Source organism: Chelon labrosus, assembly GCF_963514085.1.
Source record: "Chelon labrosus genome assembly, chromosome: 1".
Classification (NCBI taxonomy): domain Eukaryota; kingdom Metazoa; phylum Chordata; class Actinopteri; order Mugiliformes; family Mugilidae; genus Chelon; species Chelon labrosus.
This window is the reverse complement of record NC_140337.1, coordinates 21,957,057-22,101,235: the sequence shown is the minus strand read 5'-3', so window position 1 is coordinate 22,101,235 and position 144,179 is coordinate 21,957,057. Positions and strand designations below refer to the sequence as shown.

The 144,179-nt window shown below is 42.1% G+C and overlaps 5 protein-coding genes and 1 long non-coding RNA gene across 7 annotated transcripts; all 6 read right to left on the bottom strand.

Annotated features, from left to right (window-relative positions):
- Positions 1–29,717: 29,717 nt before the first annotated feature.
- On the bottom strand, positions 29,718–31,218 carry LOC311494465. Its single transcript, XR_014699283.1, has 3 exons — positions 31,094–31,218; positions 30,896–31,007; positions 29,718–30,342 (listed from the first exon to the last, which is right to left on the bottom strand). It is a non-coding gene; the product is annotated as an uncharacterized lncRNA (long non-coding RNA).
- Positions 31,219–43,956: 12,738 nt separating this feature from the next.
- Positions 43,957–45,146, bottom strand: ccl36.1 (chemokine (C-C motif) ligand 36, duplicate 1). The gene is made up of 3 exons (XM_084543380.1): positions 44,748–45,146; positions 44,565–44,676; positions 43,957–44,403 (listed from the first exon to the last, which is right to left on the bottom strand). The coding sequence occupies exons 1-3, from the start codon at positions 44,815–44,817 to the stop codon at positions 44,310–44,312; spliced, it is 276 nt and encodes a 91-aa protein (XP_084399506.1). The 5' UTR covers positions 44,818–45,146; the 3' UTR covers positions 43,957–44,309.
- Positions 45,147–55,242: 10,096 nt separating this feature from the next.
- On the bottom strand, positions 55,243–103,724 carry tbc1d14 (TBC1 domain family, member 14). The gene is given in 16 exon segments (XM_084547880.1): positions 55,243–58,739; positions 58,741–58,770; positions 58,880–59,138; positions 62,224–62,333; positions 62,754–62,882; positions 67,705–67,776; positions 67,875–67,963; positions 68,058–68,138; positions 71,825–71,931; positions 72,549–72,666; positions 72,762–72,844; positions 75,157–75,281; positions 91,050–91,173; positions 98,917–99,673; positions 103,199–103,366; positions 103,685–103,724. Coding segments are annotated over 15 exon segments (2,166 nt in total). The 5' UTR covers positions 103,248–103,366; positions 103,685–103,724; the 3' UTR covers positions 55,243–58,706.
- Positions 103,725–104,883: 1,159 nt separating this feature from the next.
- On the bottom strand, positions 104,884–118,242 carry kiaa0232 (KIAA0232). 2 transcript variants are annotated; one of them, XM_084552015.1, is made up of 9 exons: positions 117,728–118,242; positions 115,529–115,629; positions 115,035–115,383; positions 114,543–114,683; positions 112,908–112,977; positions 112,723–112,807; positions 109,197–112,584; positions 108,970–109,078; positions 104,884–107,749 (listed from the first exon to the last, which is right to left on the bottom strand). In XM_084552015.1, the coding sequence occupies exons 3-9, from the start codon at positions 115,269–115,271 to the stop codon at positions 107,733–107,735; spliced, it is 4,047 nt and encodes a 1,348-aa protein (XP_084408141.1). In that variant the 5' UTR covers positions 115,272–115,383; positions 115,529–115,629; positions 117,728–118,242; the 3' UTR covers positions 104,884–107,732. The 2 variants fall into 2 exon arrangements, with proteins under 2 accessions (XP_084408141.1, XP_084408142.1); XM_084552016.1 differs by lacking the exon at positions 117,728–118,242 and adding an exon at positions 117,575–117,640 and having other exon boundaries at positions 115,035–115,629.
- A 16,515-nt stretch (positions 118,243–134,757) lies between these two features.
- Positions 134,758–135,559, bottom strand: LOC311486588 (protein S100-P-like). The gene is made up of 2 exons (XM_084542492.1): positions 135,306–135,559; positions 134,758–134,995 (listed from the first exon to the last, which is right to left on the bottom strand). The coding sequence occupies exons 1-2, from the start codon at positions 135,441–135,443 to the stop codon at positions 134,858–134,860; spliced, it is 276 nt and encodes a 91-aa protein (XP_084398618.1). The 5' UTR covers positions 135,444–135,559; the 3' UTR covers positions 134,758–134,857.
- Positions 135,560–138,780: 3,221 nt separating this feature from the next.
- Positions 138,781–143,237, bottom strand: LOC311491814 (uncharacterized protein; the record flags this gene model as incomplete). The annotated part of the gene is made up of 5 exons (XM_084549853.1): positions 138,781–138,984; positions 140,266–140,366; positions 142,075–142,191; positions 142,287–142,643; positions 143,162–143,237. The coding sequence occupies 5 exons, from the start codon at positions 143,235–143,237 to the stop codon at positions 138,919–138,921; spliced, it is 717 nt and encodes a 238-aa protein (XP_084405979.1). The 3' UTR covers positions 138,781–138,918.
- Positions 143,238–144,179: the final 942 nt, after the last annotated feature.

The following is a 144,179-nucleotide window of genomic DNA, read 5'->3' as shown; positions in this document are numbered from 1 at the left end:
CAGCCATTAAGATAAATTACAGACAAACCCATGACTTACACTGTTAAATGCACGCCATAGTTTCGTATCGATAAAGAAGCAAGAATTGTTAAAATGAGCAGGCAGCAGCGTTATAAGGACCTTTTGACCAGATGGTCCGTGATCTCCTCATCCCAGGGGTGAATCAGATCCACACAGATGTTCTTCTAACCAATCTGAAGTAGTAATGAGACTAATAAATACACACAAAAAGAAAAAACACAACACTATTTTATGCAAACGTTCATTTCCTAAATAATAATAATAGTGAGTAGTACTCATTACACTTATGTAGGTCAGTGTATTTAATCATAGACTGGTCTGGACTCAAAGTTCACTGAGGCACTGGTCCTTGTTGGGATTAGGGATAAGAGGGGAGTCATCTTTTTATGCTAAGTCCTGGTTTCATCCCTTTCCTTTTCATTTGAATATTTTAACAACATTAAATCTCTACTATTTGTGGCAATGCAACCAGTTTATCATACTACTATTACTGCACTTGTGTACTATAACCAGAATTATCCTGTAAAGACTTAGAAGCACATGAAGCTTGACGTGTTTCAATACGTGATTTTAAAATTCACATAATTCTCTGTAGCGTTATCTATAATGAACAAATGACTACGTATGAGACATGTCCACATGTTTGGTGCAGCTGTGTGAAGCAAAGCCTACAGTACTGACATGATACAAGAGGTGGCAGTGTTGTCTCACTTTACGAATGCCTAAACCCAAACACAATTCTTGTCTGTTCTTGTGTTGTTGTAGGATGTCATCAGTCGCTGCCCAAGTACCGTTCAAATGCCAGGATGCTCACTTGCTCCACCTATTTTATCAAGGATGTATCTGAAGGTAACTTTTGTTCAGTTCATGTACTTGGTATTGATAAACACCCACTGATACTAAAATGTGTCTGACTCATTGTCACAGTAACGTAATAATGCAGCACCTGGGCTACAGATATGAGGCAGATCAAACCTGATCCTATAAATGCACAAGCAGATATGTTTGTTTTGTTATTTGAGGGGGGTTTATGGTCAAATTTTCAAAATGGGAAGACGGAAACTCTCACTAAAGACCCCTCTCCTGGCCTTTAGCTGCTGTGGCCTCAGCTTAACAACAAAACAACCAACAATCGTGCAGATGCCTCATCTCATCATATATTAACATGCAGTAATTAGACCACACATGCATTTGAGAGTTAATAACAAACTGTAGTATATACAGCTGATGCTTATCAAGATTCTCATGTTTTTAGATATTTTGCCATCTCGTTTCTTTATGTACTTTTTTACGTCTTATGTCAAAATAATTGTCATATTTTGATCCTTACTGAGAAAAACACCAGGTGCACATGCAGTAAATAGAATAGTTTTATTTTAGTAGACCAACGTTCATCTGGATCCTCCTCATTTTACTCAAAGTCCGTTCTTGACATATTAGAAGATGGTAAAATTAATTTGAGGTCACCAAAGCATCTTACCTGGAAGATGATCCAATGGTAAATAGATGCTGACTACAACATTTAGAAGAGTTACTCTGAGTTACACAGTCCTCTGTGTTATCGGCATAGCATCAAATATTAATATCATATTGTCCACGATTAGTTTATATTATAACCAGTCTTTATCCAGACCAGTTTCAGTCCAGACTCAGGACGTGAGGATGTCATACTTGCTTCACTCGTGTCATCCTTCCATTGATATAGTTCCAAATAATTGCTGAGTAAAGAGCCGAGTGTATCTGCAATAAAGTTGTTCATATTTGGTACATCTGTTTGTCCAAAATACAATGTCCAACTGCAAAATCCAGTCGGTTGTCTTCAAATGATGGCAATGAATCTTTCTTGTCAATACCACCAAATTATAAGACTTTATATTTTAGACCGTGTCTGGGAAGACAAACCAAAAACTCATTAGATGATCTTCTACCTTCAAAGGAGTCAAGAAGAGACCAGGCAAAGTTTTCACACTGCTTTAATTTGTATTTGCATGAGGTTTATAAAGTAGGATATTACAAAGCATTCAGCAGACATTACACAGAAAAAGAAGAGTCGTGCTTTTTGTCAGTGAGTCAGTTCAGGCTCAAAATGACTGAAGCTGCAAGTTAATTAACAAACTCACGCTTAAATGCATTTTATAGTAAAAGGTTTGATGAAGAAGCAAAGGTATCACGGAGAAGTGCAAAAAAGAAATGGTGTACTTTTTTCGTCCGGGCGATTCATAAGGGAGCCCTCATCCTGGCGGTTTGTAGAGGGCCCCTCATCCGGGCGGTTTGTAAAAGGCCCTTCGTCCGGGTGGTTTGTAAAGGGCCCTTCGTCCAGGCGGCTTGTAAGGGGCCCCTCGTCTGGGCGGCTTGTAAGGGGCCCCTTGTCCGGGCAGCTTGTAAGGGGCCCCTCGTCTGGGCGGTTTGTAAAGGGCCCCTCGTCCGGGTGGTTTGTAAGGGGCTCTTCGTCCAGGCGGCTTGTAAGGGGCCCCTCGTCTGGGCGGCTTGTAAGGGGCCCCTCGTCCGGGCAGCTTGTAAGGGGCCCCTCATCTGGGCGGTTTGTAAAGGGCCCCTCGTCCGGGTGGTTTGTAAGGGGCCCTTCGTCCAGGCGGCTTGTAAGGGGCCCCTCGTCTGGGCGGTTTGTAAAGGGCCCCTCGTCCGGGCGGTTTGTAAGGGGCCCTTCGTCCAGGGGGCTTGTAAGGGGCCCCTCGTCTGGGTGGTTCGTAAAGGGGCGCTTGTCCGGGCGGCTTGTAAAGGGCCCCTCGTCCGGGCGGCTTGTAAAGAGCCCCTCGTCCGGGCGGTTCGTAAAGGGGCGGTTCGTAAAGGGGCGGTTCGTAAAGGGGCGGTTCGTAAAGTGGCGCTTGTCCGGGCGGCTTGTAAAGGGCCCCTTGTCCAGGGGGTTTGTAAAGGGCCCCTCGTACGGGCGGCTTGTAAAGAGCCCCTCGTCCGGGCGGTTCGTAAAGGGGCGGTTCGTAAAGGGGCGGTTCGTAAAGGGGCGGTTCGTAAAGTGGCGCTTGTCCGGGCGGCTTGTAAAGGGCCCCTTGTCCAGGGGGTTTGTAAAGGGCCTCTCGTCCGGGCGGTTCATAAAAGACGCCTTGTCCAGGCTGTTTTTAAAGGACCCCTCGTCCGGGCGGTGCGTAAAGGGCCGCTTGTCCGGGTGATTTATAAAGGACCCCTCGTCTGGCCGGTTCCTAAAAGACGCCTTGTCCGGGCTGTTTTTAAAGGACCCCTCGTCCTGGCGGTTCGTAAAGGGGCGCTTGTCTGGGCGGTTTATAAAGGACCCCTCATCAAAGGACACCTCATCCAGGCGTTTTATCATGTTCACAACCCAGGCTTCACTTGGATCCACACAGATGTGACGAGACTTTGTTGTCACCAAACTGAAACAGAGAAGCTGAATAATTATTATTATTTTTAATAAAATAGTAAAACCCTATAACTGATATCTAGAGTAACGCTGAAAGAAAAACAAAGTGGACAATCAAACAGAAATTAGAAAATAGGTTATTTCTCAAAACTAAATATCCAAACATTGACAATGATTTAACTAACTCATACTGAGCAGAGGCAGATTTAGGTATGGGTGACATGGAGTACAATAAATTAAATAGCATCTACAAGTATAATAGTAAATATATAATATAAACAGGATAAATAACACTATAAATAAATTCCCAGACTGTTCTTGCTTGTGTTAAATAATTAAGTTAATACAGATACAGATAAAGTTAATACAGGAGCATAGCACAATTACATGTGTATGTAATTGCGCAAAAATCCATTATTCATTAATTATCAAAGTTCGCCCAAGATTTTAAACAGACTAGATCTGCTTCTGGTAGTACTCATTCTACTTATTAAATACAGCTTGTAGCACTTACACGGTTGCAGTCTTGGGGCAGTGGTAATCAGTCTTGTAATATGATATGATTGAGTCCTTCCGTACTCTTCTTGGGTAGTATTTGAAGCAGCAGTCGTCAGGACCGAGTCCATCTGAAGAAAAGAACATTAAGTATAATATATATATATATATATATATATATACACACATCTGCAGACATGACACATCTCATTGACATAATCAGGTAATCTTACTGTTGCAGAGCACTGTAGATAACAGAGCAGCTCCCAGGATGCAGAGCAGGAGGATGTGAGCGGTCCTCATGACAACTGGATATTCTTCAATGATGGAGATAAACACCACGGTTCACAGTGAAAGGGCTTCTAAACAAACGATGGTGAGGTGCTCATCAACATCATGGGGGGGGGGGGGGGGTATGAAGTACAGAAACGTTCCACTCGGTTAGACTATGTACAGAGGAAATGCAGTTTTGGTTAGCCCACATATGCAGCTCAAAGTACGATTCATTAGATCAGAGAATATTTAGATTTTTGTCCCTGTGCAGCTGGTATTTTTTGTAGTTCTTTTACATTTATCTTGCTAGGATCGCAGATTTGAATGGTATTTTTCTGTTTTAATGTTTTATTTGAGGAATATTACCATAGCACTAGATACTAAATGTAACATGTAAAAAAGTAGGCTACTTGGTTTAAGCTGGTGTAGCTGTACTGGTTTAAAGATATATGCTAAACTTAACACTTTCCTACGTTATAATTCTTGAATATTTTCCTTGTATTAATACAAACACAGTGCTACTTGTTTTCAGTCTACAAACACTCACATCATTTCACTTATTTTAAGTCAAGTGTCTTTCACTTTAATACATTTTAAAGCTATGCCAACTTTCACACATTATGACAATACACGGCCCACACTACTAGTAAAGATGGTGTACGTTGTACCTGCAGTGTACACCAGATACTGAAAACAAGCGTTCACGTGATTTTACAACTCACAGATATGTACAAATGTTTAATTTCATTGAATAAATATTTCTGTCATTTGCTTGATTGTGTTGTCTTTGTTCAATTTTAGGACTGAAAGAAAAACGGGTTGTTTTTTATGTGTTGAAACATAATTATGTAGAAATGTAGAAGATTATGAGGGAAGAAAGAGGCACTGCTATGTCTGTACGCATATTCAAAGCATCTGTTCAGCCCTATACCTGAGCCACATCCGGAATATTTATATATAGGTAACACAACCACAAATTAATTTGTTAATATGTTCATGAGATCTGCACCGACGTAGCTGGCTGAAAGGGAAACCACACTTTTACACTTTTACCATTTCAGTCAACACAGTGAAGGAAATAAAGTAACGCTGCACACATGAACATGTTTCCACTCACTGTCGGTTGCTCCTTGTAGCAGAGTTGCATCTGGAGTAAAACGCTGCTCACTGAACTTCTGTAAGTTTCAAATATGGTACGTTTAGATCAAAGTTAGTGAAGACCCTCTTTATGATCCGTTAAAATGTCACATGATCATGAACAAGATTAAGAGAAGCAAGAAAGAAAGCAGTATTTATCAGTAAGGTGAGGTTTTTCATTGAAGGAGAGAGTGAGCCAGTGGGTAAGTTGACCCACCCCCTTGTATCTAGGTAACCAGGTAAAATGTTAAAATCATATATTATACATGTTGGTGATTTGCTAACGTATAAAATCATGTGAATCACTTCACTAAAGATAAGCCTGAATTTCTAAGCTAGCCCTTTTTTTCCAAAATGGTGGCTATGTAGCAAAGTGAGCCAATGGTTCAACTTACCCCACCACAAGACACTGAAATTCAGTTAGGTCTTTGACGAATAAAATGTTATTTCAGTTGAAAATACTCAACTGGTTTGGTGTGTTTGTCATATGTTAACCATTGTAGAAAAGATATTATGCCGAGAGCCTACAAGAGGAAAACAAGCTGGGGCTCAACACCCCTCGAAGAGATGGAGAGAGCAGCCAGTGATGTCAAGGGTGGAAAGTCCATCAGATCAGTGGCAAAAGAGAGAAATATTGACAGGTCAACACTGAGGAGGTACATGACAAAGAGGGAGGCAAAGGAAGTAAAAACAGTTACGGTGGAACAGCAGAAGCAAAGAGAGTCTTCTCAGAGGAAGTGGAGAAGGAGCTAGCAGACCATATCAAGAAGCTTACAGAGCAGTTCCATGGCCTTACTCCAAAGAAATGCCGTGAACTAGCACTGGAATTGGCAGAAAGAAACAATATTCTTACCCCCAGCAACTGGAAAGAGAAAGGTTTAGCCGTTAGGATGTGCAAGAAATAACATGACTCAGTAGGTTGGCATAGACAATTTGATGACACTTCTGAGCATGAGAGCTCCGGCGATGAAAGAAGTGAACCAGATGTCTCAGATCTGCTGGCGGTGACTTTGTCATCGTAAAATTTGCATTCAAATGCAGGCGCCACCATTACATTGGCTTGGTTGACAGTCTTGCGGGCAACGAAGTGAGTGCCAGATTTCTCAGAAGAATCCAAAGGATCACTGGCAGTAAGAAACCCACATTTGCAGTCAAGGAAAAGGATGAGGCATCTCTTCCACTGAGTGATGCGCTGAAGAAGCCACCTCAACCTCAAAAGGCTGAAGGAACTGCAAGGAGGGAGCCGTTCATATTCCCCTGCAACCTTTGACAGTTGGGATATTGAATAGTTGTTTTGATTAAATGGTTTTGAAACTAACTGGTGGTTTGTTCTCACAAGATCCAAATTATTAAAACTGTTTGTTAGCACTATATGTTTAGGTTTACATTTTAAACCTCAGACGGTCAGTTTACCCCCAGATGGCTCAATTTGCCCACTGACTTGGTTCAACTTACCCCTAACCTGGCGCAATTTGTGCCACAGGAGCACTTTTTTTTTTTTGAGAAGTCCTTTTTTTGGGCAGTTTTGTCAGAGATGCATTCAGATTATTTAATTAGCTATGAGACATCCTAAAATAAAGGTGTTCATGCTATTTCCCTGTCATTTTTCCTTGCCTCCAGGACAACATAAGTAAAAAGTGGCTCATCTTAACCCACTCTCCCCTACCACATACACATGTTTGGGTGAGGGGGTTTCTTTCTCCGTATATCTTAGATGAACTGTACAACTGTACATTTTCTAAAACCAGCTACGATTATTTCACATTAACCACTTTTGTTTTTTGCTTGTTTAGCTAAACTGCTGCTGGAAGCTTTACTGAGCTAACCTATTTGGTGCTTTGTCTCCTCCTACCCTTTGTGGATGGGGGGCGGCTGTGGCTCAGTAGGTAGAGCCGGTTGTCCGCAAACCAGCGGTTCGAACCCCGGAATGTGCCCCATGCCGAGGTGATCTTGAGCAAGACACTGAACCCCCAGTTGCTCTCAGTGCGTGGCACTGGTGTGTGAACGTGTGAGTGCTTGTGTGAGCGAATGGGTAGATGTGTCTGTGACTGTAAAGTGCTTTGAGTACCAATAGGTAGAAAAGCGCTATATAAAAGCAAGGCCATTTACCATTTACCATTACCTGTATTGATTAAAAAGAAAGTTGCAACTCATTCAGTTAAATACTGAAAGCGTATTCAAAGGTATGTCTGATGGTGTTGTCATCGACAATCACGACGTGAAGAACACATCACAAAGTGACAGACTGTATTTGTGTCTGTCCTCTATGTTGTGCTTTTCAGGTGCTTCCTGGCGATCAATCCAGACAGAGATTCAAAGGCCAGCTGGGGACCCCTTCATGATGGGCCTTCCCAAAAAAGACAAGGAAAGTTGTTTAGAAGAAGTCCCACATCTCGTCTTTTCTGAGGAAGCTTATTGTCTTTAAATGACATTTCATATGTCAGTGAGATCCTCCCTATGCAGCATATTTGAATTTGGTCATAAAACAGTAATATTCTGTATAATAGTTTAACGCCAAACTAAAAATATATTGTAATTTACTGGTAACCCTGCTTCCAGTAGTTTACTGTTAATTTATGGGACAATTTGGGACCCAAACGCAGGACACCAAGAGATGAGGCAGGAGTTGGAAACAAAATGGTTTTAATAAAACGATATGATAACAAAAGACGCTGCAGGGGTGGCAGGAAAGTCTAAATAGAGCAAAACCAAATAGGAGACAAGAACAAGGAAGTAATAACAGCCCAGGGGTAGTTAACGGAGAAACAGAAGTCCATACGGGAAGGAAAACAGAAGAGCACAGAGGTAAGGCTGCAGGACGGATGTTACTGACAAGAACACAGGAAAAATTACAGAACAACAGAAGAAGAATAACAGACGACAAGACAGAGAACAAAGGGAAAGGCAGGCCTATATATACACACAAGTGGGCAGAGGGGTGACGAGACACAGGTGAGACTAATGAGGGCGGAGCCACAAGGAGAAACCAATCAAACAATCAAAGAGGGGAAAACACAGGAAGTAACACTGAACAGGAAACCAAGCAAGAACTTAACAAAATAAAACACGAGACTCAGAAGTGGTTCACAGGAAAACTTAAAAGGGAGGGGAGGAAGCCAGAGTACCTGGAGAACATCCACTCAGACACAAGGAGAACCTTCCTGCTGTGAGGCATCATCAGTGCTAACCCTTCAACTGATGACTGAGTATTAATTCTGATGGAATAAGTGTTGTGTTTGTTGTTGGTGGTATATGTGTTGATAGGAACTGAATAGCTTTTGTTTTTCACTGTGCGTGGGTTTTCTGAATAAAGTCAAAATCTGCATTTATTTACCTTTGTAGCAAAGGTTCACACAAACCAAAGATCTGACAGATTATTTTTGATCTTAGAAGAAATTAAAAATGAGGCAAAGATTTTACACCATTTGCTGTATTTGTATGAGATTAGATAGATGGATGGATAGTTCATTAATCCCAAACTGGGAAATTTCACTGTTGCAGCAGCAATGTACAGGCACTCACCATACCATACCAAAAAACTATCTATATACACAATATAAAATAATAAAAGGGTACATCTGAAGTGGCTCAAAACATCAAATGACAAAAACACGACATAGGAGGGAAGATGCAATTTCAAATTCAGCCATTAAGATAAATTACAGACAAGCCCATGACTTACACTGTTAAATGCACGCCATAGTTTCGTATCGATAAAGAAGCAAGAATTGTTAAACTGAGCAGGCAGCAGCATTATAAGGACCTTTTGACCAGATGGTCCGTGATCTCCTCATCCCAGGGGTGAATCGGATCCACACAGATGTTTTTCTAACCAATCTGAAGTAGTAATGAGACTAATAAATACACACAAAAAGAAAAAACACAACACTATTTTATGCAAATGTTCATTTCCTAAATAATAATAATAGTGAGTTGTGCTCATTACACTTATGTAGGTCACTGTATTAATCACAGATCGGTCTGGACTCAAAGTTCACTGAGGCAAAATCCTGGTTTCATCCCTTTCATTTTCATTTTAATATTTTAACAACATTAAATCTCTACTATTTGTGGCAATACAACCAGTTTATCATACTACTGTTACTGCACTTGTGTACTATAACCAGAATTATCCTGTAAAGACTTAGAAGCACATGAAGCTTGACGTGTTTCAATACTTGATTTTAAAATTCACATAATTCTCTGTAGCGTTATCTATAATGAACAAATGACTACTTATGAGACATGTCCACATGTTTGGTGCAGCTGTGTGAAGCAAAGCCTACAGTACTGACATGACACAAGAGGTTAACTAAAAGGGATTAGGGCTGAATGACAGCAGAAGGGTTAATAGAAAGAAATAAGCATTTATGTCTTCTAATGATACAATGCTGGTTTGGGGGAATTTCACCAGAAAGCTCACAGTGACTCTCACGAATCATTGCACGCACCACAAGATCACAAAATATAAAGTGCACACTTGTGTCATCAGAGTTTAAAAAACAACAGCAACAAAAAAAAAACCCAAAAAAAACATTGATGGCATTGATGTTGACTTTGCAACCTTCACATAAAATTGAACCTGGGTCTGGGTTTAGAACCCATAGTGTTAGAAACCCTAAAAAGCAAACATCATGCATAATTAATTAATTTCCCAGTGTGACCTGGTGGTGGCAGTGTTGTCTCACTTTACCAATGTCTAAACCCAAACACAGTTCTTGTCTGTTCTTATGATGTTGTAGGATGTCATCAGTCGCTGCCCAAGTACCGTTCAAATACCAGGATGTGCACTTGCTCCACCTATTTTATGAAGGATGTATCTGGAGTTTACTTGTCTGGACTTGGGACAACCAGGATTTTGTTTAGTTTGGTATTGATAAACACTCACTGATACTAAGATGTGTCTGACTCATTGTCACAGTAACGTGATAATGCAGCATCTGGGCTACGGATATGAGGCAGATCAAACCTGATCCTATAAATGCACAAGGAGATATGTTTGTTTTGTTTTTTGAGGGGGGGTTTATGATCAAATTTTCAAAATGGGAAGACAGAAACTCTCACTAAAGACCCCTCTGCCTCATGTAGTAACAGTTGCGTAGATTTCCACTTAAATCGTGACATAAGCTCAGATCTACAAGCATTTATAAGCACATTTCCTTTGTACATCCCAATCGATCGTACCCGACCACGCCCCTTTTAAATATGCAAATTATATTTAAATTGACCCTGCACCTGAGATTCCCCTCTCTGCGCGATCAGAAAACGAAAACATAAGAATGAATAAGATGGGAAAAAAGAAGAACTTAACAGAAAGCGAATTGGAGACGCTACTCACTGAAGTGGAGATGCGCAAAAATGTGCTCTTTGACACGCTGTCACAATGTTTACTTGCATTTGCGCATCACGTATGATCTGTACACTGATCGAATGAAAATGTTTCCTGTTGACATTTAAAATTCATGTGATGGTGCTTTTATATCAATGTGTGTGCAGTCGATAGCTCTGATTACAGTCAGAAAACCGTCTCTCGCTGCAGATTGCTCTTTAATGTTGACCTGTTCAGATGCACTGTATGGGAATCTGATATACCTGGCTGACATGAGGATAATTCCATCCCACACGGCTTGCATGGATCTGCTCAGGGTCGACCGGCACAGTCCCGACGGGTCGGAGTAATAGTTTTCACATTGATGACAGTTTCCCGGCATCACCTCTAAGTGTCGCCAAAAGATCGACATCTGTAGAATCCTACTTACGCCAGCCAAATCGTTGCCGAAGGAATGTACGTAATTCACGGACATTTCACTCTTGATACATCTGAACTTTTACGTGAGCGAGTACTTACGTAATGTTTTTGTACTTACGCAACGTTCATACATGAGGCCCCTGGCCTTTAGCTGCTGTGGCCTCAGCTTAACAAGAAAACAACCAACAATCGTGCAGATACCTCATCTCATCATGTATTTACATGCAGTAATTAGACTACAAATGCATTTGAGAGTTAATAACAAATTGTCGCATATACAGCTGATGCTTATCAAGATTCTCATGTTTTTAGATTATTTTGCTATCTCATTTCTTTATGTACTTTTTTACATCTTATGTCAAAATAATTGTCATATTTTGATCCTTACTGAGAAGATTGAAACACCAGGTACACATGCAGTGAATAGTTTTATTTTAGTATACCAACGTTCATTTGGATCCTCCTTGTTTTACTCAAAATCCGTTCTTGACATATTAGAAAACGGTAACAATAATTTGGGGTCACCAAAGCGTCTTACCTGGAAGACGATCCAATGGTAAATAGATGTTGAGTACAACATTTAGAAGAGTTACTCTGAGTTACACAGTCCTCTGTGTTATCGGCATAGCGTCAAATTTAAATATCATAATGTCCACAATTAGTTTATATTATAACGCGTCTTTATCCAAACCAGTTTCAGTACAGACTCAGGATGTGAGGATGTCATACTTCCTTCACTGGTGTCATCCTTCCATTGATATAGTTCCAAATAATTGCTGAGTAAAGAGACGAGTGTATCTGCCAGAGGTGGGACAAAGTCATTGTTATGCAAGTCACAAGTAAGTCTCAAGTCTTTGCCCTCGAGTCCCGAGTCAAGTCGAGTCAAAGATGAGGCAAGTCCCGAGTCGAGTCAAAAGTCAAAGCCAACAAGTCTCGAGTCATTTCAAGTCCTCTTACCACAGAAATAACATTTATACAAATCATGTATGTCTGTAAGATTTGTATTTATTTAAACCTCTTTTTATACAACTAGTGCTGCCCGTCGGAAGTATGTATGTATCCTTTAGTTACGCTACACTATAGTGGGAGCTGAAGGAGATTTTTCAGTTGTGACCATTGTCGTGACCCATGTCTCCTCCCCACAAAGACATTAATTGTAATGTTTTTACTGGTGGTTTTAATTGTATTAGCAGTGCACATCTTCGTGCCCGTAGCGAGACACCTGCCCAGTTTCAAATCAATCGGGCCAACGGTTCGCGAGATATGCGTGCCACAGACACACACACACACACACACACACACACACAGACGCTTCTTGATTTATAGATAGATGGCGGACTACATGCTAGTTTTCCTGCTGGAGAAGATATTGAGCCTATTAGGGTTACCAGGGCAAAATATCATTTCTCCTTGAGTTTGGTTTCTTCTAAAGCCGATTTGTAAACAGTGCTCAAGATTTGTGCGCATGCTCCGCCTCTTCCTCTCATAACATAATGTCCCATACCGTATCAGTCTCAGAAGATGATTGGGGATGAAGAACGTTTTTTGAGGAGTATCGGGATGTAGAGGACATTTTTAAAAGGCGCGGGTTATGTGAGCAGCGCTGTGTGTAGTGTCTGTCTCTAGGCAACAGTGACAGGGGGAGTGGCTACAGTCAGACGGAGCAGAAGAACGGTAAATGAGTAAATGCTTGTTTTAACGATATCTTTAGTGTTTATGGTCCAAAAACCACGAAACTTTGCACTGCACTCCCGCGAACCATTGGGAAGATACATAGCATTTGAGGTGGATCGGATAAGTGGTTCGAGAGTTATGCGTGGAACAGACAAACAAACAGAGTGACACACAGACAGACGCTCCTTGCATTATTAGATAGATGATAATATCACTCATGTTTTGTCTGTCTTGCTGTTGCGATGAATAAACTGTAAAATAACGTTGAGTCTCCGTTGCCATGGTTACCATCTAGCGTTTGAGCCAGCGCAATAATTTAGAACTGTCATCAGTTAGAGCGGAGAAAACCTATTTTACCGATATATTTTACATTTCTTATCCAAACAACATCAAACTTAGCAATGCACATCTTCGTGCCCGTAGCGAGACACCTGCCCAGTTTCAAATCAACCGGGCCAACGGTTCGCGAGATATGCGTGCCACAGACAGACAGACAGACAGACAGACAGACAGACACACAGACGCTTCTTGATTTATAGATAGATGGCAGACTACATGCTAGTTTTCCTGCTGGAGAAGATATTGAGCCTATTAGGGTTACCAGGGCAAAATATCATTTCTCCTTGAGTTTGGTTTCTTCTAAAGCCGATTTGTAAACAGTGCTCAAGATTTGTGCGCATGCTCCGCCTCTTCCTCTCCGTTTTTGGTGAAATTCTGAAAGTGGCTGTTTTTGATGCCATGGCAACCGGAGTAGTGGAAATATTAGAGCGGAGAAAACCTATTTTACCGATATATTTTACATTTCTTATCCAAACAACGTCAAACTTAGCAGTGCACATCTTCGTGCCCGTAGCGAGACACCTGCCCAGTTTCAAATCAATCGGGCCAACGGTTCGCGAGATATGCGTGCCACAGACAGACAGACAGACACACAGACGCTTCTTGATTTATAGATAGATAACATTAATCAAATACAGTAAAAAACAGAAAATGTAATTTTCACAAAAAAATGCTTGTATTTCAACAGCATATTGCACTAGAACAATGCACAGGAGCTTCAGTGCTATATTGTATTGACCTCAAATTTGCAAAACAGTTTAACTTTCAAATAGACATGGGTCCTTTTAGCATAAACTTTTTTAAACATGTCATCAATAAAATCCTCACGCCTCAAAATTATCACTTCTGAAAAACTGGACCAGCACATGAGCACCGCAACCGCCTTTGGCCCCTGTTTCAGTCTCTTTCTAGATTTTCTTCATCATGATATGCAAATAATATTGCATTGCCTGGACTTCCCTTCTTCATCCCACATAAAGAACTCAATGTTAATATTCCTGAAAATGGAAGTGTTGAAATATTTTATGTAAACTTAGAACAAACCTCTACAGTCTTGATTTTGATGAGGAAACATTCCTTTCTTTTGTTGTTCTTTTATCTGCTTTTTATTTATTATTTTACATATGTTGTTGTTCTAATCTGTTTTAACTAATCTTTCATCCTAGCCTTTATCGTACTCTATATTATTATTTTATTCCTCACATTATTTAAGATTTAATAGTTTTATTGCATTTCATTGTCTTCATTTCTATTCTTTTCTAGTTTCTGAGAGCAGTAACAGGGATGAGTTGATGTAGGGGATTTTCTTCATTGAAAAGGTTTTAAGCTCCAACAAACAGCTTTAAGTTACATAAATGAACGCCTATATGGCACTAATGCAAAAACAAAAATGGAATTAGTGCATTTATGGATTGACAGCTTTCTTTTTCCCTCCTGTCACCTACATGGCAACTTGAGTGGAAAAATAAGTCAATCTTCTGCTGCCTTTCCTTTTTGGCATTCATAACAAAAAGAATAATGCTTGTAAAACTTTGCATTAACTTTGTTTGCCACCTGGCTTGCTTAATAGTTTCGTTATTTACTGAGAAAATCCGACATTATTAACTAGAAATGCAATTCCAAGGAATTACCAGTGCATGAAAATGCAACTAGCAGTTATGCTAAAAATGCTAACTATGCTAACCAGGTTGATTAGCTAACTTAGCTAATGATTTCTAGCAGTTATGCTAAAAATGTTAACTATGTTAACAATGCTAACTATGTTAACAATGCTAACAGAGCTAATGATTTCTAGCAGTTATGCTAAAAATGCTAACTATGCTAACTAGCTAACTTGCTAGTGAGGACTTTAGTTGAGTAGTTTCAATGGTTAAATGATTTAATAGTGTATTATTGCAGTGAGGACTTTTATTTTGACACAGTTGTGGACAGAGGAAACAGTTTAACAGGATATGTAGTCTTCAGAGAGAGATTGTATGCTTAAAGCCTGAGAAACTGACAGTTGGTGCAGGTGGCCTGGCCACCTAGCATAGGATTCTAATTGCTTAACGGCTATTAGAATCACAATGTTAAGTCTATGGGGAAATAGTTACAGTGCATGAAAATGCACTGTACTGTTCTTCCTAGTCTTCCGTTTCCGCTTCTTCTTCTTCTTATTCTTCTAACGCAGCTAATTCAGCTTCAACCGTTTAACGTAGAAACTTCATTCAAACTTTGTTACGTAGGTCTTACTCAGGAGACCTGTGGAATGTATTTTTCAACTTTGTAACTTTTATACTTTTTAAACTATTAAATAAAAACTATTTCCCCATAGACTTAACATTGTGATTATGACATCACAGTAGAGCCAGGTGAGAGCCGTTAAGCAATTAGAAATCATTAGCTAAGTTAGCTAATCAACCTGGTTAGCATGGTTAGCATTGTTAGCACTGTTAGCATAGTTAGTATTTTTAGCATAACTGCTAAAAATCATCAGCTAAGTTAGCTAATCAACCTGGTTAGCATTGTTAGCATTGTTAACATTGTTAGCATAGTTAGCATTTTAGCATAACTGCTAGAAATCATTAGCTCTGTTAGCTAATCAACCTGGTTAGCATTGTTAACATAGTTAGCATTGTTAGCATAGTTAGCATTTTTAGCATAACTGCTGGTTGCATTTTCATGCACTGGTAATTCCTTGGAATTGCATTTCTAGTTTTTATTTAATAGTTTAAAAAGTATAAAAGTTACAAAGTTGAAAAATACATTCCACAGGTCTCCTAAGTAAGACCTACGTAACAAAGTTTGGATGAAGTTTCTACGTTAAACGGTTGAAGCTGAATTAGCTGCGTTAGAAGAAGAATAATAAGAAGAAACGGAAGACTAGGAAGAACAGTACAGTGCATTTTCATGCACTGTAACTAGTTAAATTACCGTTTCATACCTCTGCTCTGTTCGCTGTCTGCTGCAGCGAGTGACGGGTCGGCAGCTCCGTGTTAGCGTTTACTTTGCCGGGCAGCCGGGACTAGTGGGTTTGGTCAAATGACTGTGATTGGCTGGATGGCTGTCAATCAATCTAACTGTCTGGGGGACTGAGGTGCGCTCTATTTCAGTACGCTGGTACACAGCCAGGGCGGGCAAACGGTTTAATACCTTAGGAAAAAGTGGAGGGGGGTGAAATCAGCTTGTTGAAAAAGCCCACGGGTGTGACGCCCATGAGTAGCAAGTCTTCTCGAGTCAAAAGGCGCAAGTCCAAGTTAAGTCACGAGTCATTGACGTTAAAGTCCAAGTCGAGTTGCAAGTCTTTGTACATTTTGTCGAGTCGAGTCTGAAGTCATCAAATTCATGACTCGAGTCTGACTCGAGTCCAAGTCACATGACTCGAGTCCACACCTCTGGTATCTGCAATAAAGCTGTTCATATCTGTTTGTCCAAAATACGATGTCCAACTGCAAAATCCAGTCAATTGTCTTCAAATTATTGCAATGGATCTTTCTCGTCAATAGCACCAAATTATAAGACTTTATATTTTAGACCGTGTCTGGGGAAGACAAACCAAACACTCACGAGATGATCTTCTACCTTCAAAGCAGTCAATAAGAGACGAGACAAAGTTTTCACACTGCTTACATTTGTATTTGCATGAGGTTTATAAAGTAGGATATTACAAAGCATCCAGCAGACATTACACAGAAAAAGAAGAGTCGTGCTTTTTGTCAGTGAGTCAGTTCAGGCTCAAAATGACTGAAGCTGCAAGTTAATTAACAAACTCACGCTTAAATGCATTTTATAGTAAAAGGTTTGATGGAGAAGCAAAGGTATCATGGAGAAATGCAAAAAAGAAGTGGCGTACTTTTTTCATCTGGGCGATTCATAAGGGAGCCCTCATCCTGGCGGTTTGTAGAGGGCCCCTCGTCTGGGCGGTTTGTAAAGGGCCCCTCATCCTGGCGGTTTGTAGAGGGCCCCTCGTCCGGGCGGTTTGTAGAGGGCCCCTCATCCTGGCGGTTTGTAGAGGGCCCCTCGTCCGGGCGGTTTGTAGAGGACCCCTCGTCCTGGTGGTTTGTAGAGGGCCCCTCGTCCGGGCGGTTTGTAGAGGGCCCCTCGTCCGGGCGGTTTGTAGAGGGCCCCTCATCCTGGCGATTTGTAGAGGGCCCCTTGTCCGGGCTGTTTTTAAAGGACTCCTTGTCCGGACGGTTCATAAAGGACCCCTCATCAAAGGGGGATGTCATAATGCGCGCAACCCAGGGTTGCCTCGGATCCACACAGAAGTTATGAGACTTTGTCACCAAACTGAAGCAGGGAAGATGAATAATTATTATTATTATTGGCTGTTATTATTATTAATAATAAAATAGTAAAACCCCTATAACTGATATCTAGAGTAACGCTGAAAGAAAAACAAAGTGGACAGTCAAACAGAAATTACAGAAGAGGTTGTTTCTCAAAACTAAATATCCAAACATTGACAATGACTTAACTAACTCATACTGAGCAGAGGCAGATTTAAGTATGAGCAACATGGAGTAGAATAAATTAAACAGTATCTACAAATATAATAGTATAAATAAATTCACAGACTGCTCTTGTTGGTGTTAAATAATGAAGTTAATACAAAGTCAGTGTGTACACCATCAAGGTGAATTGGTTTAATCCTGACTCTTGACTGATGGGTAATGTAGTGATTCTCCACTGACACATTAACACCATGGAGAAGAAGAGGTCAGGGACACCAGGAGCCCAGTTTAGAAAACAGAGACAAGAAGGGTAGAAAAAATGTTTGTGGCTGTCTGTTTATGAACAATGATGATGATATTTTTCATGTAATAATGAGACAGGATGGATAGTAGAACCATTTTATCTTGTTCCTTTGTTGCTTGCTCTCTATATTCATACATACAGTAGAGCGATAGTTTCTGTTGTCTGTCAAACTAGCAGCTAAAACTAGATATCATTTTACCTGTCACAACACAACCCAACACATTATTTATATTTTCAACACTACTTGTTGTTACGTCCTGATTTCATTAAGCTAACATAGAAGATGTACACATTATACACATATTTTGTAACTCTTGTGATATCTGGAGCATGTTGAATTTTACACAATGACATGTGTATGTCATTGTGTAAAATGCATTAATTACCAAAGTTTGCCCAAGATGTTAAACAGACTAGATCTGCCTCTGGTAGTTCTCAATCTACTTATTAATCACAGCTTGTAGCACTTACATGATTCCAGGATTGGGGCAGCGGCTATCAGTCATGTAATATGATCTGATTAAGTCCTTCCGTATTTTGTTTGGGTAGTATTGGTAGCAGCAGTTGTTAGGACCAAATCCAGCTGAAGAAAAGGACAATAAGTATTTTATATATATATATATATATATATATATATGAGTGCATCTCCAGACATGACACATCTCATTGACATAATCAGGGAATCTTACTGTTGCAAAGCACTGTAGATAACAGAGCAGCTCCCAGGATGCAGAGCAGGAGGATGTGAGCGGTCCTCATGACGACTGGATATTCTTCGATGATGGAGATAAACACCACGGTGTCGCAGTGAAAGGGCTTCTAAACAAAAGATGGTGAGGTGTTAGTCTTATCAAGATCAAAAATGTGTGTGTGTGTGTGTGGGGGGGGGGAGGGGGGGGGGGAGGGGGGTCGACTGAAGTTCAGAAACTTTCCATTCGGTTAGACTGAATGCAGAGGAAATGCAGTTGTGGTTAGCCCACATGTGCAGTTCAAAGTTTGATCAGAGAATATTTAGGTTTCTGTCTCCGTGTGCATCTGGCATTTTTAGTAGTTCTTTTACATTTATCATTCAGATTTTAATGGTATTTTTCTCTGTAAGTTTTAATGTATTTAACCTTATTTGAGGAATATTACTATAGCACTAGATGCTATATTTAACATATAAAAAAGTACTTGGTTTAAGTGTAGCTGTACTGGTTTAAAGATATATGCTGAATTTAACAACAACTTCCTACATTATAAGACAATAATTGTTGAATATTTTCCTTGTATCAATATAAACACAGTACTATTTGTTTTCAGTCTAAAAGCACTGGTTCTGAGATATTTGTGGGTCTTTTGAGGCTTCTATTGGCAGATCATTTCAGTTATTTTAAGTAAAGTGTCCTTCACTTTAACACATTTTAAAACTATGCCAACTTTCACATATTATGACGATACACAGGCCACACATTTGGTAAAGATGGTGTATGGTAGAGGTCTTCAACAGGGGGTCCACGGGGGTACTGTAGGGGGGTGTCTGGAAAGGTTTGATTGATGAGACATTTATGTTTTCCCACAAATTTAAATGTCTTTAAAAACACATTAACAGGAATCAAACAATCTGTAGGGAACAGATGGAGGCAGAAGACATCTTTCTGTCAGCAATGCACACATTCAGCGACACACAGGAGTTATTTCAAGCTGGGCACCGGTGAGGAGGACCCACTCCTATCGCTGCTGGTCCAATCACAAGGCTATATGTGACACGCTGGCTCTGTCAGTTTCCCCGTGACTGGCCAAGAGCCCATTCTTATTATGCTAGCAGCTATGTTTGGATTGAAAAAAATGGAAACATGGATCGCTTTGTAACACAACAGGAAAAAACCACAAGCACAGGAGAGATAGGCCTACCCTCCACCTCAGACACCGTAGGTTAAAAGGAAAGGGACGATGTACCTGCCGTAGGCCCCGCAGCTGTAAAGGGTAAGCGTAAAAGAGAGAAGACCCGAAAATATACAGAAAATTATCTGAAGTTTGGGTTTACCTTCGAGGAGACGGTTGGCATTGAATTTCCAATGTGTATCATTTGTTCTACTGTGCTGTCAAACCAGTCTATGAAGCCACCAAAGCTGCAGCGTCGCTTGGAGACAACCCACAGCCACTTAAGAGACAAACCCGTTGAATACTTCCAAACTTGTCTCAAATCCCTCCAAGGCCAACAGACATTGATGAAAAAATCAGCCAAAGTTGGTGTTAGCTAGCTTTGAAATGCTCTTATCAAGTTGCTCTTCAGATTGCCCAGAAGAAACAGCCATACACACTAGGAGAGGATTTAATATTGCCTTAAGCAACTGACATGTGTAAAACAATGTATGGGAATGATATTGACATTAATAAACTGAAAACTGTTCCATTGTCGGACACAACCATTGCTCGCTGTACTGACGAGATGGTACCGGATGTGAGGGTGCAACTGATAGATAAACTGAGATTGGCAGATGCATTTCAGCTGGATGAATCAACGGATGTGTCAAAGGACGCGCAGCTTCTGGCGTTTGTGCGCTTTGTGGATCAAAATGAAATGCAGGAGGGATTTTTGTTTTGTAAGCACCTTCCTGAATGCACAACAAGTGCTGAAATCTCAAAGTGATTGACACTTTCTTCAGAGAAAATGACATTTCATGGGCAAAGAATGTGTTTCACTGTGCACCGACGGTGCTAGAGCCATGGCTGGATTAAAAAGTGGCCTAATTGTACTTGTCAGGGATGTGACTCCAGAGGTGATTTAGACGTACTGCATGTTGCACAGAGAGTCACTTGTTGCCAAGGACATGAGTGATGAACTATCTGATGTCATGGACTCGGTCGTGAAAGTTGTGAATATAGTCAAGAACAGTGCTTTGCAAACGCGACTCTTCTCTAATCTATCTGCTGCTGAAGGAGAAGAGTACCATTCTGAGGTGCGCTGGCTTTCACACGGAGCAGTGTTGGCACATGTTTTAGAATTACACATGTCTATTCAGGAGTTTTTACTTCTCCAAAAGCGCACAGAGCTGGCTGCACTTTTCAGCGACAATGTCTGGATCACCAAACTTGCATATCTCGCTTACATTTTAGCTGAGCTGAACAAACTTAACAGTTCTATGCAAGGTCGCAACACACATGCCTTTCAGGTGTACTGCAGGATGGAAGGCTTTGTCAAAAAAAAAAAAAAAAAAAAATCAGAAAATGGAAGGAGCGTGTTGGGGAGGGAATATTTTCCATGTTTCCATCAGTGGATGAGCTGGAAGAGCCTGCTGTGCTCTCGCCTCCCGTAACACATGTGATTTTTACGCACTTGGAGGCGCTCTACGGTCAATTAAGGAACTACTTTTCTGAGGCCGACTCTGAGGCATGGACACAGTTTCATTAAGATGAACAGAAACAAGAAAACAGCATTTATTAGTAAGGTGAGGTTTTTCATTATACCACGTACACATGTCTGGTTGAGGAGTTTTCTTTCTCCATATATCTTAGATGAACTGTACAACTGTACATTTTCTAAAACCAGCTACGATTATTTCGTATTGAACACTTTAGCTTGTTAGCTAAATTGCTGCTCAAAGCTTTACTGAGATAATCTACTTGGCGCTTTGTCTCCTCCTACTGGTGTGCATCACTACCTGTATTGATTAAAAAGAAACTTGCAACTCATTCAGTTAAACATTGAAAGCGTATTCAAAGGTACGTCTGGTGCTGTTGTCATCGTCAATCACGACGTGAAGAACACATCACAAAGTGACAGACTGTATTTGTGTCTGTCTTCTATGTTGTGCTTTCCAGGTGCTTCCTGGCGATCAATCCAGACAGAGATTCAAAGGCCAGCCGGGGCAGGACTGCCCAAAAAAGACGAGGAAAGTTGTTCAGGAGAAGTCCCACGTCTCTCATCTTTTCTGAGGAAGCTTATTGACTTCAAATGATGATGCAGCATATCACCACCTGGTATGCTGCAGCCTCTGCTAAGGGCAAGAGCAGACTGCAGCGTGTCATTCGCTCTGCAGAGAAGGTGATTGGCTGCAGTCTGAAGTCTCTCGACGAGCTGTACGCTTCCAGGACTCTGAAGCGTGCAGCTAAGATTGTGGCCGATCCCTCTCACCCTGGACACGAACTATTTATCAGACTCCCCTCTGGCAGACGGCTGCGATCCATCGAGTGTAGGACCACTCGCACGGCGAACAGTTTTTTCCCATCCGCAGTGCGCCTGCTGAACAATGCCAAGGACAGACGTTACTGACAAGAACACGGGAGAAATAACAGGAACAAGAATAACAGAGAACAAAGAGAAAGGCAGGCCTATATATACACACAAGTGGGCAGAGGGGTGACGAGACACAGGTGAGACTAATGAGGGCGGAGCCACAAGGAGAAACCAATCAAACAATCAAAGAGGGGAAAACACAGGAAGTAACACTGAACAGGAAACCAAGCAAGAACTTAACAAAATAAAACAGGAGACTCAGAAGTGGTTCACAGGAAAACTTAAAACACTGAACCATGACAATCCCAGCTGTGATTGGGGCGAGAGGTGGGGTACACCCCGGACGGGTCGGCAGTCTATCGCAGGGCTAACACATGCACACCTACGTCCAATGTACAATCAACAGTTAACATAACGAGATGGGGGAGGAAGCCAGAGTACCTGGAGAACATCCACTCAGACACAAGGAGAACCTTCCTGCTGTGAGGCATCATCAGTGCTAACCCTTCAACTGATGACCAAGTATTAATTCTGATGGAATAATATCAAAGTGTTGTGTTTGTTGTCGGTGGCATACATGAATTAAATAGTTGTGACTTTTATCAACAATTAAAATAGTCCATGACTGTTTTTCACTGTGAAGTATCTGAACTCTAAATGTATCCTGTAGAATGGCGACCCCTGCTGATCGATTACTGCCATTGACTTTTCCAAAATGATTCATCTGTTGCGCATGCGTGGGTTTTCTGAATGAAGTCACAATCTGCATTTTTGTTTTACCTTTGCAGCAAAGGTTCACACAAACCAAAGACCTGACAGACTATTTTTGATATTAGAAGAAATTAAAAACGAGACAAAGCTTTTGCACTATTTGCTGTATTTGCATGGGATCAGATAGATAGATAGATAGATAGATTGTAGCAGCAGTGTACAGGCACACAGCATACCATACATCATATAACAAAAAACTATATATATATATACACAAAATTAAATAATAAAATAATTGAATATTAAAAAATTAAATTGGGGAACTCAACCAGAAAGCTCACAGTGACTCTCATTAATCATTGCATGTACCGTAAGATCACAAAACATAAAGTGCACACTTGTGTCATCACAGTTTAAAAAAAAATAAAACACATTGATGGCATTGATGTTGACTTTGCAACTTTCACATAAAAGTGACCCAGTTTAGAACCCATAGTGTTAGAAACCCTAAAAAGCAAACATCATGCATAATTAATAAATTTCCCAGTGTGACCTGGTGGTGGCAGTGTTGTCTCACTTTACCAATCCCTAAACCCAAACACTGCTCTTGTCTGTTCTTGTGTTGTTGTAGGATGTCAACAGTCGCTGCCCAAGTACCGTTCAAATGTCAGGATGTGCACTTGCTCCACCTATTTTATCAATGATGTATCTGGAGGTAACTTGTCTGGAGTTGGGACAACCAGGATTTTGTTCAGTTCATGTACTTGGTATTGATAAACACCCACTGATACTAAAATGTGTCTGACTTATTGTCACAGTAACGTGATAATGCAGCACCTGGGCTACGGATCAAACCTGATCCTATAAATGCACAAGCAGATGTGTTTGTTTTGTTATTTGAGGGGGGTTTTATGGTCACATTTTCAAAATGGGAAGACAGAAACTCTCATTAAAGACCCCTCTCCTGAGGCCTCATGTACGAAGACTTGCGTGGATTTCATTCTAAAACGTGACGCACGCTCAGATCTAGAAGCATTTTTCCTTTCACTGGAGTGGAGGTGTGCAAAAATGTCCTCTTTGGCACGCTGTCCTCCACGCACCACAATGTTGGTTAATTGCATTTGCGCATCACATATGATCTGTATATTGATCGAATGGGTGGCATGGCTCTGCTCAGGGTCGACCGGCACAGTCACGATCGGTCGGACTAATAGTTTCTACATTTATGACAGTTTCCCGGCATCACCTCTAATTGTCGCCAAAGGATCAACATCTGTAGAGGCCAGCGTACACCAGCCTTGGCGTTGGCGTAGGCACGTACAAGTTCCCGGACATTTCACTCTTGATACATCTGAACTTTTCCGTGAGCGAGTGCGTACGGAATGTTTTTGTACGCACGCAACTTTCGTACATGAGGCCCCTGGTCATTAGCTGCTGTGGCCACAGCTGGAGGAGAGGTCAAAGGTGCAACGAATTCCAAAACTAACAACAAAACAACCAACAATCGTGCAGATGCCTCATCATCAACAGACCCACGTTCATCTGGATCCTCGTTTTACTCAATGTCTGTTCTTGACATTTTATAAGACAGTAAAAATAATCTGAGGTCACCAAAGCGTCTTACCTGGAAGATGATCCAACGGTAAATAGATCTACACTATATTTACTCATATGTGGTATATCTGTTTCTCCAAAATACGATGTCCAACTGCAAAATCCAGTCACACGTCAATTAGAAATCAAAGGAATTGTCTTCAAATGATGGTAATGAATCTTTCTTGTCAATAGCACCAAATTATGAGACTTTATACTTTAGACCATGTCTGGGGAAGACAAACCAAAAACTCACTAGACAATCTTCTACCTTCGAAAGAGTCAAGAAGAGACGAGGCAAAGTTTTCCCACTGCTTACATTTTTATTTGCATGAGGTTTATAAAGCAGGATATTACAAAGCATCCAGCAAACATTACACAAAAACAAGATGAGTCATACTTTTTTGTCAGTGAGTCAGTTAAGGCTCAAAATGAAATGAAAAAAAAATGATGATTTCTAAACAGAGCTGCAGGTTAATGAACAAACTCACTCTTAAATGTATTTTTAATAGTAAATGGTTTGTTGAAGAAGCAAAGGCGTCATCATGGAGAAGCAGGCGGCAGGTTTAAAAGGACCCCTTCATAATGGGCCTGTCATTATGCTCACAACCCAGGGTTCACTTGGATCCACACAGAAGTTACGAGACTTTTTTGTCACCAAACTGAAACAGAGAAGATTAAAAAATAAACAATCAAAAACAAAATAGGAAAAACTTTATAACTGATATCTGGAGAAAAGCTGAAAGAAAAACAAACGGGGCAATCAAACAGAGATTAGAGAATAAATTGGTCCTCAAAAATAAACATCCAAACATTGACAGTGACTCATACTGAGTAGTGAGCAGAGGCAGATTTAGATCGGTTGATCGGTTTGTATCACCCTGAGTGCCGCGCTACGTCAGTTTGATATTATTTCACTGTGTGGGTCAAAGCAGGCGCCCTCCAACTTTCAGATGAGCAGGCAGATCTTTCAAATGGCGGACCTCTACAGTAGACTACTATGCATTTAAAATGACACCAGGTATCACTGTAGAATAAATTAAATAGTATATATAAATAAATTCACTGTTCTTGTTCTTGTTTGTGTTAAATAATGAAGTTAATAAAAAATCTTTTACCATCTGGAGCACATTGAATTTCGCATAATGACATGTATATGTAATTGTGTAAAATGCATTAATTACCAAAGTTCGCCCAGGACGTTAAACAGACTAGAACCGCCTCTGGTAGTACTCATTCTACTTTTTAAACACAGCTTGTAGCACTTACATGGTTGCAGGCTTGGCGCAGCGGCTATCAGTCATGTAAAATGATCTGATTAGGTCCTTCCGAATTCTTTTTGAGTAGTATTCGAAGCAGCATTCATTAGGACCGAATCCATCTATAGAAAAGAACATTAAGTATTATATATATATCAGCGCATCTCCAGACATGACACGTCTGATTGACATAATAAGGGAATCTTACGGCTGCAGAGCACTGGAGATAACAGAGCAGCTCCCAGGATGCAGAGCAGGAGGATGTGAGCGGTCCTCATGACGACTGGATATTCTTCGATGATGGAGATAAACACCACGGTTCACAGTGAAAGCGCTTCTAAAGAAAGGGTGGTGAGGTGGTAGTCTTATCAAGATCAAAAATGTGTGTGTGTCCGGGGGGGGGGGGGGGGGGGTATGTAGTACAGAAACTTTCCACTCGGTTAGACTGAATGCAGAGGAAATGCAGCTGTGGTTAGCCCACATGTGCAGCTCAAAGTATGATCAGAGAATATTTAGGTTTCTGTCTCCGTGTGCAGCTGGCATTTCTAGTAGTTCTTTTACATTTATCATTCTAATGGTATTTTTCTATGCAAGTTTTAATGTATTTAATCTTATTTGAGGAATATTACTATAGCACTGGATGTTAAATTTAACATATAAAAAAGTAGTTGGTTTAAGTGTAGCTGTATTGGTTTAAAGATATATGCTGAATTTAACAACAACTTCCTACATTATAAGACAACAATTGTTGAATATTTTCCTTGTATCAATAATAAACACAGTACTGCTTGTTTTCAGTCTAAAAGCACTGGTTCTGAGATATCTGTGGGTCTTTTGAGGCTTCTATTGGCAGATCAGTTCAGTTATTTTAAGTAAAGTGTCCTTCACTTTAACACATTTTAAAACTACGCAAACTTTCACATATTATGACAATACACGGGCCACACATTTGGTAAAGATGGTGTACGGTAGAGGTCTTCAACAGGGGGTCCATGGGGGTACTGCAGGGGTGTGTGTGTGTGTGTGGGGGGGGGGTGGGGGGGGGGTGGGGGTCTCGAAAGGTTTGGTTGATTAGACATTTATGTTTTCCACAAACTTAAATGTCTTTAAAAACACATTAACAGGAATCAAACAATCTGTAGGGAACAGATGGAGGCAGAAGACATCTTTCTGTCAGCAATGCACACATTCAGCGACACACAGGAGTTATTTCAAGCTGGGCACCGGTGAGGAGGACCCACTCCTATCGCTGCTGGTCCAATCACAAGGCCATATGTGACACGCTGGCTCTGTCAGTTTCCCCGTGACTGGCCGAGAGCCTATTATTATTATGCTAGCAGCTATGTTTGGATTGAAAAAAATGGAAACATGGATCGCTTTGTAACACAACAGAAAAAAACCACAAGCACAGGAGAGATAGGCCTACCCTCCACCTCAGACACCGCAGGTGAAAAGGAAAGGGACGATGTACCTACCGTAGACCCCGCAGCAAATTGTTGTGACTTTTATCAACGACCAAAATAGTCCAGGGCGGCACAGTGGCGAGGTGGTTAGCACTGATGCCTCACAGCAAGAAGGTCACCGGTTCGAATCAATGGGCCGGCTGGCCTTTCTGTGTGGAGTTTGCATGTTCTCTGCGTGGGTTCTTTCCGGGTACTCCGGCTTCCTCCCACCATCCAAAGACATGCTCTTTAGGTTAACTGGTGATTCTAAATTGTGTGAGTGTGAATGGTTGTCTGTCTCTCTGTGTTAGCCCTGCGATGGACTGGAGACCTGTCCAGGGTGTACCCCGCCTCTCGCCCGATGACAGTTGGGATAGGCTCCAGCAGCCCCCTTGTGACCCTCAACAGGAATAACCGGGTATAGAAAATGAATGAATGAATGAATAAAATGGTCCATGACTGTTTTTCACTGTGAAGTATCTGAACTCTAAATGTATCCTGTAGAATGGCGACCCCTGCTGATCGATTACTGCCACTGACTTTTCCAAAATGATTCATCTGTTGTGCATGCGTGGAATAAAGTTACTATTTTTTTTACCTTTGCAGCAAAGGTTCACACAAACCAAAGACCTGACAGATTATTTTTGATATTAGAAGAAATTAAAAACGAGACAAAGCTTTTGCACTATTTGCTGTATTTGCATGGGATCAGATAGATAGATAGATAGATATTAATCCCAAACTGGGAATTTTTACTGTTGTAGCAGCAGTGTACAGGCACTCAGCATATCATACATCATATATAACAAAAAAACTATCTATATACACAATATTAAATAATGAAATAATTGAATATTAAAAAATGAAATTGGGGAACTCAACCAGAAAGCTCACAGTGACTTTCATTAATCATTGCACGTACCGTAAGATCACAAAACATAAAGTGCACACGTGTGTCAGAGTTTAAAAACAAACAAAAAAAAAAAAAAAAAACAAGAAAAACAATGATGGCATTGATGTTGACTTTGCAACCTTCACATAAAAGTGACCCAGTTTAGAACCCATAGTGTTAGAAATCCTAAAAAGCAAACATCATGCATAATTAATTCATTTCCCAATGTGACCTGGTGGTGGCAGTGTTGTCTCACTTTACCAATGCCTAAACCCAAACACAGTTCTTGTTTGTTCTTGTGTTGTTGTAGGATGTCATCAGTCGCTGCCCAAGTACCGTTCAAATGCCAGGATGTGCACTTGCTCCACCTATTTCATCAAGGATGTATCTGGAGGTAACTTGTCTGGACTTGGGACAACCAGGATTGTGTTCAGTTTGGTATTGATAAACACCCACTGATACTAAAATGTGTCTGACTTATTGTCACAGTAACGTGATAATGCAGCACCTGGGCTACAGATATGAGGCAGATCAAACCTGATCCTATAAATGCACAAGCAGATGTGTTTGTTTTGTTATTTGAGGGGGGTTTTATGGTCACATTTTCAAAATGGGAAGACAGACCCCTCTCCTGGGGCCTCATGTACGAAAACTTGCGTGGATTTAATTCTAAAACGTGGCGCACGCTCAGATCTAGAAGCATTTTTCCTTTGTCACTGGAGGGGAGGTGTGCAAAAATGTCCTCTTTGGCACGCTGTCCTCCACACGCCACAATGTTGGTTAATTGCATTTGCGCATCACATATGATCTGTATATTGATCGAATGGGTGGCATGGCTCTGCTCAGGGTCGACCGGCACAGTCACGATCGGTCGGACTAATAGTTTTCACATTTATGACAGTTTCCCGGCATCACCTCTAAGTGTCGCCAAAGGATCGACATCTGAAGAAGCCAGCGTACGCCAGCCGTGGCATTAGCGTAGGCACGTACAAGTTCCCGGACATTTCACTCTTGATACATCTGAACTTTTCCGTGAGCGAGTGCGTACGGAATGTTTTTGTACGCACGCAACTTTCTTACATGAGGCCCCTGGTCATTAGCTGCTGTGGCCACAGTGGAGGAGAGGATGAAGGTGCAACGAGTTCCAAAACTAACAACAAAACAACCAACAATCGTGCAGATGCCTCATCATCAACAGACCCACGTTCATCTGGATCCTCGTTTTACTCAATGTCTGTTCTTGACATTTTATAAGACAGTAAACATAATTTGAGGTTACCAAAGCGTCTTACCTGGAAGATGATCCAACGGTAAATAGATGCTGAGTACAACATTTAGAAGAGTTACTCTGATTTACACAGTTCTCTGTGTTATGAAACTAAAAATGAGTGAGAAATACAGGTGAGCATCATCGGCATAGTGTCAAATTTAAATATCATAATGTCCATGATTAGTTTATATTATAACCTGTTTTTATCCAAACCAGTTTCAGTTCTTAGACTTAGACTTAGATAAACTTTATTGATCCACAAGGGAAATTGCTTGGTTACAGTAGCTTAGTTGTCCATAAAAAACACACTCTTAAGAACCTCAGATAAAAAGAAAAGATTAAATTAAATAAAATAGAAATAAAAAATAAGTAGAATAAAATCTAGTAACATAAAATAGTAACATAAAATAGAAATAGTATAAGCCAAAATGTACAAATTATCATATTAGCATATGAACAAATGTACAAGAAATGGAAGAATATAGTTCAATAGTTAGTAGAATAGTTCAGGCTCAGGACATGATAATGTCATACTCGCAAATAATTGCTAGCTTAATATATTCTATAATATATATCTGCACTATATTTACTCATATGTGGTATATCTGTTTGTCCAAAATACGATGTCCAACTGCAAAGTCCAGTCACACATCAGTTAGAAATCAAAGGAATTGTCTTCAAATGATGGTAATGAATCTTTCTTGTCAATAGCACCAAATTATAAGACTTTATATTTTAGACCGTCTCTGGGGAAGACAAACCAAAAACTCACTAGATGATCTTCTACCTACGAAGGAGTCAAGAAGAGACGAGGCAAAGTTTTCACATCACTCACATTTGTATTTGCTTGAGATTTATAAAGTAGGATATTACAAAGAATCCAGCAGACATTACACAGAAAAAAGGAAGAGTTGAACTTTTTTGTCAGTGAATCAATTCAGGCTCAAAATGACTGAAAGCAAAAAAATCTCTGAGGACTTCTAAACAGAGCTGCAGGTTAATGAACAAACTCACACTTAAATGCATTTTATTAGTAAATGGTTTGTTGAAGAAGCAAAGGCGTCATCACGGAGAAGCAGGCAGCAGGTTTAACGGGACACCCCATCCAGGTGTTTCATCACGCTCACAACCCATTGTTTACTCGGATCCACACAGATGAGACGAGACTTTTTCATCACCAAACTGAAACAGAGAAGATCAAACATATAAATAAATAAATCAAAAATAAAACAGGAAAAACTGAAAAAAGATGAAAGAAAAACAAAGTGGACAATCAAACAGAGATTAGAGAATAAGTTGTTTCTCAAAAACATTCGTTACGTTTGTGTGATCGGTCTCTATTGCCCTGAGCACCGCGCCACGTCAGTTTGATATGATTTCACTTTGTGGGCAGGCAGATCTTTCAAATAGTGGACCTCTACAGCAGACTACTACGCATTTAAAGTGACACCAGGAACTGTCAAATAAACCACACATGACTCTACTGTTAATATTGTAGAATAAATTAAACAGTATATATATACTATAAATAAATTCACAGACTGTTCTTGAATTTTTTCTATGATGTTGATAGGTTCTGAGTTCATTAAGCTAACATTACACATATTTTGTAACTTTTATGACATCTGGAGCATGTTGAATTTTGCATACCAAAGTTCGCCCAGGATGTTAAACAGACTAGAATCGCCTCTAGTAGTACTCATTCTACTTGTTAATCACAGCTTGTAGCACTTACACGGCTGCAGGCTTGGGGCAGTATTCATGAGTCTTGTAATATGAAGCGATATGGCCCTTCCATATTTTGTCTGGGTAGTATTTGAAGCAGCATTTGTCAGGATTGAATCCACCTGAAGAAAAGAACATTAAGTATTATATATATATCAGTGCATCACCAGACATGACACGTCTGATTGACATAATCAGGGAATCTTACTGTTGCAGAGCACTGGAGATAACAGAGCAGCTCCCAGGATGCAGAGCAGGAAGATGTGAGCGGTCCTCATGGCGACTGGATGTTCTTCGATGATGGAGATAAACACCACGGTTACACAGTGAAAGGGATTCTGAAGAAAAAGTGGTGAGGTGTTAGACTTATCAAGATCAAAAAGGCGGGGGTTGGGGGAATGAAGTTAACAGAAACTTTCCACTAGGTTAGACTGAATACAGAGGAAATGCAGTTGTGGTTAGCCCACATATGCAGCTCAAAGTATGATTCATTAGATCAGCAAATATTTAGATTTTTGTCTCCGTGTGCAGCTGGCAAATTTAGCATCCAAAATGGTCTTTTGAGGCTCGATACTTTCACGTGCTTTGTGATATCTTGACAAGTCAAATGTTCCTGTTCCACTTGTAAGATAATTTTACTTAATTTGAGTAATGTGTTCCTCACTTTAATACATTTCAAAACTATGCCAACTTTCACAAATTATGACAATACAAGGGCCACACATTTGGCTTTGGGACATTAACTGGGTTTCAGTGCTTTACAGCAATGTCAATACTGGCCCCAACCACTACTGGTAAAGATGGTGTACGGTGTACCTGCAATGTACACCAGATACTGAAAACAAGCGTTCACATCCTTTTACAACTCACAGATGATGTACAAATGATTCATTTTGTTGAATAAATATTCATTTGATTGATTGGGTTCTCTTTGTTCACTTTTAGACATGGATGTTTTGAGACATAATTATGTAGAAATGTAGATTATGAGGGGAAAATGACATTTAAGAGGCACTGCTATATCTGTACACATCTCTGCAGCATTACACCTGAGCCACATCTGGAACATTTATATAGGACACAACCATAAAAGCCATAAAAAGCCAACCATGACCATGAAAGTGCACCAACCAACTAGTCGACTTTACTGCTGTGCAGTGACGCTTTAAGCAGGAAGTCAATTAGTCGCCGATCACGTGACAATGACAACAGGGACGCCTCCTAGAAGACAGGTGAGGAGCCCAGTGGGTCACTGTAGCAAACTAACAGCGGTTCATCAAGTGTGTGGAAATACTTCACTAAAGATGAAGCACCATTCTACTGTAACATGGAGATGTGTATATGTATGTCAGTCCTGAAATATAACAAATGAACTACGGCAATGCACACTCATTTGAAAAGGCATCTGCTAACGCCAACAGAGGAACGGTCCAAATCCCCTCCACAGCAGTCAATTAACAACTTCACCAAACATCCTGTAGTAACAGAGAGAATCAGTCTAAAAATCAACAATTTGCTGGTGAATTAGACATTTAGATATTAGACCTTTAGCTGTTATACATGGATAAGCTCATGTGGTTCTGTTGTGTTCTATTAGTTGATATTGTTGCTGTAGTTGTTTTTTGTCCTTGATGTCAATGAATGCACCACGGGAGTTATGGTAGAGGTGAGAGTTAGCCAAGCGAGAGCTGCATGTTATAAATGTAAGATTGATGGTGTTTATGGTGTTGAAATTCCAAAATGTACAAGATCGAAACACCAGGTACACATGCAGTAAATGGAACAATTTTATTTTAGTAGACCAACGTTCATCTGGATCCTCCTTGTTTTACTCAAAGTCCATTCTTGACATTTTAGAAGACCATAATGTGAAATAGTGAAAATAATTTGAGGTCACCAAAGCATCCAATGGTAAATAGATGTTACTCTGACTTACAACGAAAGTAAAAATGACTTATGACTTATGACTTGTGAAAACTGTTACATTGTATAATGCTCACAATTACTTATAATCCATCTTTATCCAAACTAGTTTCAGTTCAAGCTCAGGACGTCATACTCGCTTTACTGGTGTCATCCTTCCCAAATAATTGCTGAGTAAAAAGCAAAGTGTATCAATAAAGTTGTTCATATTTGGTATATCTATTTGTCCAAAATACAATGTCCAACTCCAAAATCCAGTCTCACATCAATAAGAAGTCAAAGGAATTGTCTCCAAATGAAAATTTATCTTTCTTGTCAATAGCATCAGATTATAAGACTTTATATTTAAGACCGCGTCTGGGAAAGACCTCACTAGGTGGAGGAGTCAAGAAGAGACGAGGCAAAGTTTTCCCACCGCTCACATTTGTATTTGCATGAGGTTTATAAAGCAGGATATTACAAAGCATCCAACAGCCATTACACAGAAAAAGATGAGTCGTACTTTTTTGTCAGTGAGTCAGTTCAGGCTCAGAATGACTGAAAGCAAAAAAATCTCTGACAACTTCTAAACTGAGCTGCAGGTTAATGAACAAACTCACACTTAAATGCATTTAAATAGTTACATATGAAGAAGCAAAGACGTCATCATGGAGAAGCAGGCAGCAGGTTTAAGAGGGGCTTTTGTCCAGGCGTTTCATAATGCTCACAACCCAGGCTTTACTCGGATCCACACAGATGTGACGAGACCTGTTTGTAACCAAACTGAAACAGAGAAAATTAAAAAATAATTGTTGTATCACCCTGCACACTGCAGGCCGTCAGTTTGATATGATTTCACTTTGTGGGTCAAAGCGGGCGCCCTCCAACTTTCAGATGAGCAGACAGATCTTTCAAATAGCGGACCTCTACAGTAGACCACTATGCATTTAAATTGACACCAAGAATCACTGTCAAATAAACCACACATGACTCTACTGTTAATATTGTAAAATAGATTATATACTGTACTTTTAGTTGTATACTATATATGTGTGTGTGTGTGTGTGTGTGTGTGTGTGTGTGTGTGTGTACTGTATGTATATATATCTATATATCTATATCTATATATAAAGAGAGAGAGATAGAAATGTAAATATATAGACAGTATAAATAATACTATAAATAAATTCACACTGTTCTCGTTTGTGTTAAATAATACGGTTAAAACAAAATCAGTGTGTACACCATCAAGGTGAATTAGTTTAATCCTGACTCTTGACTGATGGGTAACGCAGTGATTCTCCACTGACACGTGCAAGAGATAAAGGGTTGCTGCTGTCATCTATATCCTTCCCCTGGTACTACTCATTGTACTTTTTAAACACATCTCGTAGCACTCACATGATTGCAGGCTTGGGGCAGTGGTCATCAGTCGTGAAATATAATTTGATTAAGTCCATCCGTATTTTTTTTGGGTAGTATCCGAAGCAGCAGCCGCCACGACCGAGTCCATCTGAAGAAAAGAACATATCATCAGGACATCTCTAGACATGACACCTCTGATTGACATAATAATGTGAGGGAATCTAACTGTAGCAGAGCACTGGAGTTACCAGTCCAGCTCTCAGGACGGAGAGCAGGAGGATGTGAGTGGTCCTCCTGACGACTGGATATTCCCCTGGAAGCGATGGAGATAAACACCACAATTACACAGTGAAAGGGCTTCTAAAGGTTTTGAGGTGTTAGGTTTAACAAGATCAAAAATGTAAAAAAAAAAAAAAAAAATTGAAATTGACAGAAACTTTCCACTCGGTTAGACTGAACGCAGAGGAAATGTAGTTGTGGTTAGCCCAGAGGTGCAGCTCAGAGCATTTCTCCAAAAAGTAAGATATGTGTCCCCGTGTGCAGCTGGCATTTTTAGTAGTTCTTTTACTTTATTTTGCTAGGATTGCAAATTTTTAATGGTATTTTTCTCTGTAAGTTTTAATGTATTTAACCTTATTTCAGGAATATTACCATAGCACTGAATGCTAAATTTAACATGTAAAAAAAGTGTAGCTGTACTGGTTTAAAGATGATCGTGGTAGCATTTGCTGAATATAAAGACACCATCGTATATTATAAGAAAATAATTCTTGGCACGTCAAATTTTCCTGTTCTACTGTCAGATCATTTTACTTATTTTAAGCAATGTGTCCCTCGTTTTAATACATTTTAAAACTATGCCAACTTTTACATACTATGACACTACACGGGGCACATATTTGCCTTTGGGATGCTAATTTCAATATTTGTTTCCTACCTGAAGCAGTCCTGCCAAAGTAGGGGTGAGAAGAATGTTTAATCCCTTTTATTGGATAACTGATAGGGAAGTATTTTATTTTCCTTTTTTGTTGTTTGATAGGTACAGTGGCTTGCAAGAGTATTCATACCCCTTGAACTTTTCCACATTTTGTCACGTTACAACTCCAAATATAAATATATACACAATTGTATAGTAGAAAGAAAATTATACATGATTTATGTATTTATTTATTTTTTTACGAATAAAAAACTTAAAGATGCGGTGTGCAAAAGCATTCAGCTCTTTCAGGGTATGTCATCTAGAGACTGAAATTTTTGCCCATTCTTCTTTGTAAAACAGCTCAAGCTTAGTCAGATTAGATGGAGCGCGTCTGTGAACGGCAGTTTTCAGATCTTGCCACAGATTCTCCATTTGATTTAGGTCTGGACTTTGCCATTCTAACACATGAATATGTTTTGCCTTAAACCGTTCTGTTGTAGCCCTGGCTATATGTTTAGGGTTGTTGTCCTGCTGGAAGGTGAATCCAGTTTCAACAGGTTTTCCTCCAAGATTGCCCTGTATTGCCCTGTATCCATCTTCCCATTAGCTCTGGCCATCTTCCCTGTCCCAGAGCATGATACTGCCACCACCATGTTTGACAGTGGGGATGGTGTGTTCAGAGTGATGTGCAGTTTTCTGCCATTCATAGCGTTTTGCGTTTAGGCCAAAAAGTTAAATTTTGGTCTCATTTGACCAGAGCACCCCACATGGCTTCTGGCAAACTGCAAACGGGACGTCTTATGGTTTTCTTTTAACAATGGCTTTCTTCTTGTCACACCTCCATAAAGGCCAGATTTGTACAGTGCACGACCAATAGTTGTCCTGTGGACAGATTTCCCCCAACTGAGCTGTGGACCTCGTCCAGAGTCACCATGGGCCTCTTGGCTGCATCTCTGATCAGCGCTCTCCCTGTTCAGCCTGTAAGTTTAGGTGGACAGCTGTGTCTTGGTAGGTTTGCAGTTGAGCCATACTCTTACCATTCCCGGATGATGGATTGAACAGTGCTCCGTGAGATGTTCAAAGCTTGGGAAATCTTTTTATAGCCTAACCCTGCTTTAAACTTCTCCACAACTGTATCCCTGACCCTTCTGGTGTCTGGTCCTTGTACTTCATGATGCTGTTTGCTCTCCAATATTCTCTTAACAAACCTCTGAGCCATCACAGAACAACTGTGTTTGTACTGGGATTAGATTACATACAGGGGGCTGAATACTTTGGCACACCGCACTTTTCAGTTTATTTATTTGTAAAATAATTTTTAAATCATGTATAATTTTCTCTGTACTTCACAATTGTGTTCCGCTTCGTGTTGGTCTATGACATAAAATTTATGTTTGTGGTCGTAACGTGACGAAATGTGGAAAAGTTCAAGAAGTATGAAAACTTTTGCAAGCCACTGTAATTTGGAAGGTGTGTTGATTGGTTTTGTTTGTTGGTTTGGCCATGCTCACCCTGAAGTTTAACCCAGTCTGGACTCAAAGTTCACAGGGACACTGGTCCTTGTTGGCATTAGGGATAAGAGGGGAGTCATCTTTGTATGCCTTTTCTTTTCGTTTTAATATTTAAACAACAAAACATCTCTACTATTTGTGGCAATGCAACCATTTTGTCATACTACTATTTCTGCTACCATTACCATAAGCCAAGTCTACAGTACCATAAATGTCCAAATAATAATATCATGTCATTTAACCAACTTACGTCATTTGAGTTTCGGATCCTGGTGTGGTACGTCCCAGGTCAGTACAATATTGCTGAATGTGGTTCACGTCAGTTGCATTGCTGCCCCCGTCAGGTGTGAGGTTTCTGAGTTCAGGTTCTGCAGCAAATACACTTGAAGCTGTTATAAGTACCATAAGATCGCGAAATATAAAGTGCACACTTGTGTCATCAGAGATTTTTTAAAAAACAAAAAAAACAACTCAGAAAATGTCCAAATAATAATATCATGTCATTTAACCAACTTACGTCATTTGAGTTTCGGATCCTGGTGTGGTACGTCCCAGGTCAGTGTCTAACGGTTGTGTAATGGCTGGGCGTGTTGTTGGCATTATTGTTGTGTTGAAGCGGCGATGTTGCTGAATGTGGTTCACGTCAGTTGCATTGCTGCCCCCGTCAGGTGTGAGGTTTCTGAGTTCAGGTTCTGCAGCAAATACACTTGAAACCACCAATACCAATTCTAATGAATGAAAATAAAATAAATTATGTTTGTGAATGACGCCAACTGATGCACTAGGAACAAGTCTGCAGATTCAAGAAAGGATTATTTACCGTTATTCTGTGTCATCTCAGATGGGTGAATGCAAAACTGCGTTTAGACACTTCACTCTGCTGCACTGATGTTGACTTTACAACGTTCACATAAAAGTGATCCTGGGTCTGGGTTTGGAACCCATAGTGTTAGAAACCCTAAAAAGCAAACATTCTGTCTCTCTGTGTTAGCCTTGCGATGGACTGGCGACCTGTCCAGGGTGTACCCTGCCTCTCGCCCTATGACATCTGGGATAGGCTCCAGCAGACCCCCGCGACCCTTGACAGGAATAAGCGGGTACAGAAGATGAATGAATGAATGTTCTTGTCTGTTCTTGTGTTCTTGTGGGATGTCATCAGTCACTGCCCAAGTACTGTTCCTATTTAAAGTACGAATAAGATCAAGTACTGTTCAAATGCCAGGATGTTCACTTGCTTCATCTATTTTATCAAGGATGTATGTGGAGGTAACTCGTCTGGACCTGTGGACCCAATGGTAAATAGACGCTGAGTACAACATTCAGAAGAGTTACTCTGATTTACACAGTCCTCTGTGTTATGAAACTAAAAATGACTGAGAAATACAGGTGAGCATCATCGGCATAGCGTCAAATTTAAATATCACGAAAAAAACAGTTACATTATATAATGCCTACGATTAGTTATAACTCGTCTTTATCCAAACCAGATTCAGTTCAAGCTTAGGACGTGAGGATGTCATACTTGCTTCACTGGTGTCATCCTTCCCCAGATAATTGCTGAGTAAAGAGCAGAGTGTATCTGCAATAAAGTTGTTCATATTTGGTATATCTATTTGTCCAAAATACAATGTCCAACTGCTAAATCCAGTCACACATCAATAAGAAGTCAAAGGAATTGTCTTCAAATGAAAGTTTATCTTTCTTGTCAATAGCACCAAATTATGAGACTTTATATTTTAGACCGTGTCTGGGGAAGACAAACCAAAAACTCACTGGATGATCTTCTACCTTCAAAGGAGTCAAGAAGAGATGAAGAGGCAAAGTTTTCCCACCGCTCACATTTGTATTTGTATGAGGTTTATAAAGTAGGATATTACAAAGCATCCAGCAGACATTACACAAAAACAAGATGAGTCGTACTTTTTTGTCAGTGAGTCAGTTCAGGCTCAAAATGACTGAAAGCAAAAAAATCTCTGATGACTTCTAAACAGAGCTGCAGGTTAATGAACAAACTCACTCTTAAATGCATTTTATTAGTAAATGCTTTGATGAAGAAGTAAAGACGTCATCATGGAGAAGCAGGCGGCAGGTTTAAAAGGACACCCCGTCCAGGTGTTTAATTATGCTCAAAACCCAGGGCTGACTCGGATCCACACAGATGTTACGATTGATTTTTGTCACCAAACTGAAACAGAGAAGATTAAAAAAAAATAATCAAAAATAAAATAGGAAAACCTTTGTAACTGATATCTGGAGTAAAATAAGTGGGTAATCATGAGAGAATAATTTGTTCCTCAAACTGTGTCCATTATTATTTTAACTATCCATACACTGAGAGTAGTACTCATTCTACTTTTTAAACACAGCTTGTAGCACTTACATGATTGCAGGCTTGGGGCAGTTTTCATGAGTCTTGTAATATGATCTGATTAAGTACTTCTGTACTCTTCTTGAGTAGTATTTGAAACAGCAGTTGTCAAGACTGCGTCCACCTGAAGAAAAGAACATATTCATCAGGGCATCTCCAGACATGACACCTCTGACTGACATAATAATGTTAGGGAATGTAACTGTAGCAGACCATTGGAGATACCAGTAGAGGTCCCAGGATGCAGAGCAGGAGGATGTGGGCGGTCCTCATGACGAATGGATATTCCCCTGGAAGCGATGTAGACAAACACCCCGTTTAGTTGGTGAGGTGTTAGGCTTATCATGATCAAAAATGTAGAAATAAAAAAAGATACGTGTCCCCATGTGCAGCTTCCATTTTTAGTAGTTCTTTTACATTTATCTTGCTAGGATTGGAGATTTTTAATGGTATGGTATGGTTTTTCTCTGTAAGTTTTAATGTATTTAACCTTATTTGAGGAATATTACCATAGCACTGGATGCTAAATTTAACATATGAAAAAGTACTTGGTTTAAGTGTAGCTGTCCTGGTTTAAAGATGATCGTGGTAGCATGTGCTGAATATGAAGACACCTTCCTACATTATATGGCAATAATTCTTGGCACATCAAATTTTCCTGTTCTGCTGTCACTTATTATGACAATACACGGGCCACACATTTGGCTTTGGGACGCTAATTTCAATATTTGTTTCCAACCTGAAGCAGTCCTGCCACAGTAGGAGTAGAGAAGAATGTTCTATCCTTTTTTTTGGATAATTGATAGGGAAGGTATCCTGTATTAAATTTTCCTTTTTTGTTGTTTGATAAGTACAGTGGCTTGCACAAGTATTCATATCCCATCAACTTTTCCACATTTTGTTGCACACAACTGTGAAGTACAAAGAAAATTATACATGATTTAAAACAAAATTTCAAATAAAAACTGAAAAGTGCGGTGTGCAAAAGTATTCAGCCGTCCTGAGTCAATACTTTGTGGAAGAGCCTTCTGCTGCGATTACAGCTGAAAGTCTTTCAGGGTATGTCTCTATTTAGCTTTGCACATCTAGAGACTCAAATGTTTGCCCATTCTTCTTTGCAAAACAGCTCAAGCTCAATCAGATTAGATGGAGAGTGTTTGTGAACGGCAATTTTCAGATCTTGCCAGAGATTCTCGATTGGACTTAGGTCTGGACTTTGACTGGGCCATTCTAACACATGAATATGTTTTTGTCTTAAACCATTCCATTGTAGCCCTGGCTTTATATTTAGGGTCGTTGTCCTGCTGGAAGGTGAACCTCTGTCCCAGTCTTTTGCAGAGTCCAACAGGTTTTCCTCCAAGATTGCCCTGTATTTGGCTCCATCCATCTTCCCATCAACTCTGACCATCTTCCCTGTCCCTGCTGAAGAGAAGCACCCCCAGAACATGATGCTGCCACCACCATGTTTGACAGTGGGGGTGGGGTGTTCAGAGTGATGTGCAGTTTTCTGCCACACATAGTGTTTTGCATTTAGGCCAAAAAGTTAAATTTTGGTATCATCTGACCAGAGCACCTTCTTCCACTGTGTCCCCCACATAGCTTCTGACTTCCATAAATGCCAGATTTGTGCAGTGTACAACCAATAGTTGTCCTGTGGACAGATTCCCCCTCCTGAGCTGTGGACCTCTGCAGTTTGTCCAGAGTCATTCAGCACTCATCAGGCACCTTCTGAAAGCAATTGGTTGAAACGGGGGCTAAATCCTTTTGCACACCGGACTTTGAGTTTTTATTTGGAAAAAAAAAAAAAAAAAAAAAAACATAAACCAACTATAATTTTCTCTGTACTTCACAATTATGTGCCATTCCAATAAAATCTATTTATGTTTGTGGTTGTAACATGACAAAATGTGGAAAAGTTCAAGAAGTACGAAACCTTTTGCAAGCCACTGTAATTTGGAAGGTGTGTTGATTGGTTTTGTTTGTTGGTTTGGCCATGCTCACCCTGAAGTTTAACCCGGTCTGGACTCAAAGTTCACCAAGGCATTGGTCCTTGTTGGCATTAGGGATAAGAGGGGAGTCATCTTTTTATGCCTTTTCTTTGTGTTTTAATATTTAAACAACAAAACATCTCTACTATCTGTGGCAATGCAACCATTTTGTCATACTACTATTACTGCGCTTATTACATTGCTACCATTACCATAAGCAAAGCCTACTGTACCATAAGATCGCAAAATATAAAATGCACACTTGTGTCATCACAGATTTTTTAAAAAACAAAAAAATAACTGGAACTAGGACTCAGAAAATGTCCAAATAATAATATGTCATTTAACCAACTTACGTAATTTGAGTTTCGGATCCTGGTGTGGTACATCCCAGGTCAGTGTCTGACGGTTGTGTAATGGCTGGGCGTGTTGTTGGCGTTATTGTTGTGTAGAAGCGACGATGTTGCTGAATGTGGTTCACATCAGTCGCATTGCTGCCCCCGTCAGGTGTGAGGTTTCTGAGTTCAGGTTCTGCAGCAAATACACTTGAAGCAGTTATAAGTACCATAAGTTCGCGAAATATAAAGTGCACACTTGTGTCATCAGAGATTAAGAAACAAAACAAAAAACAACTGGAACTAGGACTTAGAAAATGTCCAAATAATAATATCATGTCATTTAACCAACTTACGTCATTTGAGTTTCGGATCCTGGTGTGGTACGTCCCAGGTCAGTGTCTGACGGTTGTGTAATGGTTGGGCGTGTTGTTGGTGTTATTGTTGTGTTGAAGCGGCGATGTTGCTGAATGTGGTTCACGTCAGTTGCATTGCTGCCCCCGTCAGGTGTTAGGTTTCTGAGTTCAGGTTCTGCAGCAAATACACTTGAAGCAGTTACCATCAATACCAATTATAATGAATGAAAATAAAATAAATTATGTTTGTGAATGACGCCAACTGATGCACTAGGAACAAGTCTGCAGATTCAAGAAAGGATTATTTACCGTTATTCTGTGTCATCTCAGATGGGTGAATGCAAAACTCCTGAAGACTGACAGAGCTTCTTCTCTGTACTTTTTGTTCTTTTGATGCTGAAAATCAACATAAACTGTCTGAAGATGTTCACATCAGTCATAAGCAGCTGATATAAACACTTTATTTAAAACCAGAACGGGCGATAGAAAATGGCTTTAAGCTTTAATTTACCCGAGAAAGGATCTGGTTGTAGAAAGAAGGCGATCCAAACAATGTTGAGGAGAGCCACGCTGACGTGAAGAGTCCAGTGCATGTTTCTGATGGAGATTCACTCTGAACAGCAAAGATACAGCCTGTCTGGGAAGATGTTGAAAATGAAATTCTACAACACGAAGTTTTTATATGCAAGTGTGTTTAGACACTTAGACACTCTCTGCTGCATTGATGTTGACTTTGCAACGTTCACATAAAAGTGACCCTCGGTCTTGGTTTGGAACCTATAGTGTTAGAAACCCTAAAAAGCAGGGCGGCACAGTGGCGAGGTGGTTAGCACTGATGCCTCACAGCGAGATGGTCACCGGTTTGAATCCATGGGCCGGCTGGCCTTTCTGTGTGGAGTTTGCATGGTCTCCCTGTGTCTGCGTGAGTACCCGACTCCGGCTTCCCCCCACCATCCAAAGACATGCTCATTAGGTTAATTGGTGATTCTAAATTGGCCGTAGGTGTGAGTGTGAATGGTTGTCTGTGTCTCTGTGTTAACTTGTCTTGACCTGGGACAGCCAGACATTCCAGATTTTGTACCAAACTACCACATTTGTACGTCCGAAGTTCATGTACTTGGTATTGATAAACTTCCACTGATACCAAAATGTGTCTGACCCATTGTCACAGCTACTTGATAATGCAGTAACTATGGACGGTGGGAGGAAGCCAGAGTGCCCGGAGAGAACCCACGCAGACACAGAGAGGACATGCAAACTCCACACAAAAAGGCCCAGTCGGCCAAGGGATTGAAACCCAGAACCATCTTGCTGTAATTAACTGTATTCATATGCAGTTTAGCCTTAATAAAACCCGAGTTAGAAATCATGCAAGTGTAAAATAGTTTCACTAACTTTTAGTCACTAACCTGCCATACAAAACAAGAAATAACGAAAAGGCAAACAGAAATTAGACTAGCTGCTTTTAAATTCAGAAATACAGGTAAGCATCATCAGCATAGCTTTGAAATTAAATAAACTGGAACATCCTTGTGCATCAATCATTTTCAAGTTTAGGCTCATTATGAAACACCAGGTACATATGCAGTAAATAGGACAGTTTTGTTTTAGGGTCATCCTAGACTTATTTTAGATCTTCCTTATTTTACACAAAGTCCTTACTTTACATTTTCATTGTTCATGTGTAAGACAGTATACGGTGACCAAAGCGTCTTACCTGGAAGATGATGAGACGAGATTCAGATCTACACAGTGCTCTTTGTTTTCTTGTCTGACATGACATGTCAAGGCTGAAATAAGACACAGCAGAGTAGCATCGGAATTACTTCTTTTAGACAGAAGAGGAACATGCCTGTCACAGCTGTCCTTACAGGGCGTGTTTCAACCCATACAAAAAAACAAAAAAAAAAACCCTTAAGCATGCAATAGGAGTATAAAACATTAGGCGAATAAAGCCATTCTGAACAAATGCCTGAATCGCTGTTAATCTTTCGTCGTAGGCCACCCCAATGATTTGATTGATCTTTGCTGAAGCATAATTATTTCCCAACGGAGCAACTCCAGACCAACTTTCCACTAAATTGGTCCGACTTCTAGGTTACTACAAATATGGAAGTAAATGAAACTAAAAATGACTGGCGTAAACTGAGAAATACAGGTGAGCATCGTCAGCATAGCGTCGAATTTAAATAACGGCCAAAAACTGTAACCTTATATAATGCCCATGATGAGCTTATAATATAAACCACCTTTATTCATTGACATTCTGTCAGTCAGTACTTTGGAAAAATAGTAAAAAAAAAGCAAAAGTCAAGTGTGTATTATTTTAGTCTGGAGAAGACTGATGCACAAGCCGAAAACTCACTAGATGATCTTCTACCTTCAAAGGAGTCAAGAAGAGACGAGGCAAAGTTTTCACATCACTCAGATTTGTATTTGCATGAGGTTTATAAAGTAGGATGTTACAAGGCATTCAACAGACAGTACACAAAAACAAGATGAGTTGTACTTTTTTGTCAGTGAGTCAGTCCAGACTCAAAATGAGTGAAAGCAAAAAAACTCTGACGACTTCTAAACACAGGTGCAGGTCAATGAACAAACTTAACGCTTACATGCATTTTAATAATAAATGGTCTGATGAAGAAGCAACGGTGTCATCACAGAAAAGCAGGCGTCAGGTTTAAAAGTAACGCTCGTCCAGATGATTCATAATGCTCACAACCCAGGGCTGACTCGGATCCACACAGATGCGACGAGACTTTTTTGTCACCAAACTGAAACAGAGAAGATTAAAAAAAATAATAATAATAATAAAATAGGAAAAAGGAGACTAGAGAATAATTTATTCCTCAAGCTGTGCCCATTATTATTTTAAATATCCATACACTGACAGTAGTACTTATTCCAATTACTGATCACAGCTTGTAGCACTTACATGGTTCCAGTCTCGGGGCAGCAGTCATCAGTCATGGAATATGAGGCGATAAAGTCCTTCCGTAATCTTCTTGGGTAGTATTTGAAGCAGCAGTCTTTACAACTGAGTCCACCTGAGGAAGAACATATCATCAGGGCATCTCCAGATATGACACGTCTGATTGACATAATCAGGTTGTCTTACCTTTGCAGAGCACTGGAGATAACAGTGCAGCTCCCAGGATGCAGAGCAGGAGGATGTGAGTGGTCCTCATGGCGACTGGATATTCTTCGATGATGGAGATAAACACCACGGTTACGCAGTGAAAGGGCTTCTAAAGAAAAGGTGGTGAGGTGTTAGGCTTATTGAAAGCAAAACGGTGGGGGGTTTGGGGACTGAAGTTGACAGAAACTTTCCGCTTGGTTAGACTGAATACATAGGAAATGTAGTTGTGGTTAGCCCACATATGCAGCTCAAAGTATGATTCATTATTAGATCAGATTTTTGGTTTAAATATATGTGGATATTTAACAACACTTTCCTGCCCTTTAAGACATTAATTCTTGAATAGTACTACTTGTTTTCACTCCAAAAACACTAGTTAAGTACAAATGGTTAAGTAGTAGTTAAGTAAAGTAGACAAGTAATGGTTTCCTCACCAAGTAAATTGTTAAACTATTCCAACTTTCAGATATTATGACAATACACGGGCCACACATTTGGCTTTGGGACGCAAACTGGGGTTCAGTGCTTTACGGCAATGTCAATACTAGCCCCAACCACTACTGGTAAAGATGGTGTACGGTATACCTGCAGTGTACACCAGATACTGAAAACAAGCTCACATCCTTTTACAACTCACAGATGATGCACAAATGATTCTGTTGAATAAATATTCATTTGATTGATTGGGTTCTCTTTGTTCACTTTTACATTTAGATATTTTGAGACATAATTATATAGAAATGGAGAAAATTACGAGGAGAGAATGACATTTAAGGGGCACTGCTATGTCTGTACACATCTCTGCAGCATTACACCTGAGCCACATCCGAAACATTTATATAGAACACAACCATAAAAAGCCATAAAAAGCCAACCATGACCATAAAAGTGTAGACCCTGCTGGGCCTTCTTTAATCCACACCAGGGGTTAAACCGTCTAGTCAACTTCCTGCCTAAAGCGTCAAGTCACAGCATGCATAGCCGATCACGTAACAATAACAACAGGGACACCTTCTAGAAGACAGGTGAGGAGTCCATTGAGTTAATGCAGCAAACTAGCAGCGGTTCATCAAGTGTGTGGAAGTACTTCACTAAAGATATAACATGGAGATGTGTATATGTATGTCAGTCCTGAAATACAACAAACGTACTACTGCAATGCACACTCATTTGAAAAGACATTGAAACACCAGGTACACATGCAATAAATAGAACTATTTTATTTTAAAAGACCAACGTTCATTTGGATCCTCCTCATTTTACTCAAAGTCCGTTCTTGACATTTAAGAAGACAGTAAAAATAATTTGAGGTCACCAAGTGTCTTATCTGGAAGATGATCCAATGGTAAATAGATGCTGAGTACAACATTTGGAAGAGTTATTCTGACTTACACAGTCCTCCTGTGTTATGAAACTAAAAATGACTGAGAAATACAGGTGAGCATCATCGGCATCGAATTTAAATATCATAATGCCCACAATTAGTTTATATTATAACCCGTCTTTATCCAAACCAGTTTCAGTTCAGGCTCAGGACGTAAGGATGTCATACTCGCAAATAATTACTAGCTTTGTAGGGTTTGGTATACCTTTTAAATGTCCTGTCAGGGCACCACCTCCTTTTTCTGTAGGAAGAACACAGTTTAAGTCAATTTATCAGTCTCGATTAAATATATTTAATAACTAAAGGAACAAATTCTTAACACAATTTATACCATTAAGATTTAAAATGTTATACAATATAACATTAAGGTTTCTAGTTTCTGTCCATATGAAATAGGAGAGGTAACTCCTCTCATCTCTCCTTTTTAGTTCCTGAGATCCTGTTGATGTTCTTTCAATTCAAGACTAATTAGATCAGAAAAGAAAGAGAGTGGGCAATTCTACAGACTTGTAAACCTGTGTCTTTTGACTGAAGTAAGGTCCTCAGAGTTCAGAGAGGCCCCTTAACATGGGTCTATACAGCATCAGAAACTGGCACTTTAACCACTTAGGTGTAAAGATTGGTCGATAAGCAGGGTTCTTCGGCAGGGCAACCTCTTAAATTTACTTTCCAGAGAGGGGGGAGAGATTGATAGGACAACAGGGGCCCCTACAATATATTCTGTGAGCCAGTACTTGGCAAGTCAACTGAACATAAAAGGTAAAACACAACCATGAATAAAGAGCTGAGCATATCTGCACTAAATTTATTCATATTTGGTACATCTGTTTGTCCAAAATACGATGTCCAACTGAAATCAATCCAATAATCCAATCCAATAAGAAATCAAAGGAACTGTCTTCAATTGATGACCAAATTATAAGACTTTATATTTTAGACCGTGTCTTTGAAGGAGTCAGGAAGAGACGAGGCAAAGTTTTCGTATCACTCACATTTGTATTTGCATGAGGTTTAAAAAGTATCCAGCAGACATTACTCAAAAATAGAAGAAGAGTCGTACTTTTTTGTCAGTTCAGGCTCAAAATGACAAAAGAATCTCTGATAACTTCTAACAGAGCTGCAGGTTAATGAACAAACTCATGCTTAAATGCATTTTAATGGTAATATATGAAGAAGCAAAGGAGACCATCATGGAGAAGCAGGCAACAGGTTTAAAAGGGGCTTTTGTCTAGGTGTTTCATAATGCTCACAACCCAGGGTTGACTCGGATCCACACAGATGCGACAACACTTTTTTGTCACCAAACTGAAACAGAGAAGATTAAAATAAATAATAATAAATGTTGTATCACTCATCACTCTGCACGGCGCAGGCCATCAGTTTGATATGATATATGTGTGTGTATGTGTGTGTATAAAGAGACAGAGAGAGAGAAATGTAGCTATATAGACAGTAGTATAGATAATACTATAAATACATTCACACACTGTTCTTGTTTGTGTGTGGGCTTTTCCATGATACCAAATGTGAAGGGGTGGGGACCTTTCTCTTTCTCATTAAGGAAAATGTCGTCCATCAGTTATATGACATCTCAAAAATAATATGTTTTAAATATTCTGATTACCTTACAAAGATTGGGGAATTTTAAAAGAAATTGTGATTGGACAATATTTTTTTCCTGGTAGTCAGGAGGATATTATGCATGTAATAATGAGACAGGATAGTTAGTAGAACCATGTTATCCTGTTCCTTTGTTGCTTGCTCACAACACAACCCATTATTATTATTTTTTTTACTTATGATATGACACTACTACGAATGTTTTCTGTGATGTTACACATAATACACATATTTTGTAATTTTTGCAACATCTGGAGCATGTTGAATTTCGCATAATGACATGTGTATGTAATAGTGTTAAAATGCATTAATTACCAAAGTTCACCCAGGACATTAAACAGACTAGAACTGCCTCTGGTAGCTTTCATTCTACTTATTAAACGCAGCTTGTAGCACTTACATGGTTCCAGGCATGTGACAGGGGCCATCAGTCATGTAATATGATCTGATTAAGTCCTTCCGTACTCTTCCTGGTAAGTACTTGAGGCAGCAGTCGTAATGACTGCGTCCACCTGAAGGAAAGAACATATCAGGGCATCTTCAGACATGACACCTCTGGTTGACATAATAATGTGAGGGAATCTAACTGTAGCAGACCATTGGAGATAACAGTCCAGTTCCCAGGATGCAGACAATGATGACTGGATATTCCCCTGGAAGTGATGGAGATAAACACCACAGTTATGCAGTGAAAGGGCTTCTAAAGGTGTTGAGGTGTCGGACTTATCATGATCAAAAATGTAAAAAAAACAAAAAAAAAATCTAAAATTGACAGAAACTTTCCACTCGGTTAGACTGAACGCAGAGAAAAGGTAGTTGTGGTTAGCACAGAGATGCAGCTCAGAGCAGAGAACATTTCTCCAGTAACTAAGATATATGTATACTATATATATATATATATATATATATATATATATATATATATATATATATTTATCTTGCTGGCATTGCAGATTTTAATGGTATTTTTCTCTGTACATTTTAATGTATTTAACCTTAACGCAGAAATACTGTAACTGGGATTTGGTAAAATGTCCAAATGATAATATCACGTCATTTAATCAACTTACTTAATTTGAGTTTCAGATCCTGGTGCGGTACGTCTTGACGGTTGTGTAATGGTTGGGTGTGTTGTTGGCGTTATTGTTGTGTAGAAGCGGCGATGTTGCTAAATGTGGTTCACATTAGTTGCATTGCTGCCCCCGTAAGGTGTGAGGTTTCTGAGTTCAGGTTCTGCAGCAAATACACTTGAAACAGTTACCATCAATACCAATTCTAATGAATGAAAATAAAATAAATTATGTTTGTGAATGACGGCAACTGATGCACTAGGAACAAATCTGCAGATTCAAGAAAGGATTAGGTACCGTTATTCTGTGTCATCTGAGACGCGTGAATGCAAAACTCGTAAAGGCTGTCAGAGCTTCTTCTGTGTACATTTTGTTCTTTTGATGCTGAAACACAAACCAACACAAACCGTCTGAAGATGTTTTTATTTGAAACCAGAATAGAAAATAGATAGATAGAAAACGGCTTTAAGCTTTAATTTACCCGAGAAAGGATCTGGTTGTAGAAAGAAGGTGATCCAAACGATGTTGAGGAGAGCAACGCTGAAGTGAAGAGTCCAGTTCATGTTTCTGATGGAGATTCACTCTGAACAGCAAAGATACAGCCTGTTTGGGAAGATGTTGAAAATGAAATTCTACAACACAAAGTTTTTATATGCAAGTGTGTTTAGACACTTCACTCTGCTGCATTGATGTTGACTTTGCAACGTTCACATAAAAGTGACCCTCGGTCTTGGTTCGGAACCCATAGTGTTAGAAACCCTAAAAAGCAAACGTTCTGTGCAATTCATTCATTTCCCAGTTTGACCTGGTGGTGGCAGTGTTATCTCACTTTACCTAAACCCAAACACAATGGACAATATGTGGTCTTGTCTGTTCTTGTGGGATGTGTATGGTACTTGGTACTTGACCCAGCTGTCATTTGGCGAGATGTGGGGTACACCCAGGACAGGTCTCCAGTCTATCGCAGGGCTAACACTGAGAGACAGACAACTATTAACCTAACGAGCATGTCTCTGAATGGTGTGAGGATGTCGGAGTACCCGGAGAAAACCCACGCAGACACAGGGAGAACATGCAAACTCCACACAGAAAGGCCCCAGTTGGCTGAGGGATTTGAATCAAGAACCTGCTTGCTGTAATTAACTGTATTCATATGCAGTTTAGCCTTAACAAAACCCTAGTTGACTCATTAGAAAACATACAAGTGCTTGTAAAATAATTTCACTTTTAGTCACTCTTGCTAAACTATTGCCATACAAAACAAGAAATAACACAAAGGCAAACCGAAATTAGGCTAGGTGGTTTAAATTCAGAAATACAGGTAAGCATTTCTTTGTAGTATTATTTTTTTACTCTTTACTGAGAAGGTCGAAACACCAGGTACACATGCAGTAAATAGAACAATTTTACGGTCATCCTCGACTTAATTGTTGTTTTACGTAAAGTCCTCGATTTACATTTTCATTGTTCATGTATAAAACAGCATAAGGTCACCAAAGCGTCTTACCTGGAAGATGATGAGAAGAAATTCAGATTAACACAGTACTCTGTGTTTTCATGTCTGATATGACATGTCAAGGCTAAAATAAGACACGGAAGGGTAGCATTGGTAGGACTTGTCACAGCTGTCCTTGGAAAGTGTGATTCAACCCATACAGAAAAAATCCCCTTCTGCATGCAATAGGAATATAAAACATTAGGCGAATAAAGCCATTCTGAACAAATGACTGAATCGCTGTTAATCTTTGCCCACCCCAATGATTTGATTAATCTTTGCCGAAGCATAATCAGTTACCAACAGAGCAACTCCAGACCAACTTTCTACCACAAATAAATTTGTCAGTGGGGGAAATTGGTCCGGCTTCTAGGCTACGACAAATATGGAAGTAAATGAAACTAAATATGACTGGTGAAAACTGAGAAATACAGGTGAGCATCGTCAGCATAATGTCGAATTTAAATAACAGCCAAAAACGGTTACATAATATGTTGCCCGTGATGAGTTTATATTATAACCCATCTTTATTCATTAATATTCTGTCAGTCAGTACTTAAAATACTCAAAAAGCAAAAGTAATTTGCATATTATTTTAGACAACCTCTGAGGAAGACTGATGCGCAAGCCAAAAACTCACTAGATGATCTTCTACCTTTGATGGAGTCATGAAGAGACGTGGATAATAAAGTAGGATATTATAAAGCATCCAACAGACATTACACAAAAAACTCACGTTTGTCCGTGAGTCAGTTCAGAGTCAAAATGACTAAAAGCAAAAAACAGAGCTGCAGGTTAATGAACAAACTCACGCTTAAATGCATTTTAATAGTAAATGGGTTAATGAAGAAGCAAAGGCGAACAGGGAGAACATGCGAACACAGAAAGGCCCAGTCGGCCAAGGGATTCGAACTCAGAAGCTTCTTGCTGTAACTAACTGTATTCATATACATTTTAGCCTTAATTGACTCGTTAGAAATCATGCAAGTGCTTGTAAAATAGTTTCACTAACTTTCAGTCACTCTTGCTAAACTGTTGCCATACAAAACAAGGAATATGCAGTAAATAGGACAGTTTTGTTTTAGGGTCATCCTAGACTTAAGTTAGATCTTCCTTGTTTTACACAAAGTCCTTACTTTACATTTTCATTGTTCATGTATAAGACAGTGTAAGGTCACCAAAGCGTCTTATCTGGAAGATGATGAGAAGAGATTCAGATTTACACAGTACTCTGTGTTTTCATGTCTGATATGACATGTCAAGGCTAAAATAAGACACACAAGTGTAGCATTGGTAGGACTTCTTTTAGACTGAAGAGGAAAAGAAAAACCCTTCTGCATGCAATAGGAGTATAAAACATTAGGCGAATAAAGCCATTCTCAACAAATGCCTTTGCCCACCCAAATTATTTGATTGATCTTTGCTAAAGCATAATCAGTTCCCAACGGAGCATTTCCAGACCAGCTATCCACCACAAATAAATCTGTCAGTGGGGAAAATTGGTCCGGCTCTTAGGCTACTACAAATATGGAAGTAAATGAAACTAAATATGACTGGTGAAAATGGAGAAATACAGGTGAGCATCGTCTGCATAGCGTCAAATTTAAATAACGGCCAAAAACGGTTACATAATATAATGCCCGTGATGAGTTTATATTATAACCCATCTTTATTCATTAATATTCTGTCAGTCAGTACTTTGGAAAAATAGTAAAAAAGCAAAAGTACGTATTATTTTAGTCTGGGGAAGACTGATGCACAAACTGAAAACTCACTAGATGATCTTCTACCTTCAAAGGAGTCAAGAAGAGACGACGCAAAGTTTTCACATCACTCAGATTTGTATTTGCATGAGGTTTATACAGCAGGATATTACAAGGCATTCAACAGACATTACACAAAAAACAGAAGAGTTGTACTTTTTTGTCAGTGAGTCAGTTCAGGCTCAAAATGACTGAAAGCAAAAAACAGAGCTGCAGGTTAATGAACAAACTCACTCTTAATTGCATTTTAATAGTAAATGGTTTGTTGAAGCAGCAAAGGAGGCATCAGAGAGAAGCAGACGGCAGGTTTAAAAGGTCTGTTCGTCCAGGCGTTTCATGATGCCCACAACCCAGGCTTCACTTGGATCGACACAGATGTTACGAGACTTCATTGTAACCAAACTGAAACAGAGAAGATAAAAAAATAATAATAATCAAAAATAAAATAGGAAAACCATATAACTGATATCTGGAGTAAAATAAGTAGGTAAACATTACCGAATAATTTGTTGTTCAACTGTGCCCATTATTATTTTAAATATCCATACACTGACAGTAGTACTTATTCTACTTTTTAATCACAGCTTGTAGCACTTACATGGTTGCAGCCTTGGGGCAGCGGTCATCAGTCATGTAATATGATTTGATTAAGTCCTTCCGTACTCTTCTTGGGTAGTATTTGAAGCAGCAGTCGTCAGGACCAAGTCCACCTGAAGAAAAGAACATTAAATATTATATATATATATATATATATATATATATATATATATATATAATCAATGCATCTACAGCTGTGACATGGCTGATTGACATAATCAGGTTGTCTTACGGCTGCAGAGCACTGTAGATAACAGTGCAGCTCCCAGGATGCAAAGCAGAAGGATGTGAGCGGTCCTCATGGCGACTGGATATTCTTTGATGATGGAGATAAACACCACGGTTACTCAGTGAAAGGACTTCTAAACAAAAGGGGGTGAGGTGGTAGTCTTATCAAGATCAAAAATGCAGGAAAAAAAATGCGAAGTGTCACTGGTGTGAAAGGGAGGAGGAGGAGGGGTGGTGAGGGTTGTGTGGTTTCAAAGGGGACTGACAGAAACTTTCCACTCTGTGAGACTGAACGCTAGAATGCAAAGGAAATGCAGCAGTTGTGGTGTTAGCCTTGAGATGCAGCTCAAAGTGTGACGGTGACATATGTTAAAACCAGTTTCTGCAGCCCCAGTAATATATGAAGTCACAAAATAAATTAAAATTAAAAGACTACAAAGAGTTTGTAGTGGTGGCACTGGGTTCACATTTGGGTTTCACAAATAACTTACAATCAAATCAAAATTTACAATTCTAGTCCAATAACGTTCATCATTATTATTTCACTTGATGCCTTTTTACCTGACGTCATGTGCATGGAAATTAAACACTATAAATACACAATGTGTACAGAGGTACTGGTGTAACCGAGTCACGTTTGCACATGCAGTTATTTTTTTCAGTTCCACACACATTTTTTTTCTATTGGATGGAGGTCAGAGCTTCATGATGGCCGCTACAATACCTCGACTCTCTAACTTTTGTGTATTTTGGTGCCTTCCAGTTTACGAGAATAGTCCACATGGACAGGCATCTGTTGTGGTCCTTTTCAGCAATGAAAGTTTCTGCAAGCTGTGGCGTGTCTGCCGAGGTATTCAGAACAGAAGTAGGTACTGAGTTAGTGTATTGCAGTTTTAAAGGGGAACTACCGTTTTTTACAACCTGGACCTTACTTCTGGCATAAAATACGATTGTTTACTCACCCATATAACTTTTGTGTCATTTGGAGTCGTTCGTCAGATATTTAAATCTGCGTATATCCATATAGTGGGAGTGAATGGGGCACCAAAACGCAGCCTCTAAATAACACATTATCTGCCACGAAACTCGTTCATTTCACCAATATTTTGTTATGACACGCTAGTGCTATTCCCCATTGAGTCTGGAGTTAGCTGTCGTCATCTATCTTCTGTAGATTGACCTAGTAACCTCTAGTAACCTCTGACCTGGATGATGTCATCCTGTCTGTAATTTGCTACTGCTAGTTTTTTGCAACAATATTTTTCCGATTCTGAGGTTGTACACGACGACTTTATGATGGACGTCCTTACCGTTTTGAGCCAGAGTATACGGATGAGGAGCTTATTGAAAGGAGGATGCGGAGGCAGAGAGAAGAGGAACAGCTGGCCAAAGAACCACGAATAGATAACGGGTAACTCCAGAAACAAGGTGCAGGTTGTGAAAAACGGTAATTTCCCTTCAAGTTTTTATTTTAAGAGTGCACCCCCCACCCCATTTTTAGTTAAAAATGAATAAACATTTGCATTTTCTTCACACAAATCAAGAAAAAAACAAACTTTTAGTGGATTTTGACGACTTAAAAAAAAAAATCGAGTCATGTTTACCAAATTCAGGAGAAAAGTCTGTGTCCTCATCAGGGGAAGTTTTAAGAAGCAAGTGCACGACATTTGCTGACTTTTCCAGAAATTAAAACATTCATCAGCTTACAAAGGTAAATTATGATGACTCATAGGCGGTTTACGCTTCTGCATCAATTTTACGCCCGTACGCTCCTTTAGGGTACTACGGGAGATGGACACCGTAACCTACGTGCCTACGCCGGTGGCTTACTCAGTAAAAACGCTACCCAAACACTTGTCGGCGCTGTGTCTTTTTTTTTGCCAGTCGAGTTAATTTTTGTTTCTACTTCCTGCTTCACTTTCAACAATGGCGACTGAAACGTTCGCCCGAATGTTCCTATGAATGTTTGTATCTCCGAACCTCCTCAGTTAACTTTTCCTCGATGTGTTCCATCTTTATTGATCCAGAACAATCAATTTGAAAATTGCAGAGATGGAGAAGCTAGTGCCAAGCGGACCAATCACAGCTCCTGTGGTCTTGCATCGCCGCGGTGCGTAGTTACATTTTGGGGGAGGTGCACGTCACCCCGTTGCTTCTGCGTCAATTTCCCGCGTAAGTCTAAACCGCCTATAACGCCGTAGCCTGACCTCCCCAGAAATGTAACTCCGTGTCGTCCGGCTGCGATTGGTCTGCTTGGTAGTAGCGTGATTCCACGTTAATTTTTGAGGCTGCTTAATTTTCTAATTGATTGTCAATAGAGATGGAACACATCGAGGAAAGGTTAACGGAGATACAAACATTCGTATGACTCATCTTGGGCGAAATCTCTGCGAAAATTTCAGTTGCCATTGTTGAAAGTGAAGCAGGAAGTAGAAACAAAAATTAACCCGACTGGCAAAAAAAAGACACAGCGCCGACTAGTGTTTGGGTGACGTCATTACAGAGCGACCCAGACTGACGAGCCCACAAGTATAAATGGAGTTGCATCAAGTTTATCCAAATGAAATCATGAAAGTGACCCTACATGGAATACAGAGAATGAACTCTTCACACAGCTGTCACACTGGTTGTCATGGCAACAGCAAAACTAGCAGAGATGACCTTCACAGAATGACGTCTCAATAAGACATTTAAAGACTCAAAGAGCACCAAAAAGACTCACGACCCAGCTCCCGCTTGTACGTGTACAGCTTTTTATTATAATAAAACCATCATTTATTCATATATACATTTCAAGTGAGATACAGTTGCATGGTGACCCTACTGCCGTCTCCATGGATGTCTATCAGTCCTCTACAGTACACGGGTCTCTTGGGAAATAAAAGTCGATGCAAACGACAACAAACTGAATTTAAGACTTTAAAAGATCCAGCAAATCAACCTGATTGTGAAGCAAACGTATATATTATTATACATATTTTTATTCAAGTTTAGTTTGAATTTCTTTGTTGTTGTTTTTTTAAAACCCTCAGTGGATCATTGACTAAGAAGGTAGTGTAGGTAGAGAGCTGGTTATACCGATGCCGCCAGCTTTTAATGTAACAACTAACAGATCTGTTGGTGGAAATTAAACCACACACAAAAAAAGACACACACACACACACACAAAATTCACTGCCAGACACTTAAGCACAAAGAAGTGGAAAAGGGAAAATAAAAAGACGATGGAAATAACCGACAACCCGTTTAAACCCGTGACACGAACTGGTGATGATGCGAGGCACGACTCAACTCAAAGGCTTCCATGTATGTGCAAAAAGCTTTATTGCAGTCCTGCAGTGTTACCACAGTGAAGGAGGAGGAGGAGGAGGAGGAAGATGGGGGGGGTGCAGGGATGGGGGGGGGGGGGGGGGTGCACATTAAGAAGAGTGATCAGAAAAGTCTGCAGCGAGGTGCTGGGGTGAAGACTGCCTGCTAGCAGCAGCCACGAAGCAGCCGAGATGACGGGGAGTTGAACACCAAAGCCGCTTCCTGTTTTTAAAACCAAAAATACTTTGAGCAGAACGCCGTCCTGTCGCGGAGGACGTGAGCTAATTCGGAGGACAAAGAGAGACGTCGCTGATGTTGAAAGAGGAGCTCAGTAGCACGACGTGAGCAGATGAACCGGCGAAATATATCTACGACTTTAGCTTCATGTCATCTCATGAACGTATTAGTGCAAAATGGGCTTTGAAAGAAAAAAATCTTCATTAAAAAAAAAAAACAAAAAAAAAAAACTGTTGAGCTACTACTTTTCTTTTTATCCGACTATCAAGAAATGAAATTCGCTAACTCTGCACTCTACAGAGACGTAAACACAGGCCCTGGCCTACTAGTGGTCAGGACGGTGTGACACATTAACCACGGTGTACCTGCTGCGTCGAGGCCCCTCGCTCACGTACAACCTCAGAGATCAGCAGCCACAAAAAAAAAATGAAACCTGACCCAGATGACCCAGTTAACACCCAGGTTGCCTATGAACTGCACGTACGTTCTGGGTGACAGGAAGTCAAAGCATCAACAAAGCGTCAATATTGGCAGCCCGACAATGAGTAGTCCTTGTCACTGGATGATGCCCTCAAATTGTTTCTCCTTATCAAACCATCTAAACCAAAGTACATTCAGTTTACCGTCCTAGATCACATAAAGAGTAGCCGTTCCTCAGGTTGAGGTTGATTTTTACTGATCGGTTGGGCCTGATAAGTCAGCAGCTGGAGTGGCTACATCAATCAGATGCGCTTAAAAGTAATAATTCGCCTCATGACTGCCAGATTAATCGGCTTTCAAGAAAATTCTGCAGCGTTGTAACGGTGCCAATTTGCAGAGACGTTAAGGGTCGGCTCAAAAAAAAAATAATAAAAAATGCAATCAAGCGAATGAACAGAGGGGGCGGTATTTCACGATCTGATGCTATGTCAGTAGCGGACTCTTCAGAAGCGACAACAACAATTACTTCGGAAAGTTTGAAACCGTACGTCCGGATCTCCATGGCAGCCCCGACAATTATCGTGACGTTTTTGCAGACAATCCAAAGCCGTCGGGGAAAAAAGTTTCGCTAGCTGGTCGGAGGCGAGTCGGCTCTAATCTGCCCTCTAGTGGCCAAACCTTTCCCTGGCCACCTTTAATAGGCTTCGACCCTTCATTTACCTGGAACAAGTCCCGTTTGAGTCCCGTCTTCCGTTTTTTTTTTTTGATAAATATTAAATAAAATGTGCAAAAGACTTCACACTCACACCAAGACATCAGGAAACAAAACACTCGACAAGCCAAAACAAACAAACAAAAAAAATGTACCTCAAACTTATTAAGCACAGGGGGAAAATCACACATCTGTGACTGTGAATTTACTCCAGTTTCGTCGACATAAATACGCAGTAGAATTTTTTTTGTTTTTTTTTTACAGGCAGCTTAAGACCTCTTTTTTTTGTTTTCTAAGAGGGTTACAACATTTCATTACATGTAACAAAGCGGTGCAATCAGAGACACCAAACATGTGTCCAGGTGTTTAACCTGCAGCATGAAGATTATGAGATTATGTGCATTTGTGTTTTATGTTCAAGGGTTTTTTTGTTTTGTTGTTTTTTTACCTTCAAACTGTTGACTTCATGGAATGATTTGGAAAAAATACATATATATATATCAGAGAACACAAAGGAATGACTGAAGTGTGACGAGATGAAAAGGGTGCTGATAACAAAGGACGCGGCGAAGACGGAAAAAGACACAAGATAATAAAAAGATAATGTTCCCGATCATCGTTAAGAGACTTGATTTTGGAGAGTTTGACTGAACCCAGGGCCTCGAGGGCGCAGAATTAAAAAGCTACGTGGAGGATTTGATGTAGAAACTGTGGTTGAATCAGCCTGCTGAGTACATGTGTGCACGTATGTGGGAGTGTGGGAGTTACATTCTTTAAGCCTTTCCCCGGCTACAGCTTCCAGTTCACTGCTGGGCCTCTGTGCAGAGAGAGGAGGGGTGTCTGGAGTTAAATAAGGCCTCGTATTCCTTTTATCACACCCCCTTGCCTCGTCACCGACAGGCCTCACCACCCTCCTCCTCCTCCTCCTCCTCCTCCAGGGTCCTGGCTCCAGTCAGAGAAGAAGTAGTGACAATGCTCCCGGAGAAAAGCGTCATCGCGGCGGCTACAAGTAGGTTTGTCCCCGAGAGTCCAGGGTTTCCTGAAGGCTGGAGGGGATCGGGTCGAGTCTGTTAGTGTGAGAAGGTTTTTCTTCTGATCTCAGCTCAGCGCCTCAGCACCAGGCTGCCTCGCGCCTGATTTCTTCTGCTCTGTCAAGGTCTGCAGAACCTAAAAAGAAGGAGGAGGAGGAGGAGGAAGAGAGGTGCATTACAAAATGTGACTACACAGAAGGTGAGAGAGGAGGGCTAATGGAAGGACAAACTGCGAAACGTCCCACCTGTGCCCACTTCCTGTTGCGGCTGGTCATGTGAATAGCGGCGATTTGCTGGAAGAGCTGCTCGGCCGGGATGAGGTCGGGGAGTCGGGTGAGGAACTGGGCCATGTGGATGAAGTCCATGCAGGTCAGGACGTCCTGGTAGAGGCGCAGCAGACCCAGCGCCGTGCGGAACAGAAACTCCTCGCCGTCCCTGCAGAACACGTCCCACACCCGACACGCCAGGTCCAACGGCAGCGACTTACTGTACAGGGTGAAGATCCTGGAGGGGACGGCATATTTTGATAACTGAGGTTAGCTAAGGACAGGCTTAAAAACTGGGTTAGGGTGACATTAGGGAAGGCGTGAAGGAACTCTTGCTCTTTCTTGACAAAGATATTGATCCCAATATCCCGGAACTCAAATACCACCTGACCACCACACCTTCACTAAAGGATTCTGGCTTAGTAGCAGAAGTTATGGCAGCTTTTATTTGTTAAGTTACTTTGCACCAACGTTTATTGAGTGCAGTTGAAATTCTACTGCACTAAAGGCTCATTTAAGGTACTGCGGGACATAGACGCCCTAACCTACGTACCTACGCCAGTGTGAACCATTTATACTTGTGCACTCGTCAGTCTGGCTCTCTTTGTAAAAATGCCACCCAAACACTAGGCTTAATTTTAGTTTCTACTTCCTGCTTCACAATGGCGACTGAAACTTTCGCCAAAATTTGCATCACTTTGACGCCTTTTAGCCACCTTCTTTTTTCTTAACAGGAAACTTTGCACCAAGCAAGTTGCAAGCAATAGTGACATATGACTGGGAACTCTCCATATTGAGTACAAATTCTCCATTTGTACTCAATATGGAGAGTTCCCAGTTTTCACATTGTAATTTATCTGTTTGAGGAAAAACAACAGAGCAGTAACCGTTTCCAAAATGGTTCAAAAGCTTTTAATCTGACTTTAGTCAACTAGCATCCTCATTCCTGGCAAATCTGACTGGTGCATGAAGGCCACAGTCGCTCAGTCCTGCATATTTGAATGCGCCTCGTGCTTAATGAACGCAAGAACTGCACGGAAACCTAATGTCAGACACCTGTGTTGTGTGTCACAACACGCAGCCTGTTTTACTTTCAAGACTTACATCACACTCAGTGGATGAAGTCAACACGTTTAACCTGGTTATGTTATTTTTATATGCTGCTTTATATAATTTCTGTGTCACTTCAGTAATCAGAGCGCTGCACAAGTTTAGATATGATTCAGAATAAAACCACGTTTGAGTTTGTAAAGACTTTATATATACGCTACCAGTCACCTTCTCACTACGTTTTTTCTTTATTTTCATGACTATTTACGTTGTAGATTCTCACTGAAGGTATCAAATGAATGAACTATGAACTATGAATAAACACGTGGAATTATGTAGTAAACAAACAAAGTGTGAAATAACTCTAAATATGATGTTTTAGATTCTTCAATGTAGCCACCCTTTGCTTTGTTGACAGCGCTGCAAAACCCTTGGACTTCTCTCAATGAGCTTCATGATGTAGTCACCTGAAGTGGTTTTCACTTCACAGGTGTGCCTCGTCAGGGTTCGTTTGGGGAATTTCTTGCCTTCTTAATGGGGCCATCAGTTGTGTTGTGCGGAAGTCAGGTTGGTACACAGCTGACAGCCCTATTTGACAACTGTTAGAATTCATATTATATCAAGAACCAATCAGCTAAGTAAAGAGAAACAACAGTCCATCATTACTTTAAGAACTGAAGGTCAGTCAGTCCGGAAAATTGCAAAAACTTTGAATGTGTCCCTAAGTGCAGTTGTAAAAACAATCAACCTCTACTGGCTGACATGAGGACCGCCCCAGGAAAGAAAGACCAAAAGTCACCTCTGCTGCTGAGGATAAGTTCATCAGAGTCAGCAGCCTCAGAAATCGCAAGTTAACAGCACCTCAGATTAGAGCCCAGATCAGTGCCACACAGAGTTTTAGTAGAGGACACATCTCTACATCAACTGTTCAGAGGAGACTGCGCCCATCAGGTTTTTACGGTCAAATAGCTGCTAGAAAACCACAACTAAGGAAAAGCAACATGCAAAAAAGATTTGTTTGGGCCAAGAAACACAGGAATGGACATTAGACCAGTGGAAATCTAAGCTTTGGTCTGATGAGTCCAAATTTGAGATCTTTGGTCTTTGTGCGACATAGAAAAGGTGAACGGATGGTCTCTACATACATGGTTCCAACCGTGAAGCATGGAGGAGCAGGTGTGATGGTGTGGGGGTGCTTTGCTGGTGACACTGTTGGGGATTTATTCAAAATTGAAGGCACAGCATGGCTACCACAGCATCCTGCAGCGACATGCTGTCCCATCCGGATTGGGTTTAGTTGGACCATCATTTATTTTTCAACAGGACAATGACCTCAAACACACCTCCAGGCTGTGTAAGGGCTATTTGATCAAGAAGATGACCTGGCCTCCACAGTCACCTGAGCTAAACCCAATCAAGATGGTTTGGGATGAGATGGACTGGAGAGTGTTGGAAAACCATTTCAGGTGACTACGTCATGAAGCTCATCAAGAGAATGCCAAGAACGTGTAAAGCAGTAATCAAAGGTTTTGAAGAATCTAGAGTTAATCTAGAGTTATTTAACACTTTTGTTTGTTTACTACATAATTCCATATGTGCTCATTCATTGTTTTGATGTCTTCAGTGAGAATCTACAATGTAAATAATCATGACAATAAAGAAAAAACATTAAATGAGAAGGTGCGTCCAAACGTTTGACTGGTAGTGTGTGTGTATTTCAGATGTCATTAACCAGTTTTAGTTTAGTTTTTTTTAGTTTATTTCTTACAGGGACCACGTACAAAATGCATTAATCACTTAAAAATGGAGAAGATACACTGAACCAGATATAGCAAATAGCTAATTTTCATCTGCAGTCACAGGGCAGGTAGGACAGAAGACATTTTAGACAGAAATTAAACAAAACATCCATGACAGAATTATAGCGAAAGGGCGAAATAGGTGGAGGGGCGCAGCGACACGAAATAATAATAGAACTAAGATATTGACCACATCCTCAATAAGCTCGGTGTTGTGTGGGGTGTTGTAAATGAAAAAATTTCCGCTGTTAAATAGCAAAGACCACTGACACCCGACCCCGGCCCACAAAAGCAACCCATCCTGTTTTCTCTGAAAAGCACCTGACAGTGAAACCGTGACTAGCTCAAATGTGAGACAAGTGTCATGTTTCGTGGTGGAGGTGTAAAGCATTTTCAGCAAAGTGCGCACACACTCTCTGGACGTGGGCGGAATCCATGTGTAAGGTTCAAAATTTTAATTAAAACGCAACTCACCAGTCGATCAAATAAATATCGGGGGTCAAGTTGTTTTTCTTGAAATGTGCAAAGAGCTTTGGTAGATTTTCTTCAAAGAACACTTCAAATGCCGCGAAGTAAGTCAACATCTGTGGAGAGAAGAGAAGGTGGTCCTTAGGAGAATTATACAAACCACACTCTGACAATGAGTCATTTGGTAGTAAATGAAATGTAAACAGGCAGCAGCGAGGCTTGTGGGATGTTTTGTCTGGTCAAAACTATAAAATCACACCAATTATTGTGTAAAAGGGAAGCACATGCACTGCTGTGTCGGAAATAGGGAAAAATTTGTACAAGAACTGCATTAGCTGGTAGACTGCTTCGTCATTTCTCACCAGAAAAACACAGTGAGGTTCAAAACTAAAGTTTCACATTGAGAAGCTTAATTATTCTCAATATAAACACAGTACAGGTGACTAATCTGGTAATCTGGTGTCAAAATGATGATGTTTCGTGTGAAGTGGGTGGGTGTGCACATGTTTGGTTGCTGTGGCGGCGGATGCACTGACAAGGCTGTGGTCGACTCTGAAGAAGGCCATCTGACAGGGCTTGTTCAGCAGGTTGGCAAAAGCTATGAAGGCGTCGGCCGTGTCCAGGTTCAGGATCAGCACCGCCGCGATGAACGACATTCCCTGCACCTGAACACACACACAAAACGCATATGTATTGTTTAGACATGCATGCGCTGCAGCCCCCGGTCACGGCGTGTAGGAAACATCTCAAACATTCATTTTGAAATGCTGATGGAGAAGAAACTGCACACAAAGGTGAATGCACAGGCTGTGTGTGTGTAGAAGCTAATGAGTTGGGGTCAGCGCAGGAAGTCACAGTCATTTCCACGCTCTTAAAAAAAAATAAATAAAAAAAAAAAGAAAGAAAGAAAGAAAGAAACAGCGTGGGGCTGCGGTGAGGAGCAGAAAGGTAAACCACAGCATCAACAAGAAGAAAGGCTCCAGAGTGCAAGCACTGTTCACTACAAGAGCAAAACACGACGGTGGTTAACATTTAAGTTGACGCATGTTTAATGGCTGATAAAGATTAACCATACGCTCTCAGCTGCAAACTTCAGCCTCTAGTTTTGAAATTTTTTGTTGAATGAAACAATCTGAAACTAAAAGCAGACTCTTCTACGTTTGACGTTTTACATACGAGCCGATTTAAAAAAAACTATGAAAATGCTTCTTTATCAGAGCTTTTTTAAATCTCCGGTGAAATTTAGATGCAGACACAATTCAACGGGAAGGCCCGGTAGTTCAGATTTGTAAACCTGAATATCTCCCACCCCACTGCATACTACTGAATTAACTCCATTTGCCATCTACAAAGGACGTTTACAGCGTTTCAATGATACCAAATGTGAAGGGGTGAGGACTTGGTAACTTTATCGTTCTCATGAAGGAAAATGTCGTTCATTAGTTTTGGTATCTGACAAATAAAAGCTTTTTTTTTTAATTAATTACTTCGCAAAAAAATGTGATTGAACGGTATTTTTTTCCCCCCCTGGTAGTCAGGAGGGTACCCGTGTGACTCAAGGTTTAGTAAATCTTCTTGGAAGGAACGAAAAAGGGCGAATGGAAGGAAAATATTTATTTTTTGAGGTGTGCTAATTGGTAAACGGCGCCTACGCAACGGAGAAACACCCAAACCACCCGTCGCCGCGTTCCTTCATGAGAACGGTGACGGATAATCTCGCAACAGCTGCCTGCGCTGATGCGTCATTCAGAGAAGAGCGTGATGCAAAGTAAGAAGCTACCACAAACCCGCCACTCTCAATATGTCACTAGCACCTTTTCACACATTCACCTGAGCATGTGCTGCACTGAAACATTAGACACGGACTGTTAAATGTCAGGATAAGGTGCATGTAGACCTCTCCGACCACACTGATCAGCCACAACATTACGACCCCTGACAGGATAAGTGAATAACATTCACCATCTTGTGACAATTCAATGTTCTGCTGGGAAACTTTTGGACCTGGCATTCATTCAGCTGGATGTTACTTAGACATGTAGCACCCACCTAGACCAGACCAGGCACCCCCACCCCATAGCAATGACACTCCTTGATGGCAGCAGCCATCCAGAGCAGGGACACAAAAGTGGTTTAGAAACTACTCAAAAAGCACGAAGAACAGCACAAGGTGTTGACCTGGCCTCCAAATTCACTAGATCCCAAACTGATCAAGTATCTGTGGGATGATCCACAGAGGCCTCTCCCCCAAAAGGCCCCCCGCTAACAACATCATGTTGCCAGACACCACAGGACACCCTCAGAAGGCCCATGTCCATTCTTTGACGAGTTTTGGAGGCACATGGAGACCTACAAAATATTATGGAAGAGGGTCATAATGTTATGGCTGATCGGTATAGGTTCGTTACTCAAAAAGGTGGTTAAGGCTTCTGTGTCAATTTGACGGCGTAGGTACAGTCATACACAGACCCCAATACCATCGCTGACGTCCACTTCCCCAGAAATGTAACTAGGCAGACAGCAAGAGCTGTGATTCATCTGCTTGGCAGTAGCTTTTTTTCCTCTTTAGTTTTTCCAGCTGCTTCTCCATCTCCACAATTTTCTAATTAAATGTTTTGGATCAATAAAGATGGAACACATGGAGGAAAGGTTAACTAAGGAGGTTCGGAGATACGAACATTTGTACGACTCGTCTTTGCAGAAATTCCGGCGAAAGTTTCAGTCAAAGAAGACACGGCGCCGACTAGTGTTTGGGTGGCATTGTTACAGAACGAGAGCACAAGTATAAATGGCTCGCACCAATGTAGGCTATATCTATGTCCTGCAGTACTCTAAAAGAGCCTTAACTTTCAGTAAGTGGTTAGAGAGAGAAAGACATACGTTTCCAACAAAGCTAAAAGAGTGGGGAAAAAAGATACCAAAATATTGGCTTATAGATTTTTTTCAAATTTAAACCACAGAGATAAACAGATAAACAGTCTTGATATAGATCTTCAAAAAAATTGGCTTTACAGACGCAACAAGGATGAACGCTGTATTATGAAAAAGAGCTTAGGAAAATTAGGAAGGTGGTCATAATGTTATGCCTGGTCAGTGTATAGAAAATGTGTTTAATACACTAAAAACAGTTCTTGATCAGTTCATCAGTTGGTTTTTGTTGCTGACTTTCAGGTTACCATAGTTTCCTCTTTTTGTCGCACCCACAGGCAGCCTGAGGTTGAAGCTGCATCGCTCACACACACACACACACACACAAAGAAAATATTTCACTTTCAAACACTCCTACAATGCGGCAGACACCTCCTACTCAGTGGCAAACACCAGAAGACAACAGTCATCCCGATGACAATCAAACCCATGCTTGATCAAGATAAAAATACACATGTGCTGAAGGTGTTACGTGGGATAACGCGGCCTCTGGAACTATTAACTATTAACCTTCACCACGTGCAAAGTTCACACGCTATTTTTAAAGTTCGGACGCGTGCATCGGGTGTACTCAATACGGTATTTCATTAAATGTACCGTGAATGTTTACCACGTGACCATGGTTTGCAAATGTAAACGTATATATATTTAATTTCAGATTTATAACGCTAATATTTGATTTTTGAGACTCTTCAAGGTCTTTTCTAAATTGAGATATCCTTTGATTTATCTCTGTCTTCGTCATCCCCATGTGTAAAGATCAAGTGTACGATAACATGTATTAGTCATTGTTATTGCTTAAGTGTGCTGAAGTGTCAAAAGGGCATCATGCAGTGTTTGTAGTGCAGGGTTTCTCACATTTCTGCATGTTTCAAACAACTTTGTGCTTGCGTTGTTTTTTCTATTCCTCCCCCGAGACCCTCCACACACAAACTGCTGATTTAACCCGACGGATAAAACGGCACTCGCATAGCTTTGCTCGTTAATAAAAATTGATTGTTTTTTTTTAACACAATGGAGATTTACGATTGTTTAAAGGGGAATTGCCCGTCATTTGGACGATATTTAAATCTGCGTATATTCATATAGTGGAAGTGAATGGGGCACCGAAACGCAGCCTCTAAATAACGCATTATCTGCCGCGAAACTCGTTCATTTCACCAATATTTTGTTATGATACGCTAGTGCTATTACCCGTTGAGTCCCGAGCTTCGGTGCCCCATTCATTCCCACTATATGGATATATGCAACGCTCCACTGGATCTAAATATCTCCCAAACAACTCCAAATTACACTAAAGTCATATGGGTGAGTAAACGATTGTATTTTATGCCAGAAATAAGGTCCAGGTTGTAAAAAACAACAATTCTCCTTTAAGGAGAGTCGGTAAAAACACGGAAGAAACGACGTAACACAACTTTGTCAGAGCTAACTAGCAAAGATTGAAAGTCAACTGTTTACTACAAATTAGATTTATTCGCTGATACTTACGTATTACATACATTTGCCCATAGAATACCACGTCCCAACAGCTTTATGTTTAGTATTCATGCACATTAACAGGCTGCTGCTATTTGTCGCTAAATCCTATATTTATTACAGTAATTTAAAGGAACAGTATGTAAGAAATGTATTTCAATTAATCATAAAATGGCCCTGATATGTCACTAGACATGAAGAAATCATGTTCATTTCAAATACTTATATCACTGACAACAGTGGTCCGGCCAGGATATTGTCATTTAAAAGTGAGAGTTGCAGCCCTCAACTGATGTTATTGTTGTCATGTTGTGTTTTGGTCTGAGGCGCCACCCTCCACCTATCTACCAATCACGAAGTCAGTAGAGTTTCGTCATCCGGGTTGCCAGCTCTGCTCTAGTTACCGCATAGATATATATACTGATCTATGCGGTAACTAGAGCAGAGCTGGCAACCCGGATGACGAAACTCTACTGACTTCGTGATTCATTTCAAATATTCACGACAGTCGAACAAAGTTATGCATGTTCGTGCAAAGTAACGTTACGTTAGCGCATACAGAGGAGGTGGCTCATCGAATTGAAAAGGTAAGGAATTGTTTGGGAAATAAAAACGGCGAGTCGTCATTGCTAACATTAGCAATGCATTATGAGCCCGTTTCTCTGTCATTATGCTGAAACGCCGAGGAAAACAACATTAGCACGTCGATTATGGCAATGTGAAACGTAATTGAGACGTATTGAGTAGCCTAACGTTACCTCGGTAACCTGGCAACCTCGAGTCAGGGGGAGGTTGGAGGGGATACACCGTTCTACAGTATTTTGAAAGTGATTGCAGTACCAGTTTTGGCCACAATCTTACATACTGTTCCTTTAAAGACGGATTGATACTGTACAAAACGCATGCCCCTATTCAATGTGCCATATACTGTAAAAATTGTTTTTAATAGTTGGGATAGCATCATAATTAGGACCTTTTATTAAAACATAGACCCCTTCACTCCAAAAAAAACAAAAAAAAAAAAACAATGCAAGGGTGTCATGAACTTTTGTTGGAAACACTGTGGTGTGTGTGACTTACATAGCCAACATCTGGCCGGTAACAAGTGTACGCTCCCAGAATGCTGTGCAGCACGTCATGGTAGGGTCCGCCCTGGCGATGAGCAGAGAAATAATGACGACAGCGCAAACAAAGAGGCCAAGAATACGCTCATGCTCAAGTGTTAGCTTTAGTACGTCTCTCTCACTGACCTTCTGGAAGATGCAAAGTTGGGGGAAGGTCCTGGAGATGTCGAGTTTAATCAGCTCCAGGCTCGACTCCCTGTCTGAAGAACCAGCATCTGATAAGGCACAGCAACGCTTTTAAGAAGCCTTGTGGGAAATGTGCGAATATGCATGGATGAAATTTAACAAAAATAATAAATCCATCCGTACCTTCAGGCTCAGTCTCTGCCGTGGGTGCCGCCGTCGTCCTCCACTTCTCTTTTGCCCGGGCCAGACAGATGCTGTACAGCTCTGCAGGGACCCATAACAGCAGAGTCAATACGAGAGTAAAAGGAGGGGGCAGCCGAGGTTAAAGACACAAAGGGGAGAACATGATGACTGGACAGAAACCACACACGGCGATAACAAGGCATTGGCTGTACCCTGCAGCGGTAACAGTGACGGTGAAGCATTAATTTCAGAAGACGTTTATTTTAACGTGGTGCACTGGGATGTGCTGTGACCCGTCGCTGCCCTCTAGTGATGAGATCCTGGATTAACATAATGAGCTCTCTTGAGGGAAATGAGATAGAGTTGTTTATTTAATTGAACAAATTCTAGTTTTAAATTTGATTCGTGTTTTCATTTTGTACTGTATTGGTTTAAAACAGGTTACATCATGGACTAATCAGCACAGAAGTTGTTGATGTAAATGAATTAAGGCCAAATATGTCTGTACAATGCCCAACGTCAACAACAAATAAACAAATAATGAGCTTTCTGAGACATAAAGTGGAGCTCTGCACTAGAAGCCTTGATCCTGATCAGCACCTCAACACCAGCAGATTAATATTAACTGTGGAAAAGCTCTTTAAAGTGTGAAGAAACCCATTAAAGAGCGATTAAAGACAGAGACCTTCATAGGAAAACTGAGCCAACGCTGTGATTTAGAGGGAGAATCACTAACGTTCTGTTATTCTGAGTCGATTCACACGATCCAACTTTTATGTCAAGTTAATGGGGCTAGCTAGTACAGATAAAATCGCTAATACTTTATTTAATCTTACATTAATTTGTCATAGTATACCACATCTCAGCAGCGTTACGTTTAGTATTCATGTCCATCAGTCGTTCCCAAACGTTTCACAGCCCCGTACCCCTTCAGACATTTGACCTCCAGCCATGCACCACCTACTCTCACGCACTTGTAGCAGCTAGAAAAAGAAATGTCTGTGAGCCTGACTGGTGGCAGCAGTTGAGGTCTCTCTGGAAGGGCAATCTATCCATTTTAGCCATTTATCCATTGTTGGCGGTTAGCCGGGCGACCTAGTTTACCTCAGACTGATGACTTGACAGCTCAAATGACAGAAAGTTATCAGAATTGTTGACGATATAATTTAAAGACCCAATCAAGAACGAGATTTGCTTGTTTCTGGGGGGAAAATAACTGTAGCGAGTATAGCTATATCATCAGGAGATTTGAACCTGCCCACCAATCACAGACATTTCAGGGAATCTGTGTCTTTCTTATTTAGGTGACCTAGCACTAGCTACGTTAGCAGCAAACTGATACATAGCTTCAAAGCCAGTTGTCCTACAATCTAGCTATTAACATAATTGACTCACATGAAAAACAGTCTTTTGATTTTTCATTTAGGTGGAGAATCAGAAAATGAGAAAACAACCCGTTACCCGTTTTTTCAGTTTCATAATGTAATCAGTTCAGAATCAGCTCTTTCGCGTACCCCCTACTTCACTTTGCGTACCCCTGGGGGTACGGGTACCACAGATTGGGAATCATTGATGTACATGAACTGCTCAGGCTGATGCCAACTGTCGCTAAATCCAAAATGGGCATCATTACAGTAACTTAATGGCAAACTGCTAAAAAAAAAAAAAACGCATGCCCTTATTCTACGTGCAGACATTTCATATACTGAATGACTTGTATTTAATTGGTGGGATTCTATCATAATTAGAGTTCTTTATTAAGCCAGTATACCGCGCCCCGCAAAAAACACCAGGAACTCGTGAAATCTTGCATGAAACACTGTAATGGATGATTACTTGCAATTATATAGTGCAAGATATAACAAATCTAAATAAAAATGGTCGCCCTGGCTGTGTTTGGATCCGACTCAGCTGTAACTGGAGAAGTAAGTGAAGGGGTGAGAGTTCAGCACATATAAGCGGCAACTTAAGGTAAGGATTTTAATTCACCTCTATGAACTACGGATCAAATTACAATAACTAACTTCCTGTAGTTCTCTGAACAACTTCTCACTTTCATCTCATGTAGTTTATCTGACCCACAAGTCTCTCTCTTGTTCTTTCTTCCCCTTAATCCTGGATAAACACATTTTTACTTCAGGTTTTGCTTTCTGGTAACTAATAAATAAATAAATAAATAAAAATCTGCTTTAAATCACTTCCCCATCTACTACTACATTTATTCCACATCTCTTCCTAAATTGCACGCGCAGCAGTATCCCAGCACCGGTACGACCTTTTCAGAAGAGTAATCACCGCCAGCAATAGAAGACTTGGCAGATATGCTAGCGGTTGCATTAGCGGTAGCAATAACACTAAAAGTTGTTTTAACGCGGTCACTGAGCTGCTACTTCTGAGACGATGGACAGCCCCTGAAGGGTTTAAACGTTTCTAAGAGAGCGTGGCCTCATGCATAGGATCGTGGCTCCATTTAAACGGATGATTAGCACAAAGCAAGAGAGGGCTGGCTCAGCAGTGAGCGAGCGAGCGCTTATCTACAAGTAGCCCTGAGGAGCTAACGCACACACACACTCAAGGCGTAGGGACTGCTGATTATTTGAAGCTGGTGCTCTTTTAGCGAGCGGAGAATGTAATCTCCGTGCAAGGCTCAGAAAACTCATTGAAATGCTACTTGTTCCCTCTTGTGCCGGGGAATCGTTGGACCGTGCTCCTTCTTAATGGACACACTCTTCCTTCCACTTCTATCTGTGTCGCTGCTGCCACTTATTCAATTATAAGACGGCGAGACAAATTGCTGTACGTGTTCGTGATGTTCAAGACTCATTTTGGACTCATACAGCTGGTCTTTGGCACGTAAATCCACAGATTCAAGGCTGAAGATGTTGTTTAAGGATGAACGACGGGTTAGGGAAGCTGGTGGTTTTTTACAACTTGGACCTTATTTCTGGCATAAAATACGATCGTCAACTCACCCATATAACTTTTGTGTAATTTGTAGTCCTTCGGGAGATATTTAGATCTGCGTATATCCGTATAGTGGGAGTGAATGGGGCACCGAAACGCAGCCTCTAAATAACGTATTATCTGCTGCGAAACTCGTTCATTTCACCAGTATTTTGTTATGATACGCTAGTGCTATTCCCCGTTGAGTCCGGAGTTACCTGTTATCATCATCCATGACTTACAGACCCTGGATGATGTCTTCTGACCTGGATGTCATCATCTCTGAGCGCCGCGCACACCCGCAACGGTCAGCTTGTTTACCTGTAATTTGCTACTGATAGTTTTTTGCAACATGGCTGAATATTTTTCCGATTCTGAGGTTGTGGACGAGCCATAGCAGTAGCAAATTATAGGTAAACAAGCCGACCGTTGCAGGTGCACAGGGAATATCACTAGCGTACCATAAGAAAATATTGGTGAAATGAACGAGTTTCGCGGCAGATAATGTGTTATTTAGAGGCTGCGTTTCGGTGCCCCATTCACTCCCACTATATCGATATATGCGGATCTAAATATCTCCCGAAGGACTACAAATTACACAAAAGTCATATGAGTGAGTAAACGATCGTATTTTATGCCAGAAATAAGGTCCAGGTTGTAAAAAAACAGAAGTTCCCCTTTAAGAGGTTGCTACAGGTCTGGGAAACAAACTAATTAAATAAATAATCATGCTGGTTTGTGTTAAGGAACAGAGCAAACAGGTGAGGACACGAAGAATCTCTGGTTAAAGCTAATCATTTTGACTGATAACAGCCGTGACGAACCGTGTGTGATGTTGAGCTCGTTGCCCACCGCCAGGCTCCACACTTTGCCTCTCACGCTGGGGGGGATGCCCTGCCACCAAAGGTCCCTCACTCGCCGAGTAGTGCACCTGCAGCGGGGGGGCGAGAATGTGGGTTGAATGTGGAAAGAAAATCCAACACATTACAGTCTTCATTTACGGATCAGAGCCACAAGGTGGCAGTGCAGCAGTCACTGACTCTGTATTAAATGCAGGAAATGACTGAACTAATAATTAACCTATAGATCTTTTAGTATCTCTTATCTTTATATCTCCATTTTGTCATGTGTAATGTTTATGGCATTAGACTGGCATCCAGTGTTTGTGCAGTTTCCCTCAAGTGGCATCGACCTTGAATATTTATAAAGACGACTCTCTGTGTCGGACTTCCTTGTGGAAGGGACGGATGTTTTAATGTAAACTGCATTTATTAAAAGAGCAGAAAATGTTTGTGTACAGAGACTTAACAAGACGTTATGAGGATGAGGTCAAGAGTTTATAGCAGCAGTCAGATACCGTATATCAGCATAAATGTGGGCACATGTCAAACACAGATGAACTCCTGTATTTAAGCTAACAATGGGAGCTTTCTGGCTGCATCTAATCTGATACGAGTTCCTTCAAGAAACCCTTTCAAAGCAAGGCAGTGCTGCAGGACACAGAAGAACACAGGGTGATGCATCGGCGAGCAGATTCGTGGTACTCACACTGTACTCCAGTGAGGCAAGATTTCTTGGTTCCAGGTCTGGGCCGCTGTCCCAATGCTCTCCTCGAGCTTGCATCGATCCTCCAGCTGCTTCTTCCTCTTCTGAGCTTCCTTCATCTCTGCAGGAAAGAGGAGATGGAAAACAAAATTGAAGCCCTGTGCGGTGTTGAGTGTTAGAGGGAGGCTGGGCGAGTTGGGAGTCCAGTGATCTCACCTCTCTTCTTGGCCTGGGCCACCATCTCTTCATATTGCTGTCTGTGTTTCTGCGCCTCCTCGGCTGGTTTGGCTGGAAGATTACTGTAGCACGCACACACACGCACATAAAAGGAAAATGGGTTAGCAGCTACGCATTCGTGCATTATTCATGGTGAGTAAGCTCATGGTGTATTAAGACAAGAACAAGGGAGGAACTCCAGTTTAGTAACTTCACTGTGTAAAACAACAACTGCACGAAATCTTGTGGCGTTCATTCATGCAACTGACTGCAAACTTTAAAGGCAATGTAAGCCCTCGATTGTCCTGCAACATCCAACCAAACAATACTGCTATAACACTGAATGTTTATTCTTGACTGGAAACAGCCGCTCAATAAGATTATATCGCATCAGACTCATAAATAAAAGACATGTGACAGCAATTTGTGAATCTGTGCTGACGAAGATTATGTTATATGTGCACCACAGCTACATAGCAACTGTGTCTATAAAATTAAAGTAAAATTGTAAAAATATCCGTTTTAATGTCCCCCTTTGACACCAGTACCTTCGTATTTGAACTTTTTGTTTATAAATGAACCCAATCGATGCATAATTCTCAAAAATAATTGCATCTGTACCTTCACTGCTCCATGCCAATTCCATGCTAAGCTAATTAATGATAGCTGAGATTTGTTTTGTCTCCTTAAAACAGATTCATTCTGCAAATACACTGCCTCGCTCACACAAAAAAGTCACCACCTGGATTTGAATAAGCAAATAGGTACAAGCCTCCTTTTGGATAATTACTGCATGGGTGATTATCTTTCAGCTGGCAACAAGTTATTTAACGCCAACTGATGCAATGAGTAGCTTCTCATTTCTTAAACAACCATGTCTAAAGACACATCCCGTGGTCGTGGAAAAGATGTTAGTCTGTTTGAGAAGGGTCAAATCATTGGCATGCATCAAACAGAGAAAACATCTAAGGAGATTGAAGAAACTACTAAAACTGGATTAAGAACTGTCCAACGCATTATTAAAAACTGGAAGGATAGTGGAGAACCATCGTCTTCCAGAAAGAAATGTGGTCGGTGTTCTGTGATCACTTAAATGTTTGGTGGAACAACAGTAGCACTCAGGGCTATGTTTAATAGTGAAAGTAAGAGCATTTCCACACCAACAATGTGAAGGGAACTCAAGGGATTGGGACTGAACAGCTGTGTAGCCTTAAGAAAACCACTAATCAGTGAGGATAACTGGAAAAAAAAGGCTTCAGTTTGCTAGGGAGCATAAAGATTGGACTCTGGAGCAATGGAAGAAGGTCATGTGGTCTGATGAGTCCAGATTTACCCTGTTCCAGAGTGATGGGGGCATCAGGGTAAGAAGAGAGGCAGATGAAGTGATGCACCCATCATGCCTAGTGTCTACTGTACAAGCCTGTGGGGGCAGTGCTATGATCTGGGGTTGCTGCAGTTGGTCAGGTCTAGGTTCAGCAACATTATGTACCCAAAGACTGAGGTCAGCTGACTACCTGAATATACTGAATGACCAGGTTATTCCATCAATTGATTTATTTTCTTCACTGATGTTCACGGGCATATTCCAAGATGACAATGTCAGGATTCATGGGGCTCAGATTGTGAAAGAGTGATTCAGGGAGCATGAGACATCATCTTCACACATGGATTGGCCACCACAGAGTCCAGACCTTAACCCCATTGAGAATCTTTGGGATGTGCTGGAGGAGGCTTTGTGCAGTGGTCAGACTCTCCCATCATCAATACAAGATCTTGGTGAAAAATTAATGCAACACTGGATGGAAATAAATCTGGTGACATTGGAGAAGCTTATCGAAACAATGCCACAGTGAATGTGTGCTGTAATCGAAGCTAAAGGCGGTCCAACGAAATATTAGAGTAACCTTTTGTTTTGGTGGCGACTTTTTTTTTTCGGTGAGGCAGTGTATAAAGAAGGTATTTTTAAGCAGCAGAGAGGGTGATGAGCAATTCAGAAGAAGATCCCAAGGCTGAGCAGCACTAACTTACTGTACATGATAAATAAAGCCCAGCATATTTCCGTTTCTGACAAAATATTAAATGTCATTTAAAAAAAAAAAAGAATAAGAGAAAAGAAAAAGGCAAGGTAATGGAGCCAGGCTCGGGGAGGGCCATTAAACTTTCAGCAGCGCTTCTCTTTTACCATCTGCGCTACAAACAGGGACTCAGTGAGAGCTGGGACAATGCTGAAAGGAGTCTAATGACCTGGGAGAGGAAGGAGGAGGGCTGATAAAGAAGGAGATAGAAAAACGACAGACGTGGCTTTATTGTCTGATGAAACAAGAAAAAAAAAAAAGAAAAAAAATGTGGGTGGGATAGTCCCCGGACGACTCGACGAGAGTGTGTGTTTACATACGCGGGTCGGTCCTCCAGTATCAGTGCGGTGGTGGAGAGGGGCTCAAAGTCCAGGTTTTTCCTCACACTCTGCCTGGGAGATGTCGGGTTGCCAGGTCCAGCTCTGCCACTCTTTGTTTCATATTCCTGACAACAATAACAAAAAAAGAAGAAGAAGCAAGATTTAAATCCACAAGTGCAACAGGAAGAGAAACATGCTTTTGGGTTCAGCTTCAATGGCCTATATTTAGTTTCACATTGCCGCTGGCGATGAAGCGTACAAAAACTGGTGGATGTGTATACTGTATAACAACAACAAAATTGCCACAAGGGGGCAATCTGGTGAGAGAAAACCAGCATACGTTTAAATATAGAAAGGAAATGAAGTCGTTTGCATGCATAAAGTCACGGGGCTAACTTTAGAAAAACGCCTCAATAACCTTGTGACAATGCTTTTATGGGCTTTGAGCATGTGTCAGCTGGTGAGGGTGATACAGGGCCTGCAGAGACCGGAGGCCATGTGACAGACAGTCTGTTGCAGCTGAGGCCACGGAGCAGTTTAACACAAGGCCGGCCGTCAGGTGACTTATAGTGCAAGTGTGCAGCGTGAGGGAGCAGAGACAGGTCAGGAAAAGACCTCTAGAAAATCTTACGTCGTCATGCTAGTTAATTAGGAAGCCACTGTAAATAGGGCAAGGGCAGCATTAGAGCACACACCCCCCTGCTGTGTGTCCAAAATGGCCTCCAGCGTGCATCGAGCTGGTTAATAATGCAGGCTGAGGCCTAGAAGCAATCAGCTTAACACTCTGCTGCCTCGGGGACATTCACATTGATCAGCGCAAGCCCAGAAACACAGGCGGAAAAAAATCCATTCGTGAATAGGAGCGTGTGTTTGTGTGTGTGAAGGCTACGACCACTGACAACCAGCTCATGTTATTAATCTGCCTTTGTGTTGCCGTCAGATGCCTGGTCTCCATCGGCCTTAGGGGGCAAATAAAGGTAATTCAATTATATCGAATTTGTGCCCGTGGAAATGGAAATGCGCTTCCGTGAAATTAGCGACGACAGCCATGACACCCGCCCGCCAGAAAGTCGGTCCTTTGCGAGATGAATAGAAATACTGCAAAGTCAAAATACAAAGCAGCAGCTACAGGGAGGATGGATCAGGCAGGTTGTGCTTTTCATGCTGACGCTAACATGCTCATGATGACAATGCTAGAACGGCAACTTGCTTCTTTCTTTGAGTTAGAGGAGAAGATTCATATCTGTTAAATATGCAACTACAGATACACGATGGTTAGCTTAACTTAAAGGGGAACTACTGTTTTTTTACAACCTGGTCCTTATTTCTGGCATAAAATACGATCGTTTACTCACTCATATAACTTCGGTGTTATTTGTAGTCTTTCAGGAGATATTTAGATCTGCGTATATCCATATAGTGGGAGTGAATGGGGCACCGAAACGCAGCCTCTAAATAACGCATTATCTGCCGCGAAACTCGTTAATTTCACCAATATTCTGTTATGATACGCTAGTGCTATTCCCCGTTGAGTCTGGAGTTACCCGTTATCATCATGCGGGGTCTGTAGATTGACCTACAGATCACTGATCACTCGCCCTAAATGGATATACGCTGATCTAATTATCTCCTGAACTAGTGCAAATTAAACAAAAGTTATATGGGTGAGTAAACGATGGTATTTTATGCTAGAAAACAGTAGCTCCCCTTTAACAGGAAATGGTTAAAAACTAAGATCTGTCCAGCAGTTAAAAAACTGCCAGCAAATCTAACTACTGCCTAAAGATTAGCATTTAATGTGTAAATATAAAGCTGTATCAAACGTAGCATAGCTAGTTTACCAAAATACATGCCAACACTTTCTAACTAGCGCTACGTACAATCGAACCTAATAGGAAGAGGTTTAGCATGTGCTTCTACTGAACACGTTATTCCAACTGTAACTAATATAATCGTCCTTGAAACAGACAAAAACAATAAAGAGAACTTTTAATTGTACTAATCTAAATTTCACAGTAATCCATCCAAGAGGGTGTGGAGATACACTATATTACCAAAAGTATTCGCTCACCCATTCAAATGATCAGAATCAGGTGTTCTAATCACTTGGCCTGGCCCCAGGTGTATAAATTCAAGCACTCAGGCATGCAGACTGTGAAACAAGACATTTGTGAAAGAATGGGCCGCTCTCAGGAGCTCAGTGAATTCCAGCGTGGAACTGTCATAGGATGCCACTTGTGCAACAAATCCAGTCGTGAAATTTCCTCGCTCCTAAATATTCCACAGTCAACTGTCAGCTCTATTATAACAAAATGGAAGCGTTTGGGAAAAACAGCAACTCAGCCACGAAGTGGTAGGCCACGTAAAGTGACGGAGAGGGGTCAGCGGATGCTGAAGCGCATAGTGCAAAGAGGTCGCCGACTTTCTGCACAGTCAATTGCTACAGAGCTACAAACTTCATGTGACCTTCAGATTAGCCCAAGTACAGTACGCAGAGAGCTTCATGGAATGGGTTTCCATGGCCGAGCAGCTGCAGCCAAGCCACACGTCACCAAGTGCAATGCAAGGCGTCGGATGCAATGGTGTAAAGCACGCCGCCACTGGCCTCTAGAGCAGTGGAGACGCGTTCTCTGGAGTGATGAATCACGCTTTACCATCTGGCAATCTGATGGACGAGTCTGGGTTTGGAGGTTGCCAGGAGAACGGTACATTTCAGATTGCATTGTGCCAACTGTGAAATTTGGTGGAGGAGGAATTATGGTATGGGGTTGTTTTTCAGGAGCTGGGCTTGGCCCCTTAGTTCCAGTGAAAGGAACATTGAATGCTTCAGGATACCAAAACATTTTGGACAATTCCATGCTCCCAACCTTGTGGGAACAGTTTGGAGCGGGCCCCTTCCTCTTCCAACATGACTGTGCACCAGTGCACAAAGCAAGGTCCATAAAGACGTGGATGACAGAGTCTGGTGTGGATGAACTTGACTGGCCTGCACAGAGTCCTGACCTGAACCCGATAGAACACCTTTGGGATGAATTAGAGCGGAGACTGAGAGCCAGGCCTTCTCGACCAACATCAGTGTGTGACCTCACCTATGCGCTTTTGGAAGAATGGTCAAAAATTCCTATAAACACTCTCCTCAACCTTGTGGACAGTCTTCCCAGAAGAGTTGAAGCTGTAATAGCTGCAAAAGGTGGACCGACATCATATTGAATTCTATGAGTTAGGAATGGGATGGCACTTCAGTTCATAGAATGAGTAAAGGCAGGTGAGCGAATACTTTTGGTAATATAGTGTATATCTTGATTGAAGTGACGTACCAGTCAACCATATTATCCCTGAAGGCCTGCTGCCAATACTGTACGCCAAAGAAAACAATTTTACTAAAGCAAGAAGTTCAGTTTATGTTGCAACAGCTTCAAAAAGGTGGTGATACAGTTCTAGAGGATGATGCATGTGGTGCTGTTAAACTGGATTTTGAATTAATTAAATGTTTCTGACTAAAAATGAATGGAACAGGCTAGTACAACATCAAATCCAAGCTTCCACAATGAAAACACAACTCAATTAACCACACTCTCAAGTTATTTTAAACAATGCTGGGTACCATAACCTCCATGAAGATAAGATTAAGTGCACAACCATTACATTAGAATGCATTCATTTTCACTACTGTACCTAATGAATTGGCGAGTGACTGCATTTTATTACATCGTAAATGTCAACGTGGTTCATTGTGTGTAACGAACTGGCTTGACCTTTTCTGGTTGCAAACAAAGTTACAATGGACAAAAACATGCTCCGTCTTTGGAGATTCAAGGGAGCAAATGACGTAGCGTAGGATTACGAGCCTTCACAGAGGCACTGCAGGCTGAAAGCGGCAGATAAAAGCAGATAACACCGCTTTAAAAAAGGGAATAAACACAAAGTAGTGGCATTTACTTTTCTTATCTTGCAAAGAATCAATGAAGGTCAAGGCAGATAAAATGAAAAAAGGGGGCCACATTTCAGAGCACTCAAAGACAGAAGGGAAGGTGGGCCAAAATCTTCCCTCGAGATTTTGGCTTCAAGGGAGAGCTGCTGACAAAATCGGGCAATTATGGAAAAAGGCTGGTAGATAGAGCGATAACTGAAAATTGTTTCTCCGCCTCTGGGGAATGGATCATGAAAAGATTTCACTGAGGATGTTTTAAGAGGAGAGAGCTACACAGATAGTTAGCAATCAGGCTAATTTGTGGGAACTTTGCCCCACTTTGATTCTCCCTTTATTGTCCATATCTTCACTTTTATCAACCAAGACCCTAACGGCGTAGTCTGACATGTAGCTACGCGTCACGGCGATTCAGACTGCAAGAGCTGTGATTGGTCCACTTTGTAGTAGCGTGTTTCTACTTTAATTTTCAAATTGATTGTTTTGCATCAATAAAAGTGGAACACACCGAGGAAAGGTTAACTGAGGAGGTTCGGAGATACGACGACTTTTACGACGAATTTTTGCGAAATTTCGGTGAAAGTTTCAGTCGTCATTGTTGAAAGTGAAGCAGGAAGTAGAAACAAAAATTAAACCGACTAGCAAAAAAGACACAGCCAGCACAGACTGGCGTCTGGGTGGCGTTTTTACAGAGCGAGCAATACTGACGAGCACACAAGTATAAATGACTCGGACTGGCGTAGGCTACGTACGTAGGTTACGCCGTCTACGTCCCGTACTACCTTAAATGAGCCTTAAAGGCCATGTTCTGTCCATGCACAGCAAAGAAAGTCCTTCGTGGTGAAGCAGCATCCTTGTCATGAATTCTAAATTCTCTGCTATGAACTTTTGTGACATTAGTCTTACACTGAAAGCGGGTGATAATGTTTATTTCATCACAATGGACTTTACAGGCAAAAAAAAAAAAACCCACAGCCAGTGATTTTAAATTCAGCCTCCTTATTCTTTAAACCTTCATTTCCAGCTGCAACCGGTGGATGAAACCACAAACCACAGTCCATAGCAGTGAACAATAATTAGCCGGTGAACATAGTGGGACATTTAGCAGCCGAAAACAGAGTTAGATATTTGTGTCAGGGGAAAGTTAGGCTGAAACGGTCAATATTGGACTTTCATTTGGCTGCGCTTCAAAATACCGGCATTGCTCTGTGTCATCCTTTGGCCAACACATCATGTTCGACATCAAGTAGCTCTCACCACCGTGGGATAAATTAAAGGATTATCTTTAATGATTATCTTATGTCCATTAAATGATCGTGACGAAAGTTACTGAAGGGATCTGGGAACATAATGTAAACACATTTGATCAGAACAAATGATGTTTACGACTTAAACTGGAGGACAATTGTGCTAATACACAAAATCTTTTTGTTCACAATCAGACAAGGTCAAATCCTGGTAATCGTTTTACGGTTTGCCTTCATTATCTCTTCTGACTTCCAAGTTACCATGATAACCTACTGTCTTAACTTCATCAGTACAATGTAACATGCATGTGCTGTTGTGAGGTTTGTCAAAGATGGTCAATAAAACAGGTTAAGACAGATCCCTGCAGCCCATAATGAATGGATGCTGCTGCAGGATGAGACATGGGAGATAAGGCAGATTGTGTAGAGGAGGGGAGTGGAGGCTGGCTTCAGTTCAGCAGCAATGCAGGTACGTCCTGCCAACAAGGTGAAACACTAGAAAGGGTGTGTGTGTGTGTGTGTGTGTGTGTGTGTGTGTGTGTGTGAAGGTGGCGCTGGTGATGCTAGGGGAAGTGGTGGCGTCAGAGTGTTGCAAGTGTGTGAGGACGAGAAAATACCTAAATTAGCAAAGTTATAAAAGCAATAACAAAAGGTAGGATGGTGCCACAGCAAGACACAGGAGATAAATCCAGTAGAGGCTACACTGACACCTAGGGAATCAGTTCTTAAGATAAAAAAAATTCCCAAATGTTTTGAGGAAGGACAGTTACACCAATATATAATGTTGAGGATAAGGTCCTGGACACAATTTGGATGCAAGGATACAGCTGGTTATTGAGAAATATTTTGAAAGTTCAATCATTTTGAAAATGATTCAATAATTAGTTAGTCTTAATACATGTTTAACTCCTTGCAAACTATTGACCAAAATGTTTCATGAGTGGGAATTTGTCACACATTTCAGAGACACTCTTCTTGCTATTGCAGGTATACTAGTTTTCTAACATTTTTTTCCACATGCATGCTGAACTTAAACAGGTTTCCTTGAAGGGGAATTACTGTTTTTTTACAACCTGGACCTTATTTCTGGCATAAAATACGATCGTTTACTCACCCATATAACTTTTGTGTCATTTGGAGTAATTCAGACGTTATTTAGATCCGCGCATATCCATGTAGTCAGAGTGATTGGGCGCACCGAAACGCAGCCTCTAAATAACGCATTATTTGCCGTGAAACTTGTTAATTTCATCAATATTTTGTTATGATACGATAACGCTATTCCCTGTTATCATAACAATGAACGAGTTTCGCGGCAGATAATGCGTTATTTAGAAGCTGCATTTCAGTGCCCCAGTCACTCCCACTATATGGATATACACAGATCTAATTATCATCCTAACGACTCCAAATGACACCAGAGTAAACGATCGTATTTTATGCCAGAAATAAGGTCCAGGTTGTAAACAAATGGTAATTCCCCTTTAACTTTGGCCAATTGGAGGAAAGCGGGCTTCTCGGGGGAAGGCCTTAAAGAGACAGGAGCTACATCCTTTGTTTTAGACAGAAGATGAACTAATTGAATTTATAAAGCGCCAGTATAAAACAAATTTCTTGCAAAACTATTATAATGGAGTCCTGGGCTAAAAAATATGGAGTTAGTATTTCAAGTATTATATGTCCCCTTTAAGTTCATGGTCTATGTTTGAGGGAATTTGGGGTTTTAGTCTGACAAGTTCTAGTTTAAGATCTCTCAGCTCATACCTTTACCTTTAAAAAAAAAAAAAAAACAATGTGTACAACCTCTTGACTGCTCAGTGTTTCACGTGGCAGTTTCATTTTCAGTAATGGCTAGCTGCCAACTCAAAGCAGAACACCGTGTTTACACAGGAGCGGAACCAAACAGAGGCCAATGACAACACTCTCTAAAGAAAGACTCTCTCCTCGCATGCTGAGTCACCACATTGTAACTTTTAGCTGGAATAACAACAAAATCCCATGATGCACTGCCTCCGGGGCAACCTGCTTTGTCACACTGGCTTTCAGTAAACTTCTCCAATTTCCTGGTAGTGATGTAAGAGCTCTCTAGGCGCCTGGACTGCACCGACTCACTGAGTGGGGGCTCACGCTGGCTGTTAATGGCTTTTGCAGTTTAAAGCTACGACGCTAGGAAGCAGTACCGTGGTGAGAGGAACACGGATTGACAGAGCGCATGTCGTGATGCTACTAATTAAAGCTTCACAGAGAAGTGAAATTCTGCATGAGAAGACGGTTATTTGTAATACTCTCCGTGGATTGTTGTCTTGCATCTGCATCACATCCTCGTGAAACCACCACTGGTCTTGATTCACTGCTTACCAAACAGATGCAACTGACAAATATTGACTGGAAACTGCCAAAGGCAAACTCCAACAAGCGCAGAGCAAAGTGTGAATGAGGCAGCTGACTTCTCTGCAAAGCTTATTACATACTCTGCAAGAAGCACGAAATCTGTTCTCTCACCTAGGGCTATGAGAACAAAGCTCGTTCTGGCCAGGTCATTTATAAGCAAAACTCAAGTGCTGAACTCCTGGGAAGTCCTCATAGGCCCCTCCCACTGCAGCATACGTCACACGCGCTAAGCATTGTGGGAGATGAGGGAGGCCGACGACGGGACTCACTTTTCTTATTATTTTCGGATGTCGGCCGGTCGTTTTGACAGGCGAGTCCGTCGGATCACGCTGCGAACATTAGCTCACAGAGTGGCTGCTAGCATTTCCGATTTTCCGCATTAACAACGCCTACTTCCAATTTCTGACCAATCACTGAGTAGCAACCAGAAACCACACGAGAAAAAAGTTCTGCCCGGTTGACGTGTCAAGAACAAGCTGCGAGAAGTCAAATTTCTCACTCCTTGCGGAGTATCTTACCGCCTTAAGGCTTAACTACTATCTACTTAGCTAGATATCGCCTGTGGATCTGAAGCAAGTTTGACAACTCAGGAAATAACCATGCTGCAATCTCAGGAATCTAAGGCAACTCAGGAAAAGATTAGCAGGCAGGTAGCGTCGAACAATAAGATTGCACGAGTCGCCTTTTGTGACGTGTGGTCGGTGTAGAGTGATCGGAGCTCACAGAAAAGCTGAACATCTCCGTCGCTTCTGATTTCAGAAACTTAATAATCCAGCAAGTTGTAGCAAAGCAAAGAAAATCCTTCGGTGACGCCAAATTGAAGAAATCTCAACTTGAAGGCAACAAATAATGGGAGCAAAGAGTTAACGCATCACCCATTGACTCCCACTATTAAATTCAACCGTGCCGATATCGGGCTGCTCGTTTCACTCTGAAACATTTGGGATGTAACCAAAGCACTGAATGTCTGCCAAACATCTCCATCTAATGTAGGAACTAACAACGCTTTGGTCACACTATTAACTTATTGGTTATTTATAATAAAAGCCAATACAGCACTGCAGAGGTACTTAAATTGTAGTATTTTTTTGACAGACCAACTGCTGAATTACAGTTTCCGCAGGCATCAAACACTTCAATATGAGGGATTTGCTGTTTTGTCATGTTGAACTGGAAAGCGGGAATAAACAAGAGACTCCCACTGATTCGGCTGTCAAAACAAGCTCCGAGTCTTTTTAACTGCATCAGTGGAAACAGTAGGAGGAATTCCCCTCGATATGCTTCAAAAAGCCAAAATAAATAAAAAAAAAAAAAAGAGACGCCGCTCGCACTGCTACACGTGCTTCTGTTGTACTGAAGCAGAAGGATCCATGCACGTTAGCTGGACGTTAGCCCGTCAACACATCCTGAAAACCTGACATTTTTTTTTTTTCCTTTTTTCTAGAGACAATCATCTCCCCGGCTCGGCGGCACGATGAGCTTGAAAGAGGCTATTATGTGAAACCTGAGCCGTCCTCATCCTTCCGCTGCCGAGTCTCTTTCAAACCCCCCTGACTACCGATGCCCTCTGATTCTGCCAGACAAGGAGAGAGACGGCGGGTCGGCGTGCTCAGCCGCCGCCGCCGCTTGTCTTCACTCACCATGAACGCTGCGGTTCCTTACAGACAGCCAGTCCTCCGGTGGGGAAGGGGTGGAGGGGGGGAGGGGGTTAGTTTCCCAAAAAAAAAAAAAAATTAAATAAAAACCCTAGCTTAGCATCACTGCAGCTCCAGAGGGCTCACTCCTGGCAACAGGACACCCAGGTGAAAAGAGGGACAGTCGAGCTGCTGACGGAGGGACACACCCCGCATTGCAAAGGATGCAGCAGCAGCATGATACCCTATTTTCCTCCCCCTCTCTCTCTCTCGTTCTCTCTCTCCCCCTCTGAGCGGTGACGCTACACTGATCTGCTCTGCATCAGGTCTATCGCTGCTGCTGCTGCTGCTGCTGCTGCTGCTGCTGCTGCTGCTGCTGCTGCGTGTGTCAGCAAATCAGCACCGCCGTGTGTTGTTAGTCACCGCGGCTGAACTCCGAGCAGCTCTGCGCTCGGCCGTGCCCTGGCAGTCACTCTAATCAAGCGCAGAGCAACAGATCAGGTTTCAGCAACTCGGGCCTCTGCTCTCTTAATCCGGCCAGGTCTGAATGAGCAACTGCTGATGCTGATGCTGCTGCTGCTCGAGCGCGGTTACAATTTCGTTAAGCTGCCTATTCAGGGGATCCTCGCTATGCGTAGATTTAAATTCAGAACATGAGCCGTGTCCCAACCCAATCAGATTTTTAAAAACAAACTCAGCGTGCAGTCTGTTTTTTTTCCCGTGTAATCTCTGCGATAGACTGGTGACGCATCCAGGGTGTACCCCGCCTCTTGACCAATGACAGCTGGGATAGCCCAACAACCAATCAGAGCCTTTTTGCCACAAACCAATTCAACTCCACAGCGCTCAGATGACCACGTTGCCGTTACTCTTACTGTCCATCACCACATAAATCCCACCCAAACGATTCTTGGTAGGTCTCCAAGAGAGCGACACAAAAAAAAAAAAAAAGGTGTCATTGGACTCTCAGATGCGAGTCTAACAAAGGACTCCAACCTCTACAATTGCGGATGTTCAAGTGTCTTGAAAACTATTTATACTGATAGCAAGACATCTTCGTGGCCATGTTGGATCTTTGAGTACATGTTTTAGCACAATGAATACCTTGATTTGAGCTAAAATGTTAATATAAAATTATGCTACCAGTTGAAGTTTTGGGACCCTTATTACTTATTGGGAATTGGCAAGTCCTAAATTGTAAGTAACTGCTAAGTAGCATTAGCATTGCTAACGCTAAACTGGAGTTTCATGTGTCATGTTAGCTAGCATACGGTAAAAAAGTTCTTTACTTCGATTTGGTTTCCTGCAAGATGCTTCATTCACTGAAAATGTCCATGATAGGCCCCGTCGGGACATTGGGCAGCAATGGGACAAAGTACACTTACCTGCCACTTCATTAGGTACACTAGTAATGCATTTTAATGTAACGGTCCAGCACTAAATCTTAGCTTAATGAGCGTTTTCATGTTTGGAGACTCTATTAGTACTATTGAATTGTATTGTACTGGCACGTTTCTATATTGACTACTAATTAAGAGTTGAATCACTACCTTTTTGTTGCTGTTTCTACATAAACTGAACATTAAAGCACTCATGAAAGGAGATTTAGTGCAGGACAGTTATATTAGAATGTATTTGTTTTCACTGGTGTACCTAATGTTTTGGTAAATTAGCATAGAAATACAACAAACGCTTTTGTACAGAGCACAAGGGCAGAAAAAAAAGTGATATTATGCCGTTTATTATTAGCTATTAGGAGCTTTAACACGATTTACTGAGCCGTTACATCTGTCCTGTCTAAATCCCTCATTTATTAAAGCCTATAGGGGGTTTGGAATGACTTTACATTAAAATTAAAACTCCTCCTGGGAATATTGCCCCAGCTCGCTCATCCCATCCACTCAGACGTGTCTGGGTTGCCACACAATGTGATTTAGAGGCTCAGCGGGTCACAGAACAATTACAGCAGGCAGGCAACACACTGAGGCCTTGAGCTTCGGTGGAGTGTAGCGTCCCCAGACCCGCGACGACACAAAGCGGTGCGAATTAAGAGAATAAATCTTGCAACTCGCAATTTTGTTCTCAAATGGTAAAACTGCACACAGCGTGTCTCGTAGCAGCTGAACAACAGCCTGGGCGAAATAAAGCTTTCCACAGACACAGAGCTCAGTTACCACACCTTTAAACAGCGGCGGCAGCAGCAGGACAAAAGCTTGAAATCCTAGCTTTGTCAACCGATTCCTCACGTCCAATATAAGGTTACAACCGCAGATGAGACGGACATTATTAAGCAAGTGCGTGTGTCCGCTCAGTTTCAAAGCAAGACAAATATACGCCTCCAACATGTCCAACATTTCCCATTCAAAAGGAAATATGTGACATAAATGTAAACTGTACAAATTACACATTAGCGCGCCTTTCAACTGGGTTTCAAATGCAGAAAGATGCTGGTTTCCTGGTGGCAGACCCATGCTGAATGGAAGCACAATAACAGGCTTCTGGAGGCTCTAATTACACGCTGCCATCTTGTTCTTTGGTTTATTTTACCAGTAGAGAGCTGCCCTCAGCTTTAACTGGGCACGAGACGCTCTCTGTCTGCATTCTGAATGGAAGTCGGAACGCTCGCTGTTGTAGTTTATGCCTCCGCCAACTAGTCAGGTTACAGTTTATATCCATAATATATAGATATGTAGAGTAAACCTTGAAGGAAAATGTGTTTGACTAAGATTACGATGTCACAGTGAAGTTGACCATCTGGACGTAAAACATCATCGTTTTATCCTCGTACTCATTATTCAGACAATTCGTAAACACTGGTGAGTAAATTGAGTTAGGGAGGCCACCTCGACTATTCATCTTTGACCAGAAACTGATTCTGTCATACATTGAATATCGTATTACAGGCTGGTCTCTGGCAGGTGTAAATACATGGAAAATCATTGAATCACTCCAAAACAAAAAACATAATTTGAGGCCTTTGATAGGAAACCAATGTCAGTCCATGTTTGTATCACCTTAAAGCACAACTTATTGAGCTTCAAGAATTTAAAAAATTTAAAATTTGCTTGTTTGATCTCCAAGGTGTTACATGGACTTGCCCCACTTCTCATGTCTGACTTTCTTAACCCTCTGAGGTCTACAGTATAAACTACTATACATCTTTCTATTTCATCTTAAAGACAGTTTACCTTGCCTTGTTTGGTGTCATTCTTTTCAGCACAACCTCACATGTGTGACTTTACAGCTATTTTGTTTTAATTTTAGCATATTGTATTAACACATTGGACCGAAGACCACACTAAAAACATAAAATCAGAGTGGGAAAAACTTGCTGCGAAAACCACTAACATGTTTAACGATGCATTTTTACAACTTCTAAAATCTAAACTGTAAATTTCAAAAACTTACGTAAAATTTTAGCAAACAACAAAGTTATTCACAACTATTTACAATAAAATGTAGGAAATGCATCATGGATTTTTTGTGCAACTATTTACAACCATTTTCAGGCGTCACAATAAGTAGTGTCTAAATGTCACTAATCTCTCAAATCTCAAAACTCTCTTCTCTCTTTCACCGTCGTCACTCCATAGACTGTACATCACTCCCACAACCTTCCCCTCTTCCTTAGCAATCATTGCCATATGATTTTCTGATTGGTGGAACCCAGCTAGCGCTTTATGCTTGCTAGCATTTTCCTCTTCACCGTTTCTTCCTGCACTAAACGCGCACCAAACATCACGACAATATCCAGGAAAAAGCATGGCGTAAACTATTTTTAATGAATCTAGTTTTACTTTGACTATAGTTTGAAGTTAGCACTCACTGAGACTGCGTCTTGCTGCTACATCATCTTAAACTGGTCATGTGATTTGGACACACCAGCGCGTCCGTCAACTCCAAAGGGTCAAATAAAAAGGGCTCACAGCGGTCCCAGGACCAGGGCCTCCTCCAGAGGGGACTGTGACGTCTCACACGGAAAAACAGCCTTTGGACAAAATGCTCTTTCTGTAAAGGCCAGTAAGATCTGGAAAAGTCTTCCACTCTCAATACGGTAGTGTCCCAGATTACAAACCTAAAAAACTTACCTCAAGCCGTGGTTGAAACCAAACCAGTCTCACAACCATTGACTTTTATCTTCTTTATCATTGTTGTAATCTATTGTCTTGTCCTACGTCTTATCACATTTTTGTTTTACCTGCCTAGGGACTGCGGATGCAAATTAGCATTGTTGCTACAATCCGGCATATTTACGTCTATTGCTGTCTGAATAGATGCTCGATAATGTGCACTGTCCCAATCAAATAAATAAATAAATAAATCTTTTCAGATCTGTGCCAAATCAGAAAAAGTTCCGCCAAGGTGCAACCAAGATATCATGTTCACAAGGATGAGCCCAACACACTGACGTACATACATCCTAAATTGTGTTCAGAAGGAAACGCGATGCCTCCAGTCATGGATGTCGTCTGCGCAGATAAAGGAGGGTGTCGCATTTTACCAAGTGTAATTAGTTTGCATGGGCCAAGTCAATTATTAGAGCTTCAAGCCTAATGCATCAGCACAATTTCAAAGTCAAAGATTTATAACTTTAATTTCTGGTATTTCTAGTGTTTTGAAGCTACATTTATACTATTAACAATAGCCTGCCTTCTGTTAACATTGCTCTTTCTACTACCTGTTTTCCTACATGCTACCAAAACCAGTACAGCGAGTGCTCCCTGCTCACGTGAACGGCTCAACAAACATTTGTTTGGTCAACAATCGGCGCTGTCATTTTTAATTATGTTTCTAGGAAGTGCTGAAACCAAACAGTGAGTGCCTGTTTGCTGTTCAGCATGTGGCACCCTAAATATAGCTGTCGAAGCTAAATGTCACTGATGGGGAGTGTTCCTGCTCAGGGTAACGCGCTACTATTCACAGGCTGCAGTGAGTTACAGCGTCTCCTAAATGATTTTATGGTCCCTATAAAGTCCTGGGCCACCGAGTCATTATGCAGCACAGCCTTAGGATTCTGTTTGAGAAGAAGTGATAATGTTATTGTAGATACTGGTGTTCACTACTGGTAACTCACTGAACGGATGCATGACGGCATCCAAAGCTAGTTGCTCATCTGTTTGATTTTCAATAACTGCACAAATGGTAATGTCAACATAAATCATGCAGTATCTACGGTTTTAGAAAGTCAGGTCTGGTGTTTAGAGTTCCTGGCTTCCATTATGAAGATGAAAATGAAACTACGACATTTCTACTGAAACAGATGAGGTATTATTTAAATGGAGACTTATATTGCTGTCTGTCAGTTTGTCAACATTGTGCAAATGGTTTAAAGGTGCAGCAACATTACACAGAGTTGACAGGCAATGTCAAAGGCGAGATAAAACTAACTGCACACATGGGGGGGTTTGTTTCCAATAGTGGCTAGCCAACAGTGTTCCTAAACATGTTAGCAATGAAGAATGCAGACTATTAAAATGTCAAATACAATAATGTTGCCGTATTCTTTAAAATTTCCAGTTCCACAGTCATGTTTTACGCATATGATAGATCAGCTGCTTAGAGGAGACGGCCTCCTCTGTTCTACCAAAGTCAGGAAGGTCATGTTCTCTGTGTTAGGTTCAAGGAAAACACACAGAAAGCCAAACAAAACTGCAAAACAAACAGACCTATTGTTGGTTCACGAGACTAATAAGTTACAGGACACAAGACGCCCAGAGAGGTTCTTCAGATGTTCTATGTAAACACCATGATACAATATTATTGAGGCTTAAAGGGAAATTACTGTTTTTTTTACAAGCTGGACCTTATTTCTGGCATAAAATACGATCGTTTACTCACCCATATAACTTTGGTGTCATTTGGAGTCGTTCGGACGATATTTAGAGCCGCGTATATCCATAAAATGGGAGTGAATGGGGCACCGAAACGCAGCCTCTAAATAACGCATTATCTATCGAAACTCGTTCATTTCACCAATATTTTGTTATGATACGCTAGTGATATTCCCTGTTGAGTCCAGAGTTACCTGCTATCATCATCCGGGGTCTGTAGATTGACCTACTAACCTCTGACCTGGATGATGTCATCTCTTGTTTAGCTGTAATTTGCTACTGCTAGTTTTTTTGCAACATGGCGATCGTATTTTATGCCAGAAATAAGGTCCACGGTAATTCCCCTTTAAGCTCCTCAAAAGTGAAGCCAAAGCATGTGGAGCTCCCCCTGGTGGGGCATTATACGTTATAAGCCACGCCCCCTCTATGTTAGTGGATGGGACTCAAACTGAACTAAAGCAGACGTCAAATAATTTAAAATAATGCTGATGTATGTTCAAGAGTCCATTTTTCTCAGAAGTTTTGTTTTAATTACAACCGCCCTGAAAAAAACAATAATGCAATGTATAATTCAACATTTCTTCACAACTAGTAGGATGTAGAGCAGAGCGCAGTATTAACCAAACACCAGGTGGTGTAGAGGAAGTGTAGCTCGCAAGACGAAGACGAGGACTTCGGGATACTAGTGTCAGTGTGGCCAATGGGAGGACGTGGAAGTTTTTCTGCCGTCTATGGTCCACATGCACAGATACTAACTGCTAATGCTCTGGAAACCAGGAACTGCACAAGTCCAGTTGGGTTTTCTTAACTGTTTTTTTTTTTTGGAAACACCAAAACCTGGATGACGGAGAACCTTCCCTACCTTTTGTATTTTCTTTGGGTCCTTGATGGGGCCTTCCCGCAGTGGGACTTTCCCAAACAGCTTCCACCCCGGGTCCCTCTGCTCCACCGGCCGACTGTCCTTCACCCTCCTGGCAAACAGGCTCCTGAGAGAAAGAGGGGGAATTAGACTGGAGGGCTAAAGGATAAATAACTGTGAATTTAAGAACCAAGGCATACAGGCCACTCAGAGTATCTGAGCTACCGATGGGACATGACGTGAGCCGGTTAGGCTCGTTACTGAAGGACTAAAAAGGGGGAAAAGGCATTGTACAACCAGCAAGAATCAATCATTACAGCTACCTCAAGGTTTTTATTGAACGATCCGACCTGCACGTTGTGTACGCCCGCTTCAAATTACCAGCACGCCGTCTGCTCTGCACTCAAATCTAAACATCACCTGACTGCCAGAACTAAGGATGGATCAATCTACATGGAAACCTGCTGGAAAAAAAAGAAAAACAAAAAGCCTTCCTCTATCTAGCAGGGTTCACTGTCCCATTTAGCCCAGCTGTTCCTTCCATTTATTATCAGTGAAGTGTTGCCGCACAGCTGTTAGCGGGGGCTTTAATTAAAAGCCTGAAAAGAGGCCGGCCATGAAAAGACATGAATAACCTGGCCAAATAAAAAAGCCTCTTCTGACCGAGTACGGTCGGCCTCAATGAAAGGCTGTAACATCAAAGAGTCCATATCCTGTTGTTTGTCTAGGGGCTATTCATCTCGATTCTGGCATTTCCTATGTTTAACATCATTGCGCCTCTGCACTAAAACAAATACGGTCCTAGCCCAGAGGCTGAAAAGAGGTTTTAAATACACGTGCAGTCTTGGACGGACGACCTCTGACCCCGCTTTTGTCTCCGGGGGAGTGATGACAGGCAACACGCTGCCAAACACTGAGCAGACACTGTTCGCTCGCAGTCCACAGAGCGAGCTGCCGGCTTCTTCTGTGTTTGTTTTTGGAGAGCAAGACACGTGGGCATCTGTCGGGCTTCACTAATAACTTGTAATTGCACAATGGACATATGGAGTACGAGATTTCGACAACTAGAGAAAATACAAGATTAAAAGGGATTAGGGCTGGGTTAAATGACTGAATAAATAAATAAATAAATATCCTCTCCTTGGTTTTGGATGTCTAGTTTTGCAAAAAATGGACTGAAATATGGTTGTATTTTAAAAGTGTGACAGCAGAAAAAAGAGCTGGAATAAAGCAAAGCCGCATGGAAGATGCGCCAACTACAGCTAAAATACCACAAATCCCCAAAAAGTTACTCTAAATGAAATGAATCGAACAGAATCAAGACCTTGTAAATGAGACATGAATCGATGCAAGACATCAGTAGTGACGTGACCATAGACTGTTTAAAGATGGACGGCGAAACGGCTCCTCAAAAGTGAAGCCAGAGCAAGTAGAGCTCCCCCTGGTGTCTGGCTGCAGTATAGGTCATAAGCTCCGCCTCCTACATGTTAGTGGGCGGGACTAAAACACTAAAATACACCCCAAATAAATTTTTTTCCTAGTATGGTTCCTGTCATTTTAGATAGTTTTACCATGCCAACCGCTCACTCTGGCTCCAAAGTCGCAAGCTGGCGCCGCCCGTATCCCTGGGGAAATAGTGCCATAGTTCAGCCAATGCAAGGAAGTGGGGACGCATTGTCCATATTTATATACAGTCTATGGACGTGAGTGTCTGGTCTACATCTTTTATTCTAGGATCCCGAGAAAGATGAGCGAAGGTCTTCTGACTTGATTTGCACTGATCACATGTATCAGAGGGATTGTTCTGGGGTGTTTTGCATCAAATCACTTCCACGTCAGTATCACAGTTTGACTGTGACAAACACTAAAGAAGACTTTTAACAATGTTTTCGTAGGGACAGATAATAAATAATTATTATGGGACTTAATGAGGCAGTATCCTGAAACACAGGGATCACTGCTTCTAATGCAGAGATGTGTCCACAACTAAAACTGGGAACTCTCTCACACTCACTCACTCTCTCTCTCACACTCACTCACTCTCTCTCTCACCCGTCACACACACACACACACTCTCTCTCTCTCCCGTCACACACTCTCCCTCTCTCTCTCTCCTGTCACACACGCTCGCTCTCTCTGTCCCGTCACACACTCTCTCACCCACTCTCCCTCACACTCTCTCTCCCCGTCTCCCTCTCTCTCACACACTGTCTCTCCCCCTCTCTCTCACACTCTCTCTCTCTCCCCCCTCCCTCTTTCACACTCTCTCCCTCTCCCCCTCCCCCCACACAGTCTCTCTCTCCCCCTCACACACACTCGCCCCCCTGACACTCTCTCTCTCTCTCCCTCATTCACACTCTCTCTCTCTCTCCCCCCCTCTCATTCACACACTCTCCCTCTCTCTCACACACTCTCACACACTCGCCCCCCCGACACTCTCTCTCCCTCTCTCGCTCTCTCTCCCTCTCATTCACACTCTCGCTCTCTCTCAGTCAACACGTTTCACATCACTCTTGCATATTTTCCACTCACTGACAATTCAAACATCCAGCATTGAGTATTTCCTCATTCTGTGCGTTTGATGACGGAGCTGAAAGGACCACAGCGCTGTCAAAAGGGACCCGGCACGTGAGCAGACTGTGGCCGTGTCCTATCGGTGACATTCTGGCTTATCTCTTCAGCTCGGAGAAACGCCGAGCGGAGTCGGGGCGATAAGACAAAAATGTTACAAGGCGTCCGAAACTGGTCGAGCAGCGTTCTGCTCTCGACTGAACGGCGGAGGACGAGGTCATTTGCATGCGGGGACATCTAGTGTAATGAAAAAACTCATGAAAAGTCCACCCGCAGAAAAGAAGGTTCACAAGGCTGTAACAAAACAGAGGGAGAGATTGAAATCTGATCCAACGACAGATGATGGAGGATAGTAAAACGTGACCATTAAACAACAGTAAAACAAAGTCCACTAAGTGTCCTTCTGCCTTCATCAGCATTTATATAATCGTTTATAACTCTGTGTGCTCTAGTTATCACATGACCTGAAGTATAGCTCGGATGCCGCTGCCAGAAGTTTATATTCTGATGGAATGCAACGATGGGCGGATTGTTAATAAATGAAAACGGTCACGTGGCTCTGAAGTGTCAGCAGAAGAGTGTTAACCAAGGGTGGAAGAAGTCACCTGTTAACAAGGAGAGGGCTGAACTGGAGTAACCCAGCGAGGCACTGTAAAACAATTCAACAGGGACTGAGAAGTGCAAAGTGCCACGTTTATGTCTTGAAGAGACATTGCTCCATTTCTGTCCGACTTAAGAGAACGTTTTCAGGTTTTTTTTGTTTTTTTTTTATAAGCCACTGAACGAACTGTCAACAAAAGCAGCAGACTCTATTTGCATTCAGTCCTGGGCCAAAAAGTGCTTCAACGTGACGGCTGAATGGCTGCAGCTACGGTCGAGTGCTCAAGTGGAACAGCTAGAAAGTCCAACGCGCTGCAGAGGTGCCTGTTTCCGAAGGTTCGTGCAGCGTCTCCAAAGGACTTTCAGGGTTCCTCAAAACAGGTGTCTGCAAATGAGGGTGAGATAAGGCGTCCCGGCGGCTCGTACGCCTGGGGTAACAACGAGAACACCTGGCAAGGGAACAACCGAACAAGCCAGCACAAGAAGAGGGAGATTCTGTTCTTTTCCCATCACTGACGGATGACGGAGCAGGACGAGAACTGCTCCGGGCCGTCTTCCACAACAGTCAACTCATTAAATCCAAGGAACAAGGTGTGTATTTAGTCCAGGACAAACAGGCTCACACAGTTTAAGTGTTCAAATCACAGCTCCATTCACAAAAACACACATCTCCAGGCCACAGTAGCAGCAATAATGTACCTGCAGATTTCTATTTTCCTACCTGTCGATGTAGAGAAGTGACGGGGTTGCCATCCTGCTCCGTCAGTCGCCACAAAAGTCAAAAACAAGCACCCGGTGGCCGAGCTTCTAAAACGAGAGTTTAAAACGTCCTGATTGAAGTCAAAGCTCTCCTTTAGTCCTGATTCTGGCCCGGTGCATCCATGGCTGTAGTTACAAGAGAGTGTCTAAATAAACAGTCCTGCACGGCCGCTCTGATCAGGCAGAGTGAGTAGGCTGGGAGGGAGTAGGCTGCTGCTGCTGCTGCTGCTCCTCGGCGTCCCCGCCTCCTCGGAGAGGGGCCTGACTTTGTCAAACGGGAGGGGAGGAAAAGGGTGCGAGGAGCCGGGAGGCTGAAGGGCACCGAGGGAAATGAGTAACTTCTCCGTGTGAGGGAGGACGGGGGACAACAAAGGGAGGCACTGTCGTCCAACATCAGCTGATTTATTCAATCAGAGCGGTTACGGTAAAGAAAGGAGCGTCTGAACGAACAGGAGGCTCAATCAAAGTTGAGTTTTTCACGATTTAAATCTAACCTGAGCCGCCATGATTCACCACAAAATACACTGACAAGACAATACACGTTACTCAAGCTGTAATCCAATCATCTTCCCATTTCACCATTTCATCAAAATCCGCCAGTAACGTGGAGAAGTTTACCGACCGTCCACAACTAGCCGACCCCAAGTGACCCTCGGCCCTTCACGCTCCAGCTCTGAACCGCACGTGTATACGGGTGTTGGCAAATTGTCTTGATAAGACATTTAACAACAGGCCGAGAATGTGAATAACTTTGGGAAGCTGCCTCACCTTGTGGTAAGTATTAACACAGCATGTTAAAATGAAGGCATTTACCAGGTTAAGCTACTTTGCTAAGTGTGTTTGCTTGCTAATATTTGCCAACCCAACACAGCGTCATGGACTTCTGGACATAACTTCATGCCAATACATCCAATGGTTGCAGAGTTATTTTAATCTGGACCTAAGAAGTAAACCAATCAGCCATGACCTTACAATCACCTGACTAATATTGTGTAGGTTCCACTTTGGCCACCAAAACAGCCCCAACTCATTGAAGCATGGACTCCAATGGACCTCTGAAGGTGTGCCTTTGGTATCTGGCTCCAAGATGTTGGCGGCAGATCCTTAAAGTCCTGTAAGTTAAGAGGTGGGGCCTCCGTGGATCAGATTTGTTTGTCCAGAACATCCAACAGATGCTAGACTGGACTGAGATTAGGAGAATTTGCTGCGTCCATCATACCGTTCCTGAACCATTTTAGCTTTATGGCAGGCTGACAGAGGTCACTACCTTCAGGGTATACTGCTCCTATAAATACTTGGTCTGTAACAGTACTTGATTAGGTCAGGGCTTCCCATACAATGTCAATAGCATGGCAGCCCGCTAGGGTCCAATTTACTCCGCCATGGCCTCATAACGATGATATTTTTGCACATTTCAAACAATGTTGTGCTTGCGCTGTGTTTTTCCTATTGCTACTCCCTTCCCAAAGCCGCCTCCCCCTCAGAACCTCCACACACACACCTGTCGCTCACCTGATCTGCACCAATGTAACGTGAGAAAACGGCACGGACAACTCATGTAGCACAAGAAGCTATTTGTGTTGTTCACTAATAAAAATGTACGTTACCACCACCTTTTAAAACCCGATGTTTGTGCTCTTGATTTTTTAGATCTTAGAGATTTACAATTATTTAAAGAGAGTTGGTCAAAACCGAAGGAAACGACTCCAGGCGTAAACAGGAAGTAGCTTAACTTTTTAAGCTCTAGCTAGCAAAGTTAGGTTGAATGTCAGTTTGTCTTGTCTTGTCCCGCTTATCCGGATCCGGGTCGCGGGGGCAGCAGGGAAGTCCAGACAGCCCTCTCCGGAGGAATCACCAGGCGGTCCAAGTCCAGATGAGAGATACAATCCCTCCATCGTGTCCTGGGTTGGCCCCCTAGGTCTCCTTCCGGTGGGACATGCCCGAAACACCTCTCCCCGGTAGGCGTCCGGGAGGCGTCCTTACCAGATGCCCAAGCCACCCAAACTGACTCCTCTCAACGTAGACAAAAAAAGAATTTCATTGTGCAGCGAAACATGTTTCTGCACCGTGCACGTGACAATAAACTCTTTGAATCTTGAATCCATTTGTCCATCGAACACAACGTCTCAACAGCTTATATTCGTGTAAATGAACTGATCAACTGCATAGGCCGGACTATAGGCTGGCCCAAAACATCACACTGCCTCCACCAGCTTGCCTTCTCCACATGGTGCCATATGTTCCCCAGGTTAATCAATCGGGATTAACCTTTCTATCAAAACCATTTGATGACGAAGAGTTCACTTGCTGCCGACACGTGCCATGATACCAAGACAATCAGCGACATTCAAGTCAGTCTATTAATGTAAGTGTATCAGCGCCACCCCTTATTAATATCAGCCACAACCAATTTCAAAATCCTGCCATGACCTGTTTCGTGTTTACAGTAAGAGACAGTAATCACAGGGTTTAATTACCAGGTTTTAGAGCAGCCTGCACGTCTCATGAAACCTTGAACTTTGCCCTAACACACTTACTAAACAAAATGTGTCATTAAAAAAAAAAAAAAAAACTAAAAACACACACACACACAGCAGATGCCAGGTTACTGCTGTATTTACTACCAAGCAACCTGGCCCGAGAAAACAAAATTAAACTGAGCTCCGGGAAATCTCCAGTCCACGTTAATTCAAGGGAATCTCTGGGGCCCCCACAGAAAGTGGAATGTGGCAAAGCAGCGAGAGGAAATGAAAGGGCCGGCATGATTATGTGCTTAACGGCTACATGCGCTCCAGGGTCAGTGAGTGTAAAACTAAAAAGAACTTTTAAAGTTACTTCTGAATTTAAATCCATCACCAGTCAGAGCAAAGCACGTTAGTACCGTACTATTTGTAAATCGATGTAAAACAGAAAAGGTCACAAGGCTGTTCGATCACTATCAACAGTTTGGCTTATTACTCAACACTTCTTTCTAATTTCCTCTTAAACGTTATCTAATCTTTGACCTACATGTGCATAATTGCACATTATTGTGGTGCATATGCTTTTGCAAAGGTGCTGTCAGCGAAACACACACATCTGTTTAAGAGGAAGGAGGAACGCCACACCTTGACTCTAGAGCATAGAGAAATGGGAAGTAGCATGTTACATGCAACAGCGTACTCTTTACAAACCCTAGAAGGATTAGCACACACACCGCTGGTGGCTGAAGTCTTGCAGCACAGGTCAAGTAACTGTTGTAGGTGTAAAACATACACCGATCAGCCATAACATTAAAACCACTGACAGAGGAAGTGAATAACGTTGACCATCTTGAGATAATTCAATGTTCTGCTGGGAAGCTTTAGGACCTGGCATTCATTCATTGGTGTGGATGTAACTTAGACATGTAGCACCCACCTAGACCAGACCAGGCACCCCCACTCCATAGCAGTGACACTCCTTGATGGCAGCAGGACACACACAAAAACGCTTTAGGAACAACTTAAAAAAAAAAATAAAAAAAACATGAAGAACAGCACAAGGTGTTGACCAGGCCTCCAAATTCACTAGATCCCAAACTGATCAAGTATCTGTGGGATGATCCACAGAGGCCCCTCCCCTCAAAGGTCCCCCACTAACAACATTTTGATGCCAGACACCACAGGACACCCCCAGAAGGCCCATGTCCATTCTCTGATGAGTCACAACTGTTTTGGAGGCACAAAAAATATCAGGAAGGTGGTCATAATGTTATGCCTGACTGGTGTATGTGGTAGATGTGACATACCTATGGTTAGGGCTACGTCATAACATGTAAATGCACTTGACGGAGCCAAGTTAAAAACAATGGATTAGCATGATAAAGATAAAAAGTAGAGAGTTGTGTATTTCTAGTTTGACTCTTAAAACCACTGCACCTTATAAAATACAGTGTGTGTTATCCCAACAGTGAACTTACCTGGTGAATAAACTTGCTAGAGGACCCAGTTTTTTTTGCCGTCCATCCCCGTCCTGCTGCAGCTCTCCTGACCCCGGACTCCACGAGTCTCTGAGGTTTCCCGGCGACGACGACAGCGTCACGTCCGAGAAGTGAGCGGTGCCGCTGTCGTCCGTCTCCAGAGTCACGATGGCGCTGGAGTCGGAGGTGACCGTAAAGTCCAGGATGTCTTCGTTGGACACCGACAGCTCTGTGCTCATGCTGGACACGCTGCACACGGATATGTCGTCGCTGCGGTTCAAGGCGCCGCCCCCGAGGCCCGTCCCCGCGGTGGCGGACAGTCTGAGGCCGGGGCTGAAGAGGCGGATGGAGTCATAGCCGCTGCGGGGGAAGGTGGAGGATTTGCGGATGCCGTTGTCAGAGGGATTGTCGTCGAGAGGTAAAGTGGCAGGGCAGTCGTGATCCGAGTCCTGGGTGTGGCCGCCGTCGCCTGGCCGCCGCAGGACGGGCTCCGGAGGGTTGATCTCCAGAGTGGGGATACCGGAGTCCTGGGAGGTCAAGCTGTGGCTGTCCGGGTCCAGGTCTGAATAACTTTTCTGGGGGCTGCTGTAGTAGATGGGGGTGGAGGAGCAAGAGGGGTTGTAACTGAGCAGGACGGGGACGCTGGGCGAGGTGGGGCTGGGCTCGTTGCAGTGGTTGTTGGGGCGATCGTGGAGCTGAGAGGCAGTCGGGTCTTTGACTACAGAACCATTCTCCACTATGGCTCCTCCAGACACACCTACAAAGAACAGGACAGTCAGTTTCAATACAACTGTACGACTTCTTTATTTAAAGAACTAAACTATCAAGATGAACAAGCAACTTGACTAATAAACTGAGAACCTGAACCCAAAGGTGTTTACTGCCATTTTATAAGAGGGTACTGGAAAGAGTTTTTAAAAACAAATGCCTCAATCGGGACCAATTCCAATCTCGGGACATCCCTAGCTCTAAACATCCCTAGCTTTGAAAACACAATGACGTAATTTTGTTTTCGTAGCCCTCGTTTGGGGGTTCTCGCAGCTTGTTCTCGACACGTCAACCCAGGAAGAACTATTTTCTCGTGTGGTGTCCGACAACTATTCTGTGATTACTCAGAAACTGGAAGTAGGTGTGGTTAATGCGGGAAATCTGAAATGCTAACGGCTACTCTGTGAGCTCCCCGATGCTAATATTTGCAGCATGATCAGACGGACACAGTTGTCAAAACGACTCGCCGAGAATCCGAAAAAAGGACGAAAAGTGCATCTCGTCGTCCGTCTCGCGCATCTCCCACAATGCTTTGCGTGTGTGACATATGCTGCAGTGGGAGGAGCCTATGAGGACTTCCCGGAGTCTTAAGAACAAATTTCTTGCTTCTCACACAGTATGTAACAAGCTTGGGCTTAATTATAATTAATTGCCTCATTCTGTTTTCCCTATAGTTATTTGTCTTGTATTTACTGTGAAGCACACCGAAATGTTTTGTAAATCTACATATTTGGTTATTTAGCAACAATTTAGAAATCTGCTTAGTTCATTTAACATCATTGCATCACATGTCAGCCAAAACTGCACCACTTTCACTTTTCATATCTTTTCGAAAGTCTTCTGCTTTTCTCACTTTCACATAATTTTAACCAAGGACACATTGTCTCCTTAACTGAATAAGTTTTCACGGGACAAAGCAACTTAAGACGAAGCTGTAGGTGTGATTTTAATAGAGGGACCACCAACAACTGTCCAGAGTAGGACCAGAGGATTTAACCTTAGTTGGGGACCATTTGAGTAGCTGGTGTATGCTAGAACATATATAAGGAATATAAGGTAACACCTGCTTTAATGCATAATATCAGGGATTTCAGTTTATTATACGTTTATAAAGTGTGTGTGTGCTTCAATATGTTAAATTAAAGTTGTTTCTAATTGTCCAGGACATTTGATACGTGGGTGTGGAAGCCTTGGTAGGTCGAAAACTAATCCCACAGCGGCCGGGCTGTAACCGGAGTCTAAGGTGTAATGCGAACAGGGCCCCTTCACCATCTTCATCCTCATCATCACGCCTCCACACTAGTAGCCGGGGAAGCTAAGCTAAAAGCTAGCGGGTTTAAGCCTTAAGCTGCATTAGTAGAGAGACATCAGAGGAATTTCTGCTGCTTCAGATACGTGGAACATAGAATGAGGACGTTACAGTACATGGCCAAAACGTTAGGTACGCTACTGAAAACGAATGTAATCTAATATAGCAGTGCTTCTTTAATCTTCCTTCGTGACCGTTTAGTGATTTTGATTTTAATTCAACAGGGTACCAAACACTGCCTGGCTCACCGACTACAATGGGGCCGTCAAAACATTAGGAACAATACAATTCAATGGTGCTACACATCCAGTTGAACCCACAAGTCTCAGTTATTTAAAAGAAATGTCAAATACCAAACTTAAGATGAGGTTTAGTCTGTTATATTAGAATGCAATAGTTGTATTTCTTGTACATTTGTTCACATTTTCACCTAGTTTACTTTTTACTTCTCGAGTGTTTTTTTTTTTTTTTTGTTATGTGCAACTTAGCTACTGACCAAGCAATTTCCCTTGTGGATGAATACATGCATGCATGCATGCTGACTAAATGCAAACTCTATATATTTTAATAGAGGGCGAGTTCAAGGACACTGCCAGCGTGTCTCACGGCGTCACAGACGTCTTCTAGGGAACGTAACTCAAAGCCTCTGTTAAGGCTGACCCCATAGGAGGTGCGTTAGAGTGCGTCGCGGTAAAAAGGGTAAAATTTCAGCGCCTAGTGTTTTTCCAAAATGAATGACACACACACACACACACCCACACACACACCCAGAGCCAGATTCTTAGCCAAGCTTCTAAACCCTGACCCGCAGGTTGTCATGTGAGCCTGGCAGACTTTGTCCCAAAACACTGCAACAGGTCGTTCCTGTGCCTCTGTGGAAATGATCTACAACCAGAGGTCATCAATAAATGGCAGGATCTTATTATTATTTTTGCTATAATACTGTTCTCCAAGTGTACTCAAAAGATTTAAAAATGCACTTGGTGTGAGGTTTAAGGCCACGCCAGCGTAGACTTGCTTGACTCAACAACAACAGGGCTGCCTTTTATGGCTTTTTATGGCCCATTTTAATGCACACACAAAACTGTGAGTCATAATATCATAATAAACAGGAGCCACTTTCATTTTCAGTTGAGTTCTGAAACGCGTGCAAAGTCTTTTAAAAAGGTGTTTTAAACAAACGGCGCTTTCTAATATACACTGTATTAAATAAAATAAAAGGAATGGGACATTAGATTCCAATGTTCTGGAAATACAGGTTCATTTGTTCAAGGAGGCAATTAGCACACCTTAAGGAAACTCCCCCTGAGTCATTGAATCTACTCAGAGGACGTGATTAAGCAATTCACATGATTTTAAGAGTCACGGTTTATTAACTGTGGGGTCGAGAAATGTAACTTGTGCTGAACAAAAGACTGTGTTCTAGTTGAAGTTAACTGAACTGACCCTAAACCAATTTGTTAAGAGTTAAGAGTTAAGCGTGTACATTTGAGGTTAAAAGTTCAAACTTCCTGTCAACAAGGGGAAATTAGTGTGTTAAATGTAAGCTGAATTAAACACTGGCCTTAAATAATACATAAAATAAGATTTATAATACGTTGGCAGTTGTGTAGTGTTACAAAATCTGACGTTGCGTTAAATTTAGATTTTTTTGAATGCAGTTTGGTGGGAGCAAGAATTCCACTGGGGACGTAAATTTGTAAGCTAAATATAAGCCGAATTAAACGTTGACTTTAAATAATATATATAATCGTATTTATAATGTGCTGGCAGTTGTTTAGAGTTAGAAAATTCGAGGTCGTGTTAAATTTAAATTTTTTTGAATGCAGTTTGGTGGGAGCTAGAATTTCACGGGGGAGGAGAGCAGCGCATAGTTTTAAGTGAACGTGTTCCGTGAGTTTAAATTTACATTTTTTTTTAATGCAGTTTGGTGGGAGCTAGAATTCCACTGGGGACGTAAATTTGTGATATAAATATATGCCGAATTAAACACCGACTTTAAATAATACATATAATCTCATTTATAATGTGCTGGCAGTTGTGTAGAGTTATAAAATTCGAGGTCGTTCTAAATTTACATTTTTTTTTAATGGAGTTTGGTGTGAGCTAGGATTTCACGGGGGAGGAGAGCGCCGCGCATAGTTTTAAAGTGAACGTGTTCTGTGAGTTTAAGCAAGTGTGCCACCGGAGGAGGCAGCGACCTACCACAGCGTCCGTCCCTCTGGTCCTGGGTGCCGTGGGTCGTGTTCGCCATGCCGCCGGTTGAAAGCTACAGGTGGGTGGCAGGTAGTCGCCGGCCGGAGTGGTCCATGATGATGCTGCTGTGACTACTGCTGCACCACCATCACCTCCCCCTGTACCTCCTTAAGGCAGCTTAGAGCACACAAACGGCAGCAGGCATTACTTGTCAAAAATAAAATAGAATAAAATAAAATAAAATAAATAGACGGCCGGTAAAACACAAACACCACGTCGAAGCAAGTGCACTTGCAGCCCCGACGACAACTCACTAAATTTCACCCCAGCGCTTCCTCAAGTGGGAATCAATTCAAGTTAAAAATGAGAGACGTTTTTTTTTTTTTTTTTTTCAACTGCCCCGCAACGGGAACGGAAACACTTCACCGCCGTTTGTCTGGTGTCAAAAACGAGCGCATTTTACAAGTTTCACCCCGAATCGTCAACATTTCCTACCTGTCTCGACGCTTCCGCCGCCATTTTAAAACAAACTTAGTACCGAGAGTGCGGTGTAATCGAGCCAAGACTGTTCTCCGCGTCGATGGATTCACCTGTCTGGACCTGAAGGCATTAATAATCGATCAGCCCCGGTTACCTACGCACTCGTTATTAATTTAAGAAAGGAAATAAAAAGGGGGGCGCGCATATTCTCCGCTTTTAATGCTTTATTTGTAGCTGTAGTCGCTGTTGATGATGTATCACATTTTATTTTTATTTGTATTTCTATGATATCGCGCGTATTTTACAAGCGTCGTTCATGTTTAATCGATCAATTATCGATCAATTGCGGTTCGACGTGCTTAATGGGTAAAGAAATTAGATTTATGATGCATATTATAGAAAAAAATGACTGTTTTTTGCAAAAAACACTCAAAAATAAAAAAATATCTCCAAATATTAAGAGTACAAAATTTTATATTACAAATTTAATTATATGAATTTTAGAATTATACATATATACAATTATATAATGATTTCTAAAATGTCAGCTCTATTTTTAATCATATTTTGATTAATATATCTGGCTAAAAACAATTTCAGCCCCATAAATGTAAAAGTTATAGCATCACTGTTTTATTGTAACTTATAACAGTAGATGGATGCTATACTAGTTCCAACATACAAAAAAAATTTAAAAAAAATTTTGTTTCTTAAAAAAATTTAAATAAAAGGCCCAATATGTGATACTTACAGTAACTGTTCTCAGCTTTCTCACTCTGCTCTCTAGTGTCACCATGAGGTGATGAAGCTAAAATGTAACGCTCCTACCTCATGAATAGTCACCACTAGGGGTGAACGCAAATTACAACAGAGAGAATCACACAAGGCTGAGGGGTTTGGTTTATTCCTTTATTAGATGTTCAGAAAATCCACAATGAAACAAAATAATTTACTCGGGGTGTACATGAAATTAGAACACAGCTACTCGGGACAGATTGGGGGTGGGGAGGGTGGGGGTTCAGGAACAAAGAGGAAAGAGGGAGGGTGAAGGAGCATCATCTAATTTGGGAATGAAGAGACGGAGGGTGGGGAAAAACTTTTCAGTGCTGGATACGTTCTCGGGACCTCCCGTCACAGCGCGAGGTCTCTCCGAGCACACACATCCACTCACTGAACGCATTTTCTCATCACATCTTTTGTGTTTTTTTCTTTCCTCTTTTTTTTTTTTGAAACCTATCAAAATGGAAGAATTAAATGGGGCGACGCATTCCTCTCGACTCCCATATGCAAGTGCTTCGTGGGACTTCTTGCGCACACACACACTCACACACACGCACACACCAACACACACACAGTCATATAACATCTTTCAATCACTGATTTAACCTCACTCTTCTTTTTTTAAAAAAAAAAAACAAAAACAAAATATTTCGTTTAATCTAACTTAAAGAGATGGAGTGTGATGTTTGCATGCTTTATTTATTTTATTTTTTATTTTATTAGAGACATTCCATACTGTTTTTTGTCTCAGGTGTCCCCCTCACTCAAAAGTAATCCACATGCAAAATTAACTGGATGACTTTTCCTCCTTTATACTCTTGAATGTTTTACATGCGCCAAGGTATTGCATAGGACACAGGGCTCTTGAACTCCCCTCCGCATTGCTTATGCAACCTACAATGGCTTAGTTTTATTTCATTTATTTTACTTTTCTTTCTCCCCCACTCAAAACTACAGCTCTAAATTAAAGACAGTCACCTCTGCGGTTTGCCTGGGAAGAACCCCTGTCAATAATTTCTGCTCTACAATCAAAAAGATTTACATTGATGCATCAATGCACTGTCACAGGTCTGAGTGTAGATTATGTAGTATGCTTTATATTAAAAAATTCCTGAGTGTCAGATGACTGTCAAAGAAAGGTGACGAGACCCTGAAGTTGAGTACTTCTCATCCAGCTACTTTGGGGGAGGGGTCTTTTTTTCAGTTGAAGCGGCACTGGACTTGACAAAACTGGGGGCTTCGCAATTTTTGCATCGTCTAAAGAGACACCTCCGCCTGCGACAGTGCATTACAGCGCACACCGACATGTTTGTTTTTTTGTTTTTTTTTTAACTGCCCGCTAATGGAGGGATAATTTTTAGTTATCTGTGCTTCAGCGACAACACGTTACGCTGCTACTGCCCTCGTAATCTGAGAAAATAAATGTAAGTTAGATCAGAAAGAAAGCGCAGGTTTTAAGAGAAACGGGCACAAGGAGGGTCAGTAAAGCACACCTCGCACGTTTACAGAGCCAATTCGTTCAGAGTGTTTCAGATTAAGGGGCCCGTTGTGTGAAATGTGTCTCTGCAGACGTTCACATTTTCCGAGACTAAGCTCTATTTCGCTCACTCTGAACCTTAACAAGTTCTACGTCAGCACACACACATACACACACAGTGAGACGTTCTCAATATTTCAACAAGATATATTGTAAACCAACAAAAATAAAAACACACCCCATATGGAGAAAAAAAAAAAAAAAAAAAAAAGCATTTGTACCTTAGTGTAATTATGTGTTCTTTTTTTGTATTTTTTTTTTTTTTGGTTTAACATTGTTTTGTTATTTGTTTAGTTGCAGCATAGACAGTCAATGGGTATTTTGTCCGTTCTGCTGGAGGGCGATAAACTGCAAGGATGTGTAGAATCATGAGATTTCTGCTTCAGCTTTTACAGGCCCGACAACTAAGAGGTTACCTTAAAACAAAAAAAAAAAACCAAGCCACATTAAGCAACAAACAGGCAAAGGTTTTCTCTCTCTCCGCAAAAAAAAGATAATCATGGCGCCCGCCGACTGTTTTGGGACTAAGAAACAAATCCTCGGCTATGCCGTCTACTTATCACAGCCAAATTATGGAACTGCAACTTCAAAGGATTTTTGAACATATTCATAGCACCAAGAGTTTGTACCATAGAAATTACAAAAAAAAAAATTAAAAATAAAACAAAGTTTCATTCAGTTGCAACAGAGGTGTCTGCAGAAATGGCTGTAGTCATGTCTTTTCATGATGGGTCTTTACCCCAAAACACAAACTTTTTTCTTTTTTCATTTTTTTTTTCCCCCAAATTCTTTTACAGCATTGCATTTTCAAGTAGATTAGTATTTTTTTGTTTGTTTTTTTTTGCCAACAGAACTTCTTTTGATTTCCTGTTTTTTTTTTTAAAGGATATTTTTTTATTTTAGCCTCACAAACCATACTATGTCTACTACTAGCTTTTGAAAGACTATCACCATTCAAAAAAAAAAAAAAAAATCAGACTTATAACTTTTCACACATGGGGAACTGACGGATATTTAGAAGAAAGCTGCACACATTCTCTACTTCACATTCAGAAAGTCGTCCAAACAAACTATATAAATTAAACTCTCAAATTTCTTCCACAACTCAAAAAAAAAAAAAAAAAAAAAAAAATCTCAACATCCTTATATTGTCTTTCTGAACACAAGATGGAAAGTAGAGGATGCGATAGCGGCCGTTTCACACAACATTAGGTTGAACTCGAGGAGGAGGAGTGAGACTGGCTGGACGGACGGACGGACGTACGTACATGCACAACCATTCAGACACCACCGACTACCAGAACCCTAGCTCAAAAAGCAAAATAGTGGGAACAAAAACTGACGAGGATAGAACAAAAATGTCGTCCCTACTAGTTAACTGTGAGATTTCAATGAGGACCAGCGTACAGAAGAATCAACTGAAACAAATTCTAAAATGCCTTAAATGCACGTCCGCAAATGGCATCACTCAAAGACAGAACGTATTTTTTTGAGTTTTCCTACTTTTCACTCACTCTTTGTTGATCCGATTGTTGATTACACAAGGTTTGTACGTTAGTAAATGAAAACCAACTGGGTTATGCGTTGGGTTTTTTTTTTTTTTGGAGGGGGCGTCTCAGAGACATTAGCCTACATTAGGTTTTCCAGCTCTGAGGTGACCCTGAATCTTTGCTGGTAGAGGTCCAGTCTCAAAAGGAAAGGAAGAGTTCCTCTCAGCGACAGGCGTCCTCTGCAGAACTGGAGTACTCAAATGTTGCTGCTTCCTGGAGAAAGAAATCAGGCAAAAAAAAATGTTATTACAAATTAAATATACAACCTTGAACTGATACATCTGATGGATTTCTATTTTTCACTTTAGAGATCTCGTGTTGCCGACGCTATCTGACCAGCCAGGAGCACATTCAAGCACTCCTGTGTCACGGGATTTAGGATATCGCCACGGCATCATTTCCAGAGCACTTTTACTGCGACCACAGGATCAATAGACCTTTTACCACAGTAGAGATTTTTGACTCGTCACTGCAGGGGAAAACGGCGTCTATTAATGGCTGTGATCGCAACAAGGGGAGGCGGCCTTGCTTTCGTCTGACTGGGACTCTTTAACAGCACTGAGAAATCATCGACACACTTTGCGCTTCACGTACAACGACAAGTCAAAATGTCTTGACGTGGAAAAAGGCCTTCCTTGCCCAGATCAAACAAATCCAGAGCATCAGGGCATATTGGAACTGATTATGTTCAACTATTGTATACTGCACAATCACAAGAAAAGAAATATGACTGCTATCCTAAATTTAACCCATTCAGACCGGATCACGCATCTGTGCGTAGTTACCATTAAGGCCGGCAAACGCGTCTGTGTCATTTTGAGCGTTGTCGTCTTTTTCGAGGCACATGGCCAATTATATGCACTGTGATTGGCTGAAATATTCTTGGGGTGAGTGACAGAGATGCTTAGGGATTTTTTTTTTTTAAAACTCATGTGACTAATAAAACGCTTTGTGATTGGTCGAAATAAGCCTACACGTGGAGTATGTTTTGGTCGAAAATTTTAAACACCGTGCTAGCGATCCGTCATGGCTGACTCAAGTGAAGGAAGTGATATTGACGAAGTAATTGAAAAAATAGATCTTTACTGATTTTCAAAATTTTAAAAATGTTTGGTGTTTATTGATTTTTAAAAAAAAATGCAATCGAAGATTATGCCCTAGCAAGTCAGTCAAGTTGAAAGCCAAAGAAGTAAGCTCTCAAATGCTTTTTATCTCCTGTTTTTATCTGCTACAGAGCCTGAGAAATTAAGGTTTTAGTAAGCGTTGACATATTCTGAAAAACCTCAGGTTTTGAGAGGGGGTTTACAGAAGAGTGTTTAGGCCTAAATGGGTTAAACAAAAAATCAAAAATGTACCGTTACTGGTTTGACGTGTTAGAAACATGTATAACGTGACAATAAGATGGTAAAAGTGCTTTTGAAACACAAGTGTACCTGTACACTGAGATCCAGGGAATATGGGGGAACAAATTGTGTTCTGCCACCAGCACTCATCCTGCTGGTTGCCAGTTCCTCCCTGTCCACTTATACTTAACAGAGGGAACTAAACAAGACAAATGAGAAATACTGCGTGGTTAGGATAACGTTTTTTTTTTTTTTTTATAGGTTCTCCAGCATCATATATTGATAATCTTACGTAGTCGTTTCAAGAAACCCCTTACCTCTGGCACATCTCCAACAAAGTCGTAAGCAATCCCGTACTTGGGGATCTGACCGGCTGGTGAACACGAGCAGGGCCGTTTCTCTCCCGGAGATTCCTCTTCTTGAATCTTGCCGACAGAAGCGTCCGTCTGCCCGCCAGCGCTCGACGCAGCCGCTGCCGTTTTGCAGTCTAAGCAAATCTCTTGCTCAGCGATTGGCAGGAGGGTACTGGAGCCCTCCTGTGAATCCAGAGAGGTCTGGGCGCTCTTCTCCATGCCAGACTTCTTTAATCTGGGTAAGAATTTACCAGATTCCAGTTCTGACTTCCCGTAGTAAGGGCCCTCGCACTCTGCGTCCTCCTCCAGAGGTTTGAGGTCTGCCTGAGGATCATCAAAGACGTCCACCGGCGCCAGGACGGGAAAACTCGTCTCCTCTTTGTCAGTCTCGGCCTCTGAATCACTCACTCCGCCAGGGGACAACTCCGAGGCCGATATTGGTCGGAAATGAGTTCTGGGGGAAATGCGAATGGCCCTGTACTGCGTCCTGTTGATGCCGTATATTCGCGGGTGGAAGGCTTCGTTCTCGGAGTCCGAGCAGAGAATGGATTTGGGTTTGAACCCCGGACTGAACGAAGCCATGTCCTCAGGCTCAAAAGAACACTCAACGTGGAGGACTTGAGAGAAGGGATTGTTCAGGTTGAAGGATGCGAACGGGTAATCTAAGCCCTGCTCCTCGCCGCGCAAGCCTCCGTAAGATCCGAGCAAATCTTCATGGAAGATGAAAGAAAATCCCTTATTCAATCCGTCCCCTGCTCCTCTAATGGCCTGGTCGCTCTGCCCGAAGGACACGAGAGGCCTCCACAGGGGCCTGTGCCCGGGGGCAAAGCGGCTGCTCGCGTTCATGAACACGTCCGTGCCGGTGATGGTCAGCATGTCTGAGCTACAAGCGGACGTAGCCGCAGCGGCGCACTGCAGCAGGCTGTCTTGGGTGTCGCTTGGCGGCACGACAGCCCAATTCTTATCACCACTTAGTGTTTTCAACTCTCCGTACACCCCTCCCAGGATGAACGACGTACTCTCCTTGTCAGAGTTTAAGTCCCAGGGCTTGGACGGAGTCATGTAATCCCCGGCACCATCTACCTTGGAGAGTTTGTTTTTGGCTAAGTCCTGTTCGTCCTTCTTGCCTTCCCAAAGGTGATACTCCGACCGCTGCACCGCTTTTTTCTGAGGTCCCTGAACCGGAACCCCTTTCGCCTGCACCTCCAAACAGCTGCGGCAGTAACCGCCCGACTCGTCCGAGAAGAGCCCCTCGCCGCCTGCTTTTTCTGCCCCCTGCCTCGACTTTACACGTTTGCCGTCTCCGATTGCGGTCCAAATGTCTTTTATTATCCCTGAGCTGTAATCCTCGCTCTGTTGGTTTGTGTTGTCCGAAAACATGCCAGTGCTGTACTGCTTGCTCTCGTCCTCTTCCAACGGTATGCCGCAAATGGACTCCAATTTGGATTTTTTGGTGAAGGTCTGACTGGACGCTGCGCTGACGCTGACCTCCTCACACTTGCGGCCGGAGTCGTCCTGCAAGAAATCCAAGATTTCATCCTCCAGATATGTACCAGAGAGAGGAGGGATTATACAATCAATCTCTTCGTTGCCAAATTGAGCAGCATCCTCCGCCGGAGCGTTTCCCTGCTCGTTGTCTGAACGAGTCTCCTCCGAATGCGACCATGGACTGCAAGTTCGCGTTGATAGGTTAGAACAGTGTTCAGTTTCGTCAAAGGCACTATTTTTGGTCCATATTAGCAAACGAGACTGTTTGTTAGAATGCGGGTCGAGACAGCTGCTGGAGTCGGTGTTGTTGTCGTGACCGACGGAGAGCGAGTCGCGGGGAAAGGGAAAAGTGGGACTGTCGTACTGCAGCTCGAAGAGGGAGAAGCAGGACGAGTTCAGACCGGACGGTTCGCCGGCGGCTTCAGGAACGGGCGGCTCCTCCGGGTTTCCGGACAGCTTGCTCAGGGTGAAGGAGACGCTGTCGAGAAGAGGGGACAGCCGGACAGGAGAGTCTCCTATGAAGCTTTCTCCGTCCAGATCTTCCGAAGTAGACGGCGAGTAACACCCCCACACTTGAGCCATGCTTTCGAGGTCCTCCATGAAAAACCCCACGGATCCTGAAGCTTCCTGCGAGTCCGCCCGTATTGCACTTTTCCCTTGCTGCTGCTCAAGGCCGCCTAACACTAAACAACATTCTGCCTCGACGTCTCTTTGCTCTTTGCTTTTTTGTCGAATCATGCTTAAGATCCGACTCTCTTGTATTGAGTCTGAGGCACTAGTATCCAATATGGATTGATAAATGTCAACTTCATAGAAGTGAGTGAATTCAGACAGATGCTTGTCATCTAAATCTCTACCATCCTCTGGCTGAGGGCAGCTTGAGGTCCCAGTGAGTTCAGCAGTCTCGTCTTCTGCTTCGCCGGGCCCTTCCACAAAGTGCCCATCCACAAACGAGCCCGCCGCAAGGTACGCTCTCTGGTAGCTCTCATTGGCGATGCAGATTCCCTGGATTCTCTCCCGCGGCCTCTCCGCGTCGGCTGACGAGGCGAAGCCGTCGGGAGAGTCCGCCTTACTTCGATATTTTGTTTCCAGCTTGCTTTGTCGGCTGCTGAAAGGTATAAAATACTCTGTAATGGGCTCAGTGTACCAGAGTGGCTCCTCCATGTATTCCTTTTTGTTTCTGGCCTCGACTCCAGCCTCTTCCACCCAGCCTGGATCTCTACGAATCTCCTTCAGCGGTCTCTTCCCCTTTTTGTAAAGCTGCTGCTGTTGCTGTTTGGCAGCACTGCCAGCGGCACTGCTGCTGCTCCCTCCCGTGTTTCTTCGCTCCTCTTTGTCAATAACCTTCACCTGCAGCTTCACCTGGCCGCTGTTGCGTGTTCTCTTATTTTTTGCGGCCTCCCTAGATTTGTGCCTTATTCTAACTGTCTTGCTTCTGGACGACTTGGAGTCGCCCTGGTTCCCGCTTGAGCTTGAGCCTGCCTCGCTGGAGCCAGAAGACCAAGACCTGGGTCTGTACTTGCCCTCAGATCTGTGTCTCATCTGTCTCTTGGAGTGGACGGTGGATTTCTCCTCCGACGCTGCGCCGCCATGGTATCGGTTCTCCTTCTCCTTCTTGCTCCGTCGCTGCTGGCCTCTGTCGTTGGTCACAGTGGTGATGGCGCCACATGCCTCAAGGTTTCGCTCCTTCGCCGCCTCGCCCTCGCTGTTACAATCTTTGGGGGAAGAGGTGTCCGTGCTGGTTTGCGGGGCCGCAGAAGATGACGAGCTCGAGTAAGCGCAGGCTTTAGCCTTGTTCCACACCGTCATGATCTCTTGGAGACAAACAGGTTTCTCTGACAAAGGAGGAAAGGCTTCGTAATACCTGCAGTGACGAGACACGAGAAAACGGGATTTAAACGCAGTCACGACAGTACGGCTCAAATAAACAAATTAATACGGGTGTGTTGTACAGTCATCCTTCGCAAACAGACAGAGTCCCACGTGCAAAACGTCCACTCACATTTCCACCTGGTCCTTTGAAGAGGGGGACTCAGCTCGCTCTGGAGACTGAGAGCCATCAGATTTCTTTTGAATCTGCTTTTCCTCTGCAGAAGACATTACACAACAAAACAAAACAATTATTATCACTCAACTGGGTTCTTCTTTAACCAGACGAGTCTAAAAGAATAGGAGGAGGTATCAAACCTTTCTGTTTGGTTTGGATGTCCTTAAGTTTAGAGCAAAGCTCTTCAACCAGGCTCTCAATTCCAGAGTTCTGCACAAAGGACAGAGAAAACTTAAGAGTTAAATGTTGTCCCAACTGTAACCAATCACAAAGATATTACACAGTGTACATCTTTACTACTAAACTAAAAGCACATCATGATTTGGCTCAAACTGCACCCCTACATTTTAAGCAGAATACCTGTTACCGTACCGTAGGATGTGTGTCAGCTCATCACGTGTTTTTGTAACTCAAAAAAAAACAACTACGACTGATGGCGAAAGGTTCGGTAGCCCCGAGGCAAGAACGCAGCGTTCCCAGCAGCCACTTCTGACCCCCAACGCTCTCGAAAGAAAGAATGAAAGGCACGAGGTTGACACAACTCGAGCCAGCTGACTTGTTAGAGCTTAGGCATGCTCAGCCGTGACTGTGCTATATTTAGCAGCGGTGCAGAAATGCTTTCCAAAAAAAAATAAAAAAAAAATATAAATATATAAATAAATGACTAAGCAATAGCGCACGTGATTTCCACACACACTGCTCTCAACAGTGGTCATTTACAACACATCCTGTTAAGTCTTAAACGGCGCAATGTGTGGAAAAAAAGGTTGAGGTTCTAATAAAAATAAAATAAATAAACAGCTCATATCACCGTCAAAGAAAACTAATTCATAGAATTCACAACAGAGCAGTTCCTCATTTAAAGGCCATGCCGCACTCTGTGGTTTTACCCGTTTCCTGTTCACTCCTCCTATAACAACATTCCTTACCATGCCACTTCATGAAAAAGAGCCAAGCAAAGTTTTCTCCTGCCCTGCCGTTTCTTCTTGCATCATTGTACTAATGCCAGTCAGCTGACAGCCGACCGGCTCTGCTGCTCACTGCTGCAATCCTGTGCAGTGTGTGTGTGTGTGTGTGTGTGTGTGTGCCGGTTACAAAAAATAAAAAAACAAAAAAAATAGAGCGCATAGTCCAGTCCACAGAGAGGAGCTAGACACTCCTCCTCCTCCTCCTCTTGCCTTGCAGAACCCCCACCCCCTTTCCTCCCAACAGCTTTTTGTGTAGTGTCATTCTCAACTAAAGCGCACATCTCTCTTACGATAAGCCCGACACAATGACACTTTTCCACTCGACACATAAAACTGTATTTTGTGGCATAAACTCAGTTCGACGTTCCCTCTGAAGGTCGTTATTTCTAACATTATTTCACATCAAAGGAAAACGCAACTGCTGACCTTAACATAAAACCTTTCCTGATGAAGACTTACCGGCCAGACAAATGAGGCGACAAAGCATTTTCAGCAGCACAGATCCTTCCTCGTTTAAACGCTTTACTTCGTTCGTGGACACAGTTTCATTCACAGTCCGTAAATCTACTGTGATTCGTGCAATTAAAATCCACATGACTGCACCGTAACAAGCGACAAGGAGTACTACGCCACTAGATTCCTGACATAATTATACAAATGACACCGCTGGGCCTTTTTTTTTTTTTAAAGTCAGGATGCTTTTTTTGTCTTTTCATTATTCAGAAGTTGCACCAAAACAAGAATACAACACATCTTGACGACTCCTCACAAACACCTTGAGAATCACAGTGTTACAGCAACGCTTACTTCATCAGATGCAGAGCGAAGGCATTGCACGGCGGCCTGCTTCTTCATTTCCTCGAGACTCAGGTCGGTCCCTCCCTTCTTCTTGCTCTTGCCCCATTTCTTCCCAGTTCCCTTCTCCCATCCCAAGAAGATGTCGTTTTCCTGTCAACGCAAACCAAGAAAGGTCGGTCGGCAAAGGACAGGTTACTTTTAAACGGTAAAACAAACATCAAGACTCTAAAAAATGTAGTGACATTTCTGTTTAAGATCATTTACCACAACAATCTACACATGAACACGGCAAACCACACATGTAATTCACGTGACAACTCAAAGGAGGAATTATCCAGTGGTTAACCTCTTCTGGCAAACTGATATCTTCCTCTTACGAGCCATTTATATCCCCACACTAATTTAAATCCCGCTGCCTAAACACAAACAACGATAAACAACAATTTTCCGAAGCTTTCTGACTCTGACAGGAAAGAATCGTTCCGTGCTGCGGGCGCCCACCTGGTCCTGCAGGTCGTAGTCATAGCTGTCGTGCAGGAGAAGGCTGAGGATGTAGCGGGTGTAAATCATGGCGTCGATCCCGCACTTCTCGAGCTCCTGGCCGAGCCAGCTTTGCACCGGACCCAGCGACTGGAGCAGGGACATCTCTGAGGCAGGCAGGGGGCCTACAAGGGGGTAGGGGCAAGAGAGGGTCTCAGGAGGAGCAGGACCGTCTGAATCGGTGCTCACCGGACGCATGGGACCTCAGGTGTTGGCCATTCTCAGGTGGAGCAGCATCGTGACGGGTGGTTACTGTAAGGTGGTCGGCGGGGAGAAGGGTGCGGGCAGAGGATGATGAGGCAGAACCTATCTGGAAGAGGAGGAGGAGGGGGGGGGGGGGGTGTCACTCCAGCAGGACGCACTGAAGGGGCTCTACATGGGGAGGCATGTAGGATGTTGTTTTTTTTTTTTTTGTTGTTTTTTTTTATTGCTTTGAGCAAAAGAGGGGGTTTTACTCGTCAGGCATGGCTTATGCTGCGGGGCAAAACACAAGATGTGTTTGCGTCTCAGTCAGAGGGGTCCATTTTGGGGCTACGTCGTACTTCACCGGCACAACCTGAAACAGAGCAGACAAACACGCATCAGTTTCACTTAAAATATTTTCAGCGCTGAACACCAAGAAACAAGGTCACTTTACACTTTTAAAAAATGGATGAAGGTAAACGGTCGCTGCTTTTTGAAACATTTTCTTTAACTTTAATGGTAAAGTAAAAACAAGACAAACGCTGCGAGTGTCGTGGTGCAGGAGGTAAGTTTTGGTTCCATATCCCAGAGGCTGTTTTTAATGGCTGTGTGTGTGTGTACCGGCAGACTAATAGGCTCCACTGAGGGCGACAGCAGCCACAATCTTGACACGATCGTCATTTAAACTGATAAGCAGGTTAATAACGAGTATTGCAGACTTTCTACGTAATCAGATTTGTTTTAAAACACAGCACGCTCACTCAAAAGCGACCTGTCACGTAAACGCGACGTGAAATTTTTTATTTCCCCTGTTAAGATAAACGCAAGAGCCGAGTCACAAAATAGGTGAATGAAACCAAGAGTTTCATAACTGACCTAAAAACAGGAAGCAATGCTTTATTTTTTATGACTCCTGCTTGTTATTGCTTTCATTACTTTCACAAAGACGCATCTGCAACGTTTAAGGACAAATAAATACGTCCTGGACTGTTTCCCCAAAACGAGCAAATCCTGACAGATGAGTGTAAGTGTGGGCAGAGGGGGTGGAGAAAGGGGGCTAGCCGTCAAGTGCATGTGTTTCCCATGACAGCAGTGGATTAGGAGCACCGACGTGAAGAGCAAATGGAGGCTGCATCGATTTGATTGGCTGGCCTGGTCGTCATTCAGCAGCGACATGTTAAATGTTGCCCGTTAGAGACGTCAAAATAAGGAAAACATGAGCCGCTTTGCACTGTGCAGCCGCTACCACAACAACAACAACAGTCAACACCCTAATGTAGACTTAACACCGTGTCGGTTAAACGCAAGCACACGGCCGAAAGCCTTAGCTAGCTGTGTGTGATTGCTAAATATGGCTGACCAGTGTCTACAACCCAGCTGTTTCGTGTGTGTGCTAGCCCCGGCGGCTAGCTCCTGGCTACACTGACAACATACTGACTTTACCGTCGTTAAGCTAACATTTCGGACACAGAAAAGAGAAAGAGAGAGAGAGAAAGCTATTTATTCAACATTAACTCGCGACACAGCTGTTTTTTTAATTATTTTTAAAGCGGCTGCACTGCAACTTTGTCCAAATATTAATGGCTAATACTGTCGTTTACACCGCTGTGCTATGTGTGTCGAGTGCGGCAATGCAACTACAGGAGAAGAAGAAGAAAAACAGGAACAATGTTTAAGGCAAAAGCACTGAATGTCACGTATGTGCTAACTGACAAGTTAAATGTGTAAATTAAGAACAAGCAGGTGTGGTGTTGGACTAACGCTGGACTGACTTCTGGTATTAGCGTCACTTCGCAGTCAAACGGCAAGGTTAGCTTGACCACCGACCTTTAGCTACAGAGCTAGCCGAGTTAGCTCGCTCACTTTATTATTGTTTTTTTTTTTTTTTTTAACATTAGGCTTTCAGATGAAACGGATACGCTCGGTTGAGTGGTTTAACCGCGATGTCGTCCCCCCCCCCCTTCACCCCCGGTGACTGAGGTTAGTTTGTTGAGTGACGGGCAGGTGAACGGAGGTTGACATTAGAGCCCCGACGGTTAACCGTTAAAACACAACACGGCTAGTAAACGGCAACAAGCTAGCGCCAAGAGGCCGAGTCTAAACTTTCATTTTGGAGACACGGCGCATTTATTAAAAAAAAAAAAAATTAAAAAAAAAAAAAAAAAAAATGGCGAAAGTGACACAACATAGAAGATGAAGAAGTGGCCGGTTTAAACTGAAACCAACGGCCGCTAACGGCTAGCGTTCGCGCAGCTACGGTTGTTGTTGTGACCGAGGGGAAGGAGGAGGAGGAGGAGCGGCTTGCCCCGGTAGGCTACCAGAAGACTGTCAGACGTTTTCCCTTCAAAATGTGCGCCATATCCGTCACACGGCGAAAGAGTAAGCCGACTAAACACCAAAAACGCCAAATGCCACAAAGCTAAGAGGGGGGGGGGGGGAGAAACTCTCCTCCCGGTTGCTGGTTGACTTACCTGCCGCGGGCTGAAGTAGAGAGAAGCAGCGAAAGGGGAGCGGCTATTACTCTCCCGCTGCCGTTCCGAGCTCGAGCTCTGGAATCCGCTGCGGTAGCATCGCGTATCATGGACGCCGACAGAAATGGCGCTGTTTTCACGTCCAGTGCTTCTTCGGCGGCGGCGGCGGCGGCGTCAGGGAAACCGGCGACATTCGGGCTCGCGCAAGGGGGCGGGGAGGCGGAGGTCAACCGTCGACGGCGCGCGGCGATCCGAGCCACAATGTCCGCTATCAAAAGCCAGTTTCGAGTCAAGAGAGGGGACTCCTGAGTGCGCCACCCTCCGCGTTCGTATCCAGGCAACAAGGCAAACCTCTGCCGTCCTGCTCGCGTAGGTTTGATTCCTCCGCTGGGGTATTGCATCAGAAGCCCAACTAGTACTCTCATGACTTGTGTTCATACGAAAGTAAAATAATTGCCATTAAAGCCACGGGGAATTTAATAAATAATAATCATTCTCTCCATCTTATTCATGTCAATGCTTTTCCATTCATATCGGTGCACCTTATCATTTATCCTTCCTGTATATGTAGTGTATATTTACTTCATTTCTATTTCATGTAGATTTACATACGCATTTATTTTTTTGCTTGTAGTGTTAAAGAGATTTTTTTTTTTATGTGCAACTGAGCTTCTGTGACCAAGCAATTTCAATAAACTTATTCAATGTCACCAGATTTATTTCCATCCAATGTTGCATTCATTTTTGACCAAGATCTTGTTTTAAGAGTTCTCCAGCACATCCCAAAGATTCTCAGTGGGGTTAAAGGAACAGTATGTAAGAAATGTATTTCAATTAATCATAAAATGGCCCTGATATGTCACTAGACATGAAGAAATCGTGTTCATTTCAAATACTTATATCACTGACAACAGTGGTCCGGCCAGGATATTGTCATTTAAAAGTGAGAGTTGCAGCCCTCAACTGATGTTGATGTTGTCATGTTGTGTTTTGGTCTGAGGCGCCACCCTCCACCTATCTACTAATCACGAAGTCAGTAGAGTTTCGTCATCCGGGTTGCCAGCTCTGCTCTAGTTACCGCAGCTGCAGCTACGAACGTGTCGGATAAAACATGTATAACGTTACGAAACCTAAGACCTCGTTATGAATCCGAACTACGTCGTGACAAAGTCCGAAATAAAACAAGGATTTGTAGGAGATAGATCTCCTATAGGAGATGCCTTTGAAAGATGGAGACGGCTGAAAACGGAGAAGAATTTGAAGACAGACGCCAACGTTGCTAATTTTCTCCTGGCTAACTTACTTGTACATAATGTAAATGGACATTTAAAATATTCACGACAGTCGAACAAAGTTATGCATGTTCGTGCAAAGTAACGTTACGTTAGCGCATACAGAGGAGGTGGGTCATCGAATTGAAAAGGTAAGGAATTGTTTGGGAAATAAAAACCCGCGAGTCGTCATTGCTAACATTAGCGATGCATTATGAGCCCGTTTCTCTGTCATTATGCTGAAACGCCGAGGAAAACAACATTAGCACGTCGATTATGGCAATGTGAAACGTAATTGAGACGTATTGAGTAGCCTAACGTTACCTCGGTAACCTGGCAACCTCGAGTCAGGGGGGAGGTTGGAGGGGATACACCGTTCTACAGTATTTTGAAAGGGATTGCAGTACCAGTTTTGGCCAGTTTTGGCCACAATCTTACATACTGTTCCTTTAAGGTCTGGACTCTGTGGTGGACAATCCATGTGTGAAAATGATGTCTCATGCTCCCTGAACCACTCTTTCACAATTTGAGCCCCATGAATCCTGGAATATGCCCGTGAACATCAGGGAAGAAAATAAATCCATTGATGGAATAACCTGGTCATTCAGTATGGTAGTCAGCTGACCTCATACTTTGGACAACATGTCCAAAGAACCCCAGATTATAGCACTGCCCCCACAGGCTTGTACAGTAGACACTACGCATGATGGGTGCATCACTCCATCTGCCTCTCTTCTTACCCTGATGCCCCCATCACTCTGGAACAGGGTAAATCTGGACTCATCAGACCACATGACCTTCTTCCATTGCTCCAGAGTCCAATCTTTATGCTCCCTAGCAAATTGAAGCCTTTTTTCCCAGTTGTCCTCACTGATTAGTGGTTTTCTTAAGGCTACACAGCTGGTCAGACCTAATCCCTTGAGTTCCCTTCACATTGTTCGTGTGGAAATGTTCTTACTTTCACTATTAAACATAGCCCTGAGTTCTACTGTTGTTCCACCAAGCGTTTAAGTGATCACAGAACACCGACCACATTTCTTCCTGGAAGACGATGGTTTCTCTACTATCCTTCCAGTTTTTAATAATACGTTGGACAGTTCTTAACCCAGTTTTAGTAGTTTCTTCAACCTCCTTAGATGTTTTCTCTGCTTGATGCATGCCAATGATTTGACCCTTCTCAAACAGACTAACATCTTTCCCACGACTACAGGATGTGTCTTTGGACATGGTTGTTTAAGAAATGAGAAGCTACTCATTACATCAGTTGGCATTAAATAACTTGTTGCCAGCTGAAAGATATTCGTTCATGCAGTAATTATCCAACAGGAGGCTCGTACCTATTTGCTTAGTCAAATCCAGGTGGTGACTTTTTTTTTGGTCAGGTCGTGCATATACATATATATCACACCAGCCCTTGTTATTTACACAGAATAGTGTGGGGTTTTTTTTATTACAGAGTGCACACAATCAAATAATTTAGAGATGAAACCACAACGGAGGCAACATTTCTGTAGCCGCAACCTCAAAGAGAAGACATGTTTTTAGTTCTGTTGTCGACAAAGCAAACTGAATTCAATTTAGATTTCCGTTACATTATGTTTCTGTGGAAACATTGTACTCTCGTGTGCTCAAACGCTGAATCACTAGACATTTCTGGATCTCATGATATGCAAGATCTGAAATCCTGATCCTGGTCGCACACACATTCATTATAATTAATGAGCACCTGCGCAGGGATAGAAAATTAGTTCTCACCGAGGTATTGATTGTTTTTAATTGAACTAGATTAGAGCCCCTGTAGCATTCTTGAACCTTGACCTCAAATTGTCTCAACACAGCTGTTCTTAGCTGCTGTCCCCTCTTTCGACTATTAATACAGTTTTGGTGTTGCCATTACTACAAGTGTATTTATAGCATCGCTAAACCTCAAGAGCAAAAGTTGCACAGTGAGCGCTTGTAACCTGAACCAGCAACCCTTTTTCCTGCCTCTCATAGTCTCTAGGTTACCACCAACCCCTGGGAGTGAGCGTGCTGATGTGTGTGTGTCCCATCGGGGGTAGTGCTTATTCTTTGGACGCTGACCACCTGCCCTTTATCACGTGTCTATAGTGTGGCACACTTCATCTGCCCTCTGACCCTGTGGGGTTACGACCTCGGGGCGGAGATGAGCCGAGGCCTATTGACCGGCTGTTGGCTCCACAATACATACAGATGCACATAAAAGCACACACTCCTGCGCTTCACCGGCTCCTTGCTGTCTTGCCAGAGGTAATTATCTCTAAGTGCACATGCACACACCCTCTCATATGCATATGGGTGGGAGGTGTGTGCAGAGGGCAAATGAGGTCAGCGTAAGGGTGTATGGAGTCTTTACATTGGTGTAATTATACTATACTTCCCAGTTTGCAGGCTAATATTGAGTTTCTGCGCACTGCAGCCGAAAGTCGATGCATGCTGACCCTCTGCACCCCAGAGCTATGATGAAATGATGAGGCTTTCCACTATCAACACCCTGTACACATACTGCTAAACATCTGAAGTTTCTCTTTTCACTCTTAGTTCTGCCTCGACGACTGCTTCTGTCTTTCCTGCCCGCCTCTGATAAAATCTCATCTGAGCCTCAGCGACGAGCACAGCAGCAAGCTGCGACTTAACATTCACAGAGCAACATCTCAATCTGCTCTGCTCTTCGGTCTGACGGCGTTCTCATTTGCCAGCGTTAATTGAAAGTCAATTTGGAGCAGATGGCACAGTTAAAGGATGCCCTATAATCCTCTCCCCGGGAAGGGCGGTTAGGGGGATTGGGGAAAGGGGGGGTGGGGGGGGTGGGGTAAGAAGCCTCGGGGGTGATTACGCTCCAGTGCTGTGAAACTCAAATGTTTCCCACAAAGAGAGTTGCTATCCACGCTAACAGTGAGTTCACAGAGCCATCTGAGGTGAAGCGTGTTATCGTCTGGAGGGCGGGTCGCTGAGGTAAAATCCTCTGTTCGTCGCAGCTCACAAGCTAGATAGTAACAGACATGGAGTTAGAACATGGTGTTACAATCACAACCTGTGCAAGCTCCAAAGGATGACCTGTAGCTGCAGTTCTTGATGCTCTTTAAGGTCTTAGTGATAGCCTTCATGCCATGGGCGTACGAACACAGCCAGTAAGCTAGTTAGCTAGCTAGCTTTTTAAGTAATATTTTGCATATACATGGCAAAAAGTGTTCCAGAGTCAGGAGTATTCAATTTTGAATGAATAAGGAACTCAAGCCAACCTAAGTGTCATTATTACATGTGGTTTTGAAATGAAACTACACACCGAGGCGACGCAGACCGCAAGAGCTGCGATTGGTCCACTTGGTAGTTGTGTGTTTCCTCTTTAGTATTTCTGGCATCTTCTCCATCGCCACAATTTTTGAATTGATTGTTTTGGATCAATAAAGACGGAACTCATCGAGGAAAGGTTAACTGAGGAGGTTCGGAGATACAAACATTTGTACGACTCATCTTCGGTGAAAGTTTGGCCAAAGTTTCAGTCACCATTGTTGAAAGAGAAGCAGGAAGTAGAAACAAAAATGAACCTGTTTGGTTGGCGTTTTTACAGGTTGACCCAGACTGACGAGCACACAAGTATAAATGGCTCGTACCGGCATTGGCTACGTACGTAGGTTGCGGCATCTATGTCCCACAATACCTGAAATGAGCCTTATGTTGTGTAGAATCTTCTGATATTTCCATCAATGGTGGAAGCCGTGAAAGATTTTTCTGTAATAATAACTGTATAATACATATGAAAATGTTTCCAACCTCATATTTTTGATATACCTTTGTATTTCCTACTTTATGTCATCATGTCCAAATGTTAGCCAAGGTGACTCTGGTAACACGGTAATTATGGGACGTGTTTCAACCAGTTGGACAGTCCTGCAGCCAATCCGAGCCATTTTGTTGTGAACAAAATCAACTGCTCCGCAGCGCTCGGATGACAAATATGACTATACTGCTATTACTTTTCTGCCCATGAAATTAATTTGATTGGCAGATCTTTGCTGGATCCTAATAGTTCTCAACAGGGTCGTTCCAGACCAACATCCTGCCACAAAAAAAGCTTGTATTCCTCGAAATAAACAAGTCATAGTAACAGGCTAGCTTTAGTGTCGTTATTTAGCTATACCTGGTATTTAATTGGTATACATGGCATATATACTGAAAGAAAAACTGACTTTTATATAGAAACTGTATATTATTGTATACCGGCAGCCGGTTAGACCACACTTAATTGACTCACACTTGCATAACACACTTATTCCACTTGGTATAACTAGGCTAAGTAAGTATTAGCTTAGTTACAAGCTAGTGCAACTAGCCCCTGATCCACCTACGAACAAACCATCCTCCTGCTTTGAACGTGCAAGCAAGAACAAACTTCTCAACGAGAAGCGAAAGAGTTAGTCACTTAGTGTAAAGTAAGGTTAGATTTCTGTTGCATTAACTAGATTATTGGACGTAACTTGACACACACTGAGAATTGTTCCGCATCATCTATTGATCAGTTCTACAGTGTGACCAGACTGATCTGGCTTGAACAAACGTACCGTTTTCAGTTTTCCTAGTTTATTTCGGACAAAGTATAAACATAGTTTATTGTATGTTATCCAGATAAACTAACTCAGCCTCATCATAGGTCACGTGTCAGACTCGTAATAGGTGGGATTGAAGAGGTATGTGCAGCAAACAGCAAGTGATTCTCCCCTCCTGTTGAGCTGACACACTTCTCACGACACTAATCCTTTTACAGAATGTAAGTGCTTGCCTTCGAAGAGACCAATCACAGCTTGAAGCATGAATCAAAGAGGCCAATGGCCATCTCTGGGAAATAAACAAATCCCACCCTTCATAAGGGCCACATGACTTTAGTTCCTCTTTCTTGTCTCCAGCCCTGTTTACCACTGTCTGCTCTCTGTCTGGCCTCTGTGTATGTATGCGTCTCATACAAACTCTTCTAAGTGCGACTTGTTTGGTTGTCTGATGTCTTGTTTCCTGTGCTCGCAGTTGTGCAATCCCTCTGCTGGCACTCAGCCTATGTACCTTGTTACTGAAGTCATGCCGCTTCTTGCAGAAATAACCAGGCAGCGAAACCTTTATCAGGAGTCAAAACAGCTTCAAAAGAGCTTAATACAATACCGCCCTTATGTCTTGATTTGGATGAGGCAGTGCTAATGGGATGTGAAGCACATGCAGTCAAGTTTTCCATCCAAATGAAGTGCAAATGTTGGCAGAATTTCCAGATAGTCAACAAAAGGAAATCATCCACAACCCATGTACAAATAGTAGGGGTTAAGTACATTGTTATATACACTACTTCTAAATAAACTAGAAGTTACAGTTCAGTTAAAAGAGGAAATGGAAAATGTTTTGGTTTTTCAGTTTGTTTGATTTGCTGAACTTTCCACATCAAACATGCTGTAAGGTGTAAAATGTGTTTCAGCGTGACTTTGACACTCCAGCGTTTATACTTCCTTTTTTAGACTCAGATTGAAAATGCAAATAAGTGCAAACATGCGCTTTGTTTGGTCAAATGACACGCTTGACTTATTCTTTAGGACGTATACAATATACACACCGATCCCATCTCATCTTAACATTATGCAGGTCCCCTTTTTGCCACCAAAACAGCCTTGACAGGTCAAGGCGTGGACTCCATGGGACCTCTGAAGGTATTTGGCACCAAGACGTTAGCAGCAGATCCTTGAAGACCAGGAAGTTTCCAGGTGTCCCAATGATGCTTGAACTGGACTGAGATCTGGAGAATTGGGAGTCAAAACCTTGAACAAGGAATGGCAGGTGTCTGTGAAGGTTCTCAGTCATCCAGGTCATGATATATCCAAAAAGGTTTTAAAAAGGCAACTGGACTTGTAGAGTTTTTTGAGAAGACGTTTCACCACTCATCCGAGTAGCTTCTTCAGTTCTAGGGGACTGGTGGGAAGTTTGAGGTTTAAATAGGACTCCTACTGAATGGCAGGACCCTAGGTCTCCTAGCAGAACAAAGCTCACCTTCTTCCCGTTGCCATATGTTCACCTAGCTAACATGATGCACCAGACCAGGCCACCTACTTTCATTGCTCTGTGGCCCAGTCCGGATACTCACACTTCCATTGTAGGCACTTTTATAAGTGGATAGGGATATCGCATGTGCACCATAACTGCGTTTTGGCATTCTTCTGTCAGAATCAGCATTGATTGTTCTCAGCACCTTGAGCTATGGTAGCTCATCTATTGGATTGGACCTCATGGGCCACCAATTACCCTGTCACTGGTTCACCTCTTCCATGGAATACTCCAAAAGAGCTGCAGCATTGGAGATGCTGTCTCAAATATGGCTCAGATCCTTTTAACTTACCTTAATCAGTGTTGTTCGCTTCGCCTATCACCGGTCATCATGTCACGGCTTATCGCTGCGTATCAAACTGAGACTCAAAATAAATCCATATGTGCTTTTTTTTCAGACGTTTCCTGTGCTTCCACATTTTTCTTGCTCTTATTTACAGTACAGCTTGGGACAGTAAAGGAATGCATGCAGGCTCCTTGCTGGCGCCGGCCATAACTGCATCGTCACTGTTTTGAGCACTGATGAGGAACTTTGTTGCTTGTCTTTCTCTGCCTTCCTGTCATTGCTTTGCTACGTAAGAAATGTAGGTTCAAATGTGTGTTTTTTCTTTCATCCTTTGACAATTTTACGAATACTTACCTTCCTTATTTATGTCAGTCTATTTACCAGCAGTAAAGATTACCACCAGCAGCTGCAAATACTTCTAGGTCTACTAGGTCACTAGGTTGTTGCTGCACTAGGTGTCTGACTATTTGCAAAATGACAGATACTTGTCTGCTGACTGCACTCACACAAAAGGTCAACCTCAGTGGTTTGCATGTGCAATGTTTGTTCAGGAGAGCTCATGACCTGAAGGAGCTGATTTCCCTGTACTCAGTGATCACTCTGGCGAGAGAGATCAATCAGGGAGGGTCACTGGATGCAGATAAATCAGTCTGATTGCTCTCCGGGTCTTCCTGCAAGTACGCAACGCTGACAGAGGCTCTTAAAGCAGCGTTAGCCCTCTATTTAATCATGATTAACAACTCACAGTGTGCTCTTTTGTACTGTAAAACAATGCAGTCAGTCAGACAAACAAACAAACATCTATTTATTTGATTTGATGAGGTCATATTTGAATCGTGAGTGTAAGAAAAGTGTTATTTGACTACTGATAATGAGCTTCATCCTCAAGGATGTCCAGGAATTTAAACTGCAGATGTGATAATGCATCAGCTTGAACGCTGACGTCAGATGTCTAGCAGGAAGAAACAAACCTAAAGGACTGTCAGCGTTCAAGAATTTCTATACGCTCTAGTGGCTTTTGATGAATTTAGATACGTGCTGGCTCATGGTGACATAAGACGACGTGTAGATGTGCTGAAGGACTTTTCTGCGGCTGCTGACAGCAAGGACGGACAAAGTGTCCTTGTAATGCGTTCGGCTGCATGTATACGTGTGTGCGAGGGAGTGAACAGGAGACAAAGAGCGGGCCTGTTCGCATCAGGACAGCTCACAAACATTGCTCCTTTTAATTACGTCACCGGCGAGCGGCTGTAAAAGCAGGAAAATGTGGATTACGCCACGGGGTCACAGTCTATCCACAGAGAGCCCGTTATCAGCGCAGTACAGACACGAATGTGCTTTCAATGCAAATAGCACGGCCTCACGGCGCTCCGTCAACCTGTCTGCTGTTTGCAGACGACGAAAGATCGCTGATAGTCGGCTCAACAGGTCCACTGTGCAGCGCTCCCAGCCAAACAGAGTTGTGTTTCTTTTTCTTTACTCTGTTTGCTGTCTTTGATCAGAGCCGGTTTGACTGACACAAACTGTTAAGGGTGTACATTTAAGGTTTTAAAGGATCTATTTGAAGTTTGCCCGCAGTTTTCTTTGTAAGCTAAAGAAAAGGGTGCTTAGTCACAGTGGCTTAGTTGCACATAAAAAACACTCTTAAGAACCACAAGTAAAAGAAAGATTAAATAAAATAAAATAAAAGTAAAATCTAGTAATATAAAATATATATTATACTGTGAGTACTTTTATAAATACAAAATAGTATAAGCAAAATTTGTACAGAATTAGCCTATAAACAAATGTACAAGATTCTCCTCTTCCCCTCCCCCTTCTCACTGCTCTCAGGTGAAATCAACCAAATTGGCCTACACCTGTGGATTGCAGCTGGCCAATCGTTCCAGGTTCCAGTATAAAAGGGCCGTGCCAGTTACAGAAAGGTGAGTTGTTGACTAGCTGGACTGAGTAGGCTATGAAAGAAGTCCTGTAGCCTTAACTGTTGGAGAATGAGCTCCGCTGCCCCTCTATTGTCTGGTGTAGTGGATGTGATAGATTGTCCATGATGGAGAGCAGTTTGTCCAGTGTCCTCCTGTCCCTCATTGAGACAAACGTCTCCAACTCACTGCCAAAAACATGTCCAGCCTTTCAGATCAGTTTGTCCATCTTACTTATGTCCTTTTTGATGGTGCTGCTCCCCCAACACACCACAGCAAAGTACAGGGCGCTTGCAACAACAGTCTGGCAGAAAGTCTCCAGCAACTTGCTGCTTACATTAAAACACCTGAGCTCCCTCAGGAAGTAGAGTCTACTCAGGCCTTTCTTGTCCACAGCATCACTGTTGTCCCTCCAATCCAGTATGCTGTTCAGATGGACTCCCAGGTACTTATAGTGGTCCACTACTTCCACCTCCAGGCCTTGGATGGTGATGGGCTCTGCTGGTGTCCTCTTCTTCCTGAAGTCAATGACCAGCTCCTTGGTCTTGTCCACATTCGGGAGTAGGTGGTTTGCCTGGGACCACTCCACAAAGTCTCCACAACCGCTTCTACATGTAGAGCTATTTAATGTTCATACAAGTCCCTTGGTCCATGTTCAAAGTTAGGAAAGCAAAACATAGATTCTTCGCTTTGAGTCGCATTTCCTTAAAACTATCATGTCCAGGTATTTTAGGAAGTTACTAGGCCCCCTTTTTAACTACATCTGTGAATCACTTTTTGAGATTAGCTAAAATAAAACACAGCACAGTGTTTCTTTTAAGGCTACAAAGCAGCCATGTCCACATATTGTTTAGTGTACATTGGAAAATCCATAGGGTCTTCATGCCTTCATTAATTTGCATTTGGAAATTACAAATTAATGTGAAGTGACAACATTGGTTTGACGGTTGCATTTCCAGATCTATTATAGTCTAGTATACAGTATACTATAATAGATCTGGAAATGCAACCGTCCAACCAACCATTTCGTTTTTCCACTGGTTTTCAAGAAGACATTCAGCTGTAAAACTCAAACAGAAGAAGCTTCATTGTCACGTTTCTGCACAACATGGTTTATACTTATGCTCATTCCCTATTTTTAATTGACCTTGAACTTGCTCCTCTACATTTCTGTGGAACAAATAATGCAGCCACACCCTGAGCCATCATTGTCCCAGGTTGCCAAAAATGTTTAACACAGAGAACGGAATAATCTGCAAACCGCCAACGATTAGCCCGTCGTACCACAACAAGTCTGTTTATTGCGAGTGGTTCAGAGGTAACAGCGCTGACACCACTGCCTGGTGTGACGTCATGTTGATAAAGACAACACAGCTCGTGCGGTGGCGGAGACAAACTTTGCTGCTCTTCTGGTTTTCGTAAATTAGAATCCTGCAGGGCGGCCTTCAGGGCAAACGGATGCTGGCTTCCTGTTTGACAGAAATGGCCTCCGTGACACTAAGTTGAAAGGAATGCACGGTATGGGAGGAACTCAACACATCGATGTACAAGCCCTGGCAGCTGTTGGTTAGTCAGCACAGAAACCTCCAGTCTGCACACACACACTGTCAACAGGTCAGTCTTGGGAGGGAGTTTTTCAGGTAAAGGGTTATGGCACACCCATTGACACAGGCCAATCTCCTCCTTGTTTGCAATGCAAAATGAACTCCTGAGTGATCTCAGTCACGCGTAAATGTAAAGACTCAGTCAGCAGGTATTTCAAGAGACTTCAAACGAAGCTTTAACCGCAGTAATCTAAGCTTTTTTATTTGTTTTTTTGTTTTGTTTTTTGGCTAAATTGAAGCCGTAGAGCGACATTTTAAGACCAGTTCAAGACATTTTTTATACAGCGGCACATGCTATACCCCTAGATCATTTTTATTATTTGTTACAGCGGCAGGGAACAATAAAGTGCAAAATAGACACACAAAAAAAAATAGAATAAGGTAAGACAAGCGAAACTATATAAAAGTAAAAATATTTACATTTTGTATTAGGTTTAAGTAGCTAAACAAAAAAGTTGACAAGAACCAACTAGTGTTAATCGAAGGTTGAAGTGGTAAGGAGGCTAAATATACATAATGAGAAAATAAACATTACTCAGTATCATGAGTAATGGCAAACTCCAATAGGAGTACGAAAATGACGTGAAGTAATGACAGGGAGGAGTTGGTGTAGACAGATGATTTATGTTCTTTATATGTCCAACAAAGAAGCTCAGCAGCAGTGCTAAGAAGTGCTAATGCTTAAAGAGTCTGACTGCCGAAGGGACAAAAGACCTCCGAAGGTGTTCCGTCTTGCACTGATGGTGCAGCAGTCTTTGGCTGAAGGAGCTACCCAAAGTCCCAACTGTCTCATAAAGAGGGTGAGAGGGGTTGTTCTTGACAGTTTGGCCAACATCCTCCTCTCCCCAACCTGTTCCACCGAGTCCAGAGGACAGCCCAGGATGGTGCTGGCCATCTTTATCAGTTTGCCCAGTCTTTTTTTGTTCCTCTCCGTGACTCCGCAACACCAGCAGACCACAGCGTAGAAGGTTGCAGTCACGGTGTCATTAAAGGTCCTGAGTAGTGTCCTGCACAGCCCAAAGAAGCCTTGAAGCCGTGGAGTGCCATTTTAAGACCAGTTCAAGACTTACTCATTTTTATCCTTATCAAAATGACATGTCAAAATTTACTCACATATCCACTGTACAGCGCTTTGGTCAGTCTATGCTGTGTTTAAATGTGCTTTATAAATTAAATTTACTTACTTACTTACTTACTTACATAGGACTTTGTTGAAATTTTCAGGTGACAAACAGGCACAAAATCAGAAACAGGAACAGTAACACAGCAACGGAAGAAAACTTATCTCAAGAAACCAAATGTGGTGGCGAGTGTTATGATGGTTGCGTAGCTGGTTGGTCATTGTGATATAATTTTGGTTATGTAATACAGTGTCAAAATAAAACGTCTCATGTAACCTTATTTTTAGGCACAGGAAACACAAAGTAAGTAACGGTTTTATTCTCTAGCTGACTTTACAAGCTCCTGCGGTGTGGGTAGATGTTCATGCGACAGACTTTTCACAGCAGACGTCATCCGGGTCATGGTATATCCCAAAAAGCTGAAACAAGTTCAACTTGACTTGTAGAGCTTCTTGAAAACATTTCATCCAAGTAGCTTCTGCAGTTCCAAAAGACTGGGGTTTAAATAGGAGCACCTGTGGGTGTTGGTCGTCAGAAACTGGTATGACCAGCGTTCACTTGAGAAGACTTCAGTGGGGATGGGATAGTTTGGCCTCCTCGTACTGCGTTGTTCATGTTGACAAAGACAGAAGCCTCAACATTGAAGTGCCGAGGCTTGATCCTGAAATATGTGTTGAGACATTGATCTTTTGCTCAGCTGTTGTAATAATCCAGCTGACACGTAATGAATAATCCTTGTATTTTTAAAAAAGTAAATGGGGCCGGGTTGTGGAAAGGCTTCTGAGATGGTAAAAACAGGATCTGACTAGCCTAGCTATGTGGGATTGTGTGTGGAAAAACTGTCAAACCAGACACCCAGGTTTCTTACAGCAGGACCATTGTTGCAGAGGGAACCGGCTACGGGTCGTGTTTCTCATGTCTGACGGGTTAAACAGGCACGTAGAGCTGAGTATCACTGACGTAAAAGCAGAGGAAGCGTTTATAAAGAAAAAAATACAGTGGGTCCTAGAACTGATCCCTGAGGCACACCGTACATCACATTACATAGAGATGCAAGAAAAACCAAAACAATCAGCTGAAAGACCCTAAAACACATCACAGAATGAGAGGAACTATGGGCTTTCGGATCACAATCATTTAAAGTTTTAATATAAAATATTAGTGCAACTTCAACATAGCTTTTGTTTGTCTTGCGCAATCTCAAACTTCACTCATGTTTTTGCAAACCCCACACTGATGACGCAGCATCACAAGTTAAAAGTTGACTTAATCCGTATTCAAACAACCCACAAGCCAAACAGTCATGTGTCAAGCAGCCTCCTAACAGCCGAAGACGTACCGCGGACCCCAACTGGCAACACCCCCGTGGCGCCCACCGGGACAAATGTGCGCACTCGGTTAAAGTTTATAGACAAAGAGCAGCAGTGTATTTATCATGTTTCTCCTGCTGAAGAGTCAGACCACGAGATGATGTGGACACCCCGGCTGCTCATATGACCAGAGATGTGTGGCTCTAAAACAGAATGAGGTATTCATGACTGCTCTACCTCCTCACGTGGCCTGAGCTGAGCCATGCGTCGGTGTTTGGTGTGAAACCTCCGACCACAAATACTGATGATGACACACATGGATGGAGACTGAGGAGCAATAGCGACAGAATTACTCAGCAGAAAACTTTTTTAACTAGACAATTTCACATCAATTTAGAGATGCACTCGTTTATAATAACAAAATAAGTCATTTTCATTTTGTTAGTGCTGAACACACCACCAGGCATTCACTGGTGTAATATATTGTGGAGGAATTCAATGATGATGATAATAAACATGGGCTTGGACAATGATAAGATTTATGATGGCTTTATTGTTTAGTAAAAGATTTGCCAATGCTATAAATGAAAGTAAATAAATACCAAACACTTGAAGTTAAGGTTTAAATCCAATGAATTTAAATAACAAAAAAAAAAAAAATGTGACTGAAACTGGAGTCAGACTGAATAATCATCCGTCTTTATGAAGGTGTGTGAGGTTACAGAATGAGAGCTTTAATTTGAACAAAGCCAACAAAGCCTAAATGGAGGCAACTAGAGTTGTTATTTTTGGAGGCGTTTCACTACTTGAATGGTAAACGCCTCCAAAACCGTAACGCTAAACCCTAACCCTAACAATCATGTCCACTTGAAACTCCTCAGATTAGGGTCTGTTGACTACCCTAACCCTAACCCTATCCCTAGGTTTTTGCTAACGCTAACCCAAAGTAATAACCCTAACCCTAGGTTTTGCTAACCTAGGGTAAACCTATCCCAAGGTAATAACCCTAACCCTAGTTTTTTGCTAACCTAGGGTAAACCTTACCCAAGGTAATAACCCTAACCCTAGGTTTTCGTCAACCTAGGGTTAGGGTTATTACCTCGGGTTAAGTTTAGCGAAAAGCCTCCAGGTCTCAAAGCTGTAAAGAGAGTTGAAGTGTCTATTTCGGCAGCATCCCTATTGATGGCTATTCTGTGGGTCTGATTAAGTTTATAACTTTTCAAACTTGTGTCAAGACCCGCTTATCAGTAGGCCCTAATTGAAGGAAGTGCTTCTCTAAATTGTAAAACTCTTTGTGAATATGTAACTAATATATAACAGACCAGCAACGGGATACTGCCATAAACCTAGATCACTCTTCTTCTGTGTGTAAATGACATAGTTTAATTCAATGCAAAATCTTTGATAAAATTCATTACACGAACACCAAACTCGCCAGAATCTACGCTTCTGTTAGCAATGCTTGTAACTCGTATGTTTTGGATTTGCTCTAAATTGGTGAGAGCTCATAGTCAAATAATTGCCCCTAATCAATTATGATCCTAACAGATGTTAGGCCTGCGTTGTAAGTGGTTAATAAATGATGTCTCAGTCCACCTGCCCTGTTTTTAAAGGGGGTTTCCTTTTTTTACCACAACGCTTTTACCACCTACTTGTATTTAATAGTGGTTCAATCTCACAATCTCACATGGCTGCAAACCATTAGGCTTTTACAGTGTAGATAAAAGTAAATGTTTATTTAAAAGAGGCTCAACCTCACTGGTGCATGTACAATTTAACCTTGAGAAGTGTGTTTATGCTTAATGTTGTAAAAATGCGTGATCCGACACAAATATGACACGCTAGAGGCTTCACACCACTGCACTCTTCCTCCGTCCCACCTGTATCTCCTCACTCCAGAGCCACATCCTCCTCCACTCTGGACACCTAATCCCCATAAGCCTTTATAATGCTCACCCCTCCCGTCCGAATAGGGAGAGAGGGAGGAAGTGGAGAGAGCAGAGTCTGTGCTTAATGACCTCGCAAGCCGATTACAGGCCCGGCCCGGGTTTCACAGGCAAACGGCGCGAGGCCTCGAGCTCGGGAGGAATCAAGACACACTTTAGGTACTAGGGAAGAGTAATGATGAGCTTCTGCTGCATTGTGTACAAGGACGGAGAGGGAATGCATCTGCCACTAGAGGGCAGCACATCCATTCTGTAATTACACAACTGTCCCGGCTGTACTCGGCTTGTGCTCTCAGCTGGGCTGAAAAGAGCGTTGACCTGACCTCAAGACACAAAGCATGACTGTGGAGGATTAAGACTCTGATCAGACGATAAACAAAGTAGTCCAAATGTTTTCCCTCCAACTATCAGGGCGGTCGGTTAGAGCTCTAAGTATAATTGTTGTAATCTATGTAAAGATCACAGGCTGTTTTTTTGTGTGTTTGTTTGTTTTTGCCACCTCCTCAAATTGGTTCTCACCCTGCCCAAGGCCTGCAATGACGCTTGCAAGGCACTTTTTCCTATGTGGTCGTAATTATGTGCATCAAAGCCACCGCCGTGACCACTCAGCTCGAGATCTCGCAAATGTCCCCTTCCGCTGCACGCATCAGTCACAGCGTGAGGCCGTTTTTTCCGAGAACGAAAGAAATGAAGAAAATCTCACGGCGTGCATTAAAGATTGTAATCTTTTGTCTTTTTTTATTTGTCTGTCTTGACACTGACAAATGGTTTTCATCACATCAAGGCTTTAGTCATCATTTCATTGTTCCCCTGGGCCGAAACTGACTTAACAAACTTTGCATAGTCGCCAGACGACGCAACAAAGAGGCTGTGTGCTTTATGGTTTGCTCTGGGTTCACATGTCCTACTTAGACAGGAAGTATAGTGATTGCTCAGAACGCGAGTGAGGCTGTTTGACCACCCTCGCAAACACCTGCAAAACAAACACCATCCTCCACCCTGTATTTTGAACAATAACCCTGTCATACATGCTGCCTGCATTCAAATGAGTTTTAATGCTTTCACCTGACATTTCGCTGTTTATACATCTACAAACAACAAAGCACATTGTATTTCCGCGGCTGTTCCACCCTTCATGCCTTGTGTTGAAAATGTGCAGCTTTGCTCATTGACGGGAAGAACCTTGAGAAATTTTTTTTAAAGATTTTAAGGAACTAGGTTTTATGGACCTTAAAGCAAGATCAGATTTAAGCTTGATCACGATACTGTTACTTGATAGGGCAATGTTCTGCTTTGTTCTTCATAGACAGTTTCATCATCGTCCGAGGACAATGTTTAAACTTGCCTATCCAAAGCGGAGCACGTGCGTTATTTATATCGTAGCCTCCAGCCATCTTTTCTATTTCAATTGCATTGTGTACATTGCATAATATGAAACGACTCCCTCAATGTTTCTCCATTCAAACGCTTGACAGCCACGTACTGTTACATGAATCACTTTATTTGCCACAGACAAACAGTAACAGGGATTTTAATGATTTTGTTGACTCCACTTGGGCCCAGACAAGGGTGGTGGCGGCTCACTTCTTCATGCGGTCGTGGCAGGCGCAGGTAAGGGCAGCTACCATCACCACGAACTCGCTGAAGTCGACCTCAGCGTCTCCGTTGAAGTCCAGACCTTTCAGCAGCTTGTCCACCTCTTCTTGGTTCTTTGCCGCCTGTGCAGACCCAACAAAAGTAGGTCACTATTTTACGAGTCGGGCATTAAGATCATTTTATTCAAATTCAGGGACAGGACTTTGGACAAACAGCACAGCTCTGCTGCAGAATGAACTTTATTATATGGCACAAACTAGACTTGACAATATGTCTGTTTCAACAATTAAATCACATAATTTTGGCATTTTGTTAAACTGTATTTTCTAACCTACCTGAGCCCTAGGGCATGTACTTTTTTGTTGAATGACTGATTATCGTCAAGCTAAACCGCGTCTAATGCAGATATCCCTTTCCGTGGGTGCACTGTACCTTGAGCAGTCCGGGCAGCTCCTTCTCCAGCAGAGTCTTGACCTCGTTTTTACTCAGCGAGTCCTTCTTTCCCTCGGCGCCAGCATAGGTATCGAAGGTCTGCATCAGGATGGCCATGGCTGTCTCCAGCTGCGACATGATTGCTGCTTTGCAGGTGGCAAGGAAGGCGAAGAGAAAGAAACTGAGAGCCGAGTGGTCCGACTGAGCAGTAGATGTGCGGGGAGTGGACAAAGAAGAGAGACGGCTCTGTTTTATACCCCTTGCACAAGTTGGTTTGGGATCAGCGATAAGGCAAGCCTCTGAAGGTGTGGCAATTCTGCCTCAGGTGTTTAATGTAGGTGGTGTCTCCTACCCTGTTGACACAACTGTAATCCTACAACGCCCAAAGTACATATCGTCTGAAAGGGCACAGGCAGCTGTAGTCAGGTATTTATGGACTTAGCAGGGTGAGGTTTCATTAAAATGATTTGTTTATGTTGAGGCATATTAATATATACATGTTTATAGTAAAGAGAAAAACCTTGTGTTTAAAGTTACTATTCTTCACAAAATGATGAAGTGAAACTATTACTGCCCTCCCTGTGGTTGATGGCTATCTGTGCTACTACCTGGAAAAGGTCTGTAAAGTGTTTTTGTCTTTGTCTATGTGTCTCTGTTCTCTCTTGGAAATTTCCTTCCTGGAAATGTGCCATTTCTGTGATGTAGAAAGCATTTCTGGTCACACAGTCCACAGCGCAATCGCACCCTGATGTTGCGGATTAAACATTACAAGAACACTGTGGCAGCGCTACTCGTAAAAGGCCTTCGGTAGCCAAAGAAGTTTGAGCACCTGAGTCAGCTGGACTTCAGCTCGTTCGCAAGGTTTCAGAAAGCAGCCAACAGTCTTACAGAATCCCGGTTGCATCTTTGCAAGCAGAAGAAGCCGTGTAAAAGTGTGAGACCGCCACAGTATTGTGTCAGGTGGTTAACACCTCTTGCGCGCATACCAGTGAGTGTGCAATTGCCATGTAAGCAAGGAGCTGAAAGAGTTGTGTTTGGCGCCTTGGTTGGAGGAGTGTCTTCTGTAGCCTTTTTACACTCTTTATCAACCTGGAGCTGGGTGACTCACCGGGTCAAGTGTGTGTATTCGGACGTATCGACAGTTTTGCCTATCAGGCACATACTTATCATAACCGCCACTGTAAACTGTAAGTGCTCTTAAAATTAGACTTAGACTGACTTTACTGATCCTCGAGGGAAATCGTTTGGTCATTTACATGAAATTACTTTCATCAACACAGTGCTTTTCTACCTATTACCTGCAGTCACCTTGCAGTCACAATGACACATTTTCCAACTTGATCAGGCCTAGCATTAATATGCTGGGAAACCTTTGGACCTGGCATTCATCCACGTTCCACAAGAATGCTAGGTCCAAAAATTAGACAGGTGCCACCCACCTAAACCAGACCAGGCACCCTGCCCCATAGTAATGACTCTCCTTGATGGCAGCAGCCATCCCCAGCAGGATGCAGCCTGACACAGACACAAAAACACTTAAGGAACAACTAAAAAAAAACAAAAAAAAAACACGAAGAACAGCACAAGGTGTTGACCTGGCCTCCAAATTCACTAGATCCCAAACTGATTAAGTATCTTTGGGATGATCCACAGAGGCCCCTCCCCTCAACCTATAGGACCTAAAGGCCCCCACTGACAACATTTTGTTGCCAGACACCACAGGACACCCTCAGAAGGAAAAAAAAAACAATTGTTTTGGAGGCCTACACAATATTAGGAAGGTGGTCATAATGATATGTCTGACTATATATTGATACTGGGAACAATTTGGGGTTCACTGTCCTGCTCAAGGTATACACCAGGAACAGAACCTCTAAACTGCCTCAGTCGCCCCAAACTGTACATGCTAACAATTTAGTGTACAGTATGTTAAAGAACTGTAGGGAAAATGAGAACTTGTTAGCACACACAAGTTAGCATTTCTTTTGTAAACTCTAAAATGTTTTTATTTATTTATTTATTTTACCTGATTTCTTGATGCATGAGTGAGCAAGATTGTGCATGTTCAAAGGCGCCTTCTTTGTTTATGGTCCCTGCAGATGCCTACTTTATTGACAGAATAATAAAATGTTTGCATGGGCCCATCCCATCCAGTGTTTGCACAGTGCAGCGGCCGTTGTCTACTACACTTGGTTGCACAGAGGACGTGCACAATGAAGCATCTCATGCAAACACTATATTCATTCTGTCCATTAAGTTGTCCTCTTTTTGATGGCGAACAAGCTGCAACCAGAGCCAGTCGCAGAAGCGCCAAGCACTGAAGTCCTTCAAATGCTGCTACCACAAAGCTAATGTAACCCTTTATCTTGCTTTCTATTTCCTGTACCACGTTAACTCTAGTCAGAAATGGGGCCCCTGAAGCATCTGTCCTTCACCTGGACAAGCCGCTAATTTCCTGTGTCAGGAAACCACCGTATTGCTTCTTCTTGTTTCTTTTACAGTAAAGCTAACCCCATCGCAACAACCAGTTTCTCATTCTCTGCGCAATAACCAGCGGTGTACCCCAGGGTTTATTTCTTGGTCCCACATATTTCTGTCTGCAATGACACCACGTCATTCCTTACGTGACACCAACAACGTTAAAATGCCCTTAAATTGGGTTGATGTGTAATTTTAGTCTTTATAACTTCCCTTTTCACGAGTTCGGTTAATCTTTAACCGTACAACCCTAGAGTAACCTGCAGTAAGATAGCACCTTGAACAAAAAGTATTTAGTGATGACACAGACCCACCTCTTAACACAAACCTTATCTATCTTGTCAGTTTCTAGGGTTAGGGTTAGGGTTAAGACACATTACTGCAGCTTCGATCCTCTATGGTAAAGTGTTTGCTCATTTTATGTGCAATTGTAGAGTATGTGCATATTTTCTGACAGTGTTGACATGACTTGTACAAGAGGCCTACCGCAGACTTCTGCCTAATTCTGCCTCCACGAGACGTTGTTTTCGCCAACACGGTCTGTGGAAATTTCAGAAGATGATTGCATAACCTGAAAAGCCGAGTACCCGTACTGAATGTCTTGAAAATAACTGTACTGAACCGTGGTGCTACTTAAGCGTCAGATTCACCTCTTTAGATGAATGAATGCGCATGTGATGAGTGGGCACGTAGTCAGAGTCAAGTCACAAGCACCGTCTCCACTTCCTGGCATTGACCTATTACTTTCTAACTCCGTAACACCACACTTTCCACTCAGCGTCTACTATTGTGATCTCAGGTCAGCATGCATGTTTCGCTCTAGAATCGACCCCCCCCACCCCTACCCCCACCCCAGTGCAATTTACGTAGACCACAGATTAGCCACCAAGTCAAAAAGCGGCTACATTTTTCTCACTCTGGCCTGATGCAGGTACAAATGTCTATAAATACCATCTCTCGTGTTCGAAATGAGCTTGCACCACAACACTTTTTCAATTTATAGCAACAGTTTATATAAAATATAAAATATAAAATATTTACACGTGTAAAGCAAATCATTTATATAATGCATGATGAGGTTATAATTAATATGTACATGCTGAAAAGGACGGACACAAAATCCTGGCGCAGATCCTCATTTGCCTCCTTTGGTTTCCACGCGCTCGAAGTAATCGAAGGACTCATACACAGGTACCTGGCACTGAAGAGAGGCAGAGAGGGAAAAGGGGTAAACAGAAGCCGTTATTGCACAGTGTTATTAGCAAATCAAAGACAGATTTCTAATGTGAACGGAGTAGGCGTGAGTAATAGCCACAATTACAGAAAAACAGGATGTCAGTTGCATGGGTTGATAAATGTCTCAACGCTGGAAGCCACACTGGATTGAAAGATGGCCAAGACAGCTTAAAATGCTTTGCGTCCTGCAGTGTGTCACTGTAGGTGTTTGCGCCTGCGTATATACAGTCTTATACGTATATTACGTATTTGCAAGTCAAAGTCCCGACCTTAATCCAATAGAAATGTTGCGGAAGGACGTGAAGCAACAAGTTCATGTAAGGAAAACCCACCAACATCTCTGTTCTGTACTGAGGAACGGGCTAAAATTCCTCTAAACCGCTGTTCGGCAGTTACCGAAAATTTTTAATTGCCGTTATTGTTGCTGCACATGGGGGGTCACGCTGGACACTAAACAACAAGGGTTCACTTACTTTCGCGCCTCACTGATATCTGCAAATGACTAATTTTCTTGAATAAACAAATATAAAAGCATAGAATTTCAGTTTTATTTGTTTGATTGACTTCTCGTTTTCTGCGTTTAGCAGATCCGCTGAAGCTTTGGGTCGTTTTTAATGCGTAAACACTTTTAACCGGCGCTGTATATATCGATCAGCCACGATATTGTGACGGCCTGCGTAAGACTGCATAGGTACTACTTTTGCCGCCAAAACAGCCCTGACACTTGAGAGGTTGAACGTTCAATTTATTGAATGATTTATATTTAAGTAATGTTTTGTATTAACAGATTTATTTTGTTGTTGTTTTTTTTGTCTCTACTCTCTTTGCATTCTTTCCAGCAGCAACATCACTAGCTGGTTGTTGTTTGGAGCGCAAAAATCTCTGATAGACCCTTAAACGGGCAACTGTTTGCTATCATGCGCAATTTATTAATTATGCTAATGTTAATTAATAGTGGATTATAAGAGGCGGAGAAGCCGTTATTGCACAGTGTCTTAGTAAATAAAAGATTGACGATTTCACAACATGGAACGTAGTAGGCTAGAGTAGTAGCCACAGTTAGACACAAACAGGATGACATGATATGGAAATGAATGCTAATCAATATTGCAGATAAAGACACTAGTGTGATTGATTTTATAAATTCTTTCACAGTCACGCTGGTCAACTTTGAAGCAAGGACAGCTTTGGCATGCTTCGACTCCTCACAACACTGAATGATATGTCCCTCCAGTTGGCTACTTACCCACTGAGAGGAGCCTCTGGAGGAACTGGTGCTGTGTTTGTCCATCTCTGCCACTTCTGAGTCGACGTGAGGCACCTCGTAGATCACTCTGGCTGCTTGCGCTGAACCCATGGGCAACGTAGATATGGACACAAATGGAAAACATCATTTGGACTGAAATGTGCTTACGGTTAACACAGATGAGCATTGCAATCACTACCTCTGTTTACTTTTGTCAACACTGTGAGAACGACTACCACCAAGTTACTCTCTCTTTCCTATTCAAGCACTTCTATCATCAGTCGTGGGAGCCGAGAGCATCCGTCTATCACCTGGACGCCAGCTGCCAACAAACCAGTTTTGAACTGTGGCAGGAAATTGTCGCATGATTCTACTGTAGTTTCACAATAGTCACCACATCGCTTTTATATCAAAAACATACTCTTCCACTGAGCCAACCCCGTTTCAGCTTTTCTCAGCACAAAAGTGGCGTACCACAGGGTTCAATTCTTCTAAAAGAATTTCTTCTTCTTTCTAAAATAATACCTGGCATGATTTGTGCATGGATTAGTGACCCCCAACTTTGTTAAAATGCAACTGATCTTGCTCATGTGAAGTGAGTTGGCGAACGTGCAATGAACCAAAAATACCAGGAAACTCTGACAGCTTTGTCCAGGGTTCTGATAATTGTGTACAATGAGGTCCACCGACTGAACGCAGACATTGAGCAACCAATTTTGAGAAGTTAATATGCATGTAAAGCTACTTCCCTCAACTTAGCCACAGCCAAATACCGAGATATTTCCCACTTTTAGACGTTAGTGTGTTATTCCGGGACGTCTTATTCGTCTACAAACAGTCAGACGCACGTTGTCTGTTTTCTAGATTGTTTGGAATTGGAAAATTTCACTTAATTAAAGAATGCTTTGCTAAAACTGATCTAATAAAAAATGATAGTATTAAACACATTTTTAAAAAAGCACTTTGGAATTCAGTTCAATTGTTAGGATTGTACTATTTGTTTTAGTTTTGTTTTAATCATACTGGTCACCTTTAAAGGGGCAGGAGGGTTTTGCGTTCGGTTCTAAATAAAGAGATGTAACCGTAAAGCTGCGGACGTCCTTTCACGCTGACCATTATCATTCCCTTTTGTGGTTTGTATTGTTGTACCAAATATTATCACGCTTGCTCTAGATTGTTGTTTATTAAAAAAAACATAACAAATAAGATTATTTGTTCTGAGATATGTTTCACAACGCTGAGATACCGGACCATTATGTAATATCTTAGAAAGATTTAAAAGCTTCTTCATATATATATCTATATCTATATCTATATATATATAGAAAGTGTATTGTCATCTTTATTTGTAATACAATATATAGTATATTACATTACAAACACATTATTTCTTGATATTTTTAGAGTGCATAGTAAATCAAACATTTGGACATTCAGAGTATTTCATTATGTATTATGCATTCATTATATTAATATATATAAATTAATTATAAGTAAGAGTAACGTCTTCCAAGAAACACTGTCACAGTTAATCTAGGTATCTCACAAACCTCACTGTAAACATTCAAACTTCCTACGAAAGATAAAAATAAAAACAAAAAGTCCCTTTGGAAACTTTTGACTGCATGTTTTGCCGAGTAAGATATTCGAGGCAAAGGGCTCCAGGGCTAAGTAGCATGAGAGGTGAGTAAGAAAATATTCGTGTGCTTTGTAATTTAGCTGGAACTTCTTCTGAGAAAGCTTTGTCCGCCAAGTTCCTCAATAACGATTCGATGGACGATGATTTTCAGATAATTTATTTTTTCTTACCTTCTTTCTTTCGCAGAGTGCAGAAACAGACGACAGCGATGAGGAGCAGCGGCGCTACCACAGCCAGGGAAATTATCATGGGTAGTTGTTGGTTATTAGAAGAACTGTCAGATGTGCCTTGAGAATAATAACGACATATTTTAATGATAATAACAGGTATCAAGCGTTTAATAACATGTTTTCACCTCACACACATGTTTTTTGTTGCCTACCTCCGATTGTCTTGTCAGATGTTTCATTTTTGGATCTAACTGTGATGACTGTTCCGCTTCCATTAGCTGTAGCTAAAACTGGTATCTCTATAGTAACCCTGCAGATGTATGTGCCTGCATCTTCTCTTGAGATATTTGGAAAGGTCAGAGATGAACAGTTATTTTCCTCCTTTTTCTGAAACACTTGAGATTGATTGTTCATGTTGAGATCTTCCTTGTTTCCTGTTTGACTTTTCAGCCAGAAAACGTGAACTCTTCCAGTGCTCTCTGTCCAGCAGCAGGTGATCTTTACCATCTCCCCCTCCTTGACAGAAACATCAGGAGTCTGTTTGACAACTAGTTTGTCTGATGAAGCACCTGGAAAGAGACACAGTAGAATATAAATAGTCATCCATACACATACAGTAAATGATGATTTAAGAAGCTAAACCAGGAGCTAAAAGCAGTCTTCTTTAGACACTCGTATGCGCCACAATGATATGGTTTTAAACGCATTATGGTGGTTTAATTTTTTCTGTTTAACATAAATCATAACACTTTACTTGAACGCATAACCCTGCAGAGCAGCGATCGCACAACGAAAATAACATTTAGTCACACTTTTTTTTTTTCAGTATCACTTTGTTTTCACACATGCATCACTTCACTAAATTTAAACTGTTTAAAATCACCAAAAAAAAAAAATTATAATTTAGCGTACGCTGAGAGAACTTGAATAAGTAGGAAGCTGACAACAAACAAGCGGTCTGCACACATTTCACACACGTAAAAGTCAACAAACACACTTATTTATAACAGCTAATATCAGAAAATGCGGCACACGTTCGTGACAACGAGCCTCTGGAACAAGTTTCGTGTCGAATGTTTCTACTCACTCCAAGATGAGAGGGCGCAGAGGGAGGCGAAGAGCAGACTGCTCAGCAGAAGCTTCATCTTTCCACACTGATTCATCGCTGAACGCGAACACTCATCTCACCTCTCGCAGCGCCTTCTAAGTCCCTCCCACCACCACTGCACGACGACAAAAAACACTGCGGGCATCCTCAAAGTTCCGTTATTCTCAAGAGAGAAGTGTGAAAAACCACAAGGTCTGTTCGTTCCCCCTTCAGACAGAATGCAGCGACAGAAACTACAGCCAGGATCCACTCTTCTCTCTTCTCAGAAATGCTACGAGAGGGCGCCTGAAAATGTCAGAGGGAGAAGGAGTTGAAACGTTAGACGACGACTAGAAAGTTTTTTGCGTGGACTTCTGATGCAGCTAATCTATCGGGAGGCGTGAAAGCAGACAATCTGTCATGTCAGTCTGCTCGGGTTTGGCTTGTGGGAAACTTCCTGGAGGAAACTGCGGCGGGTCGGGTTTAGAGTAGTGTCTTTTTACCACTAGGAGCCCCCGAAGTCTTGCAAAGTCTATACACGAAGGGCTGACGCAGACCCCTCCTTATTGGCAATATTTCTTTACATTGTCTTGCAATGCCGCATACATGGGATCAGGCACCTGCCTAATATTGTCAACAGTTGTGACTCATCAGAGAATGGACATGGGCCTTCTGAGGATGTCCTGTGATGTCTGCCTTTGGGTCCTATGGGTTGAGGGGAGGGGCCTCTGTGGATCATCCCACAGATACTTGATCAGTTTGGGATCTAGTGAATTTGGAGGCCAGGTCAACACCTTGTGCTGTTCTTCATGTTTTTTAGTTGTTCCTAAAGCGTTTTGCGTAGCTGCATCCTGCTGGGCATGAAGGCGTGCCATTGCTATGGGGTGGGGGTGCCTGGTCTGGTCTAGGTGGGTCTAAGTAACATCTACACCAATGAATGCCAGGTCCAAAAGTTTCCCAGCAGAACATTGTATTGTCACAAGATGGTCAATGGTATTCACTTCTCCTGTCATAATGT

Bases quoted from the DNA above. Each gene is read 5' to 3' on its own strand.
- ccl36.1 (XM_084543380.1), bottom strand. From the start codon at position 44,817: ATGAGGACCACTCACATCCTCCTGCTCTGCATCCTGGGAGCTGCACTG. The intron at 44,677-44,747 runs GTAAGACAACCT...GTTCTTCCTCAG, and splicing joins ATCTCCAGTGCTCTGCAAAG to GTGGACTCAGTTGTAAAGAC. The intron at 44,404-44,564 runs GTAAGTGCTACA...TCTCTGTTTCAG, and splicing joins TGCCCCGAGACTGGAACCAT to TTTGGTGACAAAAAAGTCTC.
- kiaa0232 (XM_084552015.1), bottom strand. From the start codon at position 115,271: ATGCGTCCGGTGAGCACCGATTCAGACGGTCCTGCTCCTCCTGAGACC. The intron at 112,585-112,722 runs GTGAGTGGACGT...TCGTCACTGCAG, and splicing joins TCAAAGGACCAGGTGGAAAT to GTATTACGAAGCCTTTCCTC. The intron at 109,079-109,196 runs GTAAGGGGTTTC...TGTCTTGTTTAG, and splicing joins TTGTTGGAGATGTGCCAGAG to TTCCCTCTGTTAAGTATAAG.
- LOC311486588 (XM_084542492.1), bottom strand. From the start codon at position 135,443: ATGTCGCAGCTGGAGACAGCCATGGCCATCCTGATGCAGACCTTCGAT. The intron at 134,996-135,305 runs GTACAGTGCACC...GGGTCTGCACAG, and splicing joins AGCTGCCCGGACTGCTCAAG to GCGGCAAAGAACCAAGAAGA.